This window comes from Podarcis bocagei, assembly GCF_964188305.1.
Source record: "Podarcis bocagei genome assembly, chromosome: W".
In the NCBI taxonomy this organism is placed as follows: Eukaryota; Metazoa; Chordata; class Lepidosauria; order Squamata; family Lacertidae; genus Podarcis; species Podarcis bocagei.
The window spans coordinates 4478848-4622772 of record NC_138131.1 but is presented as its reverse complement, the minus strand read 5'-3'; the positions used below and the strand labels follow the sequence as shown (position 1 = coordinate 4622772).

The 143925-nt window shown below is 44.6% G+C and overlaps 1 long non-coding RNA gene across 1 annotated transcript; it reads right to left on the bottom strand.

The window, feature by feature from the left end:
• Positions 1-22243: 22243 nt before the first annotated feature.
• On the bottom strand, positions 22244-135870 carry LOC308577879. Its single transcript, XR_014003746.1, has 2 exons — positions 133984-135870; positions 22244-22459 (listed from the first exon to the last, which is right to left on the bottom strand). It is a non-coding gene; the product is annotated as an uncharacterized lncRNA (long non-coding RNA).
• Positions 135871-143925: the final 8055 nt, after the last annotated feature.

Below are 143925 nucleotides of genomic sequence, written 5' to 3'. Positions count from 1 at the left end.
CATTGGTTCTTTCCTTATTACTATCTAATTTCATATATATTCCACTCTCGTTGCTGGGGCTATCCTTCCGAATCATACGAACTCCTATAGTTCATATAACTTATAAAATTTTTGCAAATAGACCTTAGATTTTTTCCAGTCCTCCTCCATTGCTTCTTCTCCCCAGATCTCGGATCCTGGCAGTCATCTCGGCCAGTTCCATGTAGTCCATCAGTTGCGTTTGCCATTCTTCCAGTGTGGGCAAATCTTGAGTCTTCCAGTGTTTAGCAATGAGAATTCTTGCTGCTGTAGTTGCATACATAAAAAACGTTCTATCCTTCTTTAACACCATTTGGCCCACAATGCCCAAGAGGAAGGCCTCCGGTTTCTTGGGAAAGGTGTGCTTAAACACCTTTTTTAACTCGTTGTAGATCATTTCCCAGAAGGCCTTCACTCTTGGACAAGTCCACCAAAGGTGAAAGAATGTCCCTTCAGCCTCCTTACACTTCCAACATTTATTATCAGACAAATGGTATATCTTAGCAAGCTTGACTGGGGTCATGTACCACCTGTATATCATTTTCATAATGTTTTCTTTCAGGGCATTACATGCCGTAAATTTAATACCAGTGGTACATAACTTCTCCCAGTCTTCAGATATAATGTTGTACCCAATGTCTTGAGCCCACTTTATCATGGCTGATTTAACTGTCTCATCCTGAGTATTCCATTTAAGCAGCAAGTTATACATTCTCGATAAAACCTTGGTCTTTGGTTCTAACAACTCTGTCTCAAGTTTCGATTTTTCCACCTGGAATCCTATTTTTTTGTCCAACTTAACAACCTCATTAATTTGGGCATAATGAAACCAATCTTGCACCTTATCCTTTAGTTTTTCATAGCTCTGCAACCTCCAATTGTCTCCAATGTTTTCTATTATTTCCCGATATTTCGGCCAGCCGGCCTCCATATTGGGTTTTTTCCGAGCCTTGGCCTCTATTGGTGATAGCCACCTCGGGGTCTTACTTTCAAGTAAGTCTTTGTATTTCATCCAGACCATAAAAATTGATTTCCTGACAATATGGCTTTTGAACATTCCATATGTTTTTACCTTGCCGTACCACAAATACGCATGCCATCCTAACGAGTTATTAAAACCTTCCAGATCTAGGACATCTGTGTTCTCTAATAAGATCCAATCTTTCATCCAGCAGAAGGCTGCAGCTTCGTAGTATAACCTTAAGTCTGGCAGGGCAAACCCCCCTCTTTCTTTTGCATCAGTTAGTATTTTAAACTTAATTCGGGGCTTTTTGCCCTGCCAAACAAACTTTGAAATGTCCTTCTGCCACTTTCCAAAACATTCCACTCTGTCCACGATCTGCAAGGCTTGGAATAAAAACAACATCTTTGGCAAAACGTTCATTTTTACAGCTGCAATTCGGCCCAGCAAAGAAAGCTTCAATCTTGACCAAGTTTCTAGATCTTTCTTAACTTCCAACCAACATTTTTCATAGTTATCCTTAAACAGATTCAAATTTTTAGACGTCAAGTTTACCCCCAGGTATTTCACTTTTTTAACCACAGTTAGCTCTGTTTCCCTCTGAAACCCCTCTGTTTCTAAAGGTGTCAAGTTTTCCCCCAAAACCTTAGTTTTTTGTTTATTCAATTTAAATCCTGCCACCCGACCAAATTCTTGAATCAGTTCTAAAACTCTTTTTGTACTAGATTCTGGCTCCTGTAGTGTCAAAACTAAATCATCTGCAAATGCTTTCAGTTTATATTGTTTCACTCCGACCCGTATCCCTTGTATTTGCCGGTCCCTCCTAATCATATTCAGCAGCACCTCCAGGACTGATATAAATAATAGAGGGGATAGGGGGCACCCCTGGCGTGTTCCTTTTTCAATATGGAACTCCTCTGTCACCACATTGTTCACTATCAACTTGGCTTTTTGTTCTGAATAAATTGCTTCTAAGCCATTTTCAAACCCCCGTCCCGCTCCCATCCCTTCCAAGTTTTTCTTCATAAACCTCCAAGAAATGTTGTCAAAGGCCTTCTCTGCATCAATAAAGATTAACACTGCTTTAGTGTTAATGTTTGTTTGCAAAAGTTCCAGAATATCTATAATATTCCTAGTGTTGTCAAACAAATGCCTACCAGGGAGAAAGCCTGCTTGGTCCTTGTGAATTACTTCATTCAAAACCTTTTTAAATCTACTTGCCAAAACGTCTGCAAATATTTTGTAATCCACATTTAGGAGTGAGATGGGACGGTAGTTTCTAAGTTGAGTCTTTTCAGTTTCCACTTTGGGTATCAATGTGATGAAGGCTTCTTTCCACGTTTCCGGTGCCCTTCCTCCTCCCATAATCTGGTTACACACCTCCATTAGTGGTTGTATCAAATAGTCTTTCAACGTCCTATAATACTTGGAGGTAAGTCCATCTGGGCCTGGAGACTTGCCTAACTGCATATTCTGAATGGCATCCTCAATTTCCTGTTGTGTTATTTTACAGTTCAAGATTGATCTCTTCTCCTGAGATAATTCAGGTAAACCATAGTAATGTTCAATTCAATGGATGTAAGAAATGAAATACTGAGACTGAATTACAGCAAAAACCTTTGTATTGATGGTAAAATAATTATTGTGTTTAAAGAGGTCCCTGCAAGATTTTTGCAAAGGAGGGATATTTATAAACAACTGGTGGGCCTCTTGAAGAAAAATGGGGTCCAACACAGATGGGATTTTCTGGAAGGAATTTCCTTTTATTACAAAGATAAAAGTTTTAAACCAGGAAATCTACAGGATCTAGAAAAATTCACCAGAAGATACAAGAAGGAACTAGGAAAGACAGAAAAGGTGAGACCAAAGAAAGACCAGGAGGCAGAGGAGAGAAAGGAACCAGAGGACCAGGAAGAGCAAGAAGAGGAAGAAGGAGAAGAAAAAGGAGAGGAATCAGAAGAAGAAAGTAACAACAAGGATTCACAAGTTTAAAAGAAGGTTGCTGAGAGCTTTTAGGTAAAAGAAATAATGACTCTGAAAGTCCTTTCTTGAAATGTGAATGGGATTAACAATAAAGATAAAAGAGATAAAATTAATCATGTCTTGATTAAACGAAATTTAGACATAATCTGTTTGCAAGAAACACACATAGCAAAGAAACATAAAAGAATTCTAAGTAATAAAAAATTGGGGAAAGAATTTGTGGCATCTGATCATGGAGCCTGGACAGCCCCGTGGTTTTCCATGGATCTGAGGGCAATGAAACAATCGTTGAGACGGCTAGAGCGCCGGTGGCGGATAACTCATTCCGAATCTGACCGGACACAGGTTAGAGCTCAACGTCGAGCCTACCAAGTGGCGATAGCGCCGGTGAAGAAGACTTTCTTCACCGCCTCTATTGCATCTGCAGAAAACAGCAGCAGGAGACATTTTCAGGTGGTTCACAATTTAGCGGAACCACCTGCAACATCGGGGCCCAGTACGGGCCACATGATCTCCTGCAATGATTTTGCAAAGTTTTTTTGCAGATAAAATCGCTCAGATTCGGGAAGAAGTAGACTCCACCGTGGGAGCAGGGCCGGGGCGGGAGAGTGCTAGAGTTCTGTCTAGTCAAGTTGAGTGGGATCAATTTCAATCTGTTACCTCCGAGGATGTGGACAGGCTGCTTGGACGAGTGAAACCAACCACCTGTCTCCTGGATCCTTGCCCATCCTGGCTTATAAAAGCTAGCCGGGAAGGACTGGGCGATGGGCTTCGTGGGGTGGTGAATGCTTCCCTCCGTGAGGGAGCCTTCCCAGACCCGCTGAAAGAGGCGGTTATTAAACCGATTCTTTAAAAAACCATCTTTAGATGCGGCCACGATGGCCAACTATCGCCCAGTCTCAAATCTTCCATTCTTGGGCAAGGTGATTGAGTGAGTGGTTGCTGAACAACTCCAGGCACGCCTGGAAGAAGCGGACCATTTGGATCCCTTCCAGTCGGGATTCAGGCCACATCATGGGACTGAAACTGCCTTGGTCGCACTGGTTGATGATCTCCGGCGGGCTAGGGACAAAGGTGAAAGCTGTTTCCTAGTTCTGCTGGATCTCTCAGCGGCGTTTGATACCATCGACCATAGCTTCCTTCTGGACCGTCTTGAGGGGCTGGGAGCTGGGGGCACTGTCATACAGTGGTTCCGCTCCTTCCTCCTGGGCCGTGTTTAGAAAGTGGTGGTGGGGGATGAGTTTTCAGACCCCTGGGCTCTCACTTGTGGGGTGCCTCAGGGTTCTGTCCTCTCCCCCATGCTTTTCAACATTTACATGCAGCCGCTGGGAGAGATCATCAGGAGGTTTGGGCTGGGTGTTCACCAGTATGCGGATGATACCCAGCTCTACCTCTCTTTTAAATCAGAACCAGTGAAGGCAGTGAAGGTCCTGCGTGAGTGTCTGGAGGCAGTTGGAGGATGGATGGCGGCTAACAGGTTGAGGTTGAATCCTGACAAGACAGAAGTACTGTTTTTGGGGGACAGGAGGTGGGCAGGTGTGGAGGATTCCCTGGTCCTGAATGGGGTAACTGTGCCCCTGAAGGACCAGGTGCGCAGCCTAGGAGTCATTTTGGACTCACAGCTGTCCATGGAGGCACAGGTCAAATCTGTGTCCAGGGCAGCTGTTTACCAGCTCCATCTAGTACGTAGGCTGAGACCCTATCTGCCTGTGGACTGTCTCGCCAGAGTGGTGCATGCTCTGGTTATCTCCTGCTTGGACTACTGCAATGCACTCTACGTGGGGCTACCTTTGAAGGTGACTCGGAAACTACAACTAATCCAGAATGCGGCAGCTAGACTGGTGACTGGGGGCGGCCTCCGAGACCATATAACACCGGTCTTGAAAGACCTACATTGGCTCCCAGTATGTTTCCGAGCACAATTCAAAGTGTTGGTGCTGACCTTTAAAGCCCTAAACGGCCTTGGTCCAGTATACCTGAAGGAGCGTCTCCACCCCCATCATTCTGCCTGGATGCTGAGGTCCAGCGCCGAGGGCCTTCTGGCGGTTCCCTCATTGCGAGAAGCAAAGCTACAGGGAACCAGGCAGAGGGCCTTCTCGGTAGTGGCGCCCGCCCTGTGGAACGCCCTTCCAGCAGATGTCAAAGCGATAAACAACTACCTGACATTCAGAAGACATCTTAAGGAAGCCCTGTTCAGGGAAGTTTTTAACGTGTGATATTTTACTGTATTTTTGGTTTCTATAGAAGCCGCCCAGAGTGGCTGGGGAGGCCCAGCCAGATGGGCGGGGTATAAATAATAAATTATTATTATTATTATTATTATTATTATTATTATTATTATTATTATTATTATTATTATTTAAAAGGAGAGGTGTGGTATTTTTTATGGCAAACTAAATGAAATAATAGATAGGTAGCCGTGTTGGTCTGCCATAGTCAAAATAAAAAAAATTTCTTCCAGTAGCACCTTAAAGACCAACTAAGTTAGTTCTTGGTATGAGCTTTCGTGTGCATGCACACTTCTTCAGATAGTGTGCATGCACACGAAAGCTCATACCAAGAACTAACTTAGTTGGTCTTTAAGGTGCTACTGGAAGAATTTTTTTTAAAATGAAATAATGTTAGAACACTTAGATCAGAAAGTGTTATTAATGGGAGATTTCAATGGTGTGGTTGTACCAGATTTAGATAGATCAAAAAAGAGGCGAGATAATGCGGAAGGTAAACTGCCCAGAGTTTTCTTTGATTTGATTCATACATGGGGTCTAACGGATATTTGGAGACTTAAAAACCCAACAACAAAACAATTTACATTCCATTCAGAACCAAATCAAACTTCAGGAAGGATGGATTACATCTGGACTTCCAAAGATTTGGTTCCAAGAGTTTCTAGAATTGATATTTTCCCAAGAACCCTGTCAGACCATAATGCACTGTTTTTGGAATTAAAAGGAAAGGACCCCTCAGCATTTAGGTGGAGAATGAACGAGAGCTTATTTAATGATCAAAAAATAGTGGAAAAAGGAAAGGAGACCATAACAGAATACTTTAAGTTGAATTTAGATAAAGGAACGCCTTTGGAAATAGTATGGGATGCCAGCAAAGCCGTGATGAGGGGCTTTCTGATTCAAAAAAATAGTTTCCAGAAAAGAGGAAGAGAGAAGAAAAAAGAAGAAATTCTGGCTCAACTCATGGAGAATGAGAGACTGCTAACAACAAAACCAAAGGATGAAACAATAAAACAAAATATTAAAATACTGCAGACTCAGTTCTCCATGGTGGTGGGCCAGGAGATGGAATGGAAAATAAAAGCAATGAGACAAAAAAAAAAACTTCGAGTCAGCCAAATTGGGCGATTCCTGACGTGGAAAATAAAAGCAAGACAAAAGCAAAATATAATTTGCAAAATAAAGAACGGGGATATTATAATAGAGGACCCGAAGGAAATTAGGAGAGCTTTCCAGAGATTCTACAAGGACCTTTACAGGAAAGGAAAAGGAGGGTGAAAAGAGAATAGAAAACTATATACAGGATCACCAAATGCAACGAATCACAGAAGAAGAGAAATAAATGTTAAATCGGAAAATAACAGAACAAGAAGTTGAGAGGGCGATAAAAAGAATGAAATTAGGAAAAGCTCCAGGCCCAGATGGTATCTCAACAAAGTACTATAAAGCATTGGCAGAATATATAGCACCAGTTTTAAGTGAAGTTATGAATGTAGTTTTGAGAGAAGGTAAAATCCCAAATACCTGAAAAGAGGCATATATTACATTGATCCCAAAGAAAGAAGCAGAAATTTTGGATATAAAGAATTTTAGACTAATTTCTTTACTTAACAATGATTATAAATTGTTTGCAGACATTTTGGCTGACAGGGTAAAAAAGGTATTAAGTAGAATAATCCATAAAGATCAGGTCGGTTTTTTACCGAAAAGACAATTGAAGGACAATGTAAGAAATATTGTAGATATAATTGAATATCTGGAAGTAAGGAATGAGAAAAAGGAAGTGTTAATGTTCGTAGACGCTGAGAAACCGTTTGATAATGTATCTTGGCATTTTATGAAAGAGAATTTAAAGGCATTAGGAATGGGAGAGATGTTTTTGAGAGGGATCAACACAATATACTCAAATCAAAAAGCAAAACTCATTATTAACAACAACCTATCAGATAATTTTGAGATATCCAAAGGTACCAGACAGAGGTGCCCTCTGTCTCTATTATTATTTATTACTGTCCTGGAGGTATTAAATAAGGATCTGAGAGAATCCCCAGAAATCAAAGGGGTGAAAGTGGGGGTAAAGGAGTTTAAAATAAGAGCCTTTGTAGATGACTTAGCTTTAACCCTGGAAGACCCAAAACATAGTGTAAAAGAAGCTCTCAAAAAATAGAGGATTCTGGAAAGATGTCAGGATTTAAGTTAAATAAAGACAAACAAAAATGTTAGTAAAAAATATGAGTAAAGAAGTTATAGAAGAATTACAAGCCACATCAGCAATTATCGTAGCTAAAAAGGTGAAATACCTGGGAATTTGGCTGACATCGAAGAATATGAACCTGTTTAAAGACAATTATGAGAATGTATGGAAAGAAATCAAGAAGGACTTAGACACATGGTCTAGACTGAAATTGTCATTTCTGGGTAGAATATCTGTGATAAAAATGAATATTTTACCAAGAATGTTATTCTTATTTCAAACTATACCGGTAATCAAAGGGACAGCACAAATGAGAGACTGGCAGAAAATCTTATCAAAATTTGTCTGGCAGGGGAAGAAACCAAGAATAAAGATGAAGATATTAGTAGACAAAAAAGAAAGGGGGTTTCGCCCTGCCTGACTTGAATTTATATTATGAGGCTCCTTGGTTAGTCAGGTTGAAGGAATGGTTAACATTGGAAAACACGGATCTCCTGGACTTAGAAGGGCATGATAATAGGTACGGGTGGCACTCGTACCTATGGTATGATAAAGGGAAGGTACACAAGGGATTCACAAATCATGTGTTTACGAGATCATTATATGAAGTGTGGGAGAGAAATAAAAATCTCTTAGAGAGAAAGGCACCTTGGTGGATATCACCAGTAGACATACTGACAATTAAAAAAACCAATATGGAAGGGAAACGTGTAACATATGAGGCTATTACCAGGAAAACAGAGAGAGGGGTAAAATTCAAACCATATGACCAAATTGAAACTGAGTTAACGGGATGGCTACAATATCATCAGATTAATAATCTACTAAGTGAGGATAAAAGGAGAAACGGGTTTGAGGATAAAAAGTCGAAATTCCAAGTTGAACTAACAGAGTGTAAAGGAAAATTGTTATCTAGAATGTATGATTTACTGCTTGAATGGTACACAAAAGATGAAGAGGTTAAAGAATCAATGATAAAATGGGCGATGGATATTGGGCACAATATTGAGCTGGAAGCATGGGTAAAATTATGGAATGTTGGTTTGAGATTTACAGGATGTATGGCTTTAAAGGAGAATGTATTAAAAATGATGTATAGATGGCATTTGACGCCAATAAAATTAGCTAAAATGTATAGGAAAAGAGACAGAAAATGTTGGAAATGTAGGGAAATAGACGGAGATTACTTTCATATGTGGTGGACTTGTGGCAAGGTAAAAAGATTCTGGGAGTTAATCTACAATGAACTTTAAAAGATATTTAAGTATACTTTTCCTAAAAGACCAGAGGCATTTTTGCTAGGTCTGGTGGGAAAAGAAATTAAAATAAAAGATCAGAACTTGTTCATGTATGCCACAGCCGCCGCAAGAACTTTACTGGCCCAAAGATGGAAAACACAAGATTTACCAACCATCTAGGAGTGGCAGGTGAAGATGATAGATTTTGCGGAACTTGCCAAATTGACAGGAAGCATCCGGGATCAAGAAGACCAGAGATACAATAGCAATTGGAATAAATTTATTGAATATATAAAGGAGAACAACAAAAATATTAAGACACTAGCAGGACTGGAATAACACCTCCAATGTAAAACAGTAGAGTTATGACAATAATATACGCAATAAGTATGTGCGGTTGGGAGGGAGGGAAGTCAGGACTCGGCAGAGTCAAAGGGATTATAATGTGACAATAAGGATTGTTGGAAAAAGAATTACATGTTGAAAACAATAAAAATTTATTTGAAGAAGATGAATGTATTGCCAAAGATGTTGTTTTTGTTTCAAGCCCTACCAATTATTGATAATGTGAAATGCTTTAAAGAGTGGCAGAAAGTTTTGTCTAAATTTATCTGGCAGGGGGGGAAACCCAGAATTAAATACAAATTATTAACGGACTCAAAAGAAAGAGGGGGATTTTCCCTGCCGGATCTGAAGATATACTTTGAAGCCGCAGCTCTTTGTTGGGTTAAGGAATGGATACAATTAGATCAGTGTTTTGTTTTTTGTTTTTTATAAAAAAAATTATTAGGGTTTTCACATTTTTTTTAGACAAACACAAAAACATGAACAACTACAAACCGACACAACACACAAATAACAAGTATAATTTTAAATCCTTATTTTCTTAACCACTTTCCCAGACTTCCCCCACCTCCCCTTCTTGCATCCCAATTCCAATAATTAACTCAGCAAGTTCTTATCCCCAAATTATCCCTTATTAACATTTTACTTAATTCGTCTTAATTAACCAGTTTTAAACTTCTAAACCTCATTTTAATACTTAACATTTAACCCTTTTTCTAAGGTCGACCCAAGTTCCCTTTCACGAGTTTCCCAATTTTTATAGTAATTACAAAACAACCTAACAAATAAAAGCATATAATTATACCCCTTTGGATTCCAAAACTCCCCCCCCTTCCCCGGTTTCGATCCCCAGAAATTATCCTTCAGTCTATCAGTTCTCAGCCTGGATCTCTTACGTCCGAGGCCCTTAAGTCTCTTTCAGTCCCTCTCAGCCGGTTTTGTTGGCAGTCCTTCATGTTGAACAACAAGTCTCGGAGCAGCTTTGACCCACTAGGATCTATATTTTTTCCAACCAGACCTCCATATTCAAAGAAGGAGTCCAGATCCTGCTTCTTACTCTTTTTAAATACAAATGTCCCAAATGTCCCAAACACTCCAGTTTTCACCTTTATCAAATTTGTAATCCATAGGTCTTCCGAACTCCCCATAGGAAAAAGTCCCCAATCTTCCTTCACCATTTCACACCAAATTTTCATCATCCAAACCTTGCTTTCCTTATATTCCATCTTGACAGGCCTCTGGTTGTCCTTTTTCACCTGCAGCATTTCGGCTCCTCCTTTCCTCTCCTCTGAAACAACACAAGTTTCTTCTTTTCCAGCTGCAGACTTTTCTTGAGTCAAGTCCTTAACAGCATCAGCAAATTTGTTTACTTTAGAGTTCAAGGTTGTAAGATTTATAGCCATAACTTCACTCTGCTCTTGCAGCTTTCCCAGGAAATGAAACACTCTATCCAACTCTGCCTGTATTTTTCCATCTGCAGCCATTGTAATATCTCAGAACCCCCTCTAGAGGGATTCTGGTTGCTAGTGTTCTTTCTCCAACAATCAGGTTATTTTGTTCTTATTTCTTCTTTATTTTCAAAAGCTTAAAGTCCACTGTAACAAAAATAACCGGTAAAAGTAGCGAAAAGCAGAATTTCCTGACTTTGACAGCTCATTTGACAGCTGTCAAACTCTCTATATATCCTCCACAGGCTCTCTCGCGGGTCGCTCCCGGATCCGGGGGGTTACACTTCAGCTCTCACGCTCGATTCTAATCCTCCAGCACAAAACTTATATAGCCAAGTCGTGAAATTAATTTTTTTTGTCTCGAAGAGAGAAAGACAGTCTCTCGACCTTAGTTATCCAATTCTTGCTTTAAATTGCCTGCAAAGGGGGGGGGAGGCGGACTTCCTTTTGACACCTCCCCCGGTCGTACCGAATTCAATTAAAAGAAATTTTACTCACGGGTTGTTACTTTTGTAGTCCAAATGCTCAAGGAAAGAAGTCAGCGCTCTCCAGCCATGGCTTGCGGCTTCACTCCGTGGAAGAAGCGGTCTACTCACAGCACCACGCCGCTCTCCGTCCCCTGCTCCGAAGCCTTTAAAAAGGCTTCTACGCGGGTCGGAGGGGGCGCAAATGGTGCCCGCCGAGTCACCAAGTCCACAGGCTTCAGCGCCTGTGGTTTCTGAGGGTCCCCGCGTCGCCGCCGCGGCAGGACCCCTCTTCCACAGAGCCGATTCCCTCCGGAGCTCGGAGGGAATCCGCCATTAGCTGATCGCGCTAACCCGGAAGTCCTACAATTAGATCAGTGTTTCCCAACCTTGGGTCTCCAGCTGTTTTTGGACTACAACTCCCATCATCCCTAGCTAGCAAGACCAGTGGTCAGGGATGATGGGAATTGTAGTTCAAAAACAGCTGGAGGCCCAAGGTTGGGAAACACTGAATTAGATAATGCTGATGTTCTTGATTTGGAGGGGTTCGACAATGTTTTTGGTTGGCATGCTTACCTATGGTATGATAAGATAAAGACCCATAATGGGTTTAAAAATCATGTGATTAAGAAAATCTTTATATAACGTTTGGATAAAATATAAAGATCTCCTAGAAAGGAAAACACCCAGGTGGTTGTCACCAATGGAAGCAAAGGCTCAGAAAAAGTTAAATATTGAGACTAACTGGTTGAGATACTCAGATTTATTGCTGGAAGATAAAGAAGGATTTAAATTAAGACCATTTGATCAAATCAAAGATAAAATAAATTGGTTACATTATTACCAGATCAATGAATTGTATAAACTAGACAGGAAAAATGGTTTTGCATCGGAAAAAACCAAATTGGAAATGGAGTTGTTAGATTCTAAAGTTAAAAACTTATCTAAAATGTATAACTTACTGTTGGAGTGGCATACAAAGGATGAACAAGTTAAATCTGTGATGATAGATTGGGCAAGAGATGTTGGATACAATATAATGTTTGAAGATTGGGAAAGGTTGTGGAAAAAAGGGGTTAAGTTTACTGCATGTACGATGTTAAAGGAAAATGTTATGAAAATGATGTATAGATGGTACTTAACCCCTGTAAAATTAGCAAAGATCTACCACAAGAGTGATAATCTATATTGGAAATGTAAATAAAAAGAAGGTACATTTTACCACATGTGGTGGATGTGTCCCAAGGTGAAAGACTTCTGGGAAAAGATCTATAACGAATTGGAAAAAAAATGTTGAAATATACATTTATTAAGAAACCAGAAGCCTTTTTACTTGGAATAATAGGTTTGGAATTGCCTAAGAAAGATGTCAGATTGTTTTTGTATGCCACAACTGCAGCTAGAATTTTGTTGGCCAAAATTTGGAAACTACAAAAAGTACCAACAGTGGAGGAATGGTAGATGAAGATGATGGATTTTTGGGAGCTAGCTGACCTGACCGGAAGAGTCCGTGACCAGAGGGAGGAGGAGCACCAAGAAGACTGGAAGAAATTCAAAGAATATTTAGCTGAATATGTTAAGATAACATAAATAGAATTATTTGCAAGTAGCAAATAGGCCTATGATTTAAATATGTGATGTTGTAAAATACTATGTTAAAGCTAAAATGAAAAGAAAGAAAGATGTAAATTGACTAAGTAAAATTTTATGTGAAAATAGTTTTGGAAAACTGCTACAACGGACTATATGGAAACTCAGCTGGAGGATTCGAGGAAGTCATTTAACAATGTTAACAAAAATGGAATTATTATAGTTAGGATAAATGTTTGTTTGTTTTTTGATGTTTTCTGTGTGATATAAAATTGGAAAATCAATTTAAAAAATTGGGGGGGAAAAGATAATACTGATGATACCTTTTCTGATGTTACTGTGTTCTGAAGTGTTTTAGGCAAACTGAGTTTCATTGCCAGATGTACAAGACCAGACATTGCAGTCAGAGTGAATCTGTTAAGCAGACATGCTACCAAGCCCGCTGTTAAAGATTGAAAAGCATTGAAACGCATTGCTCACTACCTGAAAGGTACTATGCATCCCAGACTGAGATTTACTAATCAGAAGTCTGGAGGGCTTGAAATATATGCTGATGCAAGTTTTGGAAGTGACCCCATAGATGGAAAAAGCACTTCTGGTGTATGCTATATGTACAACAACTGTTTGTTTGACTGGTCATGCAAGAAGCAAACCACTGTAAGTTTAAGTTCCTGTGAAGCTGAACTTAATTCTCTGACGTATTCACTCATTGATGTTGAATGGTTGTTGCAATTATTCAAAGAGATGAGATTGAATTTGTCTTGTCCTGTACAGGTTTACCAGGACAACAAATCTTGCTTGGATTTGCTGAATTCTGAAGGTTGTAAGCAAAGAACCAAATACTTGCAAATCAAGCTTTATGTCATGCAAGAGACCGTATCAATAGAGGATTGATAACTGTATCCTATATGCCAGGAAAGGAAATTCCTGCTGATCTTCTGTCAAAGGTTGTTAACAAGGAACAACTGAATGTGTTTGTACACATGTTGCAGATGTGCTAGATGCCGCTGTAATAGTTGTAATGAAAAAGGGGAGGATGTCAGTATTTTCACTGTGATTATTGCAGAGGGTCACGTGATCGGATGACCACGTTGCTTATCACTGTGTGTGTAAGTGGAAGCCAAGTCGATAAACATCCACTCTTTGTTCTTTTTCCAGCTAGAAAGCTAGGGAGGATGTGTGAGACGCAGCTCACACAAAATGCTATGTTTCTTTTGTTTCTTTTGCTGTAAATAATAAATACTTGATGCTACAATTCCTACACAACTCTGTTTTTGCTGACTCTGCTAATGTGCTTTATATCATGCACATATCTTGAGGATGTGTGTCAATGATTTATACGGTACTTCGGTAAGAGGGACATCCCATAAGTTGGGACTACAACTCCCATCAGCCATAGCCAACAGTCAGGGCTGGTGGGGGTTGTAGTTCTGTAGCCTTATTGGAGTTCACCAATTGGGTCTGTGTTACTCCGGGACAGGAGGAAGGAAGTCAAATGACACCGAGTTGGTTCAAAGAAAGAGTTTATTCTGCTCTCCGGATAGCAGAAGGCACTTGCGTGGTGAGTCCACAGCAAGTCCAAAGAAATGCCAAGTTTCATGCAGTATATATATCCTCCAGGCACCCTCTCCCTCCTCCCCTAGGAGCCCAACCACGTCAGCCTAGGTTGACATCACATATGTTCCTGCTCTGATACTCTCAACCATAAAAGGATCTTCCTTCCTGTACTTCTGGCGATTAACCGGAGGGCTGTGGCTGTGGCTTTGGCGACAATCTCTACTACAGCTTGAAGTCTAATAATGCGGTTCAAATTATAAACTGGCTCTCTTGCCCCTGTTATTAGTTCTCCCGGATTCCAAGAATCCGGGTCGTAATGGGCCATTATCCTTTCAGTGGGCCACTGATCTTTTCCCCAGGTCTGAGCGCTGCCTCCTGCAACAGCTGCTATGTCAACTGAGCGTTTTTCCCGATGGGGTGCAGTGGCAACCGGCTCATAAATCCACATGGGAGGAATTAAGGATGCCGGGAAGCACACTCCATACCACCCCTTTGGGAGGAAACGATAAGCCTGTTTTCCACATACCCAATAAACATCATGTCCTTGAGTGGAGGCACTACTTCCTCCTTCTGAAGCCCTCGCCAAGTGTGTAAGGCAGTTAGTCAGATTACAATGAGCTCCTGGTGCATTGGAGTCAACTGTGATGGGTTGGGCTGGGAAGGTGCGATTACAACGGGAGGTCCCCACATATGTCAGATTGCTATTGCCACTCTTGGACTGGTTCACACAGAGCCATCCAGTAACTCAGTGAACCCAGAAGGGGATAGAATGATTCCATAGAGAGGAGTTGTTTCCTAGGGGGCGGAACCCCAAAATTGGGGCCATAACTGAGGACTCATTCCAAGGCACAGGGAGGAGGGGTATTCCTCCCAAAGCATCTGTAGGTCCCAGAGTGCAGACCGTTTATTGTACGTGTTGCGGGCACCCCATTCTCTCATTAGCCACTGGGTTACCTTAAGTGGTGTGGGCGTGCCGATGGCCAGAAGAATACCATCCTGGCCAAAACCATGTCCCCCCACAGCCCTACCTGCATCATTTGGGCACAGGGAAATACCTATCTTCTAATACCTAGGGTACCTCCCCTCTCTATATATTCAAGAGGGAAAGAAAAGAAAAGGAAAGAGAAGAAAATGTCCTCCTTTAGTCCACGTTGGATTCTTCTGCCGTGCGTAGAGATGCCAGCTTCCTGGGGGTGGCACCAGCAGGGCAGTCGTCTGGTGGGTGTCACGCCGATGCGGTGAGAAGAAGCGTGAGGCGGCGTGGATCAGTCGTAGCAGTCCAATCTGATACTGCCTGGAGTTGGCTTCATTCTTCAAATCAGGCCTGCTGGAATATATGCAGTCAGGTGTTGGAGGCCCATCCTCTCCCATAGGTGGTAGCGTAACCGGGTTAAGAGTCTCAGTAACTCGAAGCTGCAACTGCGGGTGCATGAGCAGTGCTTGGCAAAGGGGGATAGAAAAATAAGTTCCTTTCATGTCCAACAATGCTGGCACAGCATGAGGAGTGACGCACGTGGTTTCTTGTCCAAGGTGAGCATCTCAGTTTTTGTAATCAGAGTGTAATCAAATAGTCTAATGATTTTAGCAGCATCCTCTTCAGGGAGAAGGATCCCAATTGCAAACATCCGTGCTTATAAACGGCACATGTCACATGTAAGGGTGCGTGGATGCCGGTTGCCCTTGGCGTTGAGCGGCTCCAAGGGGTCATACATGCACCCGGCGGAGCAGGGCCCCAGAAAACTGGTGTTAGGCAATGCAGGGTATAATCCCATTGGAATAGGGATTATAGGGAGAGCTGCGCAAGTTCAGGCAGATATCCACAAGCCTGGGGAGATCGGCGCGACTTCCCGCCGGGCTCCCTAGGCTTGCGGATAGCAGCCTGTTCTGGGGCTGTTCTGGGGGCTGGGGTTGGGAGAAGCTCGGGCTTCCCCCGCCCCAGCCCCGCGCCGGGGGGGGGAATAAATTTTTTTCTTTATTCCCCCCCCCCAAAAAAACACCTAGGTGCGCCCTATGGGCCGGTGCGCCCTATGGGGCGAAAAATACGGTACTTAATTGACTTGGGACAGTGATTCAGTTAAATTAGGGTACAGCAATAGGTTAAGTGCTACCTGCTATGTGGCTGAATTTTCTTATAAGAAAGCATCTGATAACAGTTTGAAAGGGTATTCCTATTAAACAGGAGGAATAAGCAACTCATGCTGACTTTCAGATAAGTGACATCAGAACTCAAAGAAACAGCAGAGAAACAGCACACACTGTATTCAGAATGTTTAAGAACCCACAGTAGGCACTGACTTGATGATCATGATGAGTAAGTATAAACTCATTTTTGCATCTGTATATCACACACAGAAGGTGACAGAGTGAAACTCAACTTTTAACACCAACTTTTTGCATATTTATCCAATTTAAGCATGTGCAGAGCAAATGGGGGAGGGGTAAAAAAGGGCAGGCACCTAGACACCGTTTAGGGGAAAGGTTGCTGCTTGTTCCTTTTCATAATGTGAAACTAAATATCTGACCTAGAGCACTAGGAACATTTTAGGGAACACCACGTAGAAGGCTACGACAGCATATGACACAAGCAGCCCTGATAAGAGGTGCCTGATAACTTCCATATTTGAAACCACAAAGAAAGGCACAAACCACAAACAAACGAATACAGACAGTGGGGCCTATGGACTTCGCTAAACATCTCTCCCCAAAAGCTGAAAAGAAAAGGGGTTCTAGCTCAGTTTCCCCCCATTCTTTATGATGTTAGGGAATGCTCAGCACACACAGGTGTACTGGACGCTCAAGGCATTTCCTGAAATGAAAAGGTCAGTCCTCCATTGTGTGGAGCTTCTTTACTGATCTCAACTCTTCCACAACAAGAATCTGTAAGGCTGCAAGCACACTAACAAGGGAGTAAGTCCTATTGAGCTTACTGGAACGGCCTTCTGAGTAGACTTAGAAATCAAAAGAGCTGTCTCAATTTTCAATTAATAGATATTGGAGGAGTATCTTTCATAGAAGGGACATACTAAAAAGAGCACAAACAACATTCCAAGTCCCTACTCTTACTGTTAATTTATGGATGGTTAGCTGTCCAGCCAGCCAAAAGAGGGCTGCTCCATAATATATTATATTCTTAATTCTTAATTCAGAATTCTTTAAAAGCTGGTTTTTACTCATGAAAACCTCAACCAAGAATCTCAGTGCATTTTAACAGCACATGCAAGACTTTGACTAAGTGTGTCGCTGGTCACACACAGCCTTTATGCAATTCAGCTTTTACTAAATTTAGTAAAGTATCTCTCAATGATAGTATCTAAATATATTAATTTCGTTAATACTTATCAGCATAAACACTCAATTGTCTTTACAACCCATTACCCAACTTTTCTCCTGTTCCAACATTCTCACTTCTCTTCTCATCTGTCTGAACCTGGGATTTAAAACCCCATCCCTTTTGACAACACTACCTTCTTCCATACATTTGTACATTTTTACTTTTTATCAACATTTAACAAGTGGTTTCTAAATCACCCAGGGTACCTGTCAGGGAACTGACATCAGAGCGAGAGGTGAAGGGGAGGCTCCCAGATGATGCTGGCGAAGGACCCAGCAGCAGGGGGAGAAACAGCTCAGTAGAGGGGGAAGCCAATCAGCACAACACCAGGGATAAAGGGGGGCAGACGGGGAAATTGGAGAAAGGGCTCCAGGACTCTTCACTGGACATCAGTGAGGAGAGCCCAGGTCCTCCGCTACCCACGCCTTCCTTGCGCAGAAGACTCCCGCGCAGTGAGAGGAGGAGGAGACTGGGTGTCAAACAACTTTTATGCTGGAAGAGGTTCAAGAAACGCCCACTGACGGATTCTGCCAGTGACTGAGGCAGCCACGATGAGAAGGGGCTGTGCAGTGAGAAAGGTTTAACAAGGCAAATTAACCGAGAAAGGCACCAGTTTACGCACGAGTAACTCATACCTATTACAGCAATTCGTCAGTCCCTGAAAGTTGCTCGTGCGCAGCAGCAGGCAGGTAGCATCATGAGCAAGACCGGAGGAGCGAACGCCCAGGAGGGAGCAGCTGGAGGGCAAACTCTGGTGGAGAGGAACCGAGAGTTGGAGCAGCATGTGGCCATCCTGATGGCGCGGCTGGACGAAAGGCAGTCTCAAGATGCACAGGTCAGGCCCACCCCCATAGCAAGGAAGGTACTGGGACTGGTGCACAAATTTGGAGGGAACCCGCAAGAATATAGTGCGTTCCGAACGGAAATAGAGTACTCCTTGAAACTGCAGGATGACGATTTTGCAGACGATGGGGCGAGGGTGGCATATGTCGTGGGTCACCTGCAAGATGGGGCCAGGGAATGGATCAGGCCCCTTATGGAAACGCAGAATGCCGCCATGCAAGACCTGAGGAAATTCTTTCAGGCGATGGACGCAATGTTTTCCAGTGATGTACAACAAAGTGTGACTAAGCGGGAACTTATGAACTGTAAACAGGGGAACCAGTCAGTTAGAGACTACTGGTCGCCCTTTGCCATGATAGTTCACCGCCTCAGGTGGCAACTGGACTCTGAACCCATACAAATGTTATTTGAGGAGGGGTTATCCCCTACGGTGAAGGATGAGCTTTCCCGCGCACCCCGCCCGCAGGGGATGGATCAGCTGACCAAGGCTGTGCTTGCAATTGGCGTACGGCAGGAAGCGCGGGCCCAGGAGAGGCGGGAAGGGAGAGAGCAACATTGCAATGACTACCGCATTCCTGAGATACCAAAGCAGCCTTCCCCGCCAGCGGAGCCAATGGAAATAGATGGGGCGCGCGCGCGGGAAGTTTCAAACGCCAGTGAAGGGCGCAAAAAGGAGGGAAAGGATTGGAAAACCACCAAGAAGTGTTTCCTTTGCCAGCGGCCAGGACATTTTGCCAGAGCCTGCCCTCAAAGAAAGGCCTGGCAAGGAATGATGGGAGCCGCAGGGGGTGAGGAGGAGGTGGTAAAGGAACAGGAACAGGGAAACGGGAACGCTTGGCTGCCACTCAAGGGGCACAGCAGCCAGGCCAGCAACCAGTAAAAGTGCCCCAACCAGACCCCCCCCCCAAGGCGGCAATAGCCATCGAAGTGGTGCTAGAACTCCCGAATGGGCACCCAGTCAAGGTGAAAGGGATGCTGGATTCAGGCAGCTCATGTAATTTCTTCAGCAAAGACTTTGCATTAGAGCACCAGCTCCACTTACTACCTTTGGATTTCCCCTTGCAAGTAACCACCATTTATGGCAGGGAGCTTCTAGTAGGGGAAGTGACACACCAAACCCCACCAATGAGAATGAGGGTGTCCAGGCACTTGGAGACCATCGCCTTTCACGTCGCCTCACTAGCAGGGCCCCCAATAATATTAGGGATGAGCTGGCTGACACAACATGATCCAGTGGTGGCGTGGCATCAGAGGACAGTCACCTTTGGGTCAGCTTACTGCCTAGAACACTGTCTAGGAGGAGAAACCCCAAGGATGAGCGTGGCCAGAGTGGCTGGGATGGCTGTGGAGCAGAAGGGAGAGGTGCCACCGCAATATGCAGATCTGTGGGAGATCTTCAGCGAGAAGGAGGCAGATAGACTGCCACCCCATAGGCCCTTTGACTGCCAGATCAACTTGCTCCCGGGGGCTCAGCTGCCAGTGGGTAAGCTGTATGCCATGTCGGACAGGGAGATGAAGGAGTTGCGGAAATTTATTGACAAGAACCTGAAAAGAGGCTTCATAAGAGAATCAAAAGCGGTGGGGGCAGTCCAGTGTTCTTTGTGGACAAAAAGGACACTAATAAACCCAGGCTCGTTGTGGACTATAGGGCCGTCAATTTGGTGTCGGAACCCGTGACCTTCCCAATGCCCAGGATTGACGACATTTTAACGCAAGTGAGGAAAGGGAAAATTTTTACCAAGCTGGACCTGAGGGGCGCATACAATTTGATCAGGATGAGGGAGGGGGACGAATGGAAGACCACTATTTTCACACCCCTAGGGGCCTTTGAGTACATAGTTATGCCTTTTGGATTACAGTCAGGCTCCGCCTGTTTTCAAGCTTTCATGCACCACATGTTGGGGTCTCTGCTGTACAAGAACTGCGTAGCCTTCTTGGACGACGTCTTAATTTATTCGGACAACGAGGAGCAACATGTTAAAGACCTCAGGGAAGTGCTACAAAGGCTGCAGAAGCACCAGTTGTGGGTCAAGCTGGAAAAATGTCAGTTTCACGCCAGAGAAGTTGAGTTTCTGGGGTACAAGTTATCTGACAAGGGCCTAGCGATGGACCCAAGCAAGGTGCAGGCAGTGCTGGAGTGGAAGGCTCCCAAAACACGGAAGGACGTGCAGAGGTTCCTAGGGTTCAGCAACTTCTACAGGAAGTTCATCAAGAACTTCGCCCACTTGATAGCGCCCATCACGGATTGTCTCAGAAGCAAAAGGAAGTTTGTGTGGACAGAAGAAGCCCAGAAATCCTTTCAAAAACTGAAGAAGGCGTTTGCATCGGAAGAGCAACTCCTGCACGTAAATCTGGAGAAACCCACGAGGCTAGAGACCGACGCGTCCGACAGAGCCATCGGGGCGGTCGGGGGAGGAGCGAGAAGGAATGGAAACCGTGCCCCTTTTCTCGAGAAAACTGAACAAGTCGGAGCAAAACTATACCGTGTATGACCGTGAACTGCTAGCGATCTACGTGGCCTTTCGTCACTGGCGTCATCTGCTGATTGGGGCGCAACAACAGGTCCAGGTTTGCACAGATCACAAGAACTTGGAGTACTGGAGGACCGCACGAGTACTCAACCAGAGACAGATTCGATGGGCACAGGAGTTCTCCAAGTTTTTCTTTGAAATCCGATACGTGCCCGGAGAGGAAAATGTAAGAGCAGATGCTCTCTCGCGTAAACCGGAGTATTTGGAAGGAGAGGGGCCGCCGGAGAAACGACATGTGATCCCCGAGGACCGATGGGTGTGTGGGGGAACTTTGGTGGGGAAACGAGAACTAGCCGGGCTGACCAGAAAAGACGTGTTTGCACAAACTAAAATCAGGGAGCTCCGAGACGGAAGGGGGACCCAAGAAGGGTTTGAGGAGAAGGAAGGGGTACTGTACTATAGGGGAGCGCTGTACGTACCGGGGGAGAACCTAAGGGGGAAGGTACTCAAACAACTCCACGACAACCCCACAGCAGGGCACTTTGGACAGCACAAAACCATGATGCTGGTGACCAGGCAGTTCTGGTGGCCCAGGGTGAGGGATGATGTACGGGAATATGTACGGGTGTGCGACCGCTGCCAAAGGGCAAAGGGGGAGAGGGCTGCCCCCGCAGGATTACTGGAGCCCTTACCCATGCCGGGAAAACCCTGGGAGGTGGTGTCCATTGATTTCATGACAGATTTGCCCAAGTCCCGGGGAAAGACAGCAGTCATGGTAGTGGTCGACCTACTGACAAAAATGTGCCACTTTATAACTTGCTCGCATGCTGTAACGGCAGAGGAAACAGCCCGGTTGTTTGTGGAGCACATCTTCAGGCTGCATGGCGCCCCCTTGAGGGTTCTCTCCGACCGCAGAAAACAATTTACTTCCCGGTTCTGGAGGAAGCTCATGAGCTTGCTGCAGGTCAAAGTGAGTTTCTTGACGGCGAGACACCCGGAGACTGTTAGTATCTTGGCTCACAGTCAGAGGTACCTGGCCTCCCCCGAGGCAATTGAGCGAGATACTGTGTTTACCTACCGTCTGCAACTGCCGGCAGGCTAGGTAAACAAACCCGGCGATTCTTCTCATTAGACGTGAGAAAGAACACACCCTCTGCTTCTCTGATCTTCTCTCCCTCCCTGCATTCCCCCAGGGAGGGGAAATGAGACAGACAGGAGTCCTTTTTACATGTTTTATTCCTGTCACTCAGCAATACATAGAAATGCGACTGTTCCCTTCAGACTCCATCAGAAGAGACACAAACTCCTCCCCTGCACTTCCAGCACAGGACACATGACACACTGAGCTAACATCCGGTGCTCACTACAGAGAATAGGCTCCACCTTTTCCCCAACAGTACATCTGCAAAACATAACATCCTGTTTTGCATTCCAGCCATCTGGAGCTGGCTTTTGCCTTGGTGCTTTTTCCCAACATCCTCCCCCAAAAGCATCAATAGGCAAAACATGATCCAGAGAAGAAAACAAACAGTTGTTATACATATAACAGTCCCCTGTTGTTTCAGTTCCACCCTTGGAACTCCCCACCACTGGTTTCACCAGTGTACCTCTCTGGTTGTCTGGCTTCCAAGGAATGAGTGCTTCTGCATTACCTTGGCTAGCTACTCTCTGTTGTGTCTTTGTCTCTGACTTAGACACTGCTTCAATCTGTCTTGAGTTGTTAACAATAGCAACACATGCAACAGCTAAGTTAGCAAACTCTTTTGAGTACCTCTTTGGTGGTACACCCTTTGTAACTCTCTCAGACCTGCGTATGAGGTTCTGGTCCTCTGTGCTCACTGGTTCAACCTCTGGACTTTGTATTACAGTACCTTATGCAACAGAGTCAATAAGAAACAAACTTATTAACATAAATATTAAGATACCAGGTAGCTCAAAGCACAGTGAATTGATGACATTCAAATTCTGAAACCAGTACATGATTGTATTGGTAATTGAAACCTTCCCACCTTTATCACGAAAATATAAAGTTTGACCTCATGAGCAACTCATGTCACTTTTAATGTTAAAGACCAAACAATCCTTTTTTTATACTTGTACTCTGCAAGATTCTAGGTGTTTTAAGGTCTGTTTCCCCACCCCCTAACATGCAGCACAGTGAATGTGGCAGAATCGGGAACCCCTTCATGCAGGATTCTATTCCTGGAACCTCTGCACATCGGCAGAGCACATATCCCCCCCCCCTTTTCCCTTTTCCAGACCCCACGTGTTGGCAATAGAATACAAGCCAACTGGACGCACCTATGCTGGTCTCCGCCAGAATACAAAAAGGAGCTTACAAGGGTTTTCAACTGTAGCTTGACATTTCCAATTGTCCCCAAAATAAAACACTGCAAGGGGGTTGGTTTACTCTCTCTCTCTCTCCTCCCCCCCCCCCGCTTTTATTCTTTAACCCCTGGGACGCTCCGTTTCTCACTCAGTCACCTTTCTCCATGTCCTGTTACTGGCCTAGATGGACTTGCGTCGCTAGAAACCGCACTTCAAGGACCACACCTCGCTTCGCCAGTGGCTTCTGAGCCTCGATGTCTCATCCACTCAAAACATTCACTGGAGTGTCCCCACACACAAATAAATGCACATACATACGAATCCCCATACACATACAAACCCCATGCACCTCCACAATCCCCTTTACCCATAAACTTCCCAAAGCCGGTGGCACTTTTACTGCTCTTCTACCGGCAAACCAGCGGCACACTACTGCTCTCTACTGGTCAAACCCAGTGGCACTTTACTGCTCCTACTGGGTGGGGCTTGATCAGACCCCTGGCTCCCACAAAATAAACTGTGGAGCTTATCTTCCTTTCCCTTGGGCACCCTTTTCCCCGTGCAGCTGCTGTTTCTTTTTTTCTGTCTCTGCTGTGTCTCCACTCAGGTACGGCGTGGAGAAAATGTAGGATGCGCGCTTGGAGCCACCGACGCCGACCGAGCTGTTCACTTAGCAGTGACGCCCTGTCCTTCGTCCTTGTCCTTGGAGAATGCGGGTTCCCAGCCAATGCACCAAGAAATGTAGCCTTATTGGAGTTCACCAATTGGGTCTGCGTTGCTCCGGGACAGGAGGAAGGAAGTCAAATGACACCGAGTTGGGTCAAAGAAAGAGTTTATTCTGCTCTCCGGATAGCAGAAGGCATTTGCGTGGTGAGTCCACAGCAAGTCCAAAGAAATGGCAAGTTTCATGCAGTATATATATCCTCCAGGCACCCTCTCCCTCCTCCCCTAGGAGCCCAACCACGTCAGCCTATGTACGCAGGTTGATATCACATATGTTCCTGCTCTGGTACTCTCAACCATAAAAGGATCTTCCTTCCTGTACTTCTGACCACAAAAGGATCTTCCTCTTCCTACTCTTATCTGGGAAGCGGTCATAATCTCCGGGAACACGCTCTTGGCGTTTTTCCTGGACATCGCTCTGCGCGTATTTTTGTGGTCAGCACATAAGATAAAGTGCTGACGTGTTTTCTTTGTTCCTCTAGAGAGCCAGGGTCATCCCTTGTCGTGACTGATAAAGGAGAGAGCTTGTTTATGCAGCTGTGTCCTTATTATGCTTTTGCTCAACAGCTCAAGTTTTACGCATTTTAAAATGCTCTCTTTTGAAAGAACAAAGGGGGGGGGGGTTGAGTCAGTTTTAAACTTGCTACACAGAAACCCATTCCTTCAGTTCAGCATCATTTGGAGGGCCACAAGTTCCTCACCTTTGGAACAGAGGGCACAGACAACAGTAGCTACCTCTTCCAAGCAGTTTAAGCCCCTATACCTCTATTTTTAGGCAAAACACAAGAGCCTGAGGTTAAATATTGCACGGAATATTTTAACCCCTTTAAACACTGGAAACAGTCCCTGACTCCACCTTTCAACTTTCCTGTGACCATAAGAAGCTGCCTTTTACAAAATCAGACAATTGGCCTATCTAGCTTACTATTGTCTACACCAGGCATCCCCAACCTGTGGCCCTCCAGATGTTTTGGCCTACAACTCCCATGATCCCTAGCTAACAGGACCAGTGGTCAGGGATGATGGGAATTGTACTCCAAGACATCTGGAGGGCCGAGGGTTGGGGATGCCTGGTCTACACTGACTGGCAAGCAGCTCTCCAGGCTTTCAGCAGAGGGATGTTCCTAGCACTAACTGGAAGATTGAACCTGGGACCTTCTGCATGCAAGGCAGGTGCTCTACAGCTAGGCTGTGGGTCTCCCTTTTGTACCCTGACCTGTTTGCAAAAACAGAATAGCTTTCTGTATGAAAATTACAACTGAAAGTAACAACCCACAAAAAACAAAGCTGTCAAGGGTTCATCCATGCTTACCTTTTGCCCCACGCTTTAAAGCACCATGTCCAAGCACTCCCCCCCCCACTGCTTTCTGCGCGAAAACCTGCTCTTTAATGCTGAATAGGAACAAATGCCAACTTGGGTTTTCCACTGACTGCAGTTTGCTCTGATTCAGTGGCACAAAAGGAAATCTGGATGAGCTCCAAGTTCCACTCTATAAATTTAGAATTTCTAGTCCACAACATCACAATCGCATTGCATTATGATGGCTCATCCTTGGACATCTTCCCTATAAAGAGTGGTGTGAAACAGGACCATGTTCTCACCCCAACTAGTTTGGGCATATTCTTTTCCCTTGTGCTCTCCTATACCTTCAGCTTGACTGAAGATGGTCAGTACTTTCATTCAAAGAGTGACGGGGGTCTCTTCAACCTGGCATGTCTTTGAGCAAAAACAAAAATATGGTGGCTCCTTATCCAAGATTGTTTGCAGATGGTACAGTCTTGATAGCGCACACCAAGGAAGCTCTACAGAGACTCATGAACCATTTTGCTCTACGTGGGGCTACCTTTGAAGCTGACTTGGAAACTACAACTAATCCAGAATGCGGCAGCTAGACTGGTGACTGGGAGTGGCTGCCGAGACCATATAACACCAGTCTTGAAAGACCTACATTGGCTCCCAGTACGTTTCCAAGCACAATTCAAAGTGTTGGTGTTGACCTTTAAAGCCCTAAACGGCCTTGGTCCAGTATATCTGAAGGAGCGTCTCCACCCCCATCGTTCTACCCAGACACTGAGGTCCAGCACCGAGGGCCTTCTGGCGGTTCCCTCACTGCGAGAAGCCAAGTTACAGGGAACCAGGCAGAGGGCCTTCTCGGTAGTGGCGCCTTCCCTCGTGGAACGCCCTCCCACCAGATATCAAAGAAAATAACAACTACCAGACTTTCAGAAGACATCTGAAGTCAGCCCTGTTTAGGGAAGTTTTTAATGTTTGATGTATTATAGTATTTTAATATTTTTGGGAAGCCGCCCAGAGTGGCTAGGGAAGCCCAGCCAGATGGGCGGGGTATAAATAATAAATTATTATTATTATTATTATTATTATTATTATTATTATTATTATTATTAGCCGCCACCCCATCAAACTGAACCCATTAAAATCTCTTATCGATCTCTACCCAAACAAAACAGCCGCATCCTATTTGTGGGAAGGGTTTAGCATAGGATTTAGGATCCCGGTTGCTTTCCCACCCAACTCAGGTGACCCTCCAAATCAAAAATCGGTAAGAGAGATGCCTGAAGTGGCGCGTAAGAAAATTCTGAAGGAAATTAAGGTGGGGAGGGTCGCTGGCCCCTTCTCCCATAGAGGGTTTACACATCTCCCCTTTAGGCATCGTTCCCAAGAAGACGCCTGGGGAATTTTGCATGATTCACAACCTTTCCTACCCAAAGGGAGGGTCTGTCAATGATGCGATACCTCAGGAGCTTTGCTCAGTGAAATATGCCTCCTTTGATCAAGCGGTCAAGCTTATTCACAAATTTGGAAGGGGTGCATTGCTTTCAAAGTGTGATATTGAGTCGGCTTTCTGCCTCTTGCCGGTGCACCCCGAGGATTTCCATTGGCTCGGGTTTAAGTTTGAAGGGGCATATTTCATTGACAAAGCAATGCCTATGGGCTGCTCCATGGCTTGCGCAGCCTTTGAATCATTCAGTACATTCCTGGACTGGGCGCTTTGCTTTAGAACAGGCTCTGAGGGTGTGTTGTACTATTTGGATGACTTTATTCTCGTAGCTGAAAGTAGGCATCAATGCTCTGCTCTTCTCGAGGCATTCACATCATTGGCCACAGAGTTTGGGGTTCCCTTGGCAGCAGAAAAAAACGAGGGCCCTGCAACAACTATGGTTTTTCTGGGCATTGAATTGGACACAATCACCCAGACCTCCAGGCTCCCTAGAGAAAAATTGGTAGCGCTTAGGGACCTAATCCTCCAGCTTCTTCCCCTAAGAAAGGTTACCCTCAGGCAAATCCAGTCACTTTTGGGCCATTTGAACTTTGCTTGCCGGGTGGTCTCCCCCGGCCGTCCATTCTGCAGTCGCCTTTCCAGGTTGTCAGCAGGCTTGCGTTCACCTAACCACATGGTCCGCCTTTCCAAAGAGCTAAAATCTGTCCTGGAAGTCTGGCTGAAGTTTCTTGAGAAATATAACGGGATTTCCCTGTGGCAGGATAGCATTTTGCTAAAGGCAGACTTCCAAGTGCAGTCAGATGCAGCTGGATCTTTAAGTTTTGGGCTTTATTTCAGGGGGCAATGGTGCGCCCAGCGCTGGCCCGCCACTTGGCAGGGGCGACCCATTACCCGTGAACTTACCTTCCTGGAATTCATCCCTATAGTGGCAGCGGTCCACCTATGGGCAAAAGAATTTAGTAACCACAGGGTGTGCTTTCATACTGACAACCAAGCAGTAGTGTCGGTCTTAGCTAAACAGTCATCGCGCTCACCGAGAGTGGGGACCCTTCTGCGTGCTTTTGTCCTCTTGTGCCTAGAACTCAACATCCACTTTTCTGCCAAATTTGTACAATGACATCGCAGATGCCCTATCTCGCTTTCAGATGGACTGTTTTCGCTCGTTAGCACCGGATGCTCAGCAGCTGCCGCAGCCATTCCCGAAACACCTCTGGAGCCTTGGGAACAAGAAGTGATGCAGGGAGTATTTGCCTCAGTGGCCCCATCCACCTTAAGATCTTACAAGAAAGCATGGTCTGATTTCTTGCGATTCTGTAACAATCTTAACGCCACCAGGGCTGCTTTCCCCCCTTCTAAATCAGAGGTCCTTTGTTATTTGGTGCACCTCAAGCGTTTGGGCAGGGCTGCCAATACCCTTAAGATTCAATCGGCCGCAATATCGTTCTTTTGCAAAGCAGCCTTTTCTTCCGACCTCTGTGCAGACTTTGTAGTGCGTAAGGCCTTGGAAGGGTGGAGTAGGCTTAAACCGCCCAGCAGTGACAAGAGGAAGCCAATAACTTTCAATATACTTTCCCAAATTCATAAAAAATTAAGGACAATATGCTGGTCGAAATACGAAGCCCGCTTATTCTCAGCAGCATATTCTATCGCCTTCTTCAGCGCACTTCGCATTGGTGAAGTGGTCTGCGAAGGCGGCCCTGTTGCTAGTTCCCGGGGAATACTCCTGAGCGATATTACCCTTTCACGGGAGGATTTGGTGCTGTGGATTTGCAGCTCAAAAACTGACCAACACGGTAGGGGGGTCCTAATTCGACTCTTGGCAACAAATAGGGTCCATGCCCAGTAAAAGACACCAGGCGTTTCTTATTCCTAAGATCTAATCTCGCAGGCCCACTCAGTCCACGCGGATGGATCTCTCCTAGCTCGGCACCAATTCACCCGTGTTATGCGCTTGGCGATCGCTACGTGTGGCCTGCCCCCCGCAGAGTTCGTGGCTCATTCATTTCGTATAGGGGCAGCCACAACAGCCATACACCTTGGCTTATCGGCCGAGAGGATAAAAGACATGGGCTTCTGGAAGTCGAACGCTTACAAACGCTATGTCAGGAAAAACTTATGACAACCTGCCCTTGTTTAAGCCCCTCTTCCCTACCTTAGTATCTTCTCTCAATTCTCTTGCAGGAATCTCGGCTGTGCGCATTTGGATAATCGGGCACAGTATTGTGCACTGGGCCAGGACTCACGCCATCAATACCGGGGTCGGGCCGCAGCTCAACTTATCTTCAAACACCAAGGTGTCCTGGATCTCGCAGAGAGGGATGCGCTGGGCAGAACTGATGCCAGCGGTGGAAGCTAGAGGGCCCTAGCGGAGGGCCCTCCAGACACCGTAGTCATTCAGCTGGGTGAAAATGACCTAGCTTATCGAAAGGCAGTCGACCTGATGTGGCATATTTTTGGGGACTTTGATCATCTGAAAGCCTCTTACCCCGACACCACCATACTGTGGTCATCAATGCTGGAGAGGCAGGTTTGGAGGGATAGTCGCTGCCCGGTTGCATTAAATAGATCAAGAAAAACCTTGGATCGGGCCGTGGCACGCAGTGGTGGCCCTAGGAGGGCGGGTCATTGACCACCCCGGCATACATTTCAATAAGGAGACCCTCTACCGGTTTGATGGCGTGCATCTTTCTGATGCTGGAAATGATATTTGGTTGAGCGAGATTTCAGGGGGGATTAGGGATTGGTTGCAGGCATGAGGGTATTGGCGGCGAGCTATTGCTTGAGTGGTGGTTAGGCATTGGCAAGGGAGGGTTAAGTGTATGTGAGGGGGAGAGGGAAGCGCCATCGCCTCCCCCACAGGAAAAGGGTAGTCCGATAAAGGACTCCGGGGGGGCTTTGCCCTGTCTGAAGCCTATGGAGGTGTGGGCCCAAGGCACGCCCCCAGGCAGTGACTCTGGGGGAGTTCCTAGTTGACATGCCTCAGCAGGACTCCCCCTACTGGTGGTTAACCCTTGCCGGTCTTCATGCAACCGGGCTGAAGCCGGATAGTCGATAGGGCCAATGCCTAAGCCAATACCGCTCATTCCTGTAATCAATAAAGTTGTGGCCTATTTCACCCATTAACCTTAATTCTTGGTGTCCTGTGTCTTTATTTCTTCCTGGGAGTGGGCGGGAACTTGCCACACAACTCCAGGAGATAGAAGACCATCAAAACAAGAAGAAATCAAAGATTTGGACAATTTATGGCTAAAAATAGAAGAGGAAATTAAACAAAATGAGCAACATATGGAGAAAAAATTGGCAGAAGTGCAAGAAATATTGGATAAAAAGATAGATGGAGTGGTGGGAGAACTCTCAAATAAAATTAAAGATTTGATGGTACGATCTAAGACAATGGAGGAATCAATGAAGAGGACTCAGAAAGAAGTGAAGGAGACAAGAAAGGAGACAGAGAACGGGTTAAGGATGAAGTATCAGAGTTAAGTAAAGCACAGGAACAAATATGGCTATGATGGAGATGCATCAAAAGTAGAAGAATTTAAAATTTAGAGGTATAGCAGAAGAGATGAATGAGAATGAGGATGTAAAATTAAAAATGATTAGAGAATTGGCAAGATGGATGGAGCTTAAGGAAGAAGAAATTGGATATACAATTGAGAATGCTTTCAGAATAAAGATGAGGTCAGCGAAAGCCAAATCAAGAAAATTTCCTGGAGATTGTTTGGTGATTTTTAATTCATTGGAAATGAGAAATGCAATTCTAAGGCTGAGCTATAATAAAAAATTATTCATTGATGGAAGACCAATTATAATTTTTAAGGAGATCCCCCCCCCCCCAGATTTTTTTGAAGGAGAGATGGATACAAACAGTTGGTGGCATTATTGAAGAAAAATGGAATTCAACATAGATGGGAGTTTCCGGAAGGGGTCTCCTTTTATTACAAAGATAAAAGATTTAAGGAGCAAAAAGAGCAGCGAGATTGAGACGCCGGCGTGGGATGCCATTTTCTACCCTCAAGAAGCGCAGCCTCAAGCTTGTCCGGCATAGTGGTAAACTCAAAAACACTAAAAAATCTGGATTTAATTGGCAAAACAAAGAGGAAAAAGGACTAGTAACAATTTGGAAGCAGCGGGGTGCTAAAAAGGAGGTCAGCCCCGACTGGGATCTTATTCATATGCAAGAAGTACCCACGGAACGAAAAGAAACAGTGAGTTGTCCTAAAGCGGAATATACGATTTAAAATAAACACTTTACTTTACTTAAGACAGTGGATTATGCAAAGGAAGAGGTGAAAGCCCTTATTAAGGGGTTTGGTTTTTTTTTTTTTTGTCTTTTTGGTGAATTTATGGGACTGCGGGAGGAGAATCTTTCCTGTGACTTTTACTTTCGATTTTAACAAACTGCATAGACAATTGTTAAGAAGCCTCGTGGTGGATTGTTTATTTATTTTTATTTTTATATATGCCAAAGCAGCTTTATGGAGAAAATGCCAAACCCAAACTGAAAGACTGACTTTTTATTTTATGTTAATTCCTCTAATTGGTTTTTGGAGAAAAGCTGAGTGTGGAGAAAAAACTGTATACCCACTCCCCCCCCTTCCTGCTTCTGACTTCGACGACGTGGAGGCTGAGAGTGCCAGACTGCTTTTAAAGACGGATTAAACTTGGTTCCTTTCTTTTAAGAAAAAACCTGTTCAGACCCTGCTGCTTTGGCAAAGAGAACCCTGACTGTGTCCTTGTGATCAGTATATATTTAACCCTTTGCGCTTAACTTCTCCTTTTCTTTTCCTTTCCTTTCCTCCCTTTCTCCCTTACTCTGTCCTCTTCTTTCTTTCTTTCTTTCTTTCTTTCTTTCTTTCTTTCTTTCTTTCTTTCTTTCTTTCTTTCTTTCTTTCTTTCTTATTTTTCATCTGTTCTTTCTCTTCTCTATTTTCTCTTCTGATACTTGGTTGTTTTATGTTTTTCCTGTGGTTAATTTTTCTTTTTTTCTTTTTTATTTGAATTTTCCCTTTTTTCTTTTTGTGAACATTGGATTGGATTTTTAAGCATATGGTACTTTTGGAATTTTTAAAAAAATTATATTTTTATTAAGTACAAATTAGAAAACATACATATTTACAACAAAAGAAAATACAAAAGAAAAAGGAAATACATATAACCAAGGGGGGAAAAATAGAGAATAGTTTGTCTCTTTTTATATTTACAGTTATTTATACCTCTATAAAATGCTATACACAATAAAAGAGTGAAATGAAAGATAAGATATCAGAAAAAAAGAACAAAGAAAAAAGAAAAAAATAAAGAAGTAAAAGAAAAAGATCATAGGTGAAAATTTTTAAAAGTAGATAAGTACTCACAATACATATCCGTTTCCCATCTATATTTATATTCAATTGTATAATTTCATCTTGTCCTTATCTACCTTAAATAAAGTGGTTTAAAAAAAGAAGAAGAAAAAGACTTTCACCGTTTACCTCTCACATTTTTAATAATCCGTTCATCAGATCCTCTGTTCTTCATATTTTCCCTTTGGATTTCCTTAATGTCTCACTTTGTATTTTTTATATTACACACAAGATTATTCTAAACACAACCAGATTTTTGTAGTCGACCCCTGGTTTTGTAAATAATCATTTAAGAACTCCCATTCTTTCATAACCATAGTTTTAGATTTTCTCCTTATTATATCCGTCAGTTTTGCTAATTCCAGGTACTCGCAAAGTTTCCCCAACCATTCTCTTTTTGTTGGGATGCTGTCTTCTTTCCAATAGCTAGCAATCAAAATTCTTGCCGCTGTTGTCGCGTATAGGAATAAGTTAGTTTTATCTTTTGGGATATCTTTATCTAGAATACCTAATAGATATGCCTCTGCCTTTTTTGTGTGTGATGTCCTTATCAATTTTTTTATTTCGTCGTGGATCATGTCCCAAAAGGTTTTAATCTTTGGGCAAGTCCACCACATGTGGTATAACGTACCTTTTGTTCTGTTACATTTCCAACATTTGTCGTTGTTCTTTTTATTTATTTTTGACAATCTGTCAGATGTTAGGCACCATCTGTGGTGAATTTTTCTGAAATTCTCCCTTAATAAATCACACACAGTAAAATTTATGTTTTTCTCCCAAAAGGTTTTCCATCTTTTCAGATCTATCTCATATCCCAAATCGTGTTCCCATTTTAACATGTTTTCCCCTTTCGACTCTTGTTCTAAGGTGGTTTTCATTAATAATCTATACATTTTTGCAAGTATTTTTTGATCGCTTTGCAATATTTCCTTTTCTAATTTTGAAGTTTTATTTTCAAATCTCCCCTTTTTATGCTTTTAATTGGTAATATTGTAACCAATTTATTCCAAATGTTTGTAATTATTCGTAAGTTTTTAATTTAATATTTCCATCTGCATCCTCTAATATTTCCCTATATGTTGGCCAAGTCTCGGGAGGGACGCACATGGAGCGGTGAGGGAGGAAGGGGACACCCGCCTAGCCAGCCAGATCAGCCGAATCAACCCTGGCGATCAATGGGGTGACAGATGTTGCAGCCAGATCGCCCTCACAACCTAAAACTAAGACTTTGTCAAAAATGTATAACTTGCTGTTGAAATGGAATACTCAGGATGAAACGGTGAAATCTGTTATGATTAAATGGGCACAAGATGTTGGACATAACATTATGTTTGCTGACTAGGAACAGTTGTGGACCACAGTTATGAAGTTTACGGCATGTAATGCCTTGAGACAGAATATTATGAAAATGATTTACAGGTGGTACATGACCCCAGTCAAGCTTGCAAAAATCTATCATTTGCCCGATAATAAATGTTGGAAATGTAAAGAAACTGAAGGTACATTCTTTCACCTTTGGTGGACCTGCCCAAGGATTAAGGCTTTCTGGGAAATGATATATAATGAACTGAAAAAGGTATTTAAATATACCTTCTTGAAGAAACCAGAGGCCTTCCTCCTGGGCATAGTCGGCCAATTGGTGCCAAAGAAGGATAGAACTTTTTTTATGTACTCTACAACAGCAGCAAGAATACTCATTGCAAAGTATTGGAAGACACAAGATTTACCCACTCTGGAAGAATGGCAGATGAAGTTGCTGCACTATATGGAACTGGCAGAAATGACTGGCAGAATCCGAGACCAGGGAGAAGAGTCGGTGGAAGAAGATTGGAAGAAATTTAAAGACTATCTACAGAAATATTGTAAAATTAATATATGTTAGAATGATGTTGGATAGAAATTAAGTGGTTTCCAGCTGTAATGCTTTAAGGGAATATGAAAAATGGGTTGTTAATAGGGAAAAATCTAATGTTACTATTTTAAGACCAAAGATTAGGATAAACAAAGAGGGTAAGGATTTGCTGAGCCAACAAATTGAACTGGAATACAAAAAAGGGAGGTATGAGGAGGTCCGGGAAACAAGCTAAGGAAAATAAGTAATAGAAAAATGGAGTGGTTTTTTAATCAGTTTTATTTTGTGTTTCTTTTTCTTTTTCATTTTGTATTGTAATATCTTTAAAAAATCTTAATAAATATCTTATAATATATATATATATATATATGTTGGCCAAGTCTCTTTTGCATTACTCATTAATGTTGTGGTTGCCTCCACTGGCGAAACCCATTGGGGAGTTTTCTCAATAATTTTTCCTTTTGTTCTTTCCCAGACATCCAATAGAGCCTTTCTTACTATGTGATTTGTAAAATTTTTATGTTGTTCTTTTTTGTCATAAAATAAATAGCCATGCTAGCTGTATATTTTGTCCCAACCCTCTAGTGTTAGGACTTCATTATCCTTTAATAATATCCATTTTTTTATCCAACACCAACATGCTCCCTCAAAATACTTTCTTAAATCTTTGGAATTTTAATTAAAGAATGGGATTGGCCAGACAAGTGGTGGAAGATTTTTTTTCCTTCTTATTTTAAGAGGATTGTTTCATTCCCCCCCCCCTTTGTGGTTTTTTCTCTTTTTGTTTTCTCTCTCTCTCTCTTTTGTTTGTTTGGACTGCTTATTGGTGGTTTGTCCTTCTTTCCCTTTGTATTACTATAATATGTTGGATTAGCCAAACAAGTGGTGGAAATATTCATCTTTTTCTTTTTGGTTTATTATTTCTCTACGTTAAAGAAATTTGGATTTTATTTATAAGGATAGCACAGGAAGAAGAGAACAATGTCTCATGCACAGAAAAAAACAGGAGAAAGTGTGACACCTTCGGAAAGAAGAGGAAGCAAACAGGAAACTGAATTTAAAGGGGACATTGTAAAAATGTTCACAGAAATTAAAAAGGACATTAAACAAAGTGAAAAAATATAGAGACAAGATTATTTTTCCACATTAAATTTTTATTCGAAAAAATATAGAGACAAGATTAGATCAGATGGATAAAAAATTTGACATGACAGTTAATGAATTGAAAGGACAGATGAAGGAAATAACAAAAAGAATGCAAAGTTTGGAAGAAGGAATGAAACGAACAAAATTAGAAGTAAGGGAGGTGAAGAAGGAGGAGGAAAGAGTTAAGGGAGAGGTTTTAGAAATTAATAAAACACAAGAAGAATTATGGGATGCGATTGCTATGAATTAATTGAGGCAAAGAGAATTAAATTTGAGACTGAGATCTGTGCCTGAAGTTCAAGGAGAAAATATAATGGAGAAACTAACATCAGAGATTGCACAATGGTTAAGTATGGAAGTGGAAGACGTCAGAAAAACAATCCAAATGCTTTCTGAATTAAAACAAGAACTGTTAAAGCAAAGAAATTCCCAGGTGATTGTTTGATTATATTCAAAGATAGAGAAATGAAGAATTTGATGTTACAGAAAAATAGAGAAAAAAGGTTGTGTATTGATGGAGCTTTAATAATTAAGGACGTCCCACTTCGTTTATTGAAAAAACGTGACCCTTATAAACCACTGACACAGACATTAAGGAAGAATGAAATTGAATTTAAACGGGAAATTCTGGAAGGGATTTCCTTTTACTACAAAGGGAAGAAGTTTAAATTTACAAATTTGGGCAAAACACATAAATTTCTGAGACGATATAAGGAGCTGGGAAAGGGAGAGGAAATAGAAGGAGCAGGAGCAGCAGGCCCGGCAGGACTGGAAGAAGAGGAAAAGGATAGTAAAGAAGAGGAAGAAGAGAAAGAGGAAGAAGAAGAAGAAAGAAAAGTTTAAGACTTTTATACTTTTATTGGTAAATGAAGCACAAAATGGCACTAAAATTATGGACTTGGAATATTAACGGAATTAATGACAAAAAGAAACGAAATAAAATTCATCATTTCTTGGGGGGGAAAGAATTTGGACATTATTTGTTTACAAGAAACTCATGTGGCGAGAAGACATAGAAAGGTATTGATTAATAAAAAATTGGGAAATGAATTTATTTCATCTGATAGAAGCAGGAAGAGAGGAGTGGTTTTGTATATAAAGAATAAATTTTAAGCTCAGCAGATTTTCAAGGATGAAGAAGGTAGGATAATTGCAGTACAAGTCATATGACAAGGCGAAAAATTGATAATAGTCGGAGCATACGCACCGAATGGAAATAAAACTGAATTTTATAAAGATTTAGAGGAAAAATTATTTGAATTTGTGGATCAGAAAGTTATAATAATGGGTGATATGAATGGAGTAGTTTCAATGGAAATGGACAGGTTGAGACCAAGTGGAAAATCGAAGGAAGGAAAATTACCTAAGACTTTTTTTCTATGATTGAGAACTGTAACTTGATAGATGTTTGGAGGCTAAGACACCCATTAGATATACAATTTACATATTTCTCAGAACCAAATCAATCAATGTCAAGAATTGATCATGTTTGGTTATCCAGTGAGTTAACTCCAAGAGTGCTAAAAATAGAAATACAACCAAAGATACTTTCGGACCATAATGCAATAAAGTGTGAAGTAAAAGGAATGGAGGAAAAATCCTTTCGATGGAGGCTAAATGAGAGCTTATTTGATGATCAAAAAATAGTTGAGAAAGCGCAGAAGAATTTAACAGATTACTTTGTGAATAACTGTAATAAAGGTACAAAAATGAGCACAGTATGGGACGCCAGCAAAGCAGTAATGCGAGGGTTCTTTATACAGCAGAAGACTATTAAAAATAAATTCAGAGAAAAAGGGAGAAAAGAAATATTAAAACAAATAATGGAAAATGAAAAGAAATTATTATTATTATTATTATTTAAATGAATTTTATTAGTATTTTCCACACAACAACAACACGAAAGATATCAAAAAATAATAATACACAACACACAAAAATCAACATTCAAAAACTAAAACAAAAACAAACAAAAACAAAAACAAATCCATATTGTCAGAGCTGCTTCAAGATCCTAGCTCACAGAGGATCACGCTAGCCAGCGGTCATTAAGTAAAAGTCTTTATTGAATTACAGTTTCCATTCTCACGCTGCTGTCTGCAACTCTACGTCTACTAGCTAGATCGGCGAGGCTCCGTCTGAGTCTCCGCCCCGTGCGCACCAACTTAATATCCTAGCCTTGCTCCACCTTTTCCTCCTGACTGTCCTCCTCTGGGTCCCTCTACCCCCCGGGGCTTCTTCCTTCCGGGATTCTTCTGACGCTGACCCGGACCCTTCTGCCTCCTTGCGCCGGGCTTTAGGACCTGGTTCCCTTTCGGGGCTGCTCACTGCGCCGCCTTCCTCTGCATTTGAACTTGGCGCGCGCGCCCAACCTTCCACTTTCCTCTTAACCGTTTCTTCGCTCCCCGATGGAGGTGTGGCCACTCCTGACTCCTGCCCTCCCTCCTGTGGTGAGCTGCCAGCGCTTCCCCCCTGGCTCCTTTCCTCTTCCCTACTTCCTGGCGGTGACGCTGGTCCCGATTTCCAGCTGCTCCCCCCTGAGTCTCCTCTGGCTCTATCTTCCTGGGGTGCCTCTCTAGATTCCCCCCTTGCCCTGGCCACTGGTGCTCCTTTCTGTGAATCCTCTGATTCACTGGAAAGACTGGGAGATCTCGGGTCGTCGTCATCACTCATCCTTTCCTCTGTCTCCTCCCCTTCGCTCTCTGTTTCCTCCCTTGCCCGTGCCTCTGCACCTAAACCCCTGACACATATCTTACAAGTTAATAATATAAATACTAAAACAACAACAACAAGACATTGACTTCCACCAATCCCACAGCACCTCCTTTATCTCTCATTGTGTCTTCCTGTTTTCCTGTTTTCTTTATCATCTCTATCCTAACATCTAGATATAAATCCTTCTTTCATATCCATTTCACTTCACAAGGTTTTTGTCTTATTATGTCTGTCAATTTGGCTAATTCTAAATATTCTGAGAGCTTACATAGCCACTCTTCCCTAGTGGGTAACTGATTCCCTTTCCAGTACTTAGCCACCAGGATTAGTTTTGTCTTTTGGGATATCATCATTTAAAATTCCTAAAAGGAATGCCTCTGGCCTTTTACTATATGATATTCTTAATATTTTCTTTATTTCTTCGTGGATCATGTTCCAAAATTTCCCAATTTCGGGGCATGTCCACCACATATGGTAGAAGGTTCCTTTTTGTATCTTGCATCTCCAGCACTTATTATTATATGTTTCATTCATTTTTGCAAGCCTTTCTGGTGCCACGTACCACCTGTGATACATTTTCATATAGTTCTCTCTTATTAGGTAACATGCTGTAAAATTTATCTTTTTTGTCCATAGTCTTTCCCATTCATTATGTTCAATTGGGTGGCCCAGATCTTGTTCCCATTTTTTAATAGCGTCTCCTTTTTCCTCCTTTTCTACTTTCCCATTTTTTAACAGTTTATATATTTTTGAGAGAGTCTGTTCGTTGTTATATAAAATTTCTTTTTCCCATACCGAGATTTTTTTATCAAACCCCTTAAGATTACTATCCTTCTCAAATATTGTTTTTAATTGGAAATATTCTAACCAATTCACCCCCCTCTCTTTTAATTCTTCAAATTTCTTTACGGTTGGGCAATCTTTTATCTCTTCTACGAGTTCCCTATATGTTAGCCAGCTATCTTTCATATTGCTTCTATGCAAGGCTGATGACTCTATAGGTGATAGCCACCAGGGAGTTTTGGCTGTTACTATTGTTTTATTTCTTTCCCAGACTTCGAATAGGGCCTTTCTCACCAAATGGTTAGTGAATCCTCTATGTGCTTTTATTTTATCATGACCCAGGTAGCCATGCCACCCGAAACTTTGTCCCAGCCCTCCAGGTCTAAGATTTCGGTATCTGTCAGTAACATCCAATCTTTCAGCCATGTCATGCATGCAGCCTCAAAATACAGCTTGAGGTTTGGGACTGCAGACCCGCCCCTTTCTCTAGGCTCCATCAGTACTTTGAACCTTACTCTTGGCTTCTTACCTTGCCAGATAAAATTAGAAAGATCCCTTTGCCAACCTTTAAAACATTTTGTCCCGATAATTATTGGGATCGTCTGGAAAAGGAAGAGCATTTTTGGTAGAATTGACATTTTTATCAAGGATATCCTTCCCCATAAGGACAACTTCAATTTATTCCATTAATTTAGATGTCCTTTTATTTCCTTCCACTTCTTCACATAGTTATCCTTGTACAAATTGGTATTTTTATTTGTGATCCAGATGCCTAAATACTTAACTTTTGTAGTAATTTTAAGGCCTGTTACTTTTTCCAATTCTTCCTGTTCCTTTACCCCCATATTTTTCGTTAGTAATTTAGATTTTTCTTTATTTAACTTAAAGCCTGATACTCCTCCATATTCAAACAATTTCTTTAGTGCTTCTGGTATACTTCTGGGTTTTCTGTAGTAATGATTACATTGTCCGCAAACGCTTTAACTTTATATTGTCTATTACCTAGACTAATCCCCTTGATTTTTAGGTCCTTTCTTATCGCTATTAGGAGTGTTTCCGGCGTCATAATAAACAAAAGTGGAGATAGAGGGCATCCTTGTCTGGTGCCTCTTTCAATTTGGAATTCTTCAGTTATTTCATTGTTAATTATTAGCTTAGCTTTCTGGTTTTCATATATCGCTTTAATACCATTTGAAATTTTGTTCCCAAGTTTCAAACTTCCCACAGTGTGGACCAGAAAATCCCAGGCCACACTGTCGAAGGCTTTCTCCGCATTGCCACCTTCTTACTAGGTTTCATATCAATATATTCTAGAAGATCAATCACTATTCTTGTATTATTTTTTATCTGTCTCCCCAGTAAGAAGCCATTCTGGTCCCTGCCTATTACTCTGTTCAAGCATTTTTTCAATCTATTTGCTAACACACCTGCAAAAATTTTGTAATCAATATTCAATAGTGTAGCCTGTAGTTCTTTATAATATTTGGGTCCATTCCTTGTTTTGAGAAGAAATTAATTAAAAACCCAAACAGTGTGAAAATAAAACAGAATATTAAAATATTTCAAACTCAATTTGCAATTATAATAAATAAAGAAGTAGAATGGAATATTAAAAGAATGAGACAAAAGAACGTTGAACATGCTAATAAATCTGGAAAATGGCTGGCATGGCAGATTAAAAGGAGAAAGGAGCAGAATACAATTAATAAGATCATACTGGAAGGAAAAGAAATAAATAATCTGAAAGAAATCAGAAAAGGATTTGTGGACTTTTATAGACATTTATATAAAAAAACTGGAAAAAATAATGTTAAGAAAATAGAAGACTTCTTGAGACAGAAAGAGGTGCAGAAAATTCCGACAGACAAAAAGGCCAGACTGAATGACCCAATTGAAATAGAAGAAATCAAAGCTGCTATAAAAGACTTGAAAAGTGGAAAGACACCGGGACCGGATGAATTTACAGCAAGATACTACAAAGAAATGAAATACACCCTACTTGGGCCGTTGATAGAAGTAATGAATAATATATTTAAAGAGGTGGAATTGCCAGAAACATGGAAAGAAGCCTATATTACACTTATTCGAAAACAAGATTCGGATTTAACACAAGTAAAGAATTATAGACCGATTTCTCTGTTAAACTATGACTATAAATTCTTTGCAACCATATTGGCAAACAGAATGAAAAAAATATTGAATGAAATTATTCATAAGGATCAAGCAGGCTTTCTACCTGGTAGACAGATGAAAGATAATATAAGGAAATTAATATAATTGAATATCTGACTGCCAGGACTGAAAAGCAAGCAATGTTAATTTTTGTGGATGTGGAAAAGGCTTTTGATAATATATCTTGGGAATTTATGTTAAAAAATTTGGAATTTATGGATACGGGTCAATTCTTCCTAAATGGAATAAAAGCGATATATGCGGAACAGAGAGCAAAACTGATCGTAAATAATATAGTAACAGAAAATATTGAAATTACTAAAGGCACAAGACAAGGGTGTCCTTTATCCCCATTATTATTCATATCGGTACTGGAAGTCTTCTTAAGATCAATAAGGAGAAATGAGTTAATAAAGGGAATTACAGTCGGTCGAAATGAGTACAAAGTGAAAGCCTTTGCCGATGACTTGGTATTAACAATTGAAGAGCCATCTACAAGTGTTAAAGAAGTACTAGAGGAGATAGAACAGTTTGGGCAGGTGGCAGGTTTTAAACTGAACAAAAAGAAAACTACCGTATTTTTTGCTCTATAACACGCACCTGACCATAACACACACGTAGTTTTTAGAGGAGGAAAACAAGAAAAAAAATTCTAAACGTAACAGTGGATGTATTATTTTTGTGGTTCATGCTGTGGCCACAGACATGTGATCTGACGGTGAGATTGGGGTAGCCCAATGCAAAAATCCTGAGGATCCATGTGGATCCATGCTTTGTAACCACGTTTTTGCGCCATTGCGGTCCCATGAAACAGTGTGTGTGTGTGTGTGTGTGTTGGTGCAGGCTGTAGCCATGGACATGCTATGTGATCAGATGGTGAATTTGGGGTGAACCAATGCAAAAATCCTGAGTATCCATGTGGATCCGTGCTTTGTAACCACGTTTTTGCACCCCAGGCAACAGTGGGTGCGTGATTTTTTTGGTGCAAGCTGTAGCCATGGACATGCTATGTGATCTGATAGTGAATTTGGGGTGACCCAGTGCAAAAATCCTGAGGATCCATGTGGATCCGTGCTTTGTAACGACATTTTAAGTGGGGAGGGAAGGAAAAGCACGCAAGGGACAAGGAGCACGCGTGGAGTGTGTGGAGAATGATGCTGCTAATAATGCAGAACAGGGTTTAAGGGGAGAAGGAACACGCGTGGGGTGGGTGGAGAAGGATACTGCTAATAATGCAGAAGAGGGGTATAAGAGGAGAAGGCTCCTCTCCTCTTCCGCTTTGCTCCTTTAAAACAAGCAGGCTCTGCTTCTCTCCCTCCTTCCCGGCTCAGCTTGCTGAAAAGCTTTGCTACTATTTAGCGAGCTGAGTGGGGAAGAGAGAGGGACAGAGAGCACGGTTGCTTTAAAGCAGCCAACCAGACAGGAGCCGCTTACACCTGTGTAAGCTGCTCCTCTCCCGCTTTGCTGTTTCAAAGCGAGCCACGGAGGAGGGAAGGAAGGGGAACCATGGATCCTCTGCTCACGACTGCAGCAGATCCCCCCCGCCATCCTTAGGCATTCGCTCCATAACATGCACAGACATTTCCCCTTAGTTTCTAGGAGGAAAAAAGTGCGTGTTATGGAGCGTAAAATACGGTAAGATAATTGTCAAAAACAGGACCTGGTAGAAGTATTGCAGCAACAAATAGGTATAGAAGTTGTTAAAAGAGTTAAGTATTTGGGAATTATTTGGATCTTCTACAGTAATAACCAAATCATCCGCAAAGGTTTTCAGTTTATGCTCATTTCTCTTTATTCTTATTCCTGCCACATCTTTGTCAGCTCTAATATTTCTTGCTAAAACCTCCAGGACCAAAATGAACAAGAGCAGTTATAGCGGACATCCTTGTCTAGTTCCTTTTTGTATATTACATTGATTTGTTATCACCTGATTAATAATTAGTTTTGCGTTCTGTTCTGAATATATAGCTTGGATTCGCTTATTAATGTTTTCTTCAAATTCCATTTCTTCAAGATCTTTTTTCATAAAGTCCCAAGAAACATTATCAAATGCTTTTTCTGCATCTATAAACATCAATGCAGCTTGCTTTTCATTTTGAACTTCCAGGTATTCTATTATGTTTAAAACATTCCTAATATTGTCTTTCATTTGTCCGCCTGGGAGAAATCCTGCTTGATCTTGATGTATATATTCTTCCAAAAAAATATTTCATTCTGTTGGCTAAAATATATGCAAACAGATTGTAATCATTATTTAATAATGAAATGGGCCTATAATTTTTAACTAAAGTTATATCTGAATCTTGCTTTGGGGTTGATGTTATGTACGCCTCTTTCCATGTTTCTGGGACTTCCCCTGTTTTTAAAATCTCATTCATCATGTCCTTTAAGTGAATCACAAGCTGTTCACTTAATTTTTTATAATACTTGGCTGAGATTCCATCTGGTCCTGGAGATTTACCTGTCTTTGCTTGGTTTATTGCTTCTAATAATTCTTGCACTGTTATTTTGGCATTTAATAATGTCAGCTTTTATTCTTTTATTTTTGGAAGGTTACTACTTTTTATATATTCTTGTATCAAGGTCTTCTTTTCAATTCATTTTTATATAGATCAGTAAAATATTTAATGAAGGCTTCCCTTATTTCCTTTGGTTTATCTGTGACTTTGCCATTAGATTTTATCTTATTTATATAATATTTTTTTTGCTCACTTTTCCTCATTTGCCATGCCAGCAGTTTCCCTGGCTTGTTGGCATGTTCAAAATACTTTTATTTCATCCTTTTAATTTTCCACCCTATTTCCTCATTAAGCAACAGTGAATATTGTGTTTGTAATAATTTAATTGCCTGCTTAACTGTCTCCTTATTTTTTATTATTAATTCTTTTTCTTTCTCTAATATTTCATCCAAGATTTCCTTTTTTTCCTTTCCCCTTAATTTCTTCTTGATTGAGTTTTGTTGGCTAAACAGTCCCCTCATAACTGCCTTACTGGCATCCCATACTGTTTGCAGCTTGGTTCCATTATCAAGATTTAATTCAAAATAATCTCCCAGTGCCTTTTTTGTGATTTCTAAAAAAAATTTGTCATCTAATAAATCTTCGTTCAATCTCCATCTGAAAGTGGATTGATTTTCTTTCTGAATTTCCATTATTATGGGATTATGATCCGACAATGTTCTGGGATTTATTTCAATTTTTTTTACTTTTAATTCTAATTCTTTTGACATCCAAATCGCATCCAACCGAGCACTGCTGCCAAGAAAGTGAACTGTTTATCAAACAGATGTTTTACTCTCCAAATGTCTATTAAATTCAATGTCTCTGTCATGTCAAAAAATGTTTTTGGGAGCCTGCCTTCTTTGGTATCTTTTTTTCCTAATTGGTCTGTCCATCTCTAATGATGGTACTCCGTTTAAGTCTCCCATTAGTATCACCTTCTCATCTGCAAACTCCAAGAGATAGATAGATAGATAGATAGATAGATAGATAGATAGATAGATTCTTTATTGTCATTACACTAGTGCAACATTGCACAAGTGCAACGAAATTGGATGCCATCCCTTAAAAACAACAAAAGCAAAACAACAGCAACAACCAAACAAACCACCTTCCAGCCACACCCACACCCACACCCATCAAACTCCCAGATCTCACTATCGAGTTACAGCATTCAAAAAGGCCACAGCTCTTGGATAGAAACTGTTTTTCAGTCTATTTGTCCTTGACTTGATGTTTCTATACCTCCTGCCAGAAGGCAGTAGTGCAAACAGGCTGTATCCCGGGTGAAATGGATCCTGCAGGATGTTGTTTGCTTTCCTAAGGCAACGGGAACCGTACAGTTCTTCCAAAGGTGGGAGAGGGTGACCAATAATCCTTTGGGCTGTGGTTATGACCTTCTGGAGCACCTTCCTCTCCCTAGCTGTACAACTGGAGAACCAAGCACAAATACAGTATGTAAGTATGCTCTCTATGGAGCCTCGGTAGAAGGACACCAGCAGTCTCTCACTCAGATTGTTCTTTTTTAAAAGTCTGAGGAAATAAATTCTCTGCTGGGCCTTCTTCACCAGAGCAGTGGTATGTGCGCTCCAAGTCATGCCCTGATCCATAGTCACTCCCAAGAACCTGAATTCCGCCACCCTCTCCACCCGTTCCCCGTTGATATACAAGGGCTGAATGTCCGCCTTTTTTTTCCTGTAATCCACCACCAATTCCTTGGTCTTAGCCGTATTAAGAGCCAGATTGTTCTCTCCACACCAAACACAGAGCCGCTCCACCTCGTCCCGATAGGCGGACTCATCCCCTCCTGAAATGAGCCCCACCACCGTAGTATCATCAGCAAACTTGATGATTTTGTTGCTGGAGTAGATGGCTGTGCAGTCATACGTATAGAGAGCATAGAGCAGGGGACTCAACACGCAACCCTGTGGTGAGCCGGTGTTAAGGCTAAGGGCTGTGGACACATGTGACCCTACTCTAACCCTCTGAGAACGTTCTGACAAAAAATCCAAAACCCAGAGACAGGTGGAGTTGGGGAGTCCAATCGTCTCTAGCTTGGACACCAGTCTATGGGGGAGGATAGTGTTAAAAGCAGAGCTAAAATCCACAAACAGCAGCCTCACATAATTCCCCGGCTGCTCCAGATGGGACAGAGCAGCATGGAGAGTAGTGGTGATAGCGTCTTCTGTGGATCTATTTGCCCTGTATGCAAACTGGTAGTTGTCAAAAGTTGATGGAAGACAGGAAATAATATGACGGCGCACCAGTTTCTCAAAACACTTCATGATGATTGGAGTCAGTGCAACTGGTCTGTAGTCATTCAAACTACTGATTGTGGATTTTTTAGGCAGAGGGACAATAGTTGACGACTTCAGGCAGGGTGGGACAATAGACTGGTGTAAGGACTTATTGAAGATCTTAGTAAAGACCCTCGCCAGCTGATCCGCACAGCCCTTCAACACCTTTCCAGTGATGCCATCAGGTCCAGCCGCCTTCCTCGGATTCACCATCCTCAATACTTGTCTCACCTCGTGCTCCTCTACAGTGAATGAGGGGCCCCTATGGGCTGGTGGCTGTAATACCGGTGTCTCAGGTGGCTCCTTCTCGAAGCGAGCAAAGAAGAGGTTAAGCTCCTCCGCCAGCAAAGGGTCACCGTCGACAGTGCCAAGGTTAGGTTTGTAGTTGGTAATATGCTGAATCCCCTGCCACATCTGTCTTATGTTGTTGCTCCTTAAATTATCCTCAATCCTCTGCCTATAATCCAGTTTTGCCCGTCGAATACCCCTCTTCAAGTTTGCTCTTGCCACACTGTAAAGCTGCACCTCGCCCGACCTGAAAGCCCTGTTCCTTTCCCGCAGCAGGCACTGGACCTCTCCATTCATCCAGGGTTTTTGATTAGGATAAAACCGGATGGATTTATTTACTGTGACAGTGCCTGTGCAGTGATTGATATAGCACAGTACTGCCGCCGTGTACTCCTCCAGGTCCGAACGATCGAAAATATCCCAATTGGTTCTCTCAAAACAGTCCTGCAGCTGGTGAATAGCACCTTCAGGCCAGATTTTAACAGATTTTAATATTGTAGGAGCCCGTTTCCTGAGTGGGATATATGCTGGCACCAGGAACAGAGACATATGGTCGGACTGGCCCAAGTGTGGCAGCTGTAAAGCCCTATAGCCGTGATTTACATTCGAATAAACTTTATCCAGTGTCTTATCCCCTCTTGTGGGGCATTTCACATGCTGATAGAGCGTTGGGAGCACTGTTTTGAGTTCAACATGGTTGAAGTCTCCCGCAATGATGTGCACAGCTTCAGGGTACTTGTCTTGCTGACTACTGATAAGGCTCTGCAGGCATCCCAAAGCCAAGTTGGCATTGGCATCTGGTGGCACGTACACGCCAGTTAGCATAACAGCTGTGAACTCCCTAGGGAGATAGGCTGGTCTACATTTAACAGCCACATATTCCAAATCCAGTGAACAGTGACTGCCCACAATCTTAGAATTATTGGACCAGCATTTGTTCACATATACACACAGCCCCCCTCCTTTGGTTTTTCCGAAGTCCATTCCTCGGTCCTGACGATGTACCGCACAGCCTTCCAACTGAATAGCTGTGTCTGGTATGGACGGTTGAAGCCATGTCTCAATGACAAATAAAACGCAGCAATCTTTCACAAGGCTATTCTTTGCTGCCTGCAGCCTCAATTCATCCATCTTGTTGGCAAGAGATCTCACATTAGCAAGAAATATGCTAGGGAGTGATGGCTTAGATGGACTCCTCTGTAATCTTACCAGGACACCAGCCCGACAACCCCGCCTTTGCCTCCTGTCTCTACGCCGCCTTCGCCTCCTCCCTGGAGGCATAGTAATCCATGGAGAGCCCGGCGGCCTGGCTACTCCCACAGGAACGTTATCTGGGCGAAAATAATCAGCTCTTACAGCTTGTTCACACTGCAACCCGACCTTCAAAAGTTCTTGCCTGCTGTAAATCTGCCTGCTGTTAATCTTTCTTGCCCGGCCAGACATACTCAGACCAAATAAAATAATAAAAACAAAGCAAAACGCTAAGGGAGAGCATTAAGCCGCAGCGTCTATGCGCGCCGCCATCTTTGCATTTCTGTGTTTCCAGTTTTTGAAAGAATTTTGATTTGTTTTCATTTGGTGCATATATACCTACCAATATTATTTCTTCTCCCTAGACTTTAATTTGTACCACTAGAATTCTCCCTTTGTCATCTTTTTGGATTAGTTTGGGTTCAAGTGCAGGTGTGATATAAAGTACTACACCACGTTTTCTGATTACTAAATCGTAGTCTGTAATGCATAGTACCTTTCAGGTAGCGAGCAATGTGTTTTAACACTTTCCGTTCCTTAACAGTGGGCTTGGTAGCATGTCTGTTTCACGCTGACTTCAATGTCTGGTCTTGTGCATCTAGCAATGAAACTCATTTTGCCTAAAACACTGCGGAATAAAGTAGCATCAGACTTCCCTCCCTCCTGCCAACAGTTTGTCAGAATCGCCCTAGAGCCAGTGTACCAACTGGACTCATGCACCTCAACCCCGACTGGGCCAGGGGAGCTGGGAAGCACCGCCAGAGACCTCCTTCTCACAGGCACATGTCACAGTGCTGTGGACTCACAGCTTAGAGCTGAGAGCACCGGATTCACTGTCTCAATAATACAGTCGTTGCGCAGCAGAGTTTTGCAGAGTCTTGCAGAGTATAAACCACTCGGAGAGCAGCTCTGTAAAATATCTTCCTTTTATTCTGTAACTACAACTATGATACAAAACTATATACAGAGCTGAATATTCTAAGCATAAATCAATGCTACACTGAGAGTCTGCAGCTGCACTTAGCAGCAATCTTATCTCTAGAATCTCTCACACTCTCACTTTCTCCGATACACTGACTGACTGTCTCTCACTCACACACACACACTGATATGTTGCTGGGCAGAATAAGTAGATAGGCAGGACACGCCTCCTCCTCTCTGGAGAGCCAGCAGAGACCATCAGGAGATCATCAGGAGATTCTTGGGTATGGGAGGGGTGAAATCTCCTCACAGTTTTCTATTTCCGATCTACATCTCACAGTTTCCTCTTTATTCAAGTCCATGCTGTAAGATTTATTTTAATCCTGCTAGTGTCTTCAAACTTCTACAGTTCTTGTTTAAATAGTCAATGAATTTACTCCAGTCTCTTTGGAATTTTGATTCATCCTGGTTTCGAATCCTGCAGGTCAGTTTTGCCAATTCCGCATAATCCATCATTTTTGTCTGCCACTCTTCGAACATAGGTACTTCCTGTAATTTCCAATTTGGGGCCAGTAAAGTTCTCGCCACAGTTGTTGCGTACATAAATAAACTTTGATCCACCTTTGCTATTTCCTCTCCCATCAAGCCTAGCAGAAAAGCTTCTGGGTTTTTGTGAAAGGTATATTTAAACATCTTTTTCAGTTCATTATAAATTAATTCCCAAAATAATTTTGTTTTCTCACATGTCCAACACATATGATAAAGGTCTCGATCTTTCTCTTTACATTTCCAGCATAATTTATTGCTCATCGTGTACATTCTGGCTAGCTTAACCAGCGTTAAGTACCATTGGTACATCATTTTCATTACATTCTCTTTTAAGGTGGCACATGCTGTAAATTTTAGGCTCTCATTCTACAGCCTCAACCATGCATCATACTCAATGTTATACCCAAAATCCAATGCCTATTTTATCATCACTTCTTTTGTCTGTTCATCTTTTGTATACCATTCCAATAAAAAATTGTACATTTTAGATAATAATTTGCTTCTGCATTCTAGCAATTCAATTTGGAATTTAGATTTTTTATCTTTAAACCCTACTTTCTTGTCACCCAAAAATACATCATTCACTTGGTGGTATTGCAACCATCCTGTAAAAGCATCTTCAATGTGGTTATATGGTTTTAATTTCCAACCTCTTTCTGTTTTCATTAGAATCTCCTCCTATGTGGCCTGCCTCCCCTCCATATTTAACTTCTTCACAGTTAATACCTCCACAGGTGATATCCACCATGGTGTTTTTCTCTCTAACAGGTTTTTATACCTATCCCAAACCTCATATAATGGGCCTCTTATCACATGATTTGTAAAGCTTCTATGGACTTTCACTTTGTCATACCAGAGATAAGAGTGCCATCTGAACCTGTTGCGTGGTGAGATCCCGCCTTCCACCAGTAGAAATAAAGACACAGGACACAGTAATTTAGGTTAATGGGCTAAAATTAGGCCACAAATTTATTGGTTACAGGTGATGAGCAGTATTGGCTTAGGCATTGGTCCTATCGACTATCCAGCTTCAGCCTGATTGCTTGAAGACTGGGAAGGGTTAACACCAGCAGGGGGAGCACTGCTGATGCACATCATCTAGGGACTTCCCCGGGGTCACCACTCGGCGGCGTGCTTTAGGCCCTGACCTCCATAGGCTTTGGACGAGGCAATGCCCCCCGGAATCCTTCACCGGACTACCCTTCAATATTTGGGGGAGGTGATGGCGCTCCTCCCCCCCTACATCTACATAACAATACCCATACCATTCACTTGGTGGTATTGCAACCATCCTGTAAAAGCATCTTCAATGTGGTCATACCAGAGATAAGAGTGCCATCTGAACCTGTTGTTGTATCATTCCAGATCCAATAGATCTGTATTTTCTAATTTAATCCATTCCCATGACCAGCAGAGACAGGACACTTCGTATTAGAGTTTCAGATCTGGCACTGAGAATCCACCTCTTTCTTTCTTATCAACTAATAATTTAATCCTTGTTTTTTTCCACTGCCAGATGAATCTTGAGAATATTTTCTGCCATTCTTTAAATTGTCCTGTTCCCCTGATTATGGGAATTGTTTGAAATAAAAATAGCATCTTAGGTAATACATTCATTTTAATTGCTGATAATCTCCCATACGACAACTTCAATCTATTCCATGTTTCCAAATCTCTCTTAATCTCCTTCCACACCGGTTGGTAATTATCATTATACAAATTTATATTCTTTGCTGTCAACCAAATTCCTAAATACTTTGCTTTCTTTACCACCAGAATTCCACATTTTTGTTGCAATTTTTCTATTTCAACTTTCCCCATGTTTTTAACTACCATTTTCATCTTATTCTTGTTCAGTTTAAATCCTGCCAACTGCCCAAATTCTTCAATTCCTTCCATTGCTTCTATCACACTGGAGTGCGGCTCTTCTAAAGTTAACACCAAATCATCCGCAAAGGCTTTTAATTTAAATTCCTTTGCACCAATTTTTATACCTTTTATTTCTGATGTTTCTCTCAATCTGTTTGTTATCACCTCCAGTACCACAATAAACAATAGTGGAGACAGTGGACAACCTGGTCTGGTACCTTTTTTATATCAAAGTATTCTGTCAAAAGATTGTTCACAATCAGTTTTGCTTTCTGCTCTGAGTATATTGCCTTTATTCCTTTCAGAAAAGATCCCCCCACTTCCATTACTTCCGAAAATTTTGTCATAAATTGCCAAGAAATATTATCAAAAGCTTTTCCCGCATCTATAAACATTAACGTGGCAGGTTTATCATTCCTGATCTCCAAATATTCTATTATATCAACAATATGTCTTACATTATCCTTCAATTGTCGACCAGGAAGAAAACCTGCTTGATCTTTATGAATTAACTCTTTAAGAATTTATTTCAGTCTATTTGCCGTAAGGTTGTTAGTGGACCAATGAGATCAGCATGCACTACCTGGTATGGTTCTGTAACTTGTCTACTAGATACCTTAACTTTTGCAGCCATTGACCTTGTTTGCTGCGCATGCCTTACACTTCATGTGGTACCTGCAGGGTTTAATAGTCATACCTTCAACTAAGGCAGGCATTTTGGAAACCGGCTTGAAGTTTAAATGACCAAGTTTCCTGTGATAATCATGAATACATCCTGCATGCAAAACCTTGTTAGTATCTGCAATACAACAAGTTTCATCCTGCACAACATCAACAGAATCATAATGCAATACAAATAAATGATCAATATAATCAGCATGCAATACAAAGTCATCTTTCTTGGTGATGGTGCACTTTCTCTTCTTGAAGGAAACGTCTATGTCCTGTTCAGTCAGCTGCGAGTTGCTCAGTAGGTTGTGTGCAGCATCTGGAACAAAAAGAATGTTGCGTATTGATGCATCCAAGCTGTGAAGAACAACCATTCCATAGCCCTGACTGGAGATCGTGTGGTCGTCCGCTTGGTGAATCGCACCTTCCTGAGGAGTAAAGGACACGAACAGGTGTTTGTCCCGACAGACATGCCTGGTTGCTCCCAAGTCGACAATGAAGAAAGATCTAGACGTCTTCTGGACCTTTGGAGTGAAGCGTGAGACCATTGCCTTGTGTTGCGTCGTCCTGGACCTCGGACCTTTGCCTTTGCCTTTTCCACGCGTTGAGCTCTCGCTGCGCTGCTCTGTTGCCTTGGCCTTGGGATGTATGCAATCCCTCTTCACATGGCCTAGACATCCACATGAGTAGCATTTCACTGCCTTCAAAGCTTTGGCGCCATCTAGTGGTTCCACTGCATTCTGGGATGACGTCTGTGAGGACTCCCACTTAGTGATGCAGCCAGCACTACGCCGATCTGCTTCATTTAACACCACAGCAGTGACATGCACTACCTTTAGTTGAGCAGTAGGCAAAACAGCAAGCTGGCTGGCAATCACTTCCCAACTAGAACCCAAAAAATGTAGAATCATGAAGGAATACACAGCCTCTGAAAAGGTGATTCCACGCTGTTGCAACTCATGCCTGAGATTCTGCATTTCCATGAGGTGAGCACGTACATCTGCTCCATCAACAAGTGCCATATCATGCAACTTGGCATAAAAGAACAAAGAAGCACCTGCTTCTGTTCTCAAATGTGACTCTTGGAGACTATCCCACATCTCTCTGGCTGAGGCCTTGTCACATAAAAGACATAACTCTTCAGGGGACACAATAAGCGTCAGAGTTCCCCTTGCTTTGGAATCCTTAGCCTGTGAGGAGAATCAGAACTTACAGGGTTAAACAGTTCTGAGTGACGTCTCACATTCTGAGGCGTGGCTATGTTTCACATACGGGAGTGTTTCTCTGTGTGTGAGTTCTCTTTCGGTTTTGACCGAGAGGCGAGAGGCGAAGAGAGGATGTCTGCTCTTTTGCCGGGCTAATTTATGATGTTTTTCTACGCGAATAAAGACTGTTGGAGATAAGCAAGAAGCCTGCGTACAGTCTGATTTATTACCCACACACGGCAACAGTTTCTCCCACTGCGGAACTCTGCTGAGACTAAGCTGAGGAGAGCTAGGCACAGGAGCGCAGTGGCGCAGCAGAAATGTGCCGGATGCCATCATAATCCCACAGGTTATGGAAGTCAGCCAAGCTTTGGAAGCTGTTGCCACGTCGTGCAGGTGTGTGGGAGAAGCCTGCTAGAGCCAGCTAGAGCCCTGCCGGACGTTTAAGGCAGCGAGGCTCGCTGGGGAGGATCTCATCTTCAGGACCGTGTGCCAGGAGGAGATGCTGTTACGTGAGTAGGCTCAGCCCCGGGGGAGAAGATGGCAGACAGCCAGGAATCATACACCATCCCTTTCGAAAAATTAAATGGTAAAAATTGGGAGGAGTGGAGCAGGAAGCTGAAGGCCTGGCTGGTAGCCAAGGGTCTGTGGGGTGTAGTCCAAGAGCTCCCACAGCAAGCGGCAGCCGGTGCAGCAGCAGCAGATGTAGCGGCTGCTCATGCCTCACAGAGGCGAAACCAGAAGGACCTGGGAGCTATAGTGCTCAGTTTGGAGGGCTCACAGCTGCCTTTGGTAAAGGGGTTAGAGACTGCTCATGAGGCCTACCAGGCACTAGAGAGAGTGCACCACAGGACCACAGCTGGGGCAAAAATCCACACCACTAGACGCTTGTTTGAGATGAAGCTGCGTCCAGGTGACAGCATCAGACAGCATGTGACTGAGATGCTCTCTGTTTTCAACCAGCTGAGACTGCTGCAAGTTAACTTTTCTGAGGAACTGAAAGTTTATATTTTGCTCAGCTCTTTGGACAAAAGTTATGACAATTTGTGTCTAACTTTGGAATCAATGAATCCTGCACATCTTACGCTCCAGTATGTGACTGGATGCTTGTGTGACAAACAGGAACGTCGTGTCAGAGAGAGGCCGGGCAGGATGTCTCCAAGGTCGCTTCCCGTGGCAGTCAGCCAGGTTTCCATGGCAGCCAGTCCAGGAGAGGAGGCCAGCGTGGGAATGTGAAGGGAGGACGTGACACAGGAAGTGAGGACAGTCCTTATCACCTAGCTGCCTCCATGGCAATGCTGCGGGACAACTCCAGTGAGGGCAGAATGCTGTGTTGGGTCATCAACTCAGGAGCCAGCCATCACCTGATGCCAGCGCCACCTAGTGGCGAAATGCGGAACTGCAGAGCTGTTTCAACTGGGAAAACAGTTGTTTTTGCTGATGGATCACAGAGACATTTAACTACAGTGGGAAATGTGTTTGTTTCTTTTTTACAGGCAGAGCTGGAGGTCTACGTTGTGCCAGAAATGCATTGTTGTCTTTTATCTGTACCTGCTCTTGTAAAGGAGGGTTATAAGGTTTGCTTTGAAAATGATGTCTGTTCCATTTCCAGGGGTGGGAGACAACTGGTCAGTGTTGCATGTCAGAACAACCTCTTTGTTCTGGAGACACCTCTGGAGGGTAAGGGGGACACCGAGACAACACAAGCGAAGTGTGCAAATGTTCCCATTCATGATTCTTGTGTTCACTTGTGGCACAGGAGAATGTCGCATGGCTGTTTGGAAGATGTCCAGAAGTTGCCCCAATGCACTGAAGGTTGCAAACTGAAAGCATGTGGTAAATCCCTAGATTGTAGGGCATGCAGAAGGGCAAAGGTAAAAAGGTGCAGTTATCCCAGAACGGAGAGGGTAACCACAAAGCCTTTTGAGCTTGTGCACACAGACCTTTGTGGTCCCATGCCAAGGCCGAGTCTGGGCGGGGCCAGGTACGTGCTGACGCCGACAGATGATTTTAGCCAGAATGGCTGGTTCTTCTCGCTGAAACAGCGAAGCAAGGCAGCGCAACTGATCAAAGACTGGGTTGCAGCGGTGGAACTACAGTTTTCCACCAAGGTGCAGGGCTTCCAGAGTGACCGAGGTGCAGAGTTTACTGGGTCTGCTCTGCAGAGTTTTTTCCGCCAGAAGGGAATACGTCACAGGTTGACGGTTGCTACTTCTCCTCAGGAGAGGGGCGTGGCGGAGCTCAGGAGTAGAACACTGGCTGAAGCTGCTGACGTTCTACTGTTTGACTCCGGTTTGCCTCAGAGTTTTTGAGGGGAGGCTTGGAGGACGGCCAACTTCACGATGAACAGGTCCTATAGCTCTGTTATAGGTGACACACCGTATTTCTTGTTGCACCGGAAAAAACCGCAGGTGCATTTCTTCCGTGTGTTTGGTTGCGAAGTCTGGGTGCTTGTGCCAAAGGCTCAACGAAAGGAAGGCGACCCGAGGTTCCAGAAAATGATCTTCTGTGGATATGAGCCTGCGACAAAGGGGTGGAGGTTTGCATATCCAGAAGGTGATCAGTCCAAGCTTCTAATCAGCAAACATGCTGAGTTCTGTCAGCAGAATAGTTGGTCAAGGCTCCATGAGAGTCCTGACGTTCTCTCAGAATGTCTGTCTGATTCTGAGGAGGAGGGAGAGCCAGAAGCTGATCCTGTTGATGAGGACCAAGTCTCTGAACAGGGTCAAGAACAGGGTTGGGCATCTCCACAGGTTGTTAAAAGAGAGCCCAAGAGTGAGCCTTCGTCTCCCGTTAGCAAACTGCAGAAGACCCGAAGACGCAGTAAGTCAGAGGGGGAGTCTTCTGGTGTAGGAGACACACTTGCTGGCCCCAATGGGTCAGAAGGAGCACCTGAGACTGTGCTCAGACGTTCCGCACGCACAACAAAGGGGGTGCCACCTGAGAGGTTTCAGGTCACCAGCGCGTGGGTTGGATTCGCACAGTGCGAACCTGGGAGTTTTGAGGAGGTTCAACAGTTGCCTGAGACAGAAGCCAGAAAGGGGCAAGAGGCAATGGGAAAGGAGTTGAACTCAAAGAGGTCTGTAGATGTGTGTTCACAGTTCCCCTCAGGATGCGAGACGAGAGGGGGTGTGAGGAGAATCAGAACTTACAGGGTTAAACAGTTCTGAGTGACGTCTCACATTCTGAGGCGTGGCTATGTTTCACATACGGGAGTGTTTCTCTGTGTTTGAGTTCTCTTTCGGTTTTGACCGAGAGGCGAGAGGCGAAGAGAGGATGTCTGCTCTTTCGCCGGGCTAATTTATGATGTTTTTCTACACGAATAAAGACTGTTGGAGATAAGCAAGAAGCCTGCGTACAGTCTGATTTATTACCCACACACGGCAACAGTTTCTCCCGCTGTGGAACTCTGCTGAGACTAAGCTGAGGAGAGCTAGGCACAGGAGCGCAGTGGCGCAGCAGAAATGTGCCGGACACCATCATAATCCCACATAGCCTTCCATTCTTCAGTCACTGGAGCTGCGGGGGGGGGGGCATCTGTTATCACATTAAACAGACCCTCTTTTCTTAGCAGAGCTTCTGCATACTGCACCCAGTTCATATAATTACCCTTGTAAAGCTGTGGAACTGCCATGGCATTTCGAAGTCCCTCCATTATTCTGGCGTTAGCCTTCTGTGTCATTTAAAGCAGACTCTGTCTGTTTACCAGGAGCTGCATTCCAAAAGCACACTTCTTGAGGCCTTTGCATGCTCCTGAGCTTCTGCCTCAACCGGTCAGAGCTAAAAGTTTGGCTAAAAGTTCACAGTCCACCCCTTATTGCCATTAATTAGGGACTGGCAGGCTTCCTGGGGCAAGAACACATACCTCTCATCAATCTTCTTCACACGCAGAGAAGATAACCTGCATTCCGTTCTTCTGCCATTCTTCTAGGCAGAACCAAACATGTCGGTATCTCCGCTCGGCCAAGCTGATAAAGCCGCATTTTCCTCCAGCCGTGCCTTCGGAATCGCCTCCGACAAATACTTAATGACCTGAGCCTTTGATGAGGCCTCAGGCACATTTCCATCCATTAAGCAGAGTTTCCAGCAGCATGCATAAGTGATGATATTTATGGCTACATCGTAAAGAGTTTTATTTTCTAACTACGCAGACAGCAAAGACATCCTCTCTCTATGAAAGCAGAGAGCAACTGAAACATCATCATCATCAATCTTTATTACGGTCCCAAAAAATCATTACAAAGCAATACACAGTTCATACAGCCTACCTCCAGGTTAAACAAGCATTTTGCTCAGAATATAGGGATCATTTGTTCTTGCAACCACTGATAAAAACTTTGCCACTGCTAATGTTCTAGCATTTGTCCAGTCTTCCAATAGGAACCTGACATAGTGAGCCTCTGATTTTCCCGGGAAAGGTACCAGCAAGGGTAGTATCAGTTCAGCTCTGGCTTGCTCATATTTTGCACAATGCAACAAAATATGTTTTATGGAATCGATGTCTTGAGCACATGAGCAAAGTCTGTCCTGGTAGGGAACTCCTCTCAACCTGCCATCCAACACTGCAGAAGGAAAGACGTTTAGTCTGGCTTTTGGTGAAAAGCCTTCGATAGTTTGGTACTGTCAGGTTTTTAATGTAAGATGTTAACTTAAAGACATACCCATATTGTACTCCTACTGCCAGCAGACTACAGATTGCGTGTGATCAAGATCGCAAGTCACTGTGTGCATTATCCCATAATCTTTGCTTTAGCATCTTTTGGGCACCTTCATAACCCAGGTAATACAGTTGGGGGGGATGACAGACCAATAGAGGTGGCTTTTTTAGCCATGATTTTCTGACATTTGCTGGCAAATTCCTCATTGGTCAGGTGTTGGTACAAACTCTTCCCTAGATCAAACACGGAAATCCTGAGCCAATGTTTTAGGGCAGCCCACCACGCTTTAGTTGAAATTGGGCATTCACCAGCTTCTAACAGAAGTACGGAGTTGGGGACGCAGTTGGGTACCTGCAGCAGAGATCATAGAAATTTTGGCTGAAAGCCATCTAGCTTTGGCAGGTCCCCATTATGCCAGACATTTGCAGTGTACAGGAGTTGGGAAATGGGTTTTGCATTGAAAGCCTTTAAGGCTGCTGGAACATATTTGCCACCCTTTGTGAAAAAGAATCTGAGTATGGCTAGTTTTGTGATCTCCGCCTTTTGAAGGGAGGTTTGTCAGTGGTGCTTCCAAGATCCTGTATGATGGAATGTGAGCCCTAGATAACTGAAGTATTTGATCTGTTCAAGGTTATGGCCATCCAGCACCCATTTAGACCGGGAGAAGCTTCTTTCGAAAACTAAAATTTTAGATTTTTCATAATTAATGGATAAACCATTTCCAGAACAGTAATCAGAAAATTTCCTCAGCAGATAATTCAAACCCGGTCTGGAACGTGAGATGATGGCCGCGTCATCAGCATATAACAACAAGGGGGTCCTTCTCATTCCTATTTTTGGAAGGTGTCCATCTGGGTCCATTAAGCTCTCTTCTAGGTCATTTAAGAATAGACAAAACAATGTGGGGACCAAAATGCATCTCTGTCTCACCCCCCCCCCGTCATCTCGATGCTGTTTGATAACTGTCCCTGTCGACCGCATCGGACCTGCAGTTTGGTTCCATTGTACAGGGCTTTTATAAGAAAGAGGAGTCATTTGTCCTGCAAAATCACATTTAATTTGGACCATAGCTGGGATCTGGGGATGGAGTGAAACACTGATTTCAGATCCATGAAGGCCACGAAGAGTTTACCCTGTAGAGGCCTGGTATACTTCTCAGCTAGGAAGGACAGCATTAGACAGTGGTCTGTTGTTGAATGGTTCTCACGAAAGGCTGCCTGGGCTTCAGATAGTATATTATGTTCATTTAGAAAAGTTGTCAGTTTGCTACTGAGGAATCGGGCATACAGCTTCCCAATTATTGAAAGCGGGCTAATTGGCCTATAATTGGCCTATAATTGGAGGGTACATTTGGGTGGCCTGTCTTAAAGATTGGGACTACTATAGCATGTTTCCAGCTATATGGTACTTTGCCCAAGTTATTTACTACCGTAAAGAGTGCTGCCAGAAGCGGAACCCACCAGTGCTCGTTTAATGTAATCAACTCCGCTGGGATAAAGTCTTTCCCCGGAGCCTTTCCACTCTTCAGATTCCCAATTAATGTATGGACTTCCTCCACAGTAACCGGCCTCCAATGAGGGAGCAGTGAAAATTCTGCACTGTCATCATGCTGGAAGGGAGGTTTGGATTTTCCATAAATATATTTCTGAAGTGGTTCTCCCAATCCTGAGTTGGAATGGCACAGCTGGGGGCTGAAGAACTATTTTTCATTGAGTCGGAGACCAGTTGCCAAAAGAATTTAGTTTCATTGTTTAGTGAGGCATTCAATAGCAGGGACCAGGAATTTTGTTCGGACTGCCTTTTTTTAAGGCCAAAAGGGCTTTGTACTCTTTTTTTGATTTTGAAATAAGATGGAGGTAAGTAATTTAGTCCAGCGTTTCTGTAGGCCAAATACGCGTTCCTTAAGGCTTCCTTCTTTGTGCGGCACTCTTGGTCAAACCAACCCTTTAGCAGTGCGTGGCTTGCTGGCTGAGTTTATGTCAGAGTTTATGACAGAGACCACATCCTGCAAGGACTCAATGAGACATGAGAGCAAGCATAGTTCAATCAGCCTTTTATTGGTCACGTTCTGTTATAGGCATTTTTAAGTCCAGCCCTTCACTAACCAGGTCTGTTCCAAAAATCCATGTACCAGTCTGGACAAACTGTCGGTCTGACAAATTTTAACAAACGTGAAGTATTTTGTTTTATTAGCTCTGTGGCTTTTAAAAGAACTGGCCCTTTAAAAAAAAGCAACAAAATCCCCCAACTTGTTTGGAGGGTTACTTGCATGTCAGTAGAAATAAGGCTTAATCACACATTTTGGTTCACCTGCAAGGAGGATTTTTTTGGTGTTTGGCTTCTTTTACAGGAGCTGGGAAACCAAAGGCAGTGAATGACTTGAAAGGGTGGGGAGTAAGTTAGGGTGCAAGTCCTGACTTCTGGAGAATGCAGTTTTTTTAGTGAGCAAGTCTCCCACAAGCCAAATCTTACACATTTTGAAGTCTTACCCTCGTTTTTAAGCTGTTTTTGACAGGAAATTCACTGCTGTTTTTGCCTTTTTGAGAATTTCTGAATCTGTAGTGGGGCAGTCATAGCAATGCCGGTTAGCAATTGTAAAGTAATCCTTGGCTGAGGTGTAGAAATCCTGGTTCTTTTCTTTTTTAAGTGTTACACAGCTACACTCTGCAAGGACTGCTCTATCAGTGCTATCTAGGCTAAAAAACAAATGAAAACACTGTTATCAGAAAACTGAAGTAGTTATTATTAATGTTACACAAATCTGGAGATTCATGCAAGAGAACAAGCCCTGCCAATGATTGGAAAGAGGCACCATTCTGCTTGCTGTGAAAACAGGCTAACACTTTGTGCTAATCACAGATACTGGGATGGGAGACAAGGTCCTTTTGTAGCATACTGGCTGTGAGGAGAACTCAGCTGCAATGTCAACACAAAGAGCACTGTTTTAGGTACTATGCGATGCAACATCACAGAAAGCAGTCAAATACAACATTTCCTATTTGCCCAGAGTGGACACACAGGGGGATGTTACTCCAGCCAGGAGGACTTCCTGTCACACCTGTCTGGAGCATCCTCCCCCTGCTTGTCACCAGGTAGGTGGGCATGATCCTGGGAGACCCCATAAAAGGGCTGGTCACACAGCCATCTTCCTTTCATTGCTTTATTCCATCTTGATGCTTTTGCTGTCTGCTGGCTCTCAGCCAGCAGCACATGGACTCCCTCCCCATATGGGATGAACCCGCACTCTCTTCTGTAACTACAAGCTAAAGCCTGCCTTCAGGATCATACTGCGAACTGAATGTAAGTATACTACTACTACTACTACTACTACTACTACTACTACTTATTGTTAATTATTTATATCCCACCCATCTGGCTGGGTTTCCCGAGCCACTCTGGGTGGCTCCCAACAGAATTAAAAGCACAAGCCAGACTGGATTGTTTAACTCGAGAGATTCTAACAAATTTACCAACTAGCTTCCTGCAATATACAGGGGAATGTACTATGCTACCAGCTCACTACCGTGAGTGAGGAAGGATAATATTTAATCAATATATCCTCTCCTACTATCCACAACATTCCCACAGGTACTTCCAAGAAAAGTGCTGGGGAGAGACCAAATATACTGCTTTTCTCTAAAGTCAATTCTACAATGGCTTGTGCTGGTGCTCTATGCGTGTGTATCTTTCCATATATACAAAGGAGATTCCCGAGGTGCCAAAATCCAAGTTTGGGGCAAATACTCTTTGATGAGAGAACCCCAGCAGAGATTTAAAGTCACAAAAATAAAGCAAAGAAATATAGGCTGTTAGACCTTTAAAATATGTCCTTCCAAGTGAGTTCCAAAACTTCCCTCCTCCCCCAGCAGGAAAAGGTAAGTCAAAAAATGGTTTACTTACCAACTCTTCAAAGGTCTGGCCTTGTGGAGCAATGGGTCACTGTGTCTGGCTGTTAACCAGAAGGTTGTTGGTTCAAGCCCTTCCAGGGGTGGGGGTGGGCAGGATGAAACATGTGGTTGAGCTGGAGTAACCAGCTCAAACCTATTTACATGCTGAGATGCACAGGTAGACTGAAAAACAGCAAAGTCTTGATTAGCTAGTTCCTCCAAAGGTGAGGGGAAGTGGACATAGCTAAGCCTGGCAAGATAGCTTACTCTGTGGTATTGACCCAAGCATAGTTCATCGGTTTTCAACCATTGTGCCGTGGCACCCTGGGGTGACTTAATGAAAGAAGCCCCCCCCCCCCCAGGGCTCCCCTGAACATTCCTTAACTTACAGCCCATATTTTCCTGCATTATCTCTCTCTTTTCTCTCTGGATGTGTGCCTGGATGTGTGTGTGCTCTATAAGGAGGGATATAAAAATAACCCTGCAAGTGAGGAGAGTCTTCTGTGTTCTTCCCCCCAACATCCTTCCCCCCCTCTTCTTCTCTACCTCTCCGCCCAGGCAAACCCATTGCTCCTTAACAGTCACCTAGCTTTATGGGGACAGGGAGAATGTTGCAGGAAAGGACCGTGTCTGCATGTGTGTCCTGTGCTTTGTGTTTCATGCCTTCCTTCCCCACAATGACAAAATATTTCTGCTTCTGATCTTAATCTTGCTTTGCCCTCTCCACCCCCATGTTCACACTAATTTTGGGAAAGGCAGGATGGGGCTGCCATGTGGAGTGCATCAACATGGCCCTGCAGAGCAGTGGTGTTGCTTGGGTTCCCATTGATACACGTGCTCCCATTTACATGCCCGCCAAAAATGTTCTACGAGGTCTGGTTCTGGTGCATCTCTCTCTTCCTGTGCAGCATCCCTCCACAGGGAAGCTTCAGTGACTGGCATCTGCGCAATCTCTTCCCAGTGGAAGAGGTGAGGTAGGACAACTGTAGGGTTGGAACACCTTTGTTGGGTCTCAATGAGTGTCTGACATCTGGCTCTGGAATCTTGTCGGTATTGTTACAAAAGCCGTGTGCCTGCCCCTCTCTCTGCCAAGTGGTGTCAAAAGCCCATGGGGTCCCAGGCACACACACAGGGTCTGTGTCCCTTTGGAGAATGGAGGACATAGTGGAGACTATCGTACTTTAAGAAATACGGTTTATTCACCTATTTACACCTTCAGTCTGCATGGAGGGAGTCCAGATCTTATGGCATGCACATTTCCAGAGGCAGCAGTGCAGGCAATCTTCATGCTGCCTGCCTCCAAGATGGATCTCACCTTTTCCTCCCTTCTTCTTCCCTTGCCCTCCCCCAGAGCAGCTACCCTGGCAACCTCCCAAATCCCCAGTCTCTGTTCACACTTGGGGGAAGAAGTCAATGGCCCTCTCCTATTCTCTTGCTAGATGTAGCTTGGCCAGGTTGGTTTGCATAAGACAGCCCAGGAATTCCCTGTCTGGCACAGCTCTGCAGTTTATGTTGTAATCATTTCCAAATTAATTGCAATCCTAGCATTTATTCACAACTAGGTTTTAGGGGGAATCTCACCTGCACTCTATAACACCATCTTCCTCACCCTTTAACACAGGCATATCATTGTCAGTCTCCTCCCCTCTGGTTGTGCTCCTTCTTGGAATGTGCTCCTCTACTTCTCTTTCTTATTCTGCATCTGTGCTAGATGGTATGACAGTAGAAGGCAGCTCTGGAACATTATACATCAGATCAGGAAAGTTTATGATGACTTTTGCTTCTTCCTCTGACTCCTCAGAAAAGTATCACAGTTCCTCTCTTGTCTGCTTTCCTGTGTTCTGCAAAATGAATCATGTGTCTTGTGCTAACTTTCCCTGTCCATTAATTGTGGGGCTGCTGATTCAGCTGTCTGCCTGGACACGTGCCTCCTTCTTCACTCTTTCAGCGTGGAAGGCTTCGCTCCCTCAAGAACACACCCGTCATTATTCTTAGGGCCTCCTACACTTCAGGCCTGAGACTAGCTCGAGGACAAAGTGCCCATGGAAGACTCAGTTTCCTTCTAGTCAGGAGATGTATGTAAACAAGATTCGGCTAATGAGGAAATAGTTTCATTGGTTAAATTGTACCTTAACTTTTAGTCTGCATGCACAAGACATGTCAGAAACCTACTTTAAAAACATGAAAATGACTTTCTATAGCAAAACTGTGTATGAGAAGTATTCTTTTTCCTTGTGTAGGTGGTAGACATTTCTTTGTATTTTGTAATGCAAAGTGCTTTGCTTTCTGTCTTTTTAGTAATTCTGGTGCATTGCAGAACTATAGGTTGTTTCTCATCAAGAAAGAAAAGCACTAATGGTAGAGTGGTTATAAAATGTATTAATGATAAACAAAAAACACACTAACACTTCAGTTTGTCAGTGAATGGAAATTTAGTGACATAATGAATTCATTCCTCTCAGATGTCTTTCACTTAAGTGGCAATTTAGTTTATTGGAAATAGATTGAACTGGTGTTATAATAATTTTAAGGTCATATATATATATAAAATGTTCATAACTGTATATATAAACCACATGTCTGAATCCCCATAGAAAAGGTCCTGAACAAATTGACCTCAAATATTTCTCTGCAAGGTCAAAGTGGGAAACCTCCCCATTGTCTCTTTCCTCACAAATCCTTTATTAAGGGCACATTCAAGATATGAACAGGGTGTGAGCCTGTGACCTGTGACCTAGATTCAGGCATTAAGTAGTTATAACAAGAAAATGATAGAATGATCTCGATACGAATCCAAGGCAGACCTTTTAACATCACAGTAATCCAAGTTTATGCACCAACTACTGGTGCTGAAGAAACTGAAATTGACCAATTCTATGAAGACTTACAACACCTTATAGAAATGACACCAAAGAAGGATGTTCTTTTCATTATAGGGGATTGGAATGCTAAAGTAGGGAGTCAAGAGATAAAAGGAACAACTGGCAAGTTTGGCCTTGGAGTTCAAAATGAAGCAGGGCAAAGGCTAATAGACTTCTGTCAAAAGAACAAGCTGGTCATCACAAACACTCTTTTCCAACAACACAAGAGATGACTCTACACATGGACATCACCAGATGGGCAGCATCGAAATCAGATTGATTATATTCTCTGCAGCCAAAGATGGAGAAACTCTATACAGTCAGCAAAAACAAGACCTGGAGCTGCCTGTGGCTCAGATCATCAGCTTCTTATAGCAAAATTCAAGCTTAAACTGAAGAAAGTAGGAAAAGCCACTGGGCCGGTAAGATACAATCTAAATCAAATCCCTTATGAATACACAGTGGAAGTGAGGAACAGTTTAAGGATTTAGATTTGGTGGACAGAGTGCCTATGGATGAAGGCTAGCAACAATATACAGGAGGCAGCAACGAAAACCATCCCAATGAAAAGGAAATGCAAGAAAGCAAAGTGGCTGTCCAAGGAGGCCTTACAAATAGCGGGCAAAAGAAGGCAAGCAAAATGCGAGGGAGATAGCGAAAGATGCAGGAAATTGAATGCAGATTTCCAAAGAATAGCAAGGAGAGAAAAGAAGGCTGTCCAATGAGGCCTTACAAATGGTGGGAGAGAAAAGGCAAGCAAAATGCGAGGGAGATAGCGAAAGATAGTGAAAGATACAGTAAACTGAATGCAGATTTCGGAAAAATAGCAAGGAGAGACAAGTGGGCCTTCTTAAACGAGCATTGCAAAGAAATAGAAGAAAACAATAGAATGGAAAAAAACAGAGATCTGTTCAAGAAAATTGGAGATATGAAAGGAACATTTCGTACAAAGATTACCATAATAAAGGACAAAAGTGGTAAGGACCTAACAGAAGCAGAAGACATCAAGAAGAGGTGGCAGGATGTCTCGTATACCCCAGGTAGTGTGGTTGCTGACCTTGAGCCAGACATCCTGGAGTGTAAAATCAAATGGGCCTTAGAAAGCACTGCTGATAACAAGATGGTGCTGTTAAGGTGCTACACTCAATATGCCAGCAAATTTGGAAAACTCAGCAGTGGCCAGAGGATTGGAGAAGATCAGTCTACATCCCAATCCCAAAGAAGGGCAGTGCCAAAGAATGCTCCAACTACCTCACAATTGTACTCATTTCACACGTTAGCAAGGTTATGCTTAAAATTCTACAAGGCAGGCTTAAGCAGTATGTGGACTGAGAACTCCCAGAAGTGCAAGCTGGATTTCGAAGGGGCAGAGGAACCAGAGACCAAATTGCAAACATGTGCTGGATTATGGAGAAAGCTAGAGAGTTCCAGAAAAACATCTACTTCTACTTCATTGAGTATGCAAAAGCATTTGACTGTGTCAACCACAGCAAACTATGGCAAGTTCTTAAAGAAATGGGAGTGCCTGATCACCTCATCTGTCTCCTGAGAAATCTCTATGTGGGACAAGAAGCTACAGTTAGAACTGGATATGTAACAACAGATTGGTTCAAAATTGGGAAAGGAGTATGACAAGGCTGTATATTGTCTCCCTGTTTATTTAACTTACATGCAGAATTCATCATGTGAAAGGCTGGGCTGGATGAATCCCAAGCCAGAATTAAGATTGCCGGAAGAAATATCAACAACCTCAGATATGCAGGTGACACAACCTTGATGGCAGAAAGTGAGGAGGAATTAAAGAACCTTTTAATGAGGGTGAAAGAGGAGAGTTCAAAATATGGTCTGAAACTCAACATAAAAATAACGAAGATCATGGCCACTGGGCCCATCACCTCCTGGCAAATAGAAGGGGAAGAAATGGAGGCAGTGAGAGATTTTACCTTCTTGGGCTCCATGATCACTGCAGATGGTGACAGCAGTCACAAAATTAACAGATGCCTGCTTCTTGGGAGAAAAGCAATGACAAACCTAGACAGCATCTTAAAAAGCAGAGACATCACCTTGCCAACAAAGGTCCGTATAGTTAAAGCTATGGTTTTCCCAGTAGCGATGTATGAAAATGAGAGCTGGACCATAAAGAAGACTGATCGCTGAAGAATTGATGCTTTTGAATTATGGTGCTGGAGGAGACTCTTGAGAGTCCCATGGACAGCAAAAAGATCAAACCTATTAATTTTTAAGGAAATTAGCCCTGAGTGAGCACTGGAAAGACAGATCGTGAAGCTGAGGCTCCAATACTTTGGCCACCTCATGAGAAGAGAAGACTTCCTGGGAAAGACCCTGATGTTGGGAGAGATGGAGGGCACAAGGAGAAGGGGACGACAGAGGATGAGATGGTTGGACAGTGTTCTCAAAGCTACGAACATGAATTTGACCAAGCTACGGGAGGCAGTGGAAGACAGGAGTGCCTGGCGTGCTCTGGTCCATGGGGTCACGAAGGTATGATGTATCTGGGGGTCGTCTTCGACTCCAGTGCGGGCAATTTAAAATGTCTATATAAGGGCGGGCACGCCTTTGTTCTGGGTCCTCCTCCTCTCTCCTGCATATGGGGAAGCACCCTGTTGCAACAGTTAATAAAGATCAGGCTTACCAGCGGCTTTGCTTATTATTTTCTGGTTGGCCTCTTTTTTTTTCTCCTACCAATAGAGAACCTACAAAAGGTCTCTATATGGGGTCTTGGGTACTCCATAAGGGAAAAGGAGCAGTCTTTTTCTTATATCAACTGGAATACATGATTTCCATCAAAATATGCTGATGCAGCATAACTGCTCCACCTCATGTGGGCAGAACATATCACGAATAAATTAAGAGTTTGTCAACATCTTCAAAAACAGCAAGGTACTTTTGCTGCCTAATCTTGACACATACTGTATATCCATAAATGTTTAACATTTCCAAAATATTTATGATTCCCCAGAGCATATGAAATTAGACCTCAGAAACCTACAATCACTGGTCACTGCAGAAAAGCTTTACTATTTATATCCATAGATAGAATCAACAAAAATCAAAAGGTTTCACTCATGTTTAGGATTTTAATTAAAATGTTTACCATCAAATATTATGGTGATTTTATCCTGATTCTGTTCATTGACCGCAATAAAACAACTTTATACTTTTACTGGTCTAGTCAGTTGTTATTATGTGATTTTTTTAAGAACATGCAAAACTAAAGCACCAAGCATTTTTAGGGATGGGGGAGCCAGGTGAATGCTGGTTACTGTGAAATGTAAGATGAGGCACATTAATATTAAGGATGCTGCTGTTATTCCAATTCTTATACAGGCTGTCATTTACCCAAGCACCCCACGACTTGTATATATTTTGCCTGATGCAAAGTTCTGCAGAACTTGAAAACTTGCTACATTTTGTGAGTGTTTTGGTTGGTCTTAATAAATGTACTGTGGACTTTGGAGGGTTTTTTTTATTTAAAAAGACAACAGCTGGTTGGGAAGGATTAGACTGTACTTTTAAAAACTAACAATTCTGACCTTCCAGCGTGGTGCACTCAGAGAGCGGGTCAGGGAAAGTGCTCCGCTGAACTCGGGCACTCCCAATTGTGGTACACTGGATGCTGGGGAGAGCAAGGGCGATGTTTTTCTCCTCAAAAAAAGCCTAAGATGAGGTCTCGGGTTAAAAGCACCAAGCAGCGCCACAAAAAGACTTCTACACCCTGGCACAAAAGGTGGAGGAGGCGGGAGAAGCCTGGCACAAAAAAAGGGGCATTCCACACCGCAAGACGCCTCAAGACTCGGGAGAGGAAGCACGAAGTAACTCCTGTTTAACAACTGGAGACTGAAATCCACACTCCCTAGAAGTGCATAAATTTGTAAACAACTGGTGGGAGAAAGGAAAACATCAATAACTTAAAAAACGGCAATGTAAACAGAGACTAAAGGAAGTTACCCTGGCATGATTTGTAAAATTGTGCATAAGAAAGCTTAATGGGAATTTCTTGTTAAAGAGAAGGTGCTTATCCAGCTTTATATAAAGGAGGACTATGAATATGACTGTGGAAAATAATAAACTGAGTTTCACAACGTTTTAATAAAGAAAGGAAGAAAGGCAAACCGAGAAGTAGCATTAAGAAAGCAACAGCTCATATACAAAGTAAAGGAGAAGGAGGTGGTGGAGGCTGTGAGGCTCAAGGTTACGGGGCAGAGAAGGGAGTGCTCTGGGAGCTAAAACAGAGGAGACAGATCACAGAAGGAGAAAATAAAGCAACATGAAGTGGTGGACATTTGCTGACTCATCTTCACTATGCAGAGAGAGCAGGATTTGCAAAGGCGGAAGTGTTGTGCAAGTATATTCGGGTGATCTACAGAGAGAGAAAGAGCACTCCCGAGCCAAAGCAAGGGGATTGTAAAATTCCAATGCCACCTGGTGGGCAAATAACTAAAACGCAGCATACTTTATTATTGTAAAAGGCCTTTTTGCTCCTACTCTGCCTCCCTTCTGCTTCCTTCCCTCTGATTCTTGTTAGCTGGCATTTTCAGGATTTCTTTTTACACTTTTTTAATTAGAAGGACTTTAGATACTAAATAACCCAAGGACCCCTATACGTACACTGCTCCAGACTTAACAATAACTGAAAATTGAATATTGGGTTGGACAGGAGTCAGATCTGGGACAGAGCTTTACCCTTTGTGTACATAGAAGCAACAACAAGAGAATGGGAATGTAAAGGTGGTGTTTCCCCTTCGCATTAACATTCCGACGCAGTCAGCATTGGTATTTACAGTCTTTATTACATATATACAAGAAACAGCTACAGTTCAGAATTATGTGTCTGAACCCGTTGAGTAAGATTTGGGGAGTGGTTTCCGATGATTCCCATGCCAACAAAATAGGCGTGGGAATTGCGTGAGACGTCTTTGATCCTTACATTTCATTTCCCTCCTTGTCTGTGCTGATTTAAAAGCCCCCTCCCTTCCTGAGTCTGAGCTTCCTTCTCAAGCCTGAGCTTCCTTCCTGAGCCTCTGGGTGGTTGAACGGCTCTTCAACATCCCTGGGCCCCTGTTCCACCTCTTCTGACCATTGCTCCTCCGAATCCTCCCTGACAGGGAGAGAGAGAAAAGACACAATCTACAGTTATGGCTGTGGTGAACTCACAGGCAAGGAGACAATCAGTAGAGAATTCTGAATCAAATTTTGATCTGAAAGAAATGATTATGGCAATGGACAAAAAGCTCAAAGATAAACTGGACTCAATGAATGCCAGTATAGTGCAGAACTTTAAAATAATAATGGATTTAACAGAACAAGTAAAAGACTTGGCAACCAAGAATAAGGAACTCAATCAAGAAATGCAGGAATTAAAAGGCAAAACGAATGCACAAGAGGAAGCCTCTAAAAAATTTCAGAATGAAAATAGGGAACTGAGGAAAAACCAAGAGGCGCTTTGGAGATGACCTAGCAGAAGTCAAGAGTGCCCAAGAACAACTTTTGGACCAAATTGCGTTACTTGAATTACATCAACGTGAAATGATTCTGCGCTTGAGGGGGATTCCCAGATACAAAGATGAACAAATTGATAAGAAAATTATGCAAGAGTTGGCAGTTTGGCTGGGGGTCCAAGAAGACGACCTAATTTTGGATGTGGATATAAATTTTAGGATTAGACCAGATAGATCAAAATAATATAAAGGTCCAAGTGACTGTCTCATATTTCTGAATTCCAGGCTACTGAGACAAAATTTTGAAAAAAGGAGTCAGAGCAAGCTAATAATTGATGAAAGAAATATACTCATCTTTAAGGAGTTGCCAAAATAAATTTTGAAGAAAAGACCAAATTAAAAATCTTTTACAGATATTCTAAAGAAAAAATCAATTAGATTCAAATGGGAGGTTCCTGAGGGTTTAACTTTCACCTTCAAAGAAAGGAGGAAAACGCTAAGATCGATAGAAGAAGTGGCCAAATTTAAGAGGAGATACAGGAAGGAGTTTGGCATAGGAACCAAAGAAACAGGCAAAATATATTAAAAATAATATAATATAAATATAATATAAATAATATAAATATTGTCCAGCAGCACCTTAGAGACCAATTAAGTTTGTTCTTAGTATAAGCTTTAGTGTGTATGCACACTTCTTCAGATACCTGAAGAAGGTATCTATCTATCTACCTACCTACTTATCTAGCTAGCTAGCTAGCTATCATATTATATTTATATCATTTTTATATTATTTTATTATTTTATTTTATATAATAATAATAATAATAATAATAATAATAATAATAATAATAATAATAAAAATAATAAATTTTATTTATATCCCGCCCTCCCCAGCTAAGCCGGGCTCAGGGCGGCTAACAACAATCAAATAAACAATCAAATAATAACACATTCTAAAAATATTTCATTATAAAAATTAGTTAAAATCAAATTGATGGCAACCGATTAAACAAAATTCTGTGCCGGTTGCCAGAGGAGGGAGTCAGGCTGCGCCCTGACCAAAGGCCTGGCGGAACAACTCTGTCTTGCAGGCCCTGCGGAAAGATGTCAGGTCCCGCAGGGCCCTAGTCTCTTGTGACAGAGCGTTCCACCAGGTTGGAGCTGCAGCCGAGAAGGCCCTGGCTCTAGTTGAGGCCAGCCTAACCTCTCTGAGGCCTGGGACCTTGAGGGTGTTATTATTTGCAGACCGTAGGTTTCTCTGTGGGGCATACCAGGAGAGGCGGTCCCGTAGGTACGAGGGTCCTAGGCCGTATAGGGCTTTAAAGGTTAAAACCAGCACCTTAAACCTGATCCTGTACTCCACCGGGAGCCAGTGCAGCTGGTATAGTACTGGATGAATGTGATCTCGCAGTGAAGACCCCATAAGGAGTCTCGCCGCGGCATTCTGCACCCGCTGGAGTTTCTGGGTCAGTCTCAAGGGCAGCCCCACGTAGAGCGAGTTACAATAATCCAGTCTGGAGGTGACCGTCGCATGGATCACAGTGGCTAGGTCAGGGCGAGAGAGATAAGGGGCCAACTGCTTAGCTTGGCGGAGGTGGAAAAATGCCGCCTTTGTTATAGCTGTAATCTGCGCCTCCATAGAGAGGGAGGTATCGAAGATTACACCCAAACTCTTAACGGACGGTGCTGGCACTAATTGCACCCTCGCAAGAGATGGGAGTTGCCCCCTCGATCCCATATCGTCCCGCCCCAGCCAGAGGACCTCTGTCTTCGAAGGATTTAACTTCAACCGGCTCCCACGTAACCATCCAGCCACAGCTTCCAGACATCTGGTCAGTGTGTCTGGGGCCGAGTTAGGATGGCCATCCATCAACAGATAGAGTTGGGTGTCATCAGCATACTGATGGCAACCCAGCCCAAAACTCCGGACAAGCTGGGCGAGGGGGCGCATAAAGATGTTAAAAAGCATCGGGGAGAGAATCGCACCCTGAGGCACTCCACACACCAAGGAGTGACGCGATGACAATTCCCCCCCAAGCGCCACCCTCTGTCCCCGATCAGAGAGAAACGAGCGCAGCCATTGAAGGACTGTGCCCTGGATCCCCACGTCGGCAAGGCGGTGGTCCAGGAGTTCGTGATCGACCATGTCAAAGGCTGCTGACAGATCTAGAAGAATCAGCAGCCCCGACCCGCCTCGATCCAGCTGTCTGCGGAGATCATCTGTTAGGGCGACCAGAGCCGTCTCGGTCCCATGGCCAGCACGGAAGCCGGACTGGAATGGATCCAAAGCAGATGTTTCATCCAGAAACCTACCAAGCTGTTCAGCAACCGCACTCTCAATCACCTTACCCAGGAATGGAAGATTCGAGACCGGGCGGTAATTGGATAGATCTAAGGGATCTAATGATGTTTTCTTTAAGAGCGGACGCACCACCGCCTCCTTCAGTTCCCCTGGGAATATCCCGGTGCCAAGGGACAAATTGATGATATCCCCCAGGGGGGCCCACACCTCGTCTGGACACGCTCTAATCAGCCATGACGGGCACGGGTCAAGAGGACAGGTGGTGGGCTTTCCAGCTTGGAGGAATCTGTCCACATCGGCTGGAGATATCCGGTCAAAGTGGTCCAATACTGGACCCGAGGACAGTCGAGGGGCCTCCAGTTCCTTTATTGTATCCAAATTGGCAGGGAGGTCATGGCGGAGCAACAGGACCTTCTCCGCAAAAAAGCTCGCAAATGCCTCACAGCTGTGTGTCAGATTGTTATTTAAATTTGGCTGTCCTTCAAGGGACGTTAAAGACCGAATTATACTAAATAATTGCGCCGGGCGAGAGCTAGCGGATGCAATGGAGGCCGAGAAGTAAGACTTCTTAGCGGCCTTCACTTTGGAGAAATAAATCTTTGGGTCCAGGCAGCGCTCCCTTGGCGTAGGCTCTGCTATCACCCTGACCTGGCCAAAGAAATTGCAGAGTAGCAGCAACGGTCCTGCTTCCGTGTGAGAATAGGGATAAATCAAGTCCAGAGACAGTCCGTCCTTATCTCTAGTAGCTTTATTTACAGAGCAATAAATTTCCATCAGACACCATCAGAGCATTCCGGCATCTTTGTGCTTTCCAAAAGCACTTTCTCACAGCAGCCTCTAAGTTGAGCTGCTTCTCTGTCCGTTACAGAGACAGATCTGAAGAGCGTCAGAACAACATCCTGTGACGCACTTCTCTGCATGGAGCTCCTCCCAGCTCCTCCCAGATCCAGATACAGGACACCAGTGAGTTTTAACCCTGTCAGTTCCAAACTCCACACCCCCTCTTGTCCTGCATCTGGAGACAACAGTCAACAATGCTTTCCCCATACACAGACCCTCACAGAACTCCTCGTGTTTCTGGAAGGTTAATGGTTTTGTGAAACCATCAGCGAGGTTCTTTGTTGAGGGACAGTATTTCAGAGCAACTAGCCCCTCATGAACGCTCTGACATACATTCCGGAAACGTATGTCCAAATGTTTGGTCCTCGCCTTGAATTGCCCCGTCTCAGCCAATTTGAGGCAAGGTTGATTGTCCTCATGCACCACAACAGGCAGACAATTCTCTCCACAGATTTCCTTGACCAAACACACATAGAACTCCAGCTCTCTGCAAGCATCTGATAGCGCACTGAACTCGGCTTCAGTAGATGAAAGCGCTAAGAGACTTTGCTTCCGGGACCTCCACCCAACTACTGAGTCCCCAAACTTCACCACTAGGCCTGACACTGATTTGCGGTCCTCAGAGTTAGCCCAATCCGAATCCACAAAGCAAGTCAGCTTTACTTCTCCTTGAGCTGGCAGCCTAAGACAAAAGTCTTTGGTTTCCTGCAAATACCTCAGAACTCTCTTGATGCCATTCCAGGCTTGCACACTAGGATTTGAGGCTTCTCTGCTGAGCAGATTGACAGCAAACGCAATGTCTGGTCTGCTCCACTGAGACAAGTACAACAAACTCCCTAGGGCTGACTGAAACACTTCAGTATTTTCGAACACAGCGCGCTCTACTTGCTGGCTGTCCTTCACAAAACTAGTCTCCATAGGACTTCTCACTCCTGCACAATCACACATCCTGAACTTCTCAAGCAACTGTTCAATCTTACCTTTCTGGCAAAGCAAAAAGCTACCATCCTCAGTCTTCGCTATTTGAACACCTAAGTAGGATTTGACATCCCCAAGCTGCTTCAGCTTGAACCGCTTTCCAAGCTCTCTAGCAAACTTCTTCACCTGCTCACTAGTCTGTGACATCATTAAGATATCTTCAACAAAGACAAGAGTCGCTTCCTGTGACTCTCCTGACCCCTTCAGGTACAGGCAACTGTCTGCAACAGACCTCTTAAAACCTAGCTCTTCTAAGGCTTCATGTAGGCACATATTCCAATTCCTGGCAGATTGGCGTAATCCATAGATGGATTTGTGCAACCGCCACACGACTCCTTGCTCACTGACTTCAAACCCTGGAGGAGGAAGCATGTACAACTCCTCCTGGAGATCTGAATTCAGGTAGGCAACATCTACATCAAAATGGTTCACCTTCCAACCTCTCTGTGCTGCTATCGCTAAAAGCATTCTCAAAGTCTCCGCTCTTGAGGTCGGCGAATAGACCTCTGTGAAGTGGACACCCTTTTTCTGTGTGAATCCACGTGCCACTAATCTTGCTTTGTACTGCGGTTCTCCCGTTTCTGTGGGTTTAAGCCGGTAAATCCACCTACAACTAACAGCTCGCTGGTTAGCCGGTAGCTGCGTGAGTGAGAACACACCAAGAGACTCCATTGAGTTCATCTCCTTCTGCATCGCCTCACGCCATTTGCTAGCTTCTTCCTGAGGCAACTTCTGAACATCCTCAAAGGATTCAGGCTCACATCTAGCCACACCAACCCAAACACTAGTGGCTTCATACCTTTCAGGAGGTTTACCCTTGGTTGACCTAGCTGACCTCCTCAGCGTGAATTCTGGACCTGCGCCTGATTCACCTGGATCAGCTCTACCATCTCCTGTGTCAGAAACCTCCCCCTCTGACCTGCTGCGCCGTTTTGGGCGTACAGCTGGTTCTGCTGGTGAGGATGGCTCACTCCTCGGCTCAGACTTGACAGAGACCTGTGGAGGGGTCTTGGGACTCCCTTTTGGAGAGGTTTGGGGCCTCTGCCTTGGAGATCCCTGCTCTGGACTCTGTGCCTCAGCAACAGGTTCAGCCTCTTCCTCCTCCTCCTCATCACCTGAGTCCAACAGAACCTCTGGGTTCCCGTGAAGACGTTTCCACCCACTCTGCTCGCAAAACTCAGCACTGCCGCTAATAAGCAGCTTAGACTGGTTGCCAGTAGGGTATGCGAAACGCCACGCCTTTGAACCCGGCTCATAGCCTACAAAGATCATCTTCCTGGACCTTGGCTCACCCTTTCTGCGCATGGCCTTTGGAACCAAAACCCAAGCCTGCGAACCGAAAACGTGGAAAAAATCCACCTTCGGTTTCTTTCCATGAAGCAGAAAGTACGGTGTGTCTCCTACACTTGAATTGAACACCCTGTTCTGCACAAAGCATGCTGTCTTATAACTTTCAGCCCAAAAGCGCTGTGGCAAACCCGAGTCTGCCAGCATAGCATTCGCTGATTCCTGTAAAGTGCGAAACTTCCTCTCCGCCACCCCGTTCTGTTGCGGGGAGTAGGGGGCAGTCAAACGATGACTGATACCTTTCTGCCTGAAAAACGATTGCAGCGCAGAACCTGTGAATTCCCCCCCGCGATCAGATTGAAAGGAAATCACCCTGGTAGAGAAACGCAGCTCTACCGCTGTGATCCAATCTCTGATCAGTGCAGCTGCTTCTGATTTGCATCTAAGCGTAAACAGCCAGGTGTGTTTCGAAAAATCATCAATCAGAACCAGAACCCATTTAGACCCAGCTAAAGAAGGTGTTGGCATGGGCCCTGACAAATCTGCATGGACCAGTTCAAAGGGTTTGCTGGTCCTCCTCTCTGATCTGGGGTATGTGCATGTTGTGACCTTTGATTGCTTACAAGCTTGACAATCTAGGAATTTGTCACATGCCTTGAACCTACACCCAATTGTGTTCTCTGCGGCTTTCCGCACATACGACCACGCTGCGTGCCCAAATTTCCTGTGCCACAGATGAATACAATCATTGTGTGGTGGGACATTTGCACATTGCACTTGGGCATCATCAATGGACTCTCCACTAGCCACATTTTCCACCAGCCCCATTTTCCCACCAGCCCCATTTTCAATGGGCAGCTCCACCAGAAAGAGCCTGTCTTTCCTCCCAACGCTGTAGATCTTCTTCCCATCCCTGTAAAAAGAGCATAAATTATTAGAGAACAGGACATCAATTCCAATAGCCAATAATGCTGACACACTCAAAAGAGAATGGGCAAGTTCTGGGACAAAATAAGCTGGCACTTCACAACCTAGAAAAGAGCAAAACAAAGACCCAGATTCAGTCAGCGGTCTTTTTGACCCATCAGCTAACGTAACATAGCGTCCAGTTTTAACTGTCTTGCAGTTCCTCAGGAGCTTTCTGGAGTTAACGAGGCAATGCGAAGCTCCACTGTCGACAACAAAAGAAAAACTGTTGCTTTGGCTGTTTTCCAAAGATGCCATGGCGTTGGTTGCACCCCCACTGCCGGTGTCCTTCCTGGTTGCCATGGCCACAGCCTTCCCCCGACTAGGGCTTTCGCTGCTTCCCAGGGATACGAATGCAGCTGTGGGGTGATAAGGCGCCTTGTCTTCCTCCTGGCCTGCTGCTTTCTCACGCCTCTGCTGAGAACCGGCCCTGGGAACCTGCTTTGTTGACATTCCACGCCAGCTGGTGTCCTTGGCAGCCTGGGCTTCTAGCGGATGCTTCCCAGCGCTGTTGGACGTCGCCTCAAAGCACAAACAACTCTTGGAGACTTTGGCTTTCGCAGAGCTCTTGGATCGGCGTGCACCCCCACTCTTGGGTGCTCTGCTGCCTAAGGAACAGCCTGCCACTGCCTTCCTCTTCTCAGCTCTCAGCCGCTCTCCAGCACACAGTCCATCACACAGACGTGTTGAAGCACAGCTTCCCAAAACAGCTCCAGCCCCCTCTAGACATAGGGCATTCTCTGGGCAACTCTCAGCCCCCTCTGGTGTGGCTCCCACTAAGGTTTGACATGCCATCTTCAGTGCCTGCCACGCGACCCAGGGCTTCCTCCCTTGGAGCTTTGGCAACAGCCAAGTATCAACGCTGGCCCTTAAAATGGCTAGCACCCTTTGCTCTCTCTCCAGAGCAGCCACGTCTGCTTCAGAAGCTTTTGCAGACCTCTCACTGGACTGGGCAAAGACTGGATCGGCCTGGGTGCAGTCCCACAGCTTCCTTTCTGCCAGCCAGCGGTGCATGCTCTTACTCCAGGCCTCCCAATTGGCCCCATGCAGCCTTTCACCGGGGTAGCTCTCATGGCCTTGCTGTGCCTGAGCAGCCATCTCCTTCCCCCAGGGCTTCAAGCGTACTCACAAGTTTGCCTCCGAAGCTGCAGCCTTTGAAGCAGCCGTCCTTCTTGGCTCGTGGCTCCGATCACCAGCATTCCTCACTGCCCTTCCTGGCAGGAGATCACAGCAGCTCACAGCTGGCAGCCTTCCTCCCTTCTCACACTTATCAGGAGACGCGGATCATCCATAACCTTTGGAGAAATAAATCTTTGGGTCCAGGCAGCGCTCCCTTGGCGTAGGCTCTGCTATCACCCTGACCTGGCCAAAGAAATTGCAGAGTAGCAGCAACGGTCCTGCTTCCGTGTGAGAATAGGGATAAATCAAGTCCAGAGACAGTCCGTCCTTATCTCTAGTAGCTTTATTTACAGAGCAATAAATTTCCATCAGACACCATCAGAGCATTCCGGCATCTTTGTGCTTTCCAAAAGCACTTTCTCACAGCAGCCTCTAAGTTGAGCTGCTTCTCTGTCCGTTACAGAGACAGATCTGAAGAGCGTCAGAACAACATCCTGTGACGCACTTCTCTGCATGGAGCTCCTCCCAGCTCCTCCCAGATCCAGATACAGGACACCAGTGAGTTTTAACCCTGTCAGTTCCAAACTCCACATTCACTGCCATCTCATAGGTTTTCATAAAAACCCTATAAGATGTTCTTGAGGCTCCGTCACGGGCACCCCGCCATACTCGCTCTAGCCGTCTGAGGTCCCGCTTCATTTTCCGAAGCTCCTCGGTAAACCAGGGAGCCCGGTTTCTGCGGGGTCACAGAGGGCGCTTAGGTGCGATCTCATCGATGGCTGCCAGGAGCTGGGTATTCCAGCCCTCAACAAGCTCAGTCAATGAGTCGCCAGGGGGAGCAAGGTCCCGCAAGGCCTGACGGAATCTATTAGGGTCCATCAGCCTCCGCGGGCGAGCCCAAATTGGCTCGCCACCTAAGCGGGGTGGGGGTGGAAAATCAATCCTGGCTTTCAGTGCGTAGTGATCAGACCATGGCACCTTCATCGAGGGAGACATGATCACATCTATACCGGCGCCAAAGATCAAATCCAGCGTGTGGCCTGCTTGATGTGTGGGGCCCGAAACAAACTGGGAGAGCCCTAGTGTCGCCATGGAAGACACCAGGTCCAGAGCCTGTGAGGAGGGCGTGGCATCAGCATGGATGTTGAAGTCCCCCAGTACCAATAGGTTGGGGAACTCCAAGGCCCAGCCGGCCACCGCCTCCAACAGGCCTGACAGGGTGGCTGCTGGTGCGCTAGGTGGCCGGTACACCAGCCAGACAGCCAAGCTCACCTCGGAGCCCCACACTAGGCCAACACATTCAATGCCGGGGATCGATGGCGATGGTAGAGCCCTGAAAGAACAGTCTTCTCGGATTAATAATGCCACCCCTCCCCCCCGGCCCACAGTCCGCGACTGGTGGAGGACGGAGAAACCTGGGGGCGCCATCTCTCGTAAGGTAACAGTTTCCCCTTCGCGCACCCAGGTCTCCGTCACACAAGCCAGGTCAACCCCCTGCGAGGTGAAGAAGTCTCGCAGGGTGGCGGTTTTTTTGCCTATAGACCTGGCATTGCACAACACCAGTGACGGAGGTGAGTAATCCTTGCTCACCCTACCTTCGTCCCTCGGGATGGGGCGCAGATTGGAAGGGGTACGAGCATATCCATATCTCGATCCCCTTCGCCTATGACATCTGCCCCCACCGCCATACCTCCCTCGCCCCACTACGGTAGCAATCCCAAGCCTCAAACCAACCTCCATTTACAGAATAGAAACAAGTCAAATCAAAAACAATTGTACCAACACAACAAATCCCCACCCCACTCAATAACCAACCCCAAACCAAACTAAAACAGAACAAAATAGAAATACATCAATAAAAACCACCGTTCATGGTGGGACAACAAAGTAAAAAATAAAAACCCTTATAAAACATTTTAAAATATATAAAAACATATTAAGCATTTGCCGCGGCAACATCAGTGTCCTTAAAACAGTAGCGGTGGCGAGTGTGGGCCCCGCCCCTTAGGCCTGGAAGAGTGTGCCTACAGGAGGGGCCGGCCTTCCTCAACCCCCACGGTGGAGCCGCAGCAATGGTGTCCCAGTGCCTCATGAGGCCTCTTAAGCTGTGGCAGTGGTGAGTCAGTCTGGCCCCGCCCCCTGGGCCTGGTGGAATCAGCCTGAGGAGGGAGCGGCCTTCCCAACTCACGGTGCAGCAGCAGCAGTGGTGTTCCGGTGCCTCGTGCGGCCTCTTAAGCTGTGGCAGTGGTGAGTCAGTCTGGCCCCGCCCCCTGGGCCTGGTGGAATCAGCCTGAGGAGGGAGCGGCCTTCCCAACTCACGGTGCAGCAGCAGCAGTGGTGTTCCGGTGCCTCGTGCGGCCTCTTAAGCTGTGGCAGTGGTGAGTCAGTCTGGCCCCGCCCCCTGGGCCTGGTGGAATCAGCCTGAGGAGGGAGCGGCCTTCCCAGCTCACGGTGCAGCAGCAGCAGTGGTGTTCCGGTGCCTCGTGCGGCCTCTTAAGCTGTGGCAGTGGTGAGTCAGTCTGGCCCCGCCCCCTGGGCCTGGTGGAATCAGCCTGAGGAGGGAGCGGCCTTCCCAACTCACGGTGCAGCAGCAGCAGTGGTGTTCCGGTGCCTATATATATTTTGACTGCGTCAGACCAACACGGCTACCTAACTGAATCTAGAACCATCGAAGAAACAGGGAGAGCGAGTACGGAGGAGACAGAAGTGGGAGAGTGAAGATTGAAGATTAAAATAAAGTGACTGATATTGATTTAACTTTTTTACCATTTAAATTGAAATAAAGTTTAATGGACTTAAATATAATTTCATGGAATGTAATGGACTTAATAATAAATTGAAGAGAAACAAAGTACATCACATTCTGAAAAAGGGTGAGTGGGATGTGATATGCTTACAGGAAACGCACATGGCAAAAAAACACTTAAGGGTTTTGAAAAATAAAAATTAGGTTTAGATTTTATATCATCAGACTTGAGGAAAAAGAGAGGCATTGTAATATATGTTAACCCAAAATTGGGAAAAAAACAAATTTTTAAGGATGTTGAAGGCAGAATTCTGGGAATACAAGTGGGGGAAGGTAATGAAAAAATTGTGATAACAGGAAAATATGCCCCAAATGGGAATAAGACAGAATTCTTTAAGGTGGTGGAAGATAAGATATTAGATTTCATAAATGAGGAGATTATATTGTTAGGAGATCTGAACGGAGTCACTTCATTGGAATTTGATCATACAGAATCAGTAGGTAGACTCCCCCCTACTTTTTTTTAGTATGGTGGAGAGTTTGAACTTGAATGATGTGTGGCATTATAAGCACCCATTAGAGAAAAAAATTACTCATTATTCCAAAGCAAAAAAGACAGCGGATGGGATCAATGGAATCTGGATAACTAATAATATATTACCGAAGGTTAAAAAAATCAGATATTCTACCTAAATTGATAACTGACCATAATCTGATTCAAAAGGATATCCTTGAAAAAATGTTAATTCTACCAAAAATGCTCTTCCTTTTCCAGACGATCCCAATAATTATCGGGACAAAATGTTTTAAAGGTTGGCAAAGGGATCTTTCTAATTTTATCTGGCAAGGTAAGAAGCCAAGAGTAAGGTTCGAAGTACTGATTAAGCCTAGAGAAAGGGGCGGGTTCGCAGTCCCAAACCTCAAGCTGTATTTTGAGGCTGCATGCATGACATGGCTGAAAGATTGGATGTTACTGACAGATACCGAAATCTTAGACCTGGAGGGCTGGGACCAAGTTTTACAATAGTAACAGCCAAAACTCCCTGGTGGCTATCACCTATAGAGTCATCAGCCTTGCATAGAAGCAATATGAAAGATAGCTGGCTAACATATAGGGAACTCGTAGAAGAGATAAAAGATTGCCCAACCGTAAAGAAATTTGAAGAATTAAAAGAGAGGGGGTGAATTGGTTAGAATATTTCCAATTAAAAACAATATTTGAGAAGGATAGTAAGCTTAAGGGGTTTGATAAAAAAATCTTGATATGGAAAAAGAAATTTTATATAACAACCAACAGACTCTCTCAAAAATATATAAACTGTTACAAAATGGGAAAGTAGAAAAGGAGGAAAAAGGAGACGCTATTAAAAAATGGGAACAAGATCTGGGCCACCCAATTGAATATAATGAATGGGAAAGACTATGGACAAAAAATATAAATTTTACAGCATGTTACCTAATAAGAGAGAACTATATGAAAATGTATCACAGGTGGTACGTGGCACCAGAAAGGCTTGCAAAAATGAATAAAACATATAATAATAAGTGCTGGAGATGCAAGATACAAAAAGGAACCTTCTACCATATGTGGTGGACATGCCCCGAAATTGGGAAATTTTGGAACATGACCCACGAAGAAATAAAGAAAATATTAAGAATATCATATAGTAAAAGGCCAGAGGCATTCCTTTTAGGAATTTTAAATGATGATATCCCAAAAGACAAAACTATTTTTTTCTTATACGCAACGTCTGCAGCAAGAATCCTGGTGGCTAAGTACTGGAAAGGGAATCAGTTACCCACTAGGGAAGAGTGGCTATGTAAGCTCTCAGAATATTTAGAATTAGCCAAATTGACAGATATAATAAGACAAAAACCAAAAAAGGAAGTAAAAAAAAAAAATGGGAGTGCCTAAATGAATACCTCAAAAGTCAAGGTTCGAGGGCAGAAATCTGGCTGAGTCTGGAATAACCTTGTGAAGTGAAAGGATATGAAAGAAGGATTTAAATCTAGATGTTAGGATAGAGTGGATAAAGAAAACAGGAAAACAGGAAGACACAATGAGAGATAAAGGTGCTGTGGGATTGGTGGAAGTCAATGTCTTGTTGTTTTAGTGTTTATAACATTAACTTGTAAGATATGGATTTGTTTGGTTTTATTGTTTTGTTTTTGTTTTTATTTTATTTTATTTTTAGTTTTCGAATGTTGATTTCTCTGTGTTGTGTATTGTTATTTTTTGATAGCTTTTGTGTTGTTGTTGTTGTTGTGTGGAAAATACTAATAAAATTCATATAAAAAAACCCTGACCATAATCTGGTTACAGTAGAATTAAGAAGTAGAAGAAGGGTAATTAAAAGATGGGAAATGAATGAAAAAATCCTAAATGATGAAAAAAAATTAGCTAAAGCACAAGAACTACGTACGGAATTTTTCCAAAATAACAAGGTGCAGAATACAGATATTAGGGTAATATGGGATGTGAGTAAAGCATTTATAAAAGGTTTTTACATTCAGCAGCATGCAATCCAAAAAAAAGAATAGGGAATCGAAGACGGAGGAAATTAAAATAGAAATTCAACAAAATGAAAAAGTATTGGCTAAACAACCTAAAATTGAGAAGGCAAGGAAAAATTGCAATTTATTACAAAATCAATTATCTGTGTTATTATACCAGGAGATAGAAAACAACTTAAGATGGATGAAACAGATATTTTGAATCAGCAAATAAAACCAGAAAGTTATTGGCTTGGTAATTGAAGAAAAGCCAGAAAGAACTATTAATAGAGTAGTGAACGAAGGGAAGATCATAGTTAAAACAGAATAAATCATCAAAAGGTTTGTAAAATATTACACTAAATTATATGAAAAGGGTAAGGAGAAAGTCGAGGAAATAGTAGAGTATTTACAAAGCAGACCCTTACCCAGAATATCTGATGAAAAAATAAAACTGTTAAACTCCCCTGTTACCATGATGGAAGTGGAATATGCTATCTCAAGGAGTAAATATGGTAAAGCCCCTGGTACGGATGGTCTCCCCACAATCCACTATAAAAGGTTAAAGGAGGTGCTTTCAACTCCATTAAAATTACTTTTAAATAAGATAATGGAAGAAGGGAATTTACCGGACTCGTGGAGGGAAGCTCACATAATCCTATTACCAAAAGAAGGTACAAAGAGAGAAATGATTGAAAATTATAGACTCATTTCATTGCTAAATTCAGATTACAAAATTTATGAGGATATATTGGCAAATAGATTAAAAACTGTGTTAAATGAAATAATAAGTCAAGATCAAGCGGGTTTTTTGCCAGGGAGGAAAATGAGTACAAATATGAGAATAGTGGTTGACCTATCAGAATATCTGGATATGCACCCAGGGAAGAAAGCCACTTTTATGTTTATTGATGCAGAAAAGGAGTTTGATAATGTATCGTGGGAATTTTTAAAGAAAAATCTAGAGAAGAATGAGATGGGGAAAAGATTTATTAGAGGGATAACAGTTATCTATGAATCTCAAAAGGCAAATCTGATAATTAACTCGGAAACGTCAGAGACCTTCAAGATTGAAAGGGGTACAAGGCAAGGGTGCCCACTTTCACCGCTCTTGTTTATTTTAACCCTAGAAATATTGAATCAAGATAGACTTCCGGGGTGGCGCCACCGGCAATGGCGGAGTCCGTCTGAAACGGAGGGACAAGCTCCGCGAGAAACGGGTCTTTCCCGCTACGGCGAAGCGGGGACCCTTTAGAAATCACAGGCGGATGAAGCCTGTGACCGTGGGACTCGGCGGGCACCCTTAGCGCGCCCCCAACCCGCAAAGGAACCCAATAACGGGCTCCAAAGCAAAGAGGGGGAAGTGGCGCGGTGCTGAGAGTCTACCGCTATTTCTGTGGAGCGAAGCCACACAGCCGCTGCCGGGGAGCGCTGCCTTCTTCCTGGACAATTTGGATTCTAAAAAAACAACCATCGTGAGTACCTAAACCTTGGAAAATTGATTCACAATTTAAGGAATTGGGAAAGAAAGGAACTGGGCTCAAAATTTATTACAATTCGGCACTGAAACGGAAGGTCTAACAGGAAGTCAACCTTCCGTTTTTCTGTAGTCGGAACAAAGCAAAGACAAAGTAAACTGGAGTCTTGAAAAATCATTTTAAAGGAGCGGATTTCATCGCCTAAAATAGCTGAACCCCCCCCCCCTTCGGCAGCAGGAGGAGAATGGGGTGCTTTCTTTGAACTGTTTTAACCTGCAGAAGTAAGTTTAAAATAAAGTAAAAAGAAGGGGGAAAGAAGGGGAAAAACTGGAATTCCACTGTCTTTTTTTTTTTGCAACTTAAAAATAACAACGATAGACAAAGTATCTAAAAGTAAAAGAAACTTTGGGGCTGGATTTGTAATTTGCAACAGAAGTTTTCCCTCGGGGGGGGGGATAGTGAAACTGTAACTAGGGAATTTCCAGCCGCTACAGTATATCCCGTGGGAACTGAGTGGTGACCTTGAAGGACAATGTGCTCAGAAATGTTGTTGTGTGCTTTTCTCAAAACAAATGCTTTACTGGAAGAAATTCATGAAGGAATGAATTTGATGACTGATTTGGTTGGAAATCTTAAGCAGAATGTGGGAAATCTTGGACAGGCAGTAGAAAAAAGTATGGAGTTTACCCAGGAATTATACCAGGACTGTGCCTTGTCAGAACAGAGGAAAGAAGAAGATTCTGCTGAACCTTGGGAGTCAGAAATGGAGCCACAGATGGAGGTTGTGGCCCTGCAGGAACATGAACCTTTGGAATTGGCAATTGACTTTCGTAAAAATCAGACTCGGAAAGATGAAGTTTCGACTGGACTGGAAATGGGGGGTTGGATTGACCCCCCTGAACAGGGACATATGGACTTTCGAGTGTGGTAGTGGATTGTGAGAGGCTTGGAGATATGGGGATCCCAAAGTTTGGAGGGACTTTGAAACATGCATTTAAGTACTATATGAAGCTCAGTTTGGACTGTAGAAAAGGGACCTTTTGGTTGGAAGGAGGTAAAAGTATTATTAAATTGGAGACCACACATGTGAAAAGAAAACATGAAGAAAAACAGTGGAAGGGACATGGAAGGGATTTAAGAGCCTCGGATATAAGATCACCAGGTTAATGTGCCAGCTTAATGGGATAAATGGACTGACAAACCCGGGACCTGGGGGAAGGGACGTTGGGTGAAGACTTTTATCTTTTGTTATTAGGACAATTTCATATAATTGATGAATATTAGAAGGATGCATGAAATGAAATTGCTTGGCTCTGGTATAAAAGTTTAAGGGATTAGGAAAGAATATAACGGTTAAGAGAAGTTATCAAAAATAAAATTTAGGTTAAGGTTTTCTATAAGACAATGAGGAGAATAGAGTAAGGTAATGTAATGAAAGATTAGAATAGGGTAAAAACTTGATGGTAAGGATTTGCTGAACTAACAAATTGAACTGGAATACAAAAAAAGGAGGGATGAGGAGGTCTGGGGAAATAAGTGTATGAAGATATGTTATGAAAATTAATGTGTTTTTAACTGTTTCTATTTTCTATGGTGTGTTTTTTTGTTTTTTTATTTTTTCATTTGTTTTGTTATAATTTGGAAACTTTAATAAAATATCATTTTTTTAAAAAATTGAATCAAGATATAAGACTAGATGAGAGCATAAAGGGGATTGTTTTGGAACATAAATCTTATAAACTATGTGCATTTGCTGATGACCTACTCCTGACACTCAAAAATCCAAACGAGAGCATTTAAAAACTTTTAGAACTAATGGCGAGCTATGGGAAAGTCTCTGGCTTTAAATTAAATATGACAAAGACAAAATGACTGGTTAAAAATATGGATTAAAAGGAAAAAAGAGAACGGCAAGAAAAGGTGGGATTACAAATTGTGAATAAAATCAGGTACCTAGGCATACAAATTACAATGAAAAATGTAAATCTATTTAAAGACAATTATACTAAATTATGGAATCAAGTTAGAAATGATCTGGGAATCTGGCATAGACTAAAATTATCTCTTTGGGGGAGAATAGCAGGAATCAAAATGAATATACTTCCAAAACTTTTATTTCTCTTCCAAATGACCCCTATAATTAATAAGATGGACTGTTTTGAAAAGTGGAGAAGGATATTATCAAATTTTATATGGCAGGGTAAAAGGACTCACATAAAATTCAAACTTCTTACAGATAGGAGAGAATGGGGCGGGATTGGTCTTCCTGATTAAAAAAATCTACTACGAAGCCTCCTGCCTCTGTTGGGTCAAGGAGTGGATTTGGCTTGAGAACACTGACATACTGGACCTAGAGGGGCATGATTTAAGATATGGATGGCATGCCTCTTTATTGGACAATAAGACAAAAGTACATCAGGGTTTTATGAACCATATTATCAGGAATCCACTAATTAAAGTCTGGAGGAAACTGTTGTATTTGCAGAGTCCTGTACACAGCGGAATGATGAGCAGTACGTGCCACATGCTTAACTTTGCTTTATTTTCAGTTCAATGTTGAGAGATTACAAACATGCATCTTGCCTCTGCGGGAGCAGAGAAGCAACCATCCTTCTCCTCGGAACAAAGAAAACCAAGAGCAAAGAGAAAAACAGGAAACCAGTGTACGTCACATCCAGTCTCCCATTCCCGTGGGAAACCCAACAGTACTCTGACTGTGGAATGCAAAACATTGTCCCGTGACCAGCACTTCGCTGCACAATGAAGAAAGCAGAAACCAACATCCTCCCCCTTTCTGTGAACATCACTGGGCATCGTGTTCGTACAATATCAGTACAAACCCAACTTCTGTACATAGGTACAGTGTTGATCCCTTGATACAATCTTGGACAATACATCAGCAGGAATTTCATTACCTGGCATATAGGACACCGTTACGAGTCCCTTCTGAATATGTTCCCTAGCATGTTGCAACTTTAATCGCAAGTGCTTCGTGCTTTGCTTACAACCTTCTGAATTCAGCAAAGCCAAACATGCTTTGTTGTCCTGGTAAACCTGGATTGGACATTTGACAGGAATTTTCATGTCTTTGCACAATTGTAACAACCATTCACAATCCTTAAGTGAATAAGACAATGCATTCAGTTCAGCTTCACAAGTACTTAAGCTAATTGTTGTTTGCTTCTTGCATGACCAATCAAATAGACCCTGATTGTACATGTAGCAAACCCCAGACGTACTTTTCCTGTCTGTAGTGTCACTTCCAAAACTTGCATCTGCAAAAATCTCAAGACCACCAGACTTCTGATTGTTAAATCTCAGTCTGTAATGCATAGTGCCTTTCAAATAGTGTGCTATGCGTTTCAGAGCTTTCCAATCCTTAACAGTGGGGTTGTTAACTTGTCTGCTTAGCAAATTACAGCTAACAGCAATGTCAGGTCTTGAACATCTGGCAATGAAGTTTAGCTTGCCTAGCACACTTCTGTACAGTGTAGTGTCAGAAAATGCTTCTTCAGTGTCTTCTACCTGATAACCTGTTGTCATCGGTGTGTCTACAGGGTTAGCATCCATCAGGTTCAGTTTGCACACATCAGCAATTTTCCGTGACTGGTGTACTAGAATGTTACCACTTTGATCTCTCTCTATTTCCAGAGATAGGTAGTTGTTTACCTCACCGAGATCTTTCATGTCAAAGTGCTCTTTCAGTTGAGCTAGGGCGTTATTGTACATTGTGACATCTTTCCAAAAGAATAAAATATCATCAACATAAAACAAACAATACAGCTTCTTTTGCCCCTCCTCTTTGACAAATACACATGCATCAGCTTTCCCTTGCTGAAAACCTAGAGAAAACAATGTCTCAGTGAGTTTTGTGTGCCAACACCGTGCACTTTGTTTGAGACCATAAAGGGACTTCTTTAGAGCACAAACAAATCCCTGTTTTACCTGTACGCCATCAGGTGGAAGCATATAAAGTGATTCACCTAGAGATCCGTACAAAAATGCTGTATTCACATCGTGGTGACTAACGTGTAGATTCTCCTCTGCAGCTAGCTTGAGCATAAGCCTAATGCTCTCATATCTCACTGTGGGTGAGTAGGTCTGGTGATAGTCTTCACCTGGTACCTGTGCAAAACCTCTGGCTACCAATCTGGCTTTGTGTCTGACTATCTTGCCATTTTGATCAGTCTTCACTTTGAAGACCCATTTGCTTCCAAGCAGTTTAATTCCTGGAACTACTGGAACTAGCTCCCATGTTTTGTTCCTTTCTAAGGAATCAAGCTCAGCCTTCATGGCATTTAACCATGGCTCAGCTTCCTTAGAATCCAAATCCTGGATTTCTTGGAAACTTGAAGGTTCAAATACCTTCTTGGAGCTTTTAACAGTTGCTACTGCTGTCTTAGCAAATTCATCAGCAAATCTCTTTGGAGGTCTGCCTTTTGTGGCTCTTTGTGACCTGCGAATTAGCCTTAAGTCCTCAACACTTTCCTCTTCCTTCTTAGGAGAAAAGTGGCCTATTGTGAACAATGGTTCTTCCAGTTCTTGATCAGAGCTTTCAGAGGATCGCATAGAGGCTTTCACACTCTTGAAATCCTCTGAATCATCCGATTCAGTTTCAGACTCAGAATCAGAACTTTCATCAGTGGGTGTGGGTTGTTGCGGCTGCTTTTGCTGTTGCTTATCCTCAGTCTCATCACTGTCATCAGGATAACATTGAAAAATTCCCACATTCTCCCCCCACTTGGCATTGTACTCAACACTTCCTGTGACCTTAATTGTCTTAGAGTCAGTCATCATTATTCTGTAAGAACCTTTCTGATAACCTAGAAAGATACCATGCAATCCACGCTTGCCTAACTTGGAGCTTTGTGGTGTGTGAACCCACATGTCAGAACCAAAAATTTTCATGTGTTTGATGTACGGTTTCTTGCCAAACATCTTCTCATAGGGGGTACTACCAATCGCTGAAGATAACCTGCGATTGTAACTGTAAACAAAACACGAGAGCGATTCGGCCCAATAACTCTCTGGAAGATTGGCATCATGCAGCAAGGTTTTTAACCCTTGAAGCAATGTCTGATTTGCCCTTTCGCAAAGTCCATTCTGCCATGGTGAGCGAGGACTGGACAAATCGTGTTGAATTCCTTTCTCAGTCAGAAAAGCTTCAAACTGCTGAGAAGTGAATTCTCCCCCGCGATCAGTGAAAAGAGTCTTTATCTTCTTACCATGCACATTTTCCAACCAAGCACAGAATTCCTTGAACCTTGGAAAAGCCTCTGATTTCTGCTTGAGATTGTACACATAAATATACCTGGAAAATGCATCAATGAGAACCATGAAGTACTTATTTCCACCCAAAGAGGGCGATAGTGGACCAACTAAATCAGCATGAACAACCTGGTATGGTTCTGTAGCTTGCCTACTAGACACCTTACCTTTTGCAGCCATTTTCACCTTGTTTGCTGCGCATGCCTTGCACTTCATGTGGTACCTGCAGGGTTTAATAATCATACCTTCAACCAAGGCAGGCATTTTAGATACTGCCTCAAAATGCAAATGACCAAATTTCCTGTGAAAATCGTGAATACATCCTGCATGCAAACTTTTGTTAGAACCTGCAATGCAACAAGTCTCATTCTGCACAACATCATCATAATACAAAACAAACAAACGATCAACACATTCAGCATGCAATACATAATCGTTTTTCTTTGTGATGGTGAATTTCTTGTTCTTGAAGGAAACGTCAATGTTTCGTTCATTCAGCTGCATAACACTGAGTAGATTGTGCGTAGCATCTGGAACGTAAAGCACATCTTGTATCGATAAGTCCAAACTGTAAAGAACAACAGTTCCGTAGCCTTGACTGGGGATCGTGTGGTCATCCGCCTGGTGAATCGCAACTTCCTGCGGTGTAAAAGACACGAACAGTCGCTTATCATTGCACATGTGGTGGGTAGCTGCTGAATCAACAACGAAGAAAAATCTAGACGTCTTCTGGACCTTTGCAACCTTTGGAGTGAAGCGTGAGACCATTGCCTTGTGTTGCGTTGTCCTGGAGACCGGACCTTTGCCTTTGCTTTGGCCATTTCCACGCGATGAACTTCCGCTGCGCTGCTCTGTCTTGGCCCTGGGATATCTGCATTCCCTCTTCATATGGCCTAGACGTCCACGCGAGTAGCATTTCACTGCCTTCAAAGCTTTGGCACCATCTGGTGGTTCCACTGCACTCTGGGATGACGTCTGTGAAGACTCCCACTTACCCATGCAGCTAGCACCCCGGCGGTCTGCTTCATTCAGAATCACGGCAGTAACATAAGCTACTGTGAGCTGAGCAGTTGGCTGAACAGCAATGTGAGTGGCAACGGACTCCCAACTTGGACCCAAAGAATGTAGTATCATGAAGGAATACACAGCCTCTGGAAAGGTGAGTCCTCTCTGTTGCAACTCATGCCTCAGATTCTGCATTTCCATCAGATGTGTACGCACATCTCCACCTTCAGCAAGAGCCATACCATGCAGCTTGGCATAATAGTACATTGAGGAACCAGCCTCTGTCCTCAAGTGAGCTTCTCTTAAAGTGTCCCAAATTTCTCTGGCTGTGGTCTTTCCACGCAACAGACAGAGCTCTTCTGGGGATACTATCAATGTAAGAGTTCCCATCGCTTTGGAATCTTTAGCTCTCCATTCGTCTGTAACTGGAGCTGGGGGGTTGTCTGTAATAACTTTATACAGACCCTCTTTCGGCAGAACAGCCTCTGCATAGAGTACCCAGTCCGCGTAGTTTTTCTTATTGAGCTTAGGAATCCCAAAAGCATCAACCACCTTTGCATTTGCCATCTTCGTGGCGTTTATTCAAGCTGCGTCACTGCTGCTTTCAAACCTCATTCCAAAAGCACTTTCAAAGGTACTTTCGGTTTTCCAGCCTCCGAAGCCTGTGAGCTTGTGCCTTAGAGCCTTTGCCCGTATCGCTGCAAAACGGCTTTAAAAGTTCAAAGTCCAGCCATAAAGCCATAAACTAGAAGCTGGCAGGCTGCCCGGAGCATGAGCACATGCCTCTCATCAATCAACTCGACGCGCAGAGCAGATAACGCCGATCCGTTTCTCTGTTCCTCTGCCGGCATTCCGACTCAGCTTCTGGAGTCCATCCTTCAGCTGACTGCGTTTATCTGGGCCCATAACCAAAAATGTTGTATTTGCAGAGTCCTGTACACAGCGGAATGATGAGCAGTACGTGCCACATGCTTAACTTTGCTTTATTTTCAGTTCAATGTTGAGAGATTACAAACATGCATCTTGCCTCTGCGGGAGCAGAGAAGCAACCATCCTTCTCCTCGGAACAAAGAAAACCAAGAGCAAAGAGAAAAACAGGAAACCAGTGTACGTCACATCCAGTCTCCCATTCCCGTGGGAAACCCAACAGTACTCTGACTGTGGAATGCAAATAATAATAATAATAATAATAAATTTTATTTATATCCCGCCCTCCCCAGCTGAGCCGGGCTCAGGGCGGCTAACAACAATCAAATAAACAATCAAATAATAACACATTCTAAAAATATTTCATTATAAAATTAGTTAAAATCACATTGGTGGCAACCGATTAAACAAAATTCTGTGCAGGTTGCCAGAGGAGGGGGTCAGGCTGCGCCCTGACTAAAGGCCTGGCGGAACAACTCTGTCTTGCAGGCCCTGCGGAAAGATGTCAAGTCCCGCAGGGCCCTGGTCTCTTGTGACAGAGCATTCCACCAGGTTGGAGCTGCAGCCGAGAAGGCCCTGGCTCTAGTTGAGGCCAGCCTAACCTCTCTGAGGCCTGGGACCTTGAGGGTGTTATTATTTGTAGACCGTAGGTTTCTCTGTGGGGCATACCAGGAGAGGCGGTCCCGTAGGTACGAGGGTCCTAGGCCGTATAGGGCTTTAAAGGTTAAAACCAGCACCTTAAACCTGATCCTGTACTCCACCGGGAGCCAGTGCAGCTGGTATAGCACCGGATGAATGTGATCCCGCAGCGAAGACCCCGTAAGGAGTCTCGCTGCGGCATTCTGCACCCGCTGGAGTTTCTGGGTCAGTCTCAAGGGCAGCCCCACGTAGAGCGAGTTACAATAATCCAGTCTGGAGGTGACCGTCGCATGGATCACAGTGGCTAGGTCAGGGCGAGAGAGATAAGGGGCCAACTGCTTAGCTTGGCGGAGATGGAAAAATGCCGCCTTTGTTATAGCTGTAATCTGCGCCTCCATAGAGAGGGAGGTATCGAAGATTACACCCAAACTCTTAACAGACGGTGCTGGCACTAATTGCACCCCCGCAAGAGATGGGAGTTGCCCCCTCGATCCCATATCGTCCCGCCCCAGCCAGAGGACCTCTGTCTTCGAAGGATTTAACTTCAACCGGCTCCCACGTAACCATCCAGCCACAGCTTCCAGACATCTGGTCAGTGTGTCTGGGGCCGAGTTAGGATGGCCATCCATCAAGAGATAGAGTTGGGTGTCATCAGCATACTGATGGCAACCCAGCCCAAAACTCCGGACAAGCTGGGCGAGGGGGCGCATAAAGATGTTAAAAAGCATCGGGGAGAGAATCGCACCCTGAGGCACTCCACACACCAAGGAGTGACGCGATGACAATTCCCCCCCAAGCGCCACCCTCTGTCCCCGATCAGAGAGAAACGAGCGCAGCCATTGAAGGACTGTGCCCTGGATCCCCATGTCGGCAAGGCGGTGGTCCAGGAGTTCGTGATCGACCATGTCAAAGGCTGCTGACAGATCTAGAAGAATCAGCAGCCCCGACCCGCCTCGATCCAGCTGCCTGCGGAGATCATCTGTTAGGGCGACCAGAGCCGTCTCGGTCCCATGGCCGGCACGGAAGCCGGACTGGAATGGATCCAAAGCAGATGTTTCATCCAGAAACCTACCAAGCTGTTCAGCAACCGCTCTCTCAATCACCTTACCCAGGAATGGAAGATTCGAGACCGGGCGGTAATTGGATAGATCTAAGGGATCTAACGATGTTTTCTTTAAGAGCGGACGCACCACCGCCTCCTTCAGTTCCCCTGGGAATATCCCGGTGCCAAGGGACAAATTGATGATATCCCCCAGGGGGGCCCGCACCTCGTCTGGACACGCTCTAATCAGCCATGACGGGCACGGGTCAAGAGGACAGGTGGTGGGCTTTCCAGCTTGGAGGAATCTGTCCACATCGGCTGGAGATATCCGGTCAAAGTGGTCCAATACTGGACCCGAGGACAGTCGAGGGGCCTCCAGTTCCTTTATTGTATCCAAATTGGCAGGGAGGTCATGGCGGAGCAACAGGACCTTCTCCGCAAAAAAGCTCGCAAATGCCTCACAGCTGTGTGTCAGATTGTTATTTAAATTTGGCTGTCCTTCAACGGACGTTAGAGACCGAATTATACTAAATAATTGCGCCGGGCGAGAGCTAGCGGATGCAATGGAGGCCGAGAAGTAAGACTTCTTAGCGGCCTTCACTGCCATCTCATAGGTTTTCATAAAAACCCTATAAGATGTTCTTGAGGCTCCGTCACGGGCACCCCGCCATACTCGCTCTAGCCGTCTGAGGTCCCGCTTCATTTTCCGAAGCTCCTCGGTAAACCAGGGGGCCCGGTTTCTGCGGGGTCGCAGAGGGCGCTTAGGTGCGATCTCATCGATGGCTGCCAGGAGCTGGGTATTCCAGCCCTCAACAAGCTCAGTCAATGAGTCGCCAGGGGGAGCAAGGTCCCGCAAGGCCTGACGGAATCTATCAGGGTCCATCAGCCTCCGCGGGCGAGCCCAAATTGGCTCGCCACCTAAGCGGGGTGGGGGTGGAAAATCAATCCTGGCTTTCAGTGCGTAGTGATCAGACCATGGCACCTTCATCGAGGGAGACATGATCACATCTATACCGGCGCCAAAGATCAAATCCAGCGTGTGGCCTGCTTGATGTGTGGGGCCCGAAACAAACTGGGAGAGCCCTAGTGTCGCCATGGAAGACACCAGGTCCAGAGCCTGTGAGGAGGGAGTGGCATCAGCATGGATGTTGAAGTCCCCCAGTACCAATAGGTTGGGGAACTCCAAGGCCCAGCCGGCCACCGCCTCCAACAGGCCTGACAGGGTGGCTGCTGGTGCGCTAGGTGGCCGGTACACCAGCCAGACAGCCAAGCTCACCTCGGAGCCCCACACTAGGCCAACACATTCAATGCCGGGGATCGATGGCGATGGCAGAGCCCTGAAAGAACAATCTTCTCGGATTAATAGTGCCACCCCTCCCCCCCGGCCCACAGTCCGCGACTGGTGGAGGACGGAGAAACCCGGGGGCGCCATCTCTCGTAAGGTAACAGTTTCCCCTTCGCGCACCCAGGTCTCCGTCACACAAGCCAGGTCAACCCCCTGCGAGGTGAAGAAGTCTCGCAGGGTGGCGGTTTTTTTGCCTATAGACCTGGCATTGCACAACACCAGCGACGGAGGTGAGTAATCCTTGCTCACCCTACCTTCGTCCCTCGGGATGGGGCGCAGATTGGAAGGGGTACGAGCATATCCATATCTCGATCCCCTTCGCCTATGACATCTGCCCCCACCGCCATACCTCCCTCGCCCCACTACGGTAGCAATCCCAAGCCTCAAACCAACCTCCATTTACAGAGTAGAAACAAGTCAAATCCAAAACAATTGTACCAACACAACAAATCCCCACCCCACTCAATAGCCAACCCCAAACCAAACTAAAACAGAACAAAATAGAAATACATCAATAAAAACCACCGTTCATGGTGGGACAACAAAGTAAAAAATAAAAACCCCTATAAAGCATTTTAAAATATATAAAAACATATTAAGCATTTGCCGCGGCAACATCAGTGTCCTTAAAACAGTAGCGGTGGCGAGTGTGGGCCCCGCCCCCTAGGCCTGGAAGAGTGTGCCTACAGGAGGGAACGGCCTTCCTCAACCCCCACGGTGGAGCCGCAGCAATGGTGTCCCAGTGCCTCATGAGGCCTCTTAAGCTGTGGCAGTGGTGAGTCAGTCTGGCCCCGCCCCCTGGGCCTGGTGGAATCAGCCTGAGGAGGGAGCGGCCTTCCCAACTCACAGTGCAGCAGCAGCAGTGGTGTTCCGGTGCCTCGTGCGGCCTCTTAAGCTGTGGCAGTGGTGAGTCAGTCTGGCCCCGCCCCCTGGGCCTGGTGGAATCAGCCTGAGGAGGGAGCGGCCTTCCCAACTCACAGTGCAGCAGCAGCAGTGGTGTTCCGGTGCCTCGTGCGGCCTCTTAAGCTGTGGCAGTGGTGAGTCAGTCTGGCCCCGCCCCCTGGGCCTGGTGGAATCAGCCTGAGGAGGGAGCGGCCTTCCCAACTCACAGTGCAGCAGCAGCAGTGGTGTTCCGGTGCCTCGTGCGGCCTCTTAAGCTGTGGCAGTGGTGAGTCAGTCTGGCCCCGCCCCCTGGGCCTGGTGGAATCAGCCTGAGGAGGGAGCGACCTTCCCAACTCACAGTGCAGCAGCAGCAGTGGTGTTCCGGTGCCTCGTGCGGCCTCTTAAGCTGTGGCAGTGGTGAGTCAGTCTAGGCCCCGCCCCCTGGGCCTGGTGGGATCAGCCTGAGAAGGGAGCGGCCTTCCCAACTCACAGTGCAGCAGCAGCAGTGGTGTTCCGGTGCCTCGTGCGGCCTCTTAAGCTGTGGCAGTGGTGAGTCAGTCTAGGCCCCGCCCCCTGGGCCTGGTGGGATCAGCCTGAGGAGGGAGCGGCCCTCCCAACTCACAGCGCAGCAGCAGCAGTGAACATTGTCCCGTGACCAGCACTTCGCTGCACAGTGAAGAAAGCAGAAACCAACAGAAACATCATATGCTTTTGGAACCTAAAACCCCTTGGTGGGTGGCCCCTTTTGAAATACTTTCAATTAAAAAGAAAAACATGGGCAAAATTAGAACCACATGTAGACAACTGATAAAAAAGGAGGAGGACAGTTAAAACTCAAATCATATGAAGAACTAAAAGTATATTGTACCAGCTGGGTCCAGTATTACCAATGAAATGATAAATTTGTTTGTGACAAGACAATTGGTTTTTTGAAGGAGGAATCTAAATTCCAATTAGAAATCATACAAAACCCAAAGAAAAATCTCTCAAAAATGTATAATCTGCTCCTTGAGTGGGAACTAAAAGATGAGCAAACCAAGGAATTTATGATAAAATGGGGACAAGATTTGGTATATGCAATTTGGTTTAAGAGATGGGAAAGGTTATAGAAAAATGATATAAATTTTACTGTGTGCATCGTCATTAAAGAAAACATCATGAAGATGTGCTATAGGTGGTATATGACCCCGGTCAAATTGGCAAAAAATTATAAACTACCCACAAATTTTTGTTGGAGATGCATCCAAAAAAAAGACCTGAAGTGTTTCTTCTTGGTCGTCTCAGATGATATCCCTAAAGACAAGGTCAGAGTCTTTTTACACGCAACAGCGGCCACAAGAGTACTCGTGGCCAAAAATTGGAAAAGCAAGGAGACTCCCTCAATGTCAGAGTGGTAAATTAAATTATGTGAATATATTGAACTAGCCAAGATGACAGCGTCAATTAGAATGCAATCAAAACAAGAATTAAGAAAGGAATGGAAGTTGAAGAATATATTGTACAATATTACTTCAATGGAAATCTTTGGATAAGTACTGATTGTGTTCATTAAGCTAAGATGCAATGATTCTAGAATAGAGGATTGATTGGGGGCCACTAGGGGCGCATCGGAAGATGGCTGACAATAACATCTCTCCGACCCACACGAGGTAATTAAGAGGCTGTAATGGGAGTAAACAGCCTCCCGCCCCCCAAGTGGGTGGGGGGACTGCCCTTGCCTGCTGTGCCCTATACCACCCCCAAATTTGATGGGGTGGGGGCACTAGGCAGAAAGCCCTTGTGTGGACTTCGGCGCTCCTGGACGCTGTCTCTGATTCGCGCCTCTAGCCGCAGCAACTTCAAAAGAAACAATTAGGAGGAAGCTAATGCACATATTTCAAGGAAGAATGGGGAGTAAAGACTGCTAACCGAAGAGATCTCTGAGAAACAAGACGGGTCGGAGGAACAGGAATTAATCATGAGAAGACACACCAAGGCTCGGTATGTTCTGCAACGGGACTGGATGGGGGGGGACTTTCCTTTCTTCTCTCTATGTGATTAACCAAGAATCCCCCCCCCACACACACAAGTCACAAGTCAGAAATGCCATTTAAATGACTTAAGCTGAGGATTTAAGACTGTGTGGAGATAATTTTCTAACCAAAGCATGTTTTAAGGAGACCGTGGAAAGTATAAGAGCTTTGGAATGACACAGCAAAAAATAGCGTCGCCATTTTGGCAAGTTCTGTTGAAAGACTTATGTCTGGGAGGAGGGCTAGATCTGCTTTCATATTGTGGGTGGGCCTCCTCAGAGGGACTAAAGAAGGTGACAGAATTGCGAGACTGATGATGGAAAGAGTGCTTTTATTTATGAAAGTGATGATATATGGAAACCATCTCGACATGATGATTGGACGAATGGAAAATTCACACAGGATTATAACTGGTGTTTACCTGCTTAAGGAGATTATCAGAAGAGATCATAAAGAAAAAAAGAAAAATATATGAACAAGATGAGATGTGAGAACAGCAAGATAGGACTGGATAGAATTATGAACATTATTTGGACAGATTTGTGGATATTAACGCAACAGCAAGAAGATGATTGGAATCCCCTTTCGGAACTTGAAATATGGGTCCCCCCCAAAAAATATAAAATTCGGCTTTGTAATTCGGAATTTATGTGATGTGATTTGATTTGATTTTATTTGATTGGTCGGTTAATAAAAATTATTTTAGAATAGAGGATTGATTAATGTGATGAATAAATATGAACACAATGATAGAGTTTTAATGTAGTGAGAAGGACATCATGCATGTTGGTGGGGGAAGTCACATGGGTATTTGGGTAAATGGTGAATAGGGTATAGGGTTAGATGTGGTGAATCCGTATTTTTAATATAATATATGTTTTGTGCAGTGCCGAAATTGTATGGTAACTAACTTGTAATATGAATTTAATAATAAATAAAGGAAAATTTAAAAAAACTAACATTTATTGTGGTATATTAAATATGTTAGGCTATTAAGGGATCACAATGCTCTTGTTTTTGTTGGGAAACTGCCAGGGAGATATAGTCCATCATGGCCCCAAGCCGTCTGCCGGACGTCCATCGATCTCCCGTAGACAGGCAGATCCAGCAGTTAGCGACACGAAGCCTCGAAATAGATTGCCACATTCCAGGCTTGTGCACAATGTTTATCAGCAGAAACACAGGCAGAAAGCTGCACCGCAGAAGAGCATATTTAGCATATTTACAGACTTTATTTAGCGTAGAACAGAACAAAGAAAAACATGACTGTTCTTTGTCAGCGTCTCTGACCGACTGAAATCGAAAGGAAACAGCAAGCATAAACATCCTGTGAACAGGACATGCGCAGACTCTGTTACTCACAAAGCCTGCTCCCTTTTAAGGTGGAACGGAAATATCCCAACATCCTCCCCCTTTCCGTGTAACCTGTAGTACCTGTGGTTCAACCCAATTGCAACCTCTGTGTGTAAACCTTAAGTTGTTCTTTGTTAACAACCTTAGACAACAGATCAGCAGGAATTTCATTTCCTGCCATGTAGGACACCTGAATCAGTCCTTTCTGAATACACTCTCTTGCACGATGTAGCTTAATCTGCAAGTACTTGGTTCTTTGCTTGCAACTCTCTGAGTTCAGCAAAGCCAAACAAGATCTATTGTCTTGATACACTTGTATAGGACGTTTCACAGAGACCCCGATGTCCTTAAACAGTTGCATCAACCATTCACAATCCATGAGTGAAAATGACAGAGCATTGAGTTCTGCTTCACAGGAACTTAGGCTCACTGTTGTTTGCTTCTTGCACAACCAGTCAAACAGGCAGTGGTTGTACATGGAGCATACTCCAGAAGTGCTTGTACCATCCTTGGTGTCACTTCCAAAACTAGCATCTGCAAAGATTTCAAGACCTCCAGTCTTCTGACTGGTGAATCTCAGCCTGTAGTGCATAGTCCCTTTCAAATAGCGGGCTATGCGCTTCAGAGCTTTCCAATCCTGAATCGTAGGATTGTTGGCATGTCTGCTAAGCAGATTACAGCTTACAGCTATGTCAGGTCTTGAACATCTGGCAATGAAATTCAGCTTGCCTAGAATGCATCTGTATAGCGTTGTGTCAGAAAACGCTTCAGCAGTACTGTCTACCTGGTAACCTGTCACCATCGGTGTGTCTGCTGGGTTTGCATCAACCAAATTCAACCTGGTTAACACATCAGCAATTTTCTGTGTTTGGTGTACCAGAAAATTACCTGCTTGGTCCTTCTCCACCTGCAGAGAAAGATAGTTGGATACCTCACCAAGATCCTTCATGTCAAAGTGCTCCTTCAGCTGAGCTAGGGTGCTCTGGTAGAAAGCCTGATTCTTCCAAAACATCAGAAGATCATCAACAAAACATAAACAATACAGTTTGTTTTGTCCCTCCTCCTTGACAAACACACATGGATCAGCTTTGCCCTGGTGAAAACCTAGAGAAAGCAATGTCTCAGTGAGTTTTGTGTTCCAACACCTGGCACTCTGCTTGAGACCATATAAGGATTTCTGCAGTTTACAGACCATTCCCTTCTGTATCTGCACCCCATCAGGTGGAAGCATGAACAGCTCTTCGTTCAAAATCCCGTACAAAAAAGCTGTATTAATGTCGTGGTGGGAAACATGCAGTTTCTCCTCCGCAGCGATTTTGAGCATCAGCCGAATGCTCTCATATTTGACTGTGGGTGAGTAGGTCTCGTGGTAATCCTGTCCTGGTGCCTGTGAAAAACCTCTGGCAACCAATCTGGCTTTGTGTCTGACTACCTTGCCATTCTGGTCTGTCTTGGCCTTGAAGACCCATTTGCTGCCAACCAGTCTCATTCCTGGGACTACCGGTACCAGTTCCCAAGTTTGGTTCCTGTTCAAGGAATCAACTTCAGCCTTCATGGCATTAAGCCAAGGCTCAGCATCTTTAGAGGTTAACTCCTGAACCTCTTTGAAGCTTGAAGGTTCCCACACCTTCTCTGAGCTACTAAGAACAGCAGTTGCTGTCTTAGCAAACTCATCAGCATACCTCTTTGGAGGTCTGCCCTTGGTCGCCCTTTCAGACCTACGTACTAGACGCAAGTCTTCTGGACTCATCTCCTCTTTCTTAGGAGAAAAATGACCAATGGTGAACAGTGGTTCTTCCAGTTCATTGTCAGACGCATCAGATGGTCTGACTGAGGCATTTGCGCTCTTGTAGTCTGCTGTGTCATCACTGTCACTGACACCAGCAGCAGCGCCGCCCACTGAACTGGAATCCGAACTCTGATCATCACCATCATCATCATCCTCACCATCATCATCATCCTCATCATCCTCAGCAGCTTCCTCAGCTTTAGCTGCTTGCTGGACGTCACCTTCATCCTCCTCTGGGTAACTCTGGAAAATTCCCACATTTCCCCCCCCACTTAGGATTGTACTCAACACTCCTTGTGAACTTTATGGACTTAGAGTTAGTCATCCATACCCTGTATGCACCTTTTTCGTACCCCATGAACAAACCATGTGCCCCACGCTTCCCAAGCTTGTTGGTTTGTGGGGAATGTACCCACATGTCAGAACCAAAGATTTTCATGTGTTTGATGTTGGGTTTCTTGCCAAACATCTTCTCATAGGGAGTACAGCCAATGGGTGATGACAATCTGCGATTAAAAGAATAAACCAAATTCCCCAAAGCTTCCCCCCAAAACTTATCAGGGAGATTGGCATCATGCAACAAAGTTTTGATTCCTTGCAGCAATGTTTGATTCGCTCGCTCCGCAAGCCCATTCATCCATGGCGATCTGGGCGTTGACATGTCATGCTGGATTCCCTTCTCAGTCAGGAAAGCTTCAAACTGCTGAGAAGTAAACTCCCCGCCCCGATCGGTAAACAAACAGGCAATACGTTTACCGTGCACATTCTCCAACCAAGCACAGAATGCCTTAAACTTCGGAAACGCTTGTGATTTCTGTTCAAGCAAAAACACATGAATGTACCTGGAAAAAGAATCAATCAGAATCATGAAGTACTTTGCTCCCCCTAAAGAGGGCGCAAGTGGCCCAACCAGGTCCGCATGCACTAGCTGGTAGGGCTTGGAGGCCTGCCTGCTAGACTCCTTGCCTTTTGGAGCAACCTTCACCTTGTTTTCTGCACAAGATACACATTTCATGTGAAATTTACAGGGTTTGATGTTCAAACCTTCAACCACCTCTGGCATCTTGGCCAGTGCCTTCCAAGAGAGGTGACAAAACCTTCGATGTGCATCGTGAATGCAACCTGCATGAAGAACTTTGTTAGTTTGTGCAACACAACAAGAATCAGTATTAGATACAACAGCAGTGTCATCATAAGTTATATGGAACAAACCATCCATAAACTTTGCATGCAAATAGTCCTCTTTGCCTTTACTGATGACACAGACGCTCCTCTTGAAGGAAATCTGAAAACCACGCCCAGTAAGCTGTGGGACGCTAAGCAAGTTGCTTGCAGCTCCTGGAACAAAAAGTACATTACTGATGGTAGTGTGCAGACTTGCAAGTTTCACAGTCCCTTCTCCTGCAATTTGCAACGTCCTTCCATCAGCCAGGTGGATCTCACCTTCTTGAGGTGTGAAGGAGATAAACAGGTGCCGATCCGGACTTCCGGGTTGGCGCGAACAGCTAATGGTGGATTCCCTCCGAGCTCCGGAGGGAATCGGCTCCGCTGGGGACGGGTCTTGCCGCGACGCGGGGACCCTCAAAAACCGCAGGCGCGGATGCCTGCGGACCTGGTGACTCGGTGGGCACCTTAAGCGCCCTCCCCGACCTATGAAGAGCCTTTTTAAAGGCTTCGGAGAGGGTACGGAGAGTGGCGTGGTGCTGGGAGTAGACCGCTATCCCAACGGAGCGAAGCCGTGTGCCATGGCTGAAGAGCGCTGACTTTTTTCCTTAAATTCGGACCTGAAAAGAAGCAACCCGTGAGTAGATTGGAATTTGGACTTTAAAATAATTTACCTTTGAATTTGATACGACCGGGGGATGTGTCAAAGGGAAGTCCGCACCCCCCCTCCTGCAGAAGATTTAAAGCAATAGCAGGAGAACTAAGTTGGAGAGCCTACCCTTTTGGGGTGAGTTAAAAAGACATTAACTTTCACGATTTGATAAAAGAAGCTTTGAGCTGGAGTGTAAGAGTGGAATTTTAGAAGTTTTTCTTTTTGTCGTGTGCAACCCCCCCTCCCGGGCCCGGGAGCGTCCTGCCTCTGAGCCTGCTGAAGAGGAAAGGAGTTTGACAGCTGTCAAAGCTGTCAAACGGGCAATTTAAAGTAAAAAAGCTTGCTACCTAAGATCCCCCTGGACTAAATGTGATACAATTGAATTAAAGTTGTTGGAAACAAAGAAACTAACGAGGCAGAGTGGCAGGAATGCTGGATGGAATAGCAACTGCTTCAACTGCAATCGCCAAGGTCAATTTGCAAAAGAATGCAGAGCACCTGGCGGTGGGGCGCACAGGAATGGTGATGCCAATAAGGCTAAACCTTCCAAGAAATGCCCAAAGTGTGGTAAAGGCTATTATTGGGCAAATCAGAGCAGGAGTTCGGGAAACTCCTTAGGGGCCCCACTCCCGGGCCAGGACAAATAGGGAGCCCCCCCCCCGCCGTTAGTCTCCACTATTAAAACCATCTCAAAGGATACACGCTCTGATTTTACCATCGACTTAATTAATCAAAAAACCAAAGACACTGTTTTATCTGGTGAAATTGTGCTTATGACCACCCAATTACCTCCTAAAGTCGCAGGCTTAATTTTACCCAAACTTTCTGCGGCGAAAGAAGGGATCCAGGTTATTCCTGGTGTTCTGGATCCTGACTATGTAGGCACAATAATGGTTCAATTTTGGAGCCATATGCCCATGCAGTTAAAAAAAGGGTGAGTCTTGGGCACATTTGGTGGTGCTCCCTTTTAATCCTACTGCTTCTATTATTGATAGTAATTTGCACAAGCTCTCTCCTCTTTCTCCACAGCTATTAGCTGTAATCCAGCGGATTGGTCATCAGAAACTTCTTCATAAGTACAAGATCAATGGAAAAGTTCTGGAAGGCTTGATTGACACGGGCGCAGACATTTCTGTAATTTCCAGTGATTGCTGGGACCCCACGTGGCCCCTTGAGTCTGCCTCTGCAGTCTGGGGCGTGGGTGGCCCCCAAAATTCTTCTAAAAGCGTACAGTGGCTGCCTGTTTCTCTGCCTGATAGCTCTGAAACCATTGCATACATCCAGCCCTGTGTGCTGAAAATCCACCTCAACCTGTGGGGAAGAGATTTACTGCAACAATTACAAGCTACCATTCAATTTAATGAGTAAGCTTGCACTTCCCCCTCAACTGGAACTCTTCTGGTCGTGCCCTGGCTATACGTTTAATTACATTCCAGCAAACATCAGCCATGGCACACCTTGCTATTTAAGCCGTTTGTCCATCATTTTACCCAAGAAGCATAATTTATCCTGCTCTTGATATCGCCGCTCTGTGGAATTGACTAATGATTGTGATGCTTTTGTCTCCTTTTTCAGTAGGTCTGAATATATCTCTTTAGCTGTTTCTCTCCTAGGAGTCCCTGGATTGGCTGTACGCAACAGTAGAAACATTAATTCTTTAGCTTGTTCTGCAGCAAAAGCACTGAATTACACTTCTCAAGCCCTTCACCTTCTGAATAAAGAGCAAAGTGAGCTCCAACATGGGCTTTTACAGAATAGGGCCGCTATAGATTATTTGCTGATGCTTCATCATTACGGCTGTGAACAAGTGGACAACATGTGCTGTTTTAATATTACTGATAATTCCAAAGCCATCCAAAAGCAGATCTCTCATTTGCAAAATCTCACACACCACATTAAACAAGACGTTGGTTTTTCTGGCCTCTGGGACTCTTTCACCCAGTGGCTTACTGCTTGGCTACCTAATCTTACCTGGCTTCGTAATCTGTTTCAATATGCCCTTGTCATTATATGCATCTTAATTTTGTTATGTTGCTTCCTTCAATGCGTTCCTGGCCTCATAAGCCTTTTCTCTCGGCTTCTCTCTCCCCCTCAACCACCTAATAAACTTCTCGCCGCCTACTTTGCGAAATGGCAACACCAACAGTAAACCTAAGGTGAGATGTGGACGGGCTTATTTTGGGCATGCGTTGGCAAACCACGTATCCCGAAGTATTCTTGTCCCATCGATCCTGGACGGATTTATTTTGGGCATGCGTTGGCAAACCACGTATCCCGAAATATTTTTGTCCCATCGACCCTGGCGAACTTATTTTGGGCATTTGTTGGCACACCACTAATCCTGAAATATTTTTGCCTTATTTACCCAGAATGCCTCGCAAACAAGAAAAGAAAGGGGGAGATAAAGGGAAGTCTTCTTTCTGCACATAACTGTTAATCTCTTTCTACACAAAACTGCTCCATTTTGGGGAAGTTTTGCTCCTCTTTTCTCTTGCTTTCTGAGAAGTTCTGCTTGTAGGCTTTTCCCTGCTTTTGCACACATTGTATGAACCTGCTCTTCATGCCTAGCTGATCACAACTACAGAACCTGATTACATTGTTACATGATATAATCAATCATTAGTAACAGACATCCTAAGCTCATGGAAAACAAACTGTACTTGCTCTCCATGCCTAGCTGATCATAACTATAGAACCCAATTGTTATATTGTTTGTGCCAATTAATCCCTAGTTACAATTCAATTAGGAGGCTTCATGCCTGTCTAGTTCTAGCTCCGATTCTCAGCCTTCTCTCCATCAATGATAAATGATCACATGTAATCCCCACCTTTCAGATGTAATTCCCGCCTTAGTACTTATGTTAACCAATTACAAGTTTCTGTGTGTATGTATCAACCAATCAACCACAGGACCACCTGTGGCAATGCTTGCAATATTCAATAAAATAGGCTCTCAGGGCCCGCCCTGACAGACGCCTCATGTTACACCTGCCTCTCTCGTCTCCCATGATTTTTCATTCCTACAGCAGAGGGCTGTTGGAAAAAGATTACTAAGTAATCAGATTCCCTCTAGGGGGAATTCTGAGACATTACAATGGCTGTGGATGGAAAGTTACTAGCTGAGATAGAAAGAATGTTCTATCTTGTTGGAATTTTACAAGAGCAGAGTCTGACTATGAACAAACAACTCATGACCTTGACTTCTGGAATAAACAGCTCTGCTGAATGTACTGAGGACTTGAATGAGAAAGAATCCACAGCTGAATTGGAAGAGATATCTCAAGAATTGAAGACTAAACAAGGAGAGGAGAAAGTACAGATGGAAAGTACCAACCAGAAGGCTACACTAGTGGAGTATAAACAAGAAGACCTTTGGATCACATGGATTACAAATCTGCGAAAGATGCGAAAGATGAAGGAGGAGGCCCCTGGAGTACTTGGAATACAGGAACTTAAAATAAAGAAGAAATATGACTGGGGCCTCCACTTTGAAGATGAAGGGTCTGTGGATCTTTTGCAGCAGTGGTTTTTAAGTACTCTTGTGGGAAGAAAATTTGGTTTGAATGGGACAGAACTCCTTCGAGATTTGCTGACCAACATAAAGGACTACCAACAAGACCGGCGGAGAGGGACTGAAAGAGATTTGAAGGCCTCGGATGTGAGGAATCCAGGCTAAGAACTGTTATTATGGACATGTATTTGGGAAGGGACGGAAACCGGGGATGGGAGGGAGGGAGAAAACAGAACTTCAAAAACACTTATGACTTTTGGGTTTAGTTAATATGATTTTTATCTAATACAAATTGGGAAATCGATGGAAGGGAACCTGAGTCCAACTTAGGAAAGAATCTAAATTTTCTATAAAAAATGCTATATTAAGATGGTAAAGAGGAGAAATAATAACTTGCTGACATAATCATGGAAACTGGGATGCATGAAGGGGGGTGGGGGGAAGTCAAGGAACAAGGTTAAGAAAGTAAGATTTTTGAAATTATGCATGTTTTTGTCTTTGTCTATTTGTGTGTGTTATGTCTTTATAAAATCTGAAAAACCAATAAAAAATTTTACAAAAAAAAATAAAAATAAACAGGTGCCGATCCTTCGAGACGTGCCGGCTCGCACCTGAATCAACAATAAATCTGCCTTTGGCTGTTGGAGCAGTCTTTACAGCAAGCAAACCCTTGTTTTGCACCGGTGTGGGCTTTTGCAGCTTGCCCCCCTGCTGCTCCTGGCCACCAGACGTGCCTTTAGCCTTTGGTGAAGCTGTGCCAGCAAACAAAACCTTGTTTTCCACTGGCGTGGGCTTTTGCAGCTTGCCCCCCTGCTTCTGGTCAGCAGACGTGCCTTTAGCCTTTGGTGAAGCTGTGCCAGCAAACAACGCTTTGTTTTTCCCTGGCGCGGGCTCTTCACCCTCCCTCTGCTTCGGGCCATCTGCAGGCGTCTGCCTATGTTTATGTTTACCTTTGCCTTTCCGGCCTCTGCAAAGGCGATGACCTTGGTTCTCACGAGAACCAGAGCTCTCAGCTGCCGACTCCTTGGCTCCCCCTGGAGGCTGGAATGCTGCCTGGGATGACGTGACGGTCAGCTCCCCCTGCAGCTTGCAACCGGTGCCCTCAGCATCCCTGCATTCACTCGCATTCTGGGAAACAGCTAGGACCTCCGATGCAGTCAAACTCTGGGCTGGGATGACTGGCTTGTGAGCTTTTTTCAAAGCATTCCACATTCCACGTGCAGTGGTGTTGCCAGCCAGCGTCTTAATTTCCTCAAGAGATACGGATAAGACTATTACGTCTATCGCCTTCGAATCATCGGCTTTCCATCTCTCTGTCAGAGGAACCGGGGGGGCCTCACTCACGGTATGCCACACCCGAAACTGACGCAGCAAAGATTCACACCATTTTGCCCAGGTTTCATAATTTTTCGCATTTAACTTAGGACAGTCAGCATTTGCCTCAGAAGCTTGGAAAAACTCCATTTTCAGCTTTTTGCTTGAGCCGTGAGCCTTTTTAACTTCAGAGACTCCTTATCTTGGCAGCTCATTTATCACGAACTCTCTGGCTCGGCTCCCAGGCCAATTAAGCCTTCCAGAGTTCAAAGACTCCTTCCGAGGTAAACAGAAAAGCCAAAAGCCTCCCTCTTTTCTTCCGCTTTCCCCCCGTACCTCTTAAACACAGTCTGTTGCAGCTTTACTCTCCTGTAGGTGCTGTGAATCTGGGCCCGAAACCTTGTTGTTGGGAAACTGCCAGGGAGATATAGTCCATCATGGCCCCAAGCCGTCTGCCGGACGTCCATCGATCTCCCGTAGACAGGCAGATCCAGCAGTTAGCGACACGAAGCCGTTCTGGAAATAGATTGCCACATTCCAGGCTTGTGCACAATGTTTATCAGCAGAAACACAGGCAGAAAGCTGCACCGCAGAAGAGCATATTTAGCATATTTACAGACTTTATTTAGCGTTGAACAGAACAAAGAAAAACATGACCGTTCTTTGTCAGTGTCTCTGACCGACTGAAATCGAAAGGAAACAGCAAGCATAAACATCCTGTGAACAGGACATGCGCAGACTCTGTTACTCACAAAGCCTGCTCCCTTTTAAGGTGGAACGGAAATATCCCAACAGTTTTTGCTCTAATGGATTAACATGGCCATACTTCAGGAATATGATTTTTAAAATAATGTATTGGTGACCCTCCCCTTTAAAAAAAATAAAATTAAATCCATTGTCACATGAGTGTCACATCAGCCTGCCAGAGCTCTCTGGAGTGGGAGAAGAAGCTACACCTCAAAGCCCAGGCCAGCGTCCCTATTTTCATCTGTGAAATGTTGGAGAGCATGTTATTGGAAGCTACACAGTCCTGAAACTCGCTGAGTCCTCCCAAGTGACTGTCCTAAATCCCTGCAGTTGGGGATTCCTATAAGGAAGAGAGTAGCCTGTGACGAAGGATACAAAGTCTGGGGTGAAGTGGGTATGCTTTAAAATGAAATGGAAAACAATGGCACTCAGATCCTCCATCCCAAACCAAGCATCCCTTTTCTGGCTCAGCTCCCCATGCATAGCAAGGAAACCCTCTGCCGCTCCAGAGCACTTTCCTCACCAGTTCTCTCCCTGACACTACCCACCCCATCACCCCTAATCTCTGTACCCTTGGTGTCTCACTTACAGCCGCAATATTTACGGCTTGATTTTATTACTGTTTTGGACGTTCCTGGCTGAAGTTAAACGCCAGAATGGATCTTTTGCATGATGGTGTGGGGATTTCCTCCTTTCCCCAACTGACCAAGCAAAATTATGCTACGTGGTCAGTGTACGCAGAAGCTCATCTGCGCAGGCAGGGGTTATAGCATGTAATTAATGAGCCAACCCCAGCACAGCCATCAGCAGAATGGACTGAGACTGATTCCAGAGCCCAAGGCACACTAACATTAGCTGTCCCTTCTGATGAACTGATTTTATTGCACGGTAAAGCAAAGGCCAAGGATGTTTGGAATGCTTTGTGTGAGGCACACTTGAGAACAGCAGCTGGCTCGTCCCTAATCCATTTTAAGAGACTGCACAAGATGGTGTTATAGCCTGGAGGTGATGGCAGTGCTCATCTGATGCAGATGAAATTCCTGAGACAGGGACTTTCGGGGTGGCGCCATCGGCAATGGTCTGATCTGGAGGGACTAGCTCCACGCGAAACAGGTCTTTTCCGCTACGGCGAAGCAGGGACCCTTTCAAAAATCACAGGCGGATGAAGCCTGTGACCATGGGACTCGGCGGGCACCTTTAGCGCCCCCCCAACCCACAAAGGAACCCACTAATGGGCTCCGGAGCGAAGAGGGGGAAGTGGCGCGGTGCTAAGAGTCAACTGCTTCTTCTGTGGAGTGAAGCCGCACAGCCGTTGCCGGAGAGCGCTGCCTTTTTCCTGGGACAATTTGGCTTCTAAAATAATCACCCGTGAGTACTTAAATCTCAGACAATTGGACTTTAAATAAGGACTTGCGAGCAGAAAGGAAAATTGGACTTAAAAGTTTACTTCAATTTGGCACTGAAACGGGAAGGTCTAAACAGGAAGTCAGCCTTCCGTTTCTTTGTAGATAGATTAAAGCAAAGACATGGCAAACTAGAGCTCAGAAAATCGCTTGTAAAAGGTTAACTTTCATCATTTAAAATTGTTGAACCCCCTTCGGAAGCAGGAGAAGAGGGGGGATTTTTTTTCGGACTGTTTAAACCTGCAGAATTGAGTGAAAAATAAAGTAACTTTCCACCGTCTTGATCCTGGAGCGGGGTGTCAGGACTGACGTTTTTTGAAGCTCATTGACCAGAGACAAACGTCTTTGACAGATAGCTAAAAGAAGAGAAACATAGTGATTCCACTGTTCCCTTTCGCATTTTAAAGGAATAAATATTGACAAAATATCTGAAAAAGGAAACTTTGTTGTCAGACTTGTCTTTAAAAGAAAGAACAAATGGAAGTTTTCCCCCTAGAGGGAGACTGTGAAACTGTAACCAGCTTGTAGCTGTTACTGATTACAATCGTGGGAATAGACTCTGACCTTGCAGGACAATGTATTCAGAAGCTCTGTTGTGTGCTCTCTGTAAAACAAATGCCCTATTGGAACAGCTACATGAGAAGACGGACTTGATGACTGATGCGATCAGAAATTTTGAACAGGCAGTGAGAAATTATATGGAGCCCACCCAGGAATTAAATCAGGAGTATGCCCTGACAGAACAGATGAGGGAAGAGGATGTTGCTGAATCTGGGGCGCCAGAGATGGAGGGAGCTGTGGCCCAGCAGGATCATGAGCCTTTGGATTTGACAAATGAACTTGGAAAAAGCCAGATTTGGAAAGATAAAGTTTGGTTTGGTTTGGTTTGGAAATGGGGGGTTGGATAGATGCAGGGATGTTTGGACTTTTCAAGTCTGGAAATGGGCCGTGAGATGTTTGGGGTTGTGGGGGCTCTTAATTTTGGAGGGACTTTGAAACATGTTCTTAAATACCATATGGAGTTTAGTGTGGACTATGGAAAAGGGGCTGATTTGTCGAGAAGGGTCAAAAACATTGTTAAGCTGGAGTTCCCACGAGTGAAAGGAGCAGGAGACAAAGGAAAATACAGCTATAAATGTGAAGAAGAGCTGCGGAAGGGACATGGAAGAGACTTAAGGGCCTCGGATACAAGATTGCCAGGTTAATGCGCTAGATTGATGGGATAAAAAGGACTGACAAAACCCGGGACCAGGAGGAAGGGACGTTGGATGAAGATTGGGTTGTCTTTATTTTCTTTTTATTACTAGGATTGTCTTATAAAATTGATGAATGTTAGAAAAATGTTGGAACGAAATTACTTGGCTTTAGTAAAAATGTTTAAAGAATTATGCAAGAATATCATGGTTATGAGAAGTTGGTAAAAATAAGACTTAAATTTTAAGCTTTAAGGTTTTTTATAGTAAGATAAGATTAAAATAGATTAAGGTAATGTAATGACAGAATATTATGAAATATGGAAAGGATTTGCTGCGACAATTAATAACCAGGATACAAAAAAAGGGAGGAGGAGGTGGTCAAAGAAAGAAGGTAATGACAGTTGAGGATTTGGGAATGATGGATTTGTTTTTGAGTGTTTGTGGTGTAATTTTGTTTTTTGAACTTGTATTGTTTGATGTGGTTTGTTTTTTCTTGTTTTTTCTTTTTCTTTTTCTGCTTTGTTTTCTTTTGTAATTCTAAATATCATATTTTTTTTAAAAAAAATGAAATTCCTGAGACAGGAGTTAGTCCAGAGAGGGATCACAATTCCTGAGTCCCTGTTTTGTTTTCTGATGCTGGACTCTTTGGGTAGCAAAATAAAAAAATTCCTTCCAGTAGCACCTTAAAGACCAACTAAGTTAGTTCTTGGTATGAGCTTTCGTGTGCATGCACACTTCTTCAGATACACTGAAACAGAAGTTGCCAGATCCTTCTATATAGTGAGAAGGTGGGGAGGGGTATTACTCAGAAGGGTGGTGGGAATGGGAGATTGGCAGATAGCTGAGATAAGCCTGTTGACGACTCTTAACGACTGTAATAGGTCTTACAGGAAAAGGCAAGGGGTGAGAAGGTGAGAAATGGCTTAATCATGTATAATGGGATAAGAATCCAATGTCTTTGTTCAAACCAGGTCTCTCCATGGTTTTAAGTTTGGTAATGAGTTGCAATTCAGCAGCTTCTCTTTCCAGTCTATTTCTGAAATTCCTTTGTAGTAAAACAGCCACTTTGAGATCTTGTATAGAATGTCCTGGGAGATTGAAGTGCTCTGGGAGATTGAAGTGATGTTGTTGGGGCCAGTAATGGTGTTGTCCGGGTGTATGTGGCAGCAAAGTTGGCATCTGGGTTTATTGCAGGCTCTGGTGCCAGTGTCCGTGTTAAGTCTGGTTGTAGTATTATTGTGGGTTAGGAGTTGTTTAAGATTGGGTGGCTGTCTGTAGGCAATGAAAGGTCTTCCTCCCAGAGCTTGAGAAAGAGAACTGTCATTGTCCAGGAGAGGTTGTAGATCTCTGATGATGCGTTGTACTGTTTTAACTTGGGAGCTGTATGTGATGACTAGAGGTGTTCTGTTATTTTCTTTTTTGGGTCTGTCTTGCAGCAAGTTCTCTCTGGGTATCAGTCTGGCTCTGCTGATCTGTTGTCTAACTTCATCTGCCGGGTATTTTAGTTCTAAAAAGGTTTGCTGTAGATCTCTTAGGTGAGAGTCTCTGTCTGTAGAATTGGAACAGATGCGGCTGTAACGTAGTGCCTGGCTATATACAATGGACTGTTTGGTATGTTTGGGATGGTAGCTAGAGGCATGTAGATATGTTTGTCGATCAGTTGGTTTACGGTATAAGGTGGTGTCTATGCGCCCATCCTGTATTTTTATAGTAGTGTCCAAAAAATGTATTTCTTGCATAGATTGATTCATTGTAAGGTTGATTGTGGGGTGAAAATCATTAAATTTCTGGTGAAAGGACACTACTGGGACTTCCGGGGGCGGTGCGAACAACAATGGCGGTCTCCTTCTCGCTGTGAAGGGGAAGCTCCGCAGAAACGGGTCGTCCGCTATGGCGAAGCGGAGACCCACACCGGAAAACCACAGGCAGAACTATCCTGTGGCCGTGGGACTCAGCGGACACCATCAGCGTCCCCCAAAACGTTGAAGGAACCCCGTAAGGGGATCCGGAGCGTGAAGGGGCTGGTGCGGTGCTGTGAGTTGATCGCTCTTTCTGTGGAGTGAAGCCGCAAAGCTGCTGTCAGTGAGCGCTGACCCTTTTCCTGGAACAATTCGGCTAAAGAACGCAACAACCCCTGAGTAAGGGGAAAGATCGATCTGGGGACCAACTTCTAATTGAGAATTCGGCCAAAACAGGAGACGCAACCAGGAAGTCTGTCTCCCGGTACTGTTTAAAAGACTCAAAGCAAAGATTTTAAACTTTCTAACGCCTTTGAAGTCGTGCTTTAAAAGGAACTAATCCGAGCATCAATTAAATTGGACTTGGTTTTGGCACTATTTGATTTTGTTTTCCGACTTTTGGACGTTATCGTACCTCTTTCTTATTGGATTTATAAATTTTTCAAGAAACCCAGGCAATCGGGCTGCCAGACTGTTAAAGCTGTCAGTTTGTGGACTTGGCTATTTGGATTGCTACATTGGACTGTTAGCTGTTCTGTTGAACTGATATATTGTTCCATGGAGCCTGGCACTTTTTGAGACATTGTAAGTAACCTAAGGAGTAACTCTGCTAAGATTTAAAGCTCTGAAGGACTTTTGGGACTTAGAAGCTGTTGGTTACTGCTATTTAGGGATTTTGGAGAGTGTAAGAAACTTTTATAAGAACAACAATTTTGATCTCCTCCCTAAGATTCATCTAAACTCCCTCTAGAGGATTTGTGGATTATAACTGCTGGGGAACTGCTATTCTTCCTTTTTTTTGTTTATCTCTTGGCTTGTGGATTCCCATGGGAATAGCTCACTGACTGACCTTGACACGTAGACAGAACTGGGATGAGTGGAACTGGGAGAACAAGATCAGCTAAAACTAAGACACAACAAACTACTGCAATTTCACATCTGTGCAGATCATCGGTTCCCATTGTATTGGCACAAGAGGAAGAATCAGAGCAGGCCAGGACAGAAGGAATGGCTGCAGGAGGGGACTCAGTACTTGATAAAATCTTTGAAAAATTGGAAGGCCTGAGTAGGCAAGTATCTGAACAATCATCTAAAATTGATCAAATTGATCAAAATACAGCTAGTGTTGATAACCTGACTAAACAAGTGGCCTTAAATGCACAATCAATTGGGAAGTTGTTCGAAGCTACTACAGAAAACCGCAAAATAGCTGAGGAAGCTAAACAGAAAGCAGAAGCCGTACAAGAGGAAGTTAAACCTATGCGCAAGCAGATAGGTGAACAGCAGGCCTATCTGTCTATGATTGAATTACGAAGTAAGGAAAATAATTTGAGATTGAGGTCAGTTCCTGAGCTTGAAAAAGGGGATTTAATTGATTACTTGACAAAAGAATTTACAAAATTTGGGCCTTTGGAAGAAGACAAAGATTTTAGAATTGTAAGTGCATTCAGACTGGGGAAAGTTGTGAAAAAGGGCAAGCCTAGAGACTGTTTGATTTCTCTGAGAACGAAGGAGGAAAGAGATAAGATACTGAGTGCACACTTTCAAAAATCACTTGAAATTCAAGATTTGAGAGTGGAAATCTATATAATCTATAAAGATATCCCGAAACATCTATTGGAGCTCAGATCTTGTTACGCAGATCTTGTTAAACTGTTGAGAAGTAACTCAATTGTTTTTAGGTGGGAGTTTCCCCAGGGACTATCTTTTAATTTTAGAGGGAAGAAAGTGAAAATCAAAACAGCTGAAGACAAGGAAAAATTCTTGAGCGACTACGGAGAAGACCTTCAGAAAGGGACTGTAGAACCGGGAGCCTTGGGTTCTGGACTACCAGGATTGCTACCGGCACCCTTGGGGCCTAAAGACCAGGAGAAAGAGACACCACCACAAAAGGGAGAATAGAAACGTCCAGGATGTCTCTGCAGCTTTTAAGTTGGAACATTAACGGCTGTAATTCCCCAGAAAAAAAGGAAGAGGATCTTTCATTTATTAAAAAAGGAACAATTAGATATCATCTGCTTGCAGGAAACACATGTGACCAGGCTCCACAGAAAAGTGTTAGTCAACAAGAGACTAGGCCAAGAATTTATTTCATCGGATCAAGTGAAGAAAAGAGGAGTTGTGATATATGCAAAGGAGAGCCTGTCACCAAAATTTCTTTTTAAAGACGAGCAAGGAAGAATTTTGGCAATTGAAGTGCAAATACAAGGGGAAAAATTCTTAATTTTGGGAATCTATGCTCCGAATGAGGGGAAATCGGAATTTTACAAGAAGCTGCACGAGACAATGTTGGACTACATGGACTATAACAACATCATTATGATGGGAGATATGAATGGGGTGGTGTCTACGAACATGGATAAAGCGCAGAACCAAAGTATGACAAAAGAGGGCAGACTACCAAAAACTTTTTTTTAACTAACTGACAATATGGACTTGGTTGACATCTGGAGGACAAAGAACCCCCTGGAAAGAGAGGGGACATTCTTCTCTGAAGCCAAAATGACATGGACAAGAATCGACCAAATTTGGATAACTAGAGGACTGGCACCTAAGACTAGAAAGGTGGAAATCTGCCCAAAAACCTGCTCCGACCATAACGCAGTAAAGATGGAAATGAGACTAACTACAACTGGCTCCTTTAGATGGAAGATGAATGACACCTTATTCAGAGACCAGGAGATTGTTAAAAAGGCCCATAAGACTCTGAGTGACTATTTTGAAATAAATTTGAAAACCACAGTGGAAAAAAGAGTAATCTGGGATGCAAGTAAGGCAGTTATGAGGGGTTTTCTGATACAACAGAATACGATAAAGAAAAGAGCTCAGAATGAGAAAAAAGATAAGATTTTGGACAAAATAAAAGAAGGTGAGAAAAAGTTAAGATTGAAACCAAAGTCACAGGAGATTCTGAGAGAAATTAAACTCTATCAAGCACAATATTCAAAATTGATAAATCAGGAAGTTGAATGGAAAATCAAACAAATGAAACAAAGGACTTTTGAATCGGCAAACAAATGTGGAAAACTGCTAGCTTGGCAGTTGAAAAAGAGACAAAAATTGAATACGGTTATCAACCTAGAAGTTGAAGGGAGAAACATTCAGAACCCTGTGGAGATTAGAAAATGCTTCCAGAGATATTTTAAACAACTTTACACCCAAGGGCCGCAAAAAGAGATTGAGATAGACCAATTTTTAAGAAATAATGGATTACCAAAATTATCTCAAGAAAATAAGACAATATTGAACTATAAAATAACAGAACAAGAGATTGAAGGTGCCATTCAGAATATGCAATTGGGCAAGTCTCCAGGGCCGGATGGGCTTACCTCTAAGTATTATAAGACTTTGAAAGACTATCTGATTCAACCATTAAAGGAGGTTTGCAATGAGATTATGGGGGGGGGGGGGGAGGCACCGGAGTCGTGGAAAGAAGCTTTCATCACATTGATACCTAAATCTGAAACTGAAAAGACACAACTTAAGAACTACCATCCCATCTCCCTGTTAAATGTGGATTACAAATTTTTTGCAGATATTTTGGCAAATAGATTAAAAAGAGTGTTAAATGAAGCGATTCACAAGGACCAGGCAGGCTTTCTCCCAGGTAGACATTTTGTCTGACAATACAAGGAACATTATTGATATTTTGGAACTCTTGCAAATGAACACCAATACAAAAGCAGTATTGATCTTTATTGATGCGGAGAAGGCCTTTGACAACATTTCATGGAAATTTATGAAGGAAAATCTTAGAGGGATGGGAGTGGGACGGGGGTTTGAAAATGGTATAGAAGCAATTTATTCAGAACAAAAGGCAAAACTGATAGTTAATAATGTGGTGACAGAAGAGTTTAAGATTGAGAAAGGAACACGACAGGGTTGCCCTATCTCCCCACTGTTATTTATCTCGGTCCTGGAGGTGCTCCTGAACATGATCAGAGGGGACCGGTTGGTTGAAGGAATTCAGGTCGGAGCTAAACAGTATAAACTTAAAGCTTTTGCAGATGACTTAGTTTTGACATTACAGGAGCCAGAATCTAGTACGAAAAGGGTGTTAGAACTGATTCAAGAATTTGGTCGGGTGGCGGGATTCAAATTAAATAAGCAGAAAACTAAGGTTTTGGGGAAAAACTTGACAATTGCAGAAAAAGAAAGGTTTCAGACTTAAATGTGGTTAAAAAGGTGAAATATCTAGGGGTCAATATGACAGCTAAAAATCTGAATCTATTCAAAGATAACTACGAAAAATGTTGGTCAGAAATTAAAAAGGACCTAGAAATTTGGTCAAAATTGAAGCTTTCCTTGTTGGGTCGAATTGCTGCTATAAAGATGAATGTATTGCCAAAAATGTTGTTTTTGTTTCAGACTTTGCAGATTGTGGACAAGATGGAGTGTTTCAAGAGGTCCCAAAGAGATATCTCCAGGTTTGTCTGACAGGGCAAAAAGCCCAGAATAAAAATTATTAACTGATGCTAAAGAAAGAGGGGGGGTTTGCCCTGCCAGACATGAAATTGTACTATGAACCAGCAGCTTTCTGCTGGTTGAAAGATTGGCTGCTTCTGGAGAACACTGACGTTTTGGATTTGGAAGGGTTCAACAATGTATTTGGGTGGCATGCATATTTGTGGTACGACAAGGTTAAAGCTCATAAAGCTTTTGAGAACCATATTGTCAGGAAGGCAGTGTTTAATGTCTGGATAAGATACAAAGATTTGTTAGAAAGCAAGACCCCAAGGTGGTTGTCACCAATGGAAGCTAAGGCTCAGAAAAGACTCAATATGGAGGCCAACTGGCCAAAATATTGGGAAATAGTAGAAAAAGATGGAGACACATGGAGATTGCAGAGTTTTGAGAAATTAAATGATAAAGTGCGAGACTGGCTACATTATGCTCAGATCAGGGAGGCTTTTAATATGGACAAAAAAACAGGCTTCCAGGTGGAAAAATCGAAACTAGAAACAGAACTGCTAGAACCAAAAACTAAGATACTTTCAAAAATGTATAACTTGCTGTTAAAATGGAACACTCAGGATGAAACGGTTAAATCAGCTATGATAAAATGGGCGCAAGACATTGGTTACAACATTATGTTTGCTGACTGGGAACGGTTATGGACCACCGGTGTGAAATTCACGGCATGTAATGCCTTGAAAGAAAATATTATGAAAATGATATATAGGTGGTACATGACCCCAGTCAAGCTTGCAAAAATATACCATTTGCCAGACAATAAGTGTTGGAAATGTAAAGAAACTGAAGGAACATTCTTTCACCTTTGGTGGACGTGCCCAAGGGTTAAGGCTTTCTGGGAAATGATCTATAATGAGCTAAAAAAGGTATTTAAATATACCTTCCTTAAGAAACCAGAGGCCTTCCTTTTGGGCATTGTCGGCCAAATGGTGCCAAAGAAGGACCGAACTTTTTTTATGTATGCGACAACAGCAGCAAGAATACTCATCGCAAAGTACTGGAAGACTCAAGATCTACCCACTCTGAAAGAATGGCAGACGCAACTGATAGACTATATGGAACTGGCAGAAATGACTGGCAGAATTCGAGACCTGGGAGAAGAGACAGTGGAAGAGGACTGGAAGAAATTCAAGGATTATTTGCAAAAGTATTGTAAATTGTATGAATGTTAGAATGATGCAGGATATAAAGATAATATGGCATTAGTAACCTAGCGGAAAGGAGTATGAAAGTAACTGAACTATTTGAACTAAGATGAAATTTGAATAATATTATGTCAAGTTAAAATATCTAAATACTTGATAACAAAGGGTAAAATTGGAGACATAATAGTAGAAATGTACAAGCTAAAACAAATTTTGAGAGAAGGTGAAGTATTGCGGAACATGATTTTGTAATCAGGAACACAGAAAAGGGAGAAGTGAGGGAGTCATGAAAGAGGGTTATGGAAATAATATTTAAGAAATTGAATTATTTTCTTTCTTATGTCTTTTTATGTCTTTTTTGCTTGTTCTTTTTGTATGCTTTGTATGTTTTCTTTTGTCTTTTTTTGGTTTATGATGTTTTTCTTTTCTTTTGGATTGTGAATGGGAAGTTTGTTGTGTTCTTTAAATTGCTTAAAACTCTTAATAAATATTTTATTAAAAAAAAGCATGGGGACTCTCCTGTGTGAGTGTCTGAGGGCCCTGCTCTTGCCGCTTTCTTGGGAAATTAATCCTGCCGTCCAGTCAGCGCTTCCCCTGTGCAGCTCCGTTCGGAAGCTAGAAGCTGACCTGGGCAGGGAGCAGAGTCGCAGCGGTCCTGCTTCCGTGTGAGATGACGGATAAATCAAGTCCAAAATCAGATCAGTTCTTATCTCTAGAAGTTTATTTACACAGCAATAACTCCATCAGAACATTCCGGCATTTTTCTCCCCGTGCTAAAGGGAAGTCTTCTTTCTGCACATAGCTGTTGGTTCTCCTTCTGTCCATAACTGCTGCATTATGGGGAAGCCTTGCTTCTTTCTCTTGCTTCTTTTCTCTTGCATTCTGGGAAAGTCTTGCTTACAATCTGCTTCTGCACAAACTGTACAAAACTGTTCCAAACACCAGGACATTCTTTTCCTTGTTCAGTCATCCTAAGCGCATGGAAAACAACATGACCTGCTCTCCATGCCTAGCTGACCACATCTACAGAACTTGATTGTTATATTGTTAAGTGCCATATTAATCTCTAGTTACAATTTAATTAGGAGGCTTCATGCCTGTCTAGTTCTAGCTCCGATTCCCAGCCTTTACTCCATCAATGATAAATGATCACATGTAATCCCCACCTCTCACATGTAATTCCCGCCTTAGTAGTTATGTTAACCAATCACAAGTTTCTTTGTGTATGTATCAACCAATCAGCCACAGGCCCACCTGTGGCAATGCTTGCAATATTCAATAAAATAGGCTCCCAGGGCCCGCCCTGACAGACGCCTCATGTTACACCTGCCTCTCTCGTCTCCCATGATTTTTCATTCCTACACCGTGCTTTCCAAAAGCACACTCGCAGCTTCTGCTGCCTTAGCTGTGTGTGGAGTCAGCAGAGAAAGCGAGACTGAAAGCAGACACACACTGTGACGCACTTCTCTGCGTCAGGCTCCTCCCAGATACAGGACACCACGGAGTTTTAACCCTGTCAGTTCCAAACTCCACACCCCCTCTTGTCCTGCATCTGGGGACAACAGCCAACAATGCTTTCCCCATACACAGGCCCTCACAGAACTCCTCATGCTTCTGGAAGGTCAATGGTTTTGTGAAACCATCAGCGAGGTTCTTTGTTGAGGGACAGTATTTCAGAGCAACTAGCCCCTCACGAACGCTCTGACATACATTCCGGAAACGTATGTCCAAATGTTTGGTCCTTGCCTTGAACTGCCCCGACTCAGTCAATTTGAGGCATGGTTGATTGTCTTCATGCACCACAACGGGCAGACAATTCTCTCCACAGATTTCTTCGACCAAACACACATAGAACTCCAGCTCTCTGCAAACCTCTGATAGCGCACTGAACTCAGCTTCAGTAGATGAAAGCGCTATGAGACTTTGCTTCCAGGACCTCCACCCAACTACTGAGTCCCCAAACTTCACCACTAGGCCTGACACTGATTTGCGGTCTTCAGAGTTAGCCCAATCCGAGTCCACAAAGCAAGTCAGCTTCACTTCTCCTTGCGCTGGCAACCTAAGACAAAAGTCTTTGGTTTCCTGCAAATACCTCAGAACTCTCTTGATGCCATTCCAGGCCTGCACACTAGGAATTGATGCTTCCCTGCTGAGCAGATTGACAGCAAACGCTATATCAGGTCTGCTCCACTGGGACAAGTACAACAAACTCCCTAGGGCTGACTGAAACACTTCAGTATTTTCGAACACAACACGTTCTACTTGCTGACACTCCTTCACGTATCCAGCCTCCATGGGTGACCTAGCACCTGCGCAATCAGACATTCTGAACTTCTCAAGCAACTGTTCAATCTTACCTTTCTGGCGAAGCAAAAAACTTCCATCACTTGCTTTTGTGATCTCTAAGCCTAGATACGATTTGACATCTCCAAGCTGCTTCAACTCGAACCGCTTTCCAAGCTCCTTAGCAAACTTCTCCACCTGTTCACTAGTCCGTGCCATTATCAAGAGATCATCAACGAACACAAGGATCACTTCCTGTGTCTCTCCTGACCCCTTCAGGTACAGGCAACTGTCTGCAAGAGACCTCTTAAAACCTAGCTCTTCTAAGGCTTCATGTAGGCACATATTCCAATTCCTGGCAGATTGGCGTAATCCATAGGTGGATTTGTGCAACCGCCACACGATGCCTTGCTCACTGATTTCAAACCCTGGAGGAGGAAGCATGTACAACTCCTCCTGGAGGTCTGAGTTCAGGTAGGCAACATCTACATCAAAATGGTTCACCTTCCAACCTCTCTGTGCTGCTATCGCCAAAAGTGTTCTCAAAGTCTCTGCTCTCGAGGTAGGCGAATAGACCTCTGTGAAGTGGACATCCTTCCTCTGTGTGAATCCTCGGGCCACTAATCTCGCTTTATATTGTGGTTCTCCCGCTTTTGTGGGTTTAAGACGGTAAACCCACCTGCAACTAACAGCTCGCTGGTTAGCCGGCAGCTGAGCGAGTGAGAACACTCCAAGAGACTTCATTGAGTTCATCTCCTTCTGCATCGCCTCACGCCATTTGCTAGCTTCTTCCCGAGGCAACTTCTGAACATCCTCAAAAGATTCAGGCTCACATCTAGCCACACCAACCCAGACACTAGTGGCTTCATACCTGTCAGGAGGCTTACCCTTGGTTGACCTTGCTGACCTCCTCAGCGTGAACTCTGGAACTGCGCCTGATTCACCTGGATCAACCCTACCATCTCCTGTGTCAGAAACTTCCCCCTCTGACCTGCTGCGCCGTTTCGGGCGTACAGCTGGTTCTGCTGGCGAGGATGGTTCACTCCTCGGCTCAGACTCGACAGAGACCTGTGAAGGGGTCTTGGGACTCCCTTTTGGAGAGGTTTGGAGCCTCTGCCTTGGAGATCCCTGCTCTGGACTCTGTGCCTCAGCAACAGGTTCAGCCTCGTCGGCGTCCTCCTCATCTGAGTCTAACAAAAAATCCGGGTTCCCGTGTAGACGTTTCCACCCACTCTGCTCGCAAAACTCAGCACTGCCGCTAATAAGCAGCTTAGACTGGTTGCCAGTAGGGTATGCGAAACGCCACGCCTTTGAACTCGGCTCATAGCCTACAAAGATCATCTTCCTAGACCTTGGCTCACCCTTTCTGCGCATGGCCTTTGGAATGAGAACCCAAGCCTTAGAACCAAAAACGTGCAGAAAGTCCACTTTCGGTTACTTCCCATGAAGCAGAAAATATGGAGTGTCTCCCACACTTGAAGTCATTAGTTTGCACCAGGCATCCTAGTTTTCCGAGTGCATGTTCTGGAAGTCGGTACAGGATTCCTTTTGGTGTACCGACCTCCCCGCTGCACCAAGGATTCCCCTGCCTGAGCTGCTTCAGGTTGTGGCAGATGTTCTCCCGGAGACACCTAGCTTGGTTGTCCTAGGGGATTTTAACATCCATGCCAACATGACCTTACAAGGGGCCGCTCGGGAATTTGTGGAAAGCATGGCCTCCATGGGGCTGTCCCTGAATAAGTCTGGCCCAACCCATAGGTGTTTGGACCTGGTGTTTACCTCTATGGATGTTGGTGATCTGACACTAAGTAAAAGCGAAACGAAAGAAGTGCCATGGTCAGATCACTTCCTGGTGCAACTGGACTTCTCCGTGACCCTTCCCCTCTGCAGGGAGGTGGGACCAATTCGGATGGTCCGCCCCCGCCACTTAATGAATCCAAATGGTTTCCAGAGAGTGGTAGGGGATGCTTTATCCCATGTTGATGGTGTTTCAGCCGATTCTCTGGTGGCCCGCTGAAATGTGGAGTTAACCAGGGCTATTGACTGTTTGGCTCCGAAGCACCCTCTCCAATTGCATGGAGCCCGGACAGCCCCGTGGTTTTCCACGGATCTGAGGGCAATGAAACAATCGTTGAGATGGCTAGAGCGCCGGTGGCAGATAACTCATTCCGAATCTGACCGGACACAGATTAGAGCTCAACGTCGAGCCTACCAAGTGGCAATAGCGCCAGCGAAGAAGACTTTCTTCGCCGCCTCTATTGCAACTGCAGAAAACAGCAGCAAGAGACTTTTTGAGATGGTTCACAATTTAGCGGAACCACCTGCGACAACTGGGCCCAGTACGGGTCACATGATCTCCTGCAATGATTTTGCAAAGTTTTTTGCAGATAAAATCGCTCAGATTCAGGAAGAAGTAGACTCCACCGTGGGAGCAGGGCCAGGGCGGGAGAGTGCAAGAGTTCTGTCTAGTCAAGTTGAGTGGGATCAATTCCAATCTGTTACCTCTGAGGATGTGGACAGGCTGCTTGGACGAGTGAAACCAACCACCTGTCTCCTGGATCCTTGCCCACCCTGGCTTATAAAAGCTAGCCGGGAAGGACTGGGCGATGGGCTTCATGGGGTGGTGAATGCTTCCCTCCATGAGGGAGCCTTCCCAGACCCGCTGAAGGAGGCGGTTATTAAACCGCTTCTTAAAAAACCATCTTTAGATGCGGCCACGATGGCCAATTATCTCCCAGTCTCAAATCTTCCATTCTTGGGCAAGGTGATTGAGTGAGTGGTTGCTGAACAACTCCAAGCATGCCTGGAAGAAGCGGACCATTTGGATCCCTTCCAGTCAGGATTCAGGCCTCATCATGGGACTGAAACTGCCTTGGTCGCACTGGTTGATGATCTCCGGCAGGCTAGGGACAAAGGTGAGAGCTGTTTCCTAGTTCTGCTGGATCTCTCAGCGGCGTTTGATACCATCAACCATAACATCCTTCTGGACCGTCTTGAGGGGCTGGGAGCTGGGGTGTTCAGACCCCTGGGCTCTCACTTGTGGGGTGCCTCAGGGTTCTGTCCTCTCCCCCATGCTTTTCAACATTTACATGCAGCCACTGGGAGAGATCATCAGGAGGTTTGGAGGACTTCCGGGTTAGCGCGATCGGCTAATGGCGGATTCCCTCCGAGCTCCGGAGGGAATCTGCTCGACAGGGGCCGGGTCTTGCCGTGCCGGCGACGCGGGGACCCTTAAAAACCACTGGCGCGGATGCCCGTGGACATGGTGACTCAGCGGGCACCGTTAGCGCCCTCCCGACCCGCGAAGGAGCCTTTTTAAAGGCTACGGAACGGGGGACGGGGAGCGGTGCGGTGCTGTGAGTCTACTGCTTCCCCTGCCGAGCGAAGCCGCATGCCATTTGTCGGAGAGCGCTGACTTCTTCCTTTAAGAATTTGGACTCCAAACCAAGAACAACAACCCGTGAGTAATTTGGACATTGGACTACAATTTTTTTTGTGTGTGTGGATCTGGCACGAGCGGGGGAGGTGCAAAGAGGAAGTCCGTCTCCCCCCCATTGTAAACAGTTTAAAGCAAGGATTTGCCAACTAAGGTTGTGAGAAGAGCTGTTTTTTTTCCTGATTTGGATAAAAGTTATTAATTCCACGGATTTAAAAGTCTAAGTTATTGTGCTGGAAGACAAGAGTTTATTTGCTTTGATTAAGTGCCACTCTTCCTGAGACCGGGAGCAACCCGTGAAAGGAGCCTGCTGAGGCTTTATAGAAGATTTTGACAGCTGTCAAATTAGCTGTCAAAGTTGAAAAAAACTGAAAGCTTTGGTTTAGCCGGTTATATCGTTACAAGGTATTGAAAGTAAAGAAAGATTGATACAAATAAGTTTGACTTTTGGATTGGAAATGAAAGGAATACTAATTAACCAGAATCCCTCTAGAGGGGATTCACGGACATTACAAGAATGGAAATAGGTCGGAAAATTCTGGCAGATTTGGATGAGCTCGTCTTTCTCATGGGAAAGCTGAGAAAGATGCATGAGCAAGGCCATGTTTTGTCTACAAGTCCTACAAAACCGAAGTTAACAGTAAATATACCTTCCGAGCTGGAAAAGGACTTGATGTTCAAAACACAGGCAGCTGGACAAGAAAAGAAACCAAAGACTGAAGAGGAGGAAAATATACTTGCTGAACAGAAGGAGCAGAAAGGAGGGGCGGCCGAAATGCCACAGAAGGTAAACGAGAGCCAGAGGCCTGTCAAGATGGCTACAAGCTCGACCAAGCTGGAAGCTGGAGTCTTTGCAGCGGCGTAGCGTGAGTTGTCAGCACCCGGGGCAACGCAAGTAATTTGCGCCCCCTAACCCGGGGCAAGGCAAGTAATTTGCGCCCCCCCAACCCCTAACCTGCGAGTTGCCACTGGTGCTGCCGCCCAAACGACGCCGCTTGCCTGGAGGAGGAGGGGGGCAGAGAGGCGAGGAAAATGCAACGGCCCAGCAGCTGCAGCAGCAGCGGCTCAGGCGAGGCTGTGAGGAGGGGCTGCCTGGCGCGTCCTCCGCGGCGAGCACTGAGAGCCGCTGCCTGCCGGGCGCCTTCAGCCTGGACGCGCGCACAGCTCGTCGGTTCCGCGAGACATGCGGCTCTGCTACAGCCTGCGCCCGAGGCTCTTCGGCGACTCCGGAGGCAGCGAGCGCGCCCCCCCAGATGTTGCGCCCGGTGCGGCCTGCCCCCCTTGCACCCCCCACGCTACGCCGCTGAGTCTTTGGGACACATGGATTTAAGAAACAGAGTTTGAGCTCCACCTTTAAACAAGTAGGCCTGGCTGGAAGGATCATGGACATTATAGAGAGAGTGCCGCTTCGAGTTTGGGTGTTAATCATAAGGGACTTTCAAAGAAGCCGGCTGAAAGGGACTGAGAGAGATTTGAGAGCCTCGGACGTAAGGTCACCAGGCTAAATAGATGGACTAATGGACTATGGTTTGGGATTGAAACCAGGGAGAGAAGGGTGGGGTTTGGAAATCCAAAGGGGGTTTGATCTTTTTTTATACTGTGTTAAATTTCATGCTGTTTATCACTATAAGGATGGGGAATTCGTGGAAGGGAAATAGGATCAACCTTAGAAAAAGTTTTTTTTTTTAATATATGATTAAGGTATATAAATTAAAAGCCACTCTGGGCGGCTTCCATAAAAACCAAAAATACAATAAAATATCACACGTTAAAAACTTCCCTGAACAGGGCTGCCTTAAGATGTCTCCTGAATGTCAGGTAGTTGTTTATCGCTTTGACATCTGCTGGAAGGGCGTTCCACAGGGCTGGCGCCACTACCGAGAAGGCCCTCTGCCTGGTTCCCTGTAGCTTTGCTTCTCGCAATGAGGGAACCGCCAGAAGGCCCTCGGCGCTGGACCTCAGCGTCCGGGCAGAATGATGGGGGTGGAGACGCTCCTTCAGGTATACTGGACCGAGGCCGTTTAGGGCTTTAAAGGTCAGCACCAACACTTTGAATTGTGCTCGGAAACGTACTGGGAGCCAATGTAGGTCTTTCAAGACCGGTGTTATATGGTCTCGGCGGCCGCTCCCAGTCACCAGTCTAGCTGCCGCATTCTGGATTAGTTGTAGTTTCCGAGTCACCTTCAAAGGTAGCTCCATGTAGAGTGCATTGCAGTAGTCCAAGCGGGAGATAACCAGAGCATGCACCACTCTGGCGAGACAGTCCGCAGGCAGATAGGGTCTCAGCCTACGTACCAGATGGAGCTGGTAAACAGCTGCCCTGGACACAGATTTGACCTGTGCCTCCATGGACAGCTGTGAGTCCAAAATGACTCCCAGGCTGCGCACCTGGTCCTTCAGGGGCACAGTTACCCCATTCAGGACCAGGGAATCCTCCACACCTGCCCGCCTCCTGTCCCCCCAAAACAGTACTTCTGTCTTGTCAGGATTCAACCTCAATCTGTTTGCCGCCATCCATCCTCCAACCGCCTCCAGACACTCACACAGGACCTTCACCGCCTTCACTGGTTCTGATTTAAAAGAGAGGTAGAGCTGGGTATCATCTGCATACTGATGAACACCCAGCCCAAACCTCCTGATGATCTCGCCCAGCGGCCACATGTAGATGTTGAAAAGCATGGGGGAGAGGACGGAACCCTGAGGCACCCCACAAGTGAGAGCCCAGGGGTCTGAACACTCATCCCCCACCACCACTTTCTGAACACGGCCCAGGAGGAAGGAGCGGAACCACTGTATAACAGTGCCCCCAGCTCCCAGCCCCTCAAGACGGTCCAGAAGGATGCTATGGTCGATGGTATCGAACGCCGCTGAGAGATCCAGCAGAACTAGGAAACAGCTCTCACCTTTGTCCCTAGCCCACCGGAGATCATCAACCAGTGCGACCAAGGCAGTTTCGGTCCCATGATGAGGCCTGAATCCCGACTGGAAGGGATCCAAATGGTCCGCTTCTTCCAGGCGTGCCTGGAGTTGTTCGGCAACCGCTCGCTCAATCACCTTGCCCAGGAATGGAAGATTTGAGACTGGGCGATAGTTGGCCATCGTGGCCACATCTAAAGATGGTTTTTAAAGAAGCGGTTTAATAACCGCCTCTTTCAGCGGGTCTGGGAAGGCTCCCTCACGGAGGGAAGCATTCACCACCCCATGAAGCCCATCGCCCAGTCCTTCCCGGCTAGCTTTTATAAGCCAGGATGGGCAAGGATCCAGGAGACAGGTGGTTGGTTTCACTCGTCCAAGCAGCCTGTCCACATCCTCGGAGGTAACAGATTGGAATTGATCCCACTCAACTTGACTAGACAGAACTCTAGCACTCTCCCGCCCCGGCCCTGCTCCCACGGTGGAGTCTACTTCTTCCCGAATCTGAGCGATTTTATCTGCAAAAAACTTTGCAAAATCATTGCAGGAGAACATGTGAAAGACACAGTTCCCTGGCATTTTCCTAACAATGCATTCAGAGAGACCTGGCTCTACCATAGGATTTTTATGCCTTTTGAAACATCAGAATTTGCTTTATGCCAAGTCAGTCCACTAGTCTATCTAGCTCAGTATTGTCTACACTGATTGACAGCAGCTCTCCAGGGTTTCAGATTGGGAGGCTTTCATAGCTCTACCTGCAAATGCTGGGGATTGAATCTGGGACTTTCTGCATATCGGGAAGATACATAGGAGCCTTCTGAGTTTTTGTGCTTGCAGTGCTAATTTCCTGGTTATTTTTTTTTTTAATTGCTGAATAAATAATTTGTCAGTCCTAAATGAGAAGTATGGAACTTGCTGATAAATTATAGGTTCAACAATGTCCGTACCCCAGAAATTATGGCTGCAAGCACAAAGATTCTTATCTTATCCTCCCCCCCACCTACTTAACCCCTTGTTATATAGTTTTATGAGTTTTGGGGTGGGGGTAGGCTGTATGCCTGAGCCCTGCTTCTAATTCTTGGATCCAGCTGGATCCAGCATAGATTCAATTGCTGGAATAGCCAGGCCAGCCTGGAAATGGCTCCCTCTTGTTGGCATCCATCTGTCTTGAGAAACAATGGAGTGCACCTCAACAGGGTCTATTTTGACCCTAAATGTTGTTGAATTTTTTTTCAGCTGTTAGCATGGGAAAATCTAGCTAGCCACTCAGAGTGGCTGGGGAAACCCAGCCAGATGGGCAGGGTATTATCATCATCATCATCAAATTGTATATCGCTCTTCATCCATAGTTCTCAGGGCAGTTCACAGCATAAAATACATGGTAAATACAAGGACAAAAACAAAAAGCAATAACACCCTCTCCCCGCCCCACATAAACAAATAGATTTCAACCCTTTTCCTCCATGCTGTTTTCCCAGTGTAAATTACACTCATGCAACCCACAGATATACTATTCTCACCACTAGGGAAAACAGTAGACATGTTTACTAAGTAGGAGTAGATTAAATGAGATTAAATGTTCTTTGATAGTAGCACTCCCTGCTTCAGAAAGTAGTGCAATAAAGGCCACTGTCAAATGCATGAATATAACTTGGCAGAACCCTTGACTCTGTTTAACATGGAAGAATGCCAGTCAATAATATATGAATGGTCCTATTTTCATCTGTGAAAACTCAGAAGGCATCCATTCTTTGCACACACACACTTATGTCTGACCCTGCACAGCAGTGTGCTTAGGCTAAATATTAACCCAACCCTGTTCTTTCAGCAGAGAACCCACAACAAATGAATTGACAGTGCCATTTCCTATATAAAACGAGGCCCCATCAAGGAGACATTTTCTGCCCATGAACCTCTCAGAAGGAGCAAATTATTTTTCAATAAAGCATTTTGAGGAATCAACAGTTATTTGTCTGCCTCACCTTGGCAAATCAAACTTTAAGGGTTTTAATAACAGACGGGAGTGTTGGACCTGCTGCAGCAGCCATGCCAATTGGGATTTTTGTGTCTGGGACTTTGTTTTATTTCTCCCAGTTGCAGTGTTGAACTCCCTTCTGCATCAGAGAAAAGGAATCTAGGGGTGGGGTGGAATGTGGGAGCAAGGGAGAAATGATGAGGGGGAAGGGGAGGGAAGGTCAGGGGGAGTTGAAGCCTTTTCTGTCCCGTTCATGTGGTAATTGGGTGTCAAGCAGAGATCAGTAAGGTGGAGGCTGGCCTCTGAACTTGGGTTAAACTGTCACTCAAAGAAAGCAGGGAAGCCCAACTGACAGAGGCCTCTCAGAAAACTGCCAGTCTGTCCTGTGAGGAGGCATTTCTATTTGAATTGCTGGGAGTGGCATGTGGAGTGGACACTGAGCTTTCCCCCCAATTCACAGGCTCCTTGAAAGCAGCTAAACAAAGCTGGAGAGTGTTTAAACAATGCCAGGCCCCCATCTCCATATTCAATAGGGGGCTCTAAATAGGCGTTTAACCTTCAGAATAGCTGAAAGTGATACTCAAAAGCAGCTTGGCCCCCTTATTATAGCTGAACCAGAAGAGGCCGCTTGGATGGCTTCTCTCTGTCAGGGAGAAAAGACTTCTGCCCTCCCCTTGGCCTGCATCCCTTCTGGTTATCTTGCTAATAAATGTTTTTTTCAACAGGGCTGGCCAGGGTGCACAGGGTCTTTCCAGCTCACAAAAGGTCCCATGCAAAGATCAGAAATTCTTGGGGGTGAGGGGAGGTCTGTGATAGAGTCCAAAACCTGGCAGGCTCACGGACAATCTCCACAACCCTGTTGTTGTCCAGGGAAAGGCAATTGCCAGGGCTAATCTTGTGGAGAGGAGACCATCAGACTCAGATGGAGAGCATAGGCATGTTCAGAAATTCCTTTTTTTTTTTGAGGGGGGCGGGTAAATGCTCACTTGGGCAGGGATGGTGGTATTTTTCTGGAACCTGTCCTGCTTAAAACTATCCCTGTTTTGTCTTCCTTTATTGCCTTTTGGGGAGATGCTGAAGTATCTTTTAGCCATCAGGTGTCAACATTTTGAAAGCTCCCTAAATCTCTAGAAATTGCATCCAAACTGTGATGTACAAGCAGCGGTGGAGTGTAACCTCATGCCGCCCATGGAGGGGCACAGAGGAAGCCCACTGCAGCTCGCCCAACAAAGTGCATCCAGGGCATGCACACCACAGCCTCTCTCCGCCCCCGGGTCAAGCCCAACCTGGGAATAGAGCTGCTGCAGCCTGGTGCACATATGCTACAGCCCAAGAGAGTCACACCTTTTTGTGACATACCTATGATGTTTTGATGATGCTATGTGAAATGTATTATGGGAACTTGTGGGAACTTTTGGGAGTTGAAGCCTTGTTGCAACAATAAACAATCAGGGTTCCTAGCCGCTGTCCTGCTTCAATTTGCCTGGCTATGGTCTCTTGCTTGAACCTGACCAATTCAGAACTCACAGGGCTAGACTCTAGTGAAGTTCGGAAATGGTGTAAGTACCGTACACCAAGATTTTGTCCTTATCAATCTGAAATCATCATAGAAATTTCACAGAATAGATGTGGTCTGCAACAGAAATTTGACAGTATTGTTTGTCTCCTGTCTGTCAAGAGACCTGATAATGCTTCTTGATTGCCTTTTCCTGGCCAGCCTGGGTCATTCCTTAGTAATGTTGGTTTAACATTGATTTGAGATTTGCGTTGGCCCTTGCAATGGAATTCCAATATGGGATGTCTCCATTTATTTGGAAAACATTGATCACCACCTGCGTCTGTAGAAGGCTCAGTTTAGTCTTTTTGTTGTGTGACATTACTATTAGAAGCATAGGGAGCCCATGGCTTGGAGCAAGAAGAAAAACTGTTTGCTGCCTTGGTCTGATCCAAGTTTAGGGACACTGCAGGGCCTTCTAGGGGCATGAGAACCATGTCTCCCCTTGAATCTCATGGTCCTGGTATGGTCAGTAAGGACAATATCTTTTCCAGTTCATCATTAATGGATTGTAACCTTTCTGCAATTAAAAAGCACAGCTCTGACAGTAATTTTGCTTCCTCTTCAAAGAGCATTTGCTTGGCTGCAGAGGGTGTGGTGACATAATCTCTTGATGGCGTATAGCCACTTCCGGCTTGCCCAGGAGGTGGGGTTGCGGGCTTCACGCCCACCCCACGTGAGCGGGGGCTGGTCGCAGCCCCCGCGAGAGCAGGGGAATCCCGGCCGGGCCTGCCCCCCCAGCCAGCCAATCAGCTGGCTGGGAGGGCGTGGCCTGTCCTATTTAGGGCCGGCGCAGAGGGGGCTCGCCCTCTTTTCGCTGGCTAGCCCTCACGTTTTGTTTTTACCTTCATCCGCCAGTCAGCTGATTTGGTTTCTTCCTTTCTTTGTTTTCCGCGGAGTTTTTTTCGCTTTGCCTTGTGGAGCGTGAGAGGGCAAAGGCTTGATCTTTGGAGAAGCTGCCTGCTCGTCTTTTCTTATCAAGAGCTGAAATCACTATAAGGGAATCCCCAGTCCTTTCCTTCGGAGCTTCGCTCGGAGCCTGCGCTCCACTCAGGCAAAACCTTCCAGAGCTGAAATCACTTTCGAGCGCGGGGGGGCCTTTATTCTCCTAGGTCTTGCGCCGTCAGGAAGCGGCTCCCACACGCTTCACGGGTATTCTCGGAGGCAGCAGGGCTGACCGCCAACGCGTCTGTGGGAAGATCGGGGGAGGTTTCAGCACGTCTTCAACCCTGCTCGGCGGTCTCCTGCCGCTGGAGTACGGATCACCCATCGCTTTTGCAAGCCCACCACAGCAGCGTGGGCTACCCAGCCACGCGTGCATCGCAAGTCAGGCGATTTCCAGCGTATCCGAAGGCAGCAGCGGTAACGTACTGAAATTTGGGGGGAATTTGCAGGGAGCATGGTCACACTTTGCCCGTGTGATTGGGGGATCTGTTTGCGCTGCTACGGCATAGAAATTTTCTGATCACAAAGGGGGAGGTATAGTGGAGCCGTTCAAGGGTGCAGCGCTTGCTTTTATTCATTACTTTGCCTACTTGCGGAGGTTTCTTGCCAAGGAGGTTTCTAATCATTAGCCTTACGCAGCGCTCATCCATTCTGTTGGGCTTTGAGTAACAGCGCTTGCCCTGCTTGGGGTCGCCTTGATTTCTGTTCAAAAGGAGTCGGCACCGTTGCCTAGTGACCAGCCTGTCCCGGTCGCCATCTTATTTGGACCACGTGGCTCCCGTTGCGGCCGCCATCTTAGGAAAAGCAGTCACCCGTGGGAAGGCTTCCTTTTTTGGTAGCCTTTAATACCTTGCTTGCGGTGCCTATAACCCCCCCCCCCACACACACACCTTTTAGCGTGCTTCCCTTTGGGTGGGTTCTGACTAAGTTTGGATAGATACTGGTCGCCACTTAAAGGAACCACCATGTGGGTTGGATCACTGTTGTACAGGCATCTTAACGTGGGAGTATTCCTACTTATCACTTCCGTTTTAATAGCTGTTTGCAACTTATCACACTTTTAAAACTTTTTATAGGGATTTAATCAAAGTGCTTCTGCGCTCCAAGGTTACTTTTGATCTGAATTATAATTAAGCAATTGATTTAATTAAAGTGCTTGGCTCGATAAAACAAATTGTCTGGCAATTACCTCACAAGTGATCTTATCTCTCTGTTGCATTTAAATAAATTATAATTTGGTTCGTAGGTAAATTTAAAGGGTGATTGAAGGAGCAATTTAAATCTGTAAGGTGCAGCATAAGGCAATTCAGCCTTCACTGCTTTACTGCTTTTTTACTTTATATTACTTTGTTGATATTATTTTACTTTTATTTTACTTCAATTTCATTTTTGATTTATGTTATTTTGATTTATTTTACTTTGCTTATATTACTTTACTGCTTTGCTGCTTGATTGCTTTCCGGCTATAGATTGCCGGGTGACAATTTATAGTATATAGGTGAAGGTCTTGGGATAGCTCACGCATTCCCTAATTTCCTCTCCTCTCTGGTATTGCAATTACAGTTTCAGTAAAAGTTTCTAAGTGAAGTTAATTGACTAATCAAAATAATCAAATAGGTAAATAAATAACTTTAAACAATTAATAGATCAAAATTTTGTTGCAGAGTTAATTGACTAATCAAATACGCAAATAAGCAAATAAATAAATATTTACATAGATCTAATTTCGTTACATAGATCTAATATCAACAACCTCAGATATGCAGATGACACAACCTTGATGGCAGAAAGTGAAGAGGAATTAAAGAACCTTCTAATGAGGGTGAAAGAGGAGAGCGCAAAATATGGTCTGAAGCTCAACATCAAAAAAACGAAGATCATGGCCACTGGGCCCATCACCTCCTGGCAAATAGAAGGGGAAGAAATGGAGGCAGTGAGAGATTTTACTTTCTTGGGCTCCATGATCAGTGCAGATGGTGACAGCAGTCACGAAATTAAAAGACGCCTGCTCCTTGGGAGAAAGGCGATGGCAAACCTAGACAACATCTTAAAAAGCAGAGACATCACCTTGCCAACAAAGGTCCGTATAGTAAAAGCCTTGGTTTTCCCAGTAGTGATGTATGGAAGTGAGAGCTGGACCATAAAGAAGGCTGATCGCCGAAGAATTGATGCTTTTGAATTATGGTGCTGGAGGAGACTCTTGAGAGTCCCATGGACTGCAAGAAGATCAAACCTCTCCATTCTGAAGGAAATCAGCCCTGAGCGCTCACTGGAAGGACAGATCCTGAAGCTGAGGCTCCAATACTTTGGCCACCTCATGAGAAGAGAAGACTCCCTGGAGAAGACCCTGATGCTGGGAAAGATGGAGGGCACAAGGAGAAGGGGACGACAGAGAATGAGATGGTTGGATGGTGTTCTTGAAGCTACCAGCATGAGTTTGATCAAACTGCGGGAGGCAGTGGAGGACAGAAGTGCCTGGCGTGCTCTGGTCCATGGGGTCACGAAGAGTCGGACACGACTAAACGACTAAACAACAACAATTTCGTTGTAGAGGATTCAGAAATCTAAAGCCAGCTTGAGTTCATACCAGTGCAGACAACACTGAACTACTGTTAAATTGCTTATTGCTAGACACAGCTGGCAGGGTTGGCAATTTTGGTTTGCATTAAAAACTTACCAGTGCATACAATACTGAACTACGCTACTGTTGCCTGCTGCTCTCAAATATAAACCAATCTACGTGCCACTGTCTGGTTTAGGCTAGGGCATCGATAGCAGTTATGCCAGGTCAAGGTAATCAGGAAAATGCTGTTGTGTCCGGGGGGGCCCAAGGGAACCAGGAGGAGTCCCAGCCATTTATAATACCAAGTAACCCGCAGGCGTTGGCGCAGTTTTTCACAGCTTTTCAGGAATTTTACAAGCAAAGCAGGTCTACAGGCCAAGTGACACCCACAACAGGGGCAGCAGCATCAATGACGGCCGCAACAGTGGCAGCAGCACCAACGGCAGTGGCACCAGTGGTAGTGGCGCCAGCGGCAGTGGCGCCAGTGCCATCTGCACCAATGGCGTTCTCCCAGAATTTCATCCCAGACACTCAACCTAATCAGGTAGTACTTCCCAGTACCTCCGCGACCACTGTGGCGGTGCTGACTGCAGCCAAAGAGGCAGCAGCCCGGCAAAAGAAAAACACCCGAGCTCAGTCGGCCACCTCAGGCAAGTCAAAAGGGGGCCAGAGGGGTGGCAGGAAGGGCAAGGCTAGTACTCAAGGTTCCAAGACCGCTAACCCACAAAAGGACCCAGGTGTCCCTAGTCTCTTTCAGATCCCGCCTCTGCAGGCGGCACCAGCCGAGGGCGCATCAGAATGCACTTCGGACGAGGAAGCGCAGGGCCTGCGGGCGGTACAGGCGAACAGCATACCGGAACAAGCCACCCCAGAGGTCCCTTCTGGGAAGAGGAAGGAAAAAAGAAAACACACATCGAAGAAGAGTAAGAAGAGTAGGCGGTCAGAATCCGAGGATGACTCAGGTACTTCTTCCTCATCCGACTCTGACAGCGATGCTCCTAGGGAGGAGTATTGGGGCCATGGGGAGGACTGCATGGGTCTTCCTTCATGGGCGCAGGAAAGGAGGGCCAATTCCTACCGTAAGACCTTCAATGGGACCCTTGAATGTAAGGATGGCGCGTTAGTGCCTGATGTTAAAACGTCCACTCACCTGTCTACAGATTTCATTGTAGGTAACCATTTATCTCAAAGAAAGAGGGACAAGATCCTCAATGGGGACTTTATTGACATATTCAGATTATTGCCCCCGGCAAAGTTGACAGGTAAAGGAGAAAAGAGGCGCAGTTACGGAAAGCGCAGGTACAGAACACCCAGAGCTGAGCGTACCTTCAATAATTGGCTTGATGGGTTCCAGGTGTTCATGGGTGTAACACTTTGTAACTCTCTCAGACCTGCGTATGAGGTCCTGATCCTCTGTGCTCACTGGTTCAACCTCTGGACTTTGTTGAGAACCAGTAGCATTGGCTAACAGTGGTTCTTCCTTCATCTGTAAAGGTCTATCCATCGTGTGAGATTTTCTCTCAATGACTGTTACAACTGAACTCTCTGAGCTATCAGTGTCATCATCAGTACCACTGTAATCTGTGAAATCAGAAAAGTCATCATCATCTGACTCGCCACCTGTGGGAAATGTGTGTTCTACAACCCGCTCTTGCTCAGGAGCACACTCTAGAAACTTTGTGAGAATCACCTGACCAGATTCAGACAAAATTACTCTGTAGAGACCCTTTTCATAACCCACAAAAATGCCTCTGGCATTCTTTACTCCACCTGGAGCTTCTGTTCTCACATGAGACCCGAAAACCTTAAAATAGGCAACAGAAGGTTTTCTATTGAACAGCTTCTCAAAAGGAGAACATCCCAACTCTGTTGAGACTTTTCTCAACCACACGTGAACATAGGACGCTAGCGATTTCGCCCAATAATCATGTGGCAAATGTGAACTCAGCAATTGTGCATGCATCCCCTTTTGCAATTCTTTGTTCACTCTAACACAGACCCCCCTGTTCCACGCTTTGGTCGAAACAGCAATTTTGTGGTCTATTCCTCTTCCATCCAGGAACTTCTGAAACTTCTGTAACAGAAAAATTTGCTTCTCATCTGTGAAAAGACAATCAATGTTAGCATCATGCATATTTTTAACCTTGTCACAAAACTCCTGAAACTTTTCTAAAGTTTCTTGCGGTTTCTCCATCAAATAAACCCAAGAATAATTAGTGAAACAATCCACACACAAAAGGTAATATTTTGCACTGCCCCTAGATGGTTCTAGAGGACCAATCACATCAGCATACACCCGCTGAAATGCTCTGTCGACCTTCTTAGTCACCTTCCTGGTGTTCACACTGGTCACACCTGCAAGAGAGATTTCGTTAGAATCAGAAGAATTACATTTCATGTAATCACTTTGATCAAAAGTCAACAAATACAGTCCATCTTTCTCTTTGGCAGTTAGAAACAGTTCTCCATCTTTGAAGATCTTGCAGCTTTTAGCATCATAGGACAGTTTCAGTCCTTTCTTTGCAATCTGCGACACACTCAGCAGGTTAAATCTCAGTTCTGGAACCAGGTAAACATCACTTATAGTCAAGTTCAGACTCTCAAGATACACAGTTCCAATTCTGGTCGCTTCCAACTCCTGACCGTTGGCCTGTTTCACAGTGAAGCTTTGCTTCTTCAACGTCGAAAACAGTTGTCTGTGTGGGCATAAATGTTTTGTACATCCAGTGTCAATTATAAAGGCGTTCCCAACATCTGGCGTGGTTCCTTTCGCCATCATAGCCTTTGCAGGTTTCACCTGGCATTTGGTGCGGCTTTTGCCTGACGCCTCAGGCTTCGTTGAGCTGCTCTTTGCTCCTCTTGACTGGCGCGGCTTCTTACAGTTTCGCTGTAGATGCCCAGTCTGTCCACAATTGTAGCATCGGACAGCACTCAATGCTACTCCATGCTCTCCAGTAGATTCAGCAGTGGGAAGATTTGAACTCTGTTCTACCCTCCCCCTGTCCTTCACTTCCAGTGCAGCAAGTCTGTCGTGTTCATTCAGGACCACGGCACACACTCTCTCCGAAGTCAGGTCTTGAGCCGGTAGGGAACCAAGCTGACTGGCAACAACCTTGTAGGTGCGATTAAGGCTGTTTATCACCATGAAGCAAAACACTTCCTCCTGTAGACGGAAATTGCGTTCCACCATCTGTTGACGCAGAAACTTCATCTCTGTCAGGTGCGCTTGAACATCTTCATCAGGCGCAAGTCTCAGATTGGTTAACTTCTCAAAATACAGCAACGCTGAAGAACCAGCATCTCTCTGATGCATTGTATGCAGCGTGTCCCAAACCTCTTTCGTGTGTTCTAAATGCTGAATATGCACAAGCTGCTGATCTGAGACGCACATAATTATAGCAGTCCTGGCCCTCACGTTCCGTGATTCCCAACCTCCGGTTGGTGCTGCAGGGATAGGGTTTTCAATTACATCAAAAAGCCTCTGATTCTGCAGCAGGGCCTTCATCTTAACAGACCAAGATGAGTAATTGTCATTGGTTAAGGGAGGTGGGTAAGGCAGCGCTCCCCCTTTCTTGGCATCCATCTTGAAGCCAAGCCTCCAGCTCACACTCTCAAACAAACTGTAAAATCCAACAGTTGTTTCCTGCCTTCTCTAGCAGGCAAACTGCAAGTTGTTTACGCTCTTTGGCACCTGGCAGCTAAACACTGGCTGCTATGGAAAGTCCCTCCAAGAGCACGTAAACTTGTAGCCAAAACACTCTGTGGCTTAGTTTCACTTTCCCAGCCTCACAGTCCATCTGCGTAGCCAGTAACTTTCCAGGATCGTTACTTTGCAACAGTGCATAGAGGACCTCTTATCTTAACCACAAGAATCCGTGGAATGCAGGCTTCAGCTTCCAAGCTGCAGGCCTTTCCTCCCGGAGCTGTATTTTTCCAACGCAGCTCCCGTGAACCAGGGAATTATTTCAACCTGCGTTCACACTTTTAGCCCGAAAATGCAGCATACCTTTAGCTTTGTTGCCTTGGAAAACACCTCTTCATTCCACCAGCCGTCTGTTGAGCCTCTGGCTTCTCTTAGACGCTTTTCTCCTTCTTGGAGCAGAGGAGGACAATCCACCAGCCTCTCATGCAGATGTCTGATGAATCGCAACCATCCGAAGGCTGCCATATGTTAGTATTTGAGCTTACAGTCAGAGGTAACTGGCCTCCCCCAGGCATTTAAGCTGGATACTTGATGACCTCTCCGCTGCGTCTCCCGGCAGGCTAGGTCATAACTCCGGCGATTCTCCTCATCAATCAGACGTGAAGAACACACCCTCTGCTACTTTGTTTCTCTCCCTCCCTGCATTGTCCCCAGGGAGGGGAAATGAGACAGACAGGAGTCCTTTTTACATGTTTTATTCCTGTCACTCAGCAATACATAGAAATGCAACTGCTCCCTTCAGACTCCATCAGAAGAGACACACTCTCCTCCCCTGCACTTCCAGCACAGGTCACATGACACTCTAAGCTAACATCCGGTGCTCAGTACAGAGAATAGGCTCCACCTTTTCCCCAACAGTACATCTGCAAAACACAACATCCTGTTTTGCATTCCAGCCATCTGGAGCTGGCTTTTGCCTTGCTGCTTTTTCCCAACAGTGGTCAGCACCGCTTACCCGAAACGGGCGATGCATTTAATTGCCTACTTGGCCCATGTTAGGAGGGCACGGGAACTAGCCGGGGATAATGCTGCTTTGAATTATGATGAGGATTTTCGTAGAAATGCTTCATTGTTATCCTCCACACGCTGGGACCTGAGGGACCAAAACTATTGGTCAGAGCACGTGGGCCCCTACGTGGACAAGAAACACCAGGACTCATCAAAATCATGGAAGACCGCTGCGAGACAGAAGCAACTGTGCTGGGAATTTAATAAAGGGGTTTGTGTGCGGCCTGTCTGTAAGTACAGCCATGAATGTGAAAAATGCCTGGGTAACCACCCAGCCACTGCCTGCATTAAAGGGAGGCAGCCCTTGTCAGTATCTCAGCTCACAGTCAGAGGTAACTTGCCTCCCCCGGGGCAAGCTGAGTGAGATACTTGTTTACCTTCCCCCCTGCGTCTCCTGGCAGGCTAGGTCGTAAACCGGCGATTCTCCTCATTAGACGTGAGGAGAACACACCCTCTGCTTCTCTCTCCCTGCTTTCCCCCCCCAGGGAGGGGAAATGAGACAGACAGGAGTCCTATTTACATGTCTTTTATTCCTGTCATTCAGCAGTACATAGAAACATGACTGCACCCTTCAGACTCCATCAGAAGAGTCACAACTCCTCCCCTGTACTTCCAGTACAGGTCAGATGACACTCTGAGCTAACATCCGGTGCTCAGTACAGAGAATAGACTCCCGCTTTTCCCCAACAGTACAGTTGGAAACAACAACATCCTGTTTTGCATTCCAGCCACTTGCAGCTGGCTTTTGCATTGGTGCTTTTTCCCAACAGCCCTTTCGGGGTGGAAGAGGTTCTTACAACCAGGGACCCAGGGGTGGCCACGGAGCTCCTTTCGGACCTCAGGGGAACAGACAGTAATTTCAGTCTACGCCTCACCTGTTCCCCCATCAAGTTGACCCTGTTAAAAGACCTTTTAGATCTCTACCTCAACAGGACAGCAGCAGTGTACTTATGGGAAGGTTTTAGTACCGGTTTCAGGATCCCAGTAGCTTTCCCACCCAATTCAGGTAATCCACCAAATAAAAAATCTGTGAGGGAGATGCCCGAGATTGCCCGAAAGAAAATCAGTAAAGAAATCAAAGCGGGAAGGGTAGCTGGCCCCGTTTTCGTGCCTCCAATCAAAGGCCTTCACATATCCCCTTTAGGCATAGTTCCCAAGAAAGCGCCTGGTGAGTTTCGCATGATTCACAACCTTTCCTATCCAAAAGGAGGGTCCGTCAATGGTGCGATACCGCAGGAACTTTGTACTGTGAGATACGCCACTTTTGACCAAGCGGTCAAAATTATTCGCAAATTCGGTAAGGACGCATTGCTGGCAAAATGTGACATTGAGTCGGCCTTTAGACTTCTGCCAGTTCATCCAGAAGACTTCCGCTGGCTTGGTTTCAAATTTGAAGGGGCTTATTTTGTGGACAAAGCGATGCCCATGGGTTGCTCAGTGGCCTGTGCAGCCTTTGAGGCATTCAGTACCTTCCTGGACTGGGCGCTTCACTTTAGAACCGGCTCTACCTGGACGACTTTATCCTCGTGGCTAATAGCAGGCCTAGGTGTTCTGAGTGTTAGTATCTCAGCTCACAGTCAGAGGTACCTGGCCTCCCCCGAGGCAATTGAGTGAGATACTGTGTTTACCTTCCATCTGCAACTCCCGGCAGGCAAGGTCATAAACAAACCGGCGATTCTTCTCATTAGACGTGAGAAAGAACACACCCTCTGCTTCTCTGCTTCTCTCCATCCCTGCATTCTCCCCAGGGAGGGGAAATGAGACAGACAGGAGTCCTATTTACATGTTTTATTCCTGTCATTCAGCAGTACATAGAAATGCGAGTGCACCCTTCAGACTCCATCAGAAGAGTCACAACTCCACCCCTGTACTTCCAGCACAGGTCACATGACACTCTGAGCTAACATCCGGTGCTCAGTACAGAGAATAGGTTCCACCTTTTCCCCAACAGTACATCTGCAAACCACAACATCCTGTTTTGCATTCAAGCCATCTGGAGCTGGCTTTTGCCTTGGTGCTTTTTCCCAACAACCTCCCCCAAAAGCATCAATAGGCAAAACATGATCCAGAGAAGAAAACAAACAGTTGTTATACATATAACAGTCCCCTGTCGTTTCAGTTCCACCCTTGGAACTCCCCACCACTGGTTCCACCAGTGTACCTCTCTGGTTGTCTGGCTTCCAAGGAATGAGTGCTTCTGCATTACCTAGGCTTGCTATTCTCTGTTGTGTCTTTGTCTCTGACTTAGACACTGCTTTAACCTGCTTTGAGTTGTTAACAATAGCAACACATGCAACAGCTAAGTTAGCAAACTCTTTTGAGTACCTCTTTGGTGGTACACCCTTTGTAACTCTCTCAGACCTGCGTATGAGGTTCTGATCCTCTGTGCTCACTGGTTCAACCTCTGGACTTTGTTGAGAACCAGATGCAATGGCTAACAGTGGTTCTTCCTTCATCTGTGAAGGTCTATCCATTGTGTGAGATTTTCTCTCAATGACTCTTACAACTGAACTCTCTGAGCTATCAGTGTCATCGTCAGTACCACTGTAATCTGTGTAATCATCATCATCTGAATCGTCATCTGTGGGAATTGTGTGTACTACTACCCGTTCTTGTTCCGGAGCATTCTCTAGAAACTTTGTGAGAATCACCTGACCAGATTCAGACAAAATTACTCTGTAGAGACCCTTTTCATATCCCACAAATATGCCTTTGGCATTCTTTACTCCACCTGGAGCTTCTGTTCTCACATGAGACCCGAAAACCTTAAAATAGGCAACAGAAGGTTTTCTTTGGAACAGCTTCTCAAAAGGAGAACGTCCCAACTCTGTTGAGACTTTTCTCAACCACACGTGAAGATAGGACGCTAGAGACTCGGCCCAATAATCATGTGGCAAATGTGAACTCAGCAATTGCGCATGCATCCCCTTTTGCAATTCTTTGTTCACCCTCACACAGACCCCCCTGTTCCACGCTTCGGTTGAAACAGCAACTTTGTGGTCTATTCCTCTTCCATCCAGGAACTTCTGAAACAGAAAAATTTGCTTCTCATCTGTGAAAAGAGAATCAATGTTAGCATCATGCATATTTTTAACCTTGTCACAAAACTCCTGAAACCTTTCTAAAGTTTCTTGCGGTTTCTCCATCACAAAAACCCAAGAATAATTAGTAAAACAATCCACACACAGAAGGTAAAATTTTGCACCGCCTCTAGATGGTTCTAGAGGACCAATCACATCAGCATACACCCGCTGAAATGCTCTGTCGACCTTCTTGGTCACCTTCCTGGTGCTCGTGTTGGTCACACCTGCGAGAGAGATTTCGTTAGAATCAGAAGAATTACATTTCATGTAATCACTTTGATCAAAAGTCAACAAATACAGTCCATCTTTCTCTCTGGCAGTAATAAACACTTCTCCATCTTTGTAGATCTTGCAGCTTTTAGCATCATAGGACAGTTTCAGTCCTTTCTTTGCAATCTGCGACACACTCAGCAGATTAAATCTCAGTTCTGGAACCAAGTAAACATCACTTATAGTCAAGTTCAGACTCTCAAGATACACAGTTCCAATTCCGGTCGCTTCCAACTCCTGACCGTTGGCCTGTTTCACAGTGAAGCTTTGCTTCTTCAACGTTGAAAACAGTTCTCTGTGCGGGCACATATGTTTTGTACAACCAGTGTCGATTATGAATGCGTTCCCAACATCTGGCGTGGTTCCTTTTGCCATCATAGCCTTTGCAGGTTTCACCTGGTACTTGGAACGGCTTTTGCCTGACGCCTCAGGCTTCGTAGAGCTGCTCTTCGCTCCTTTTGACTGGCGTGGCTTTCTACAGTTTCGCTGTAGATGCCCAGTCTGTCCACAATTGTAGCATCGGACAGCGCTCAATGCTGCAGCATGCTCTGCAGTAGCACCAGCAGTGGGGAGATTTGAACTCTGTTCTTCCCTCCCCCTGTCCTTCACTTCCAGTGCAGCAAGTCTGTCGTGTTCGTTCAGGACCACGGCACACACTCTCTCCGAAGTCAGGTCCGCCGCAGGTAGGGAACCAAGCTGACTGGCAACAACCTTGTAAGTCTTATTGAGGCTGTTAATCATCATGAAGCAAAACACTTCCTCCTGTAGACAGAAATTGCGTTCCACCATCTGTTGACGCAAAAACTTCATTTCTGTCAGGTGCGCTTGAACATCTCCATCAGGCGCTAATCTCAGATTGGTTAACTTCTCAAAATACAGCAACGCTGAAGAACCAGCATCTCTCTGATGTGTTGTACGCAGCGTGTCCCAAACCTCTTTCGCATGTTGTAAATGCTGAATATGCACCAACTGCTCATCTGAGACACACAGAATTATAGCAGTCCTGGCCCTCATGTCCTGTGATTCCCAACCTCTGGTTGGTGCTGCAGGGATGGGGTTTTCAATTACGTCAAAAAGCCTCTGATTCTGCAGCAGGGCCTTCATCTTTACAGACCAAGATGAATAATTGTCATTATTTAAGGGAGGTGGGTAAGGCAGACCTCCCCCCTTCTTGGCATCCATCTTTCAAGCCAAGCCTTCAGCTCACACTCTCAAGCAAGCTGTAAAATCCAACAGTTGTTTCCTGCCTTCTCTAGCAGGCAAACTGCAAGTTGTTTTATGCTCTTTGGCACCTGGCAGCTAAACGCTGGCTGCTATGGAAAGTCCCCTTCCAAGAGCACGTAAACGTGTAGCCAAAACACTCTGTGGCTTTGTTTCGCTTTTCCCAGCCTCACAGTCCAGCCCCTTTGCCAGTAACTTTCCACGATCGTTACTTAGCAACAATGCATTCCAACAGGTTAGTTTATCAACCACAAGAATTTGTGGAATGCAGGCTTCAGCCTCTGAGCTGCAGGCCTGTCCTCCCGGAGCTTTTGTTTTTCAAACGCAGAGCTCCCGTGAACCAGAGAATTAATCATTCTGCGTTCACACTTTAAGCCCGAAAATGCAGCATACCTTGAGCTTTGTTGCTTGGAAAACTCTTTCCTCTGGGTTCAGCCATCTGTTTAGCCTCTGGCTTATCTTAGATGCTTTTCTCCCTTGGAGCAGAGGAGGACAATCCACCAGCCTCTCATGCAGATGTCCGATGAATCGCAACCATCTGAATGCTGCCATATGTTAGTATCTCAGCTCACAGTCAGAGGTACCTGGCCTCCCCCGAGGCAATTGAGTGAGATACTGTGTTTACCTTCCGTCTGCAACTCCTGGCAGGCAAGGTCATAAACAAACCGGCGATTCTTCTCATTAGACGTGAGAAAGAACACACCCTCTGCTTCTCTGCTTCTCTCCCTCCCTGCATTCTCCCCAGGGAGGGGAAATGAGACAGACAGGAGTCCTATTTACATGTTTTATTCCTGTCATTCAGCAGTACATAGAAATGCGAGTGCACCCTTCAGACTCCATCAGAAGAGTCACAACTCCACCCCTGTACTTCCAGCACAGGTCACATGACACTCTGAGCTAACATCTGGTGCTCAGTACAGAGAATAGGCTCCACCTTTTCCCCAGCAGTACATCTGCAAACCACAACATCCTGTTTTGCATTCAAGCCATCTGGAGCTGGCTTTTGCCTTGGTGCTTTTTCCCAACACTGAGCTCCTCAGAGCCTTCACATCGTTAGCCAGGGAGTTGGGGGTTCCCCTAGCCGCCGACAAAACGGAGGGCCCAGCTACAACCATGGTTTACTTAGGTATTGAGTTGGACACGGTAGCACAGACTTCAAAATTTCCCAGAGAGAAACTGATCGCCCTTGCCGACCTCATTCGGCAGCTCCTCCCCCTAAGAAAAGTGACACTTAGGCAGATACAGTCACTGCTTGGTCATTTAAACTTTGCTTGCCGCGTGGTTTCCCCTGGCCGCCCATTCTGTGGCCGCCTCGCAAAGCTGTCAGCAGGCCTGCGTTCCCCTCATCATAGGGTTCGACTGTCTAAGGAGGTAAAATCTGACCTGGAAGTTTGGTTGAGGTTCCTGGAGAACTACAACGGTATTTCCTTGTGGCAGGAGAACTTGTCGCTGCAGGTGGACTTTCAGGTTCACTCAGACGCCTCAGGCTCCCTTGGGTTTGGCGTTTACTTTAAGGGACAATGGTGTGCCCAGCGTTGGCCCGCAGCCTGGAAGGGGGGCCCATTACCAGAGATTTAACCTTCCTAGAATTGTTTCCAATTGTAGTGGCAGTGCACTTATGGTCAGAGGCCTTTAGTAACCATAGGGTTTGCTTCCACACCGACAACCAGGCAGTAGTAGGAGTCCTTTCCAGGCAGGCTGCACAGTCCTCAAGAGTAGGCGCCCTTCTGTGTTCCTTCGTTCTCCGGTGTTTAGAACTTAATATCCACTTCTCCGCCAAAGTTGTGCCTGGTGTTAACAATGACATCGCGGATGTCCTATCTCTTTTTCAGATGGACCGCTTCCGCTCGTTAGCACCGGATGCTCAGCCGCTCCCTCAGCCGTTCCCGGAACATCTGTGGAGACTTGGGGACCAGAGGCATGGGAACCAGAAGTGATTCAGGGAGTATTAGCCTCATTGGCGCCGTCCACTTTAAGATCGTATAAGAAGGCGTGGTCGGATTTCCTTAAGTTCCACAATAAAACCCGCCCCGACAGAAGCAACACCC